The following is a 142,991-nucleotide window of genomic DNA, read 5'->3' as shown; positions in this document are numbered from 1 at the left end:
CTTTAAGTCTTGGAACCGTTTGGTATCCTCCAGCGTCCAGCCTACAGGTTCTGTGTTTATTAATGTTTCAAAATTAATAATAATTATATAATAATTATATGATATATAGTTTCAATACAATAATATTAATAAAAATATAAATTAAATATTGCATTGATGTATTAATATTAATATACAATCGTTAAATATTTATTAATATTAATTAATTAAAATGTTACAGTTTTGAGTATACTGATCAATCCATTAGACCTAATACCTTTCTTACATCTCTTTCAGTCTTGGGTGGTGGAATTGACAGGATCCTCACAACTCTTTCAGGACTGAGCTTTTTGTACCCTTTTCCAATTAGATGCTCCAGTTACTTTACCTCTTCTTGCACAAATTGGAGTTTTTTCTTTGATACTTGTAATCCTTTTTCTCCCAGAAAATTTAGTAAACTTATGCTGGCCCGTTGGAGTTGTTCTTGATCTTTGCCTGATATTAGGACGTCATCCACATATTGTAGAATTTGTATTTCTTCCCCAGCTACAAAGGATTTTATAAGATCCTCTAAGGCTCGTCCAAATAGGTTAGGGGACTCTGTGAATCCCTGTGGGGGACAAGTCCACCTAAGTTCTTGTTTACGTTTGCAGTCTGGCTCTTCCCATTTGAAGGCAAACCAATTCCTGCTCCCCACCTCTAACGGACAGGTCCAGAAGGCATCTTTCAAATCTATTACTGAGAACCATGCACGTTCTTGTGGAATTTGACTGAGAAGAGTATATGTGTTTGATACTATCAGATACCTGGAAATAGTTCATTTGTTTATTTCCCTCAAATCCTCCACCAATCGATAGGTTCCATCAGCCTTCTTGACACTAGGATTGGTGCATTATGTGGTGACAGGCCTGGTTCTAGTATGCCTTCTTCCACGAGTCCCTGCATCACAGGTGTTAGTCCTCTCTGGCCTTCAGGGGAGATGAGATATTGTTTTATCCAAACAGGGGGAATTCCTGACTACATTTCTATCTCAATTGGTGGGATATTTAACAACCCTTGCCCTCCTGCTTCCGTCCAGACTGTTGGGTTAAGCTCTCCTATATCCTGTTCAGTTAATACCATTATTTGGGGTACCATCCTCCCCTCCTTTGGCACTACTCCAATTCCCATCTTTACTTGCAGGTCCCACTCCAATAAGTTACAATCTAGTTTTTGGATGTAAAGGAAATCAGCTCTGCATTCCTTTGAATTGCCTTATTTAATTCTGCTCTCTATAACCTGGGCTCCAAGTGGTTCCCCTTTTGCTCCCTGCACTTGGCAGATCCTTTTGGTTAGCTGAGCCCCTCTGGGGAGCTTCATCACATCGGGTCGATCAGCACCTATGTCCACTAAAAACTCATATTCTTCACTCTGGGGCCAATGTCTAAGTTTACCAGGGGCTCTATCTGGTGTGCGATCTCATCCCCCGAAGCGTAGAGCCCCTGACACCCCTAATCATCATCTCCTCTCAAAATCTTCTCTAGGGAGTCCTGTTCTTTCTCAATTGCTTCATCTATTTGTAATTTTTTACAGGACCGCTTAACGTTCCCTTTTTCGCCACAGTAATAGCAATACACATCATCTAATGGTGTTTTTTTCCATTTAGTCAGCTTCCCTTTATTTTCTGCTCCCCCTTTTGGCTCCCCTCTTCCCACTCCTATGCTTTCTCTTGCTACTGCCACCATGATTTTTGCTTTTCTTCTGTTGTTCTCCTATCTCTCCTTAAATAAATTTTCAGAGCTTCCCAGATCATGAATTCCCTTTTCTTGCCAGTCTTGGAATTTTTCTAATTTCTGTCTAATGTCAGGCCAAGCTTTGGTAACAAACTGTACTTTTAATATTACTTGGCCCTCTGGTCCATCAGGATCAATGATGGAATGTAAGGGAAAATTTCATTTTAAGCAATTTAGCCATGCCCCTGGGGACTCATCCTTTTCCTGACTCCCATCAAATGCCAACTTGGTATTGCTGCTTTTGGGTACAGGTTCTTTTATGCCTCTTATAACATCCTGGTGCATGTTTCTCCGGCCCTCTTCCTGGTTGGGATTCCAATTTGTGTCTTCTACAGGGAGTTTTTGTTCACCTGGGGGTCTCATACGATTTTCCTTCTCCCAGATCATTATTCCTGCTGTGACCTTATGAGGCGTATCTCCTCTGGGGAGAAGAGGATGTTCATAATAGAATGCAGCTCCCCCCAGGTATATGTATTGGGACCCAGGAACTGATCTATTTGCTGTGCTGTCCCAACTGGATCTTCTACCAGGCTGCCCAGATCCTTTTGAAATGTTCTTACTTCAGAAGCTGTCAGAGGTGCATTTACAAAGCCTATTCCTCCTACCCCCCTTCTAATGGAACTTCCCTCAGGGGAAACAGCCTCTTTGGATTTACCTCTGCCCTTACACCACTTTTTGATCTGGTATGACACTAAGGGCGAGTATCTAAAGGGTCATTTGATTGGCTCACTAATTGTTTGTTATCATTTGGGGAGGGTTCATTTGTTAGATTGGAGGATATATCCAGAGGTTTTTTCTCAGGGAAAGGTCCTATATTGTGACTTACAGGTTGAGCAAGCTGCAGATTAGTGGGTGTAGGGGGCAGCAAGGGAAAAGCATCAAGGAGTGGATATATATGGGGCAGTGGGGTTGTTGGAGTGGGTAAAAATGACATGGAGATTCCCTGAGGAGATAGAGGTGGAGATCATTGGAGGGGGTAAAGGTTGACTTTGAGAAGCAGGAGGCTGGGTGTTAAGTGGGGGGGGAGTGGCTTGATAGTTTGGAGGGAGAGCTGGTGGGGCTACATAATCAAGGGGATCCCATCTCCTTTGAATAACTCCCTCATTTTCTTTATCCTTTTCCTCTGATTTCTGCTCTTTATATTTTTTTACTTTGTATGCCTTAGAATCTCCTTCTAAGAATTTGACCCAGCAAGTAACATACTCCTTCTGAATTAGGGTTTTCTTGGTTACATATTTGCTGCTATAATAAATTACATAACCACTTACCTCTACTTCCAAACCAGGGCCACTTTAGAGATTTTTGTTGTAATTTCGTTTTTGGCCAATATTCCACACAATAATAAATCATCCTCACTTGATCTAACTTTTTAATTTATTCACACTTATTCCAGTCATCCAGTATATCATCAAGGGGGCTACCAGGAGGAATATTCTTATTCTTTTTCTTTGGTTGCTCTCCTCTTCTTCTGTGGCTCTGAGCCATGGTGACTTTCAGTTACTCTACGTTTTCAGGCCGCTAAATAAAACTGCTTAATGTTATCGACTCTTTTTTAAAAGTTCAGTCTTACTCTTTTCTTAACTTAAGAGAGAGAAGTTCTCCTTCTCTGAATTTAAATTAGCTCCTTTTAATCTCTTTCTGTTTATGCAATAGGTCTCCTCAGCCTTAACAATTGATTTTGGCGCCTCTGGGCACTCTTATCTGGCGGTCTTATCTAAGGAGCACTTACTCTTTTTCACACACACACACATTCATTCACACCCTCAGGCCTGTTCATTCATACTTCTCTACTTGTGCTTAGCCAAATTTTTGGCTCTTGGTGCCTCACCCACTCAGACTATGTAGGTACTTTTTTTCCAACTCTTCAGAGCCTTGAGTACTGACACCCGAAGTTTCCCCACTGACCTAGGTTCAGCACCTCCATAAATTTTCTTTTAATGGACAGAGGAAAGGAAACGTTAGCAAACCTCTTAGACTTACACGAAGCGGACCCCTGTTGCCAGAGAATCACTGGTCCGTGTAGAGCCCCACCCTGACCCCTTCTGCCTCCCCTGAGGTTTAGCTGTCCCTCTTCCCTAGACATAGCCTCAGAGTCAGGGGTTTGGACCTCCGCACCTTGCTCAAGCTGGATTTCCCACCCCCCGTACCCTTAAGGGAATGGGCCACACGACCACCTCTTGCAGCCACGGAGCTATACATGTCCTACGACACTATAGCCCCCACCCTTGCCTTGGGGTCAGCCTCTCCGGGCTCCAGTACCACTGGGCCTTTGGAAGGACCCTGAATCTGGGCGCCTCCGGTGCTAATGCATTCACCATTCACCTGGTGAGGCTGATTCGTGTGTGATTCACTTTCTCTTACCACAGCTCCCTACATGCCCAGAAACAATGGCTTGCCAGGCTTTAAACCGGCCTGCCCAGGTACCTGACTTAAGGAACAAGGAGGGGGTGGGCAGGAGGGGCACCTCACCTGTTCTTCCCTCTTTTGCTTCCCTCCATTCCCAGCCTATCTCCTTGCAGAAAATCGGAACTGTGCTAATAGGAGGTCCTCACCCACTCCGGGTCCCAAGGTGCTGAGCTGCCTGCCCCCTCTCAAGCACTCTGCACACATTCGCCCCTGCTGTCCCCCTGGCTCTTCCCCCTGCCTGTAGATGGGTGATACTCAACCAGCTAGCATCTCGCTCCTGCGCCTCACGTGCCTCAGGCCTTTTCCCTGCATACCAACGCAAGGTCCCTCTGTGGATCTGGGGGGGACAGGTGGCCGTCCCATCCTCCAGTCTCAGTTGGGCGAGGTCATATCCCGGCAAAGACCCCAGGTGTGTTCCAGGAACACACTCCTAGAATTAAACAATTGATTTCAGTTTTTAATATAAGGCCTTAGGCATAGAGAGTTCAGGGGTAGAGCAGGAGCTTCCCGACGAGCGAGGCTGCTGCAGAGCCGGCGCTGGATCTTCTTCCTTTCCAGCAGGGATTTTTCCGCTGTTTCAGGTGGAGCAGCAATGTCTCACTGACTTGGATGCACACTTTTATACAGTTTTTTGCTCCTTTCAATTGATTTCTGTTGGGATGCTTCATCTGCATAAAGGCTAAGGCATATATTGGCCATTACAGTTCCGTCCAGGCTGGCTCGTTTGTGCTTGGAAAGGTGTGCTTTCCTTAGGCATAATAAAATGAGTACTGTATTTCTTAATAACTACCCTTTTAACCTCTTTTACAACATAATAACTAAACATTTTAACAGTATATTAGTAAGTATTTTACAACAGTATCTAACCAATTTTTGACAGAGGTGGTACCACACAAACACCTGAGCTGAAGCCCAAAGGTGTTGCTAGACTCAGGCCCTTCCCTGTCTGGAGAGCTGCACATCCTGGCCTGGCTGTAGAGCAGAGCCAGCCCCACTGGGGACAGAGGGTCCTGTTCTGTGTGGTGGTGGCAACAGCATGTCCCAGGCAATAAGATGGTAATGCAGCCGTGGAAGGGACAACAGACAATGGCACGGAGACGAGAGATGACAGGTCCAATTCTCCCTTGCTGAGTTATTTGGCCGGTCTTGTGAAGCTGCAGAGGTGCTCCTGTGGAGAGAGGAGGTGGCTGAGGCCCCAGCTGCCAGGGGCACACAGGGAGCCTCCTGCACAGCAGGGCCCAGAGCTGGCAAGGCTCCCCAGCACGGCTGGAGCTGCTGGCACAGCTTGGCCCAGCTGCACAGCTGCCCCTCAAGGCCCCGGCGAGCAGGGCACGGCTCTGGGCAGGCTCCCTGGCCAGGAGCGGGCCCCAGAGTGCCTCTGCCTTTCAAGGGCAATCTCGTCCCTGCTCTTTCTCCTCCCCATCGTGCTTTACCTCTGCCATGTATCTCCAGGCAGCCTCCTATTGCCCAGGGCATGGCCGTGACTGTAAATGCCTTGGGCTGCAGCACGGGGCCAGGGCATAACAAGGCTCTTGTTGTGCCTGTGGCGCTGTCCTGCAGCCCCAGCCGAGCCCGGGGCTGTGGCCCTTCCCCGCCGGGGCTGGGGCTGGCCCGACAGGGGCACGGCGGCTCCAGAGGCCCTGCACGGCCCCCAAGGATGGGCTCCGCCTGCCCGCCGGGCCCGCAGGCTGGGCCCGAGGCTTAGCAGGAAGCTTCCTGCTGACTTCGCACAGTGTCAGTGTCGACCGAGAGTGGCCTTTGCTGCGCTGAGAAGACTGAAAAACCCCGCTGCAGACCTCATGAGGGACTCCTGCAAGCCTCAGTAGAGACCATAATTACTCCCTTGTGCCTCATGAGGGATCTCTGCACCCCTCAGCAGGAACCCGAAAATATCCCTGTGTGCCTCACAAGGAATCCATGAACGCCAATGTAGAGACCCCAAGACAGCCATGTGTGCCTCACAAAATAACCCAGCCTCCTGCCCACCTTAGCAAGGACTCAGCTCCTCTCCAGGCCTTGACAGCAAGCACTAAACCGCCACAGTCATCGCGAGGAAGTCAAGCCCCTGCCAGACTTACAGATGTCTCCAGGCACTTGAACAACGTAGAAAAGATCCCAAATCCCCATAGAAGCTCACAAGGAACCCCAGCCACACACACCACTTCCAAAGGACCCAAAGCCCCGCACGTCTTACTGCAAAACTCAACATGAACAACACCCCCTCTCCAGCGCGTGTGCCTCATGATGGAACCCGGTCATCTGCCAGCCTTACAGGGGTTCCCCCATCACCTGCATGCCAGAGAAAAGCCAGGCTTGCCATTAACTCTTGCCAACAGCGTGTTCCCTGACAGAAACCAGTTCCCTTCTGGGAATGAGGAACGCGTGTGGTGGGGCTGGCTGCACCTGTGGGAGCAATGGGGAGTGCCAGCCCATGCTGTGCTGCACTGCTGAGGTGGCAGCACGGTGGATGTGGGCAGGACGTTCTCTGTTTCCCCCAGAGCTGGGGCCTGCAGGCACCTTGCCGCCCCTTGGCACAGGCTGTGCCACCCAACAAAGCCCAGCAGGCCGGGAGGAGAGCCCGGGGGCAGCAGGAAGCTGAGAGAAGGCCCTGCTCTAGAAGTCAGGGAGTTCCACCAGAAGCAAACAAAGATTGTAACTTGCAGAGATTCCAACTGTGTTCACAGTTTGTCTGAGAAGACTAAGACATGAGCTTGTAAAAAATCCTAGGAAATATCTGGGAAAAGGTTTTACGTATGTTGGTTGTGACTAGGTACAAAGCTCCTGCGGGAAAAGAGCCTATGCAGCAGGCTGGCTGGCTGAGGGGGTCTTACTTCTTCATTAAAGAAAGTTTATCACTGAAACGCAACTTTACTTTTTATTGTATAAGGGGAAACAATTTTCCAGAATGTATAACTACTTTCAAAAACATGAACGTATTCCGGTAATGGGGAAGAAACATTTGGGGATTTCTGTCTACAAAAAATATTTCTAAAGATTTCTAAAAATCAAAAGTGAAGACAAAATGGGGTCAATTTTTCAGGATTCTAAAATTACCTAGAAAAATCTTGAACTAGTATAGTAGTTTGGAAGAAATATTTGGGGTTGTCTCTCTACAGAAAAACTATTTTGAAATATTTCTACAAATTTCTAGTTTCTAAAACTGAAAAACTACGAAAATGGGGTTGCTTTTTCTCAGGAGCCCCATGCTGCTGCCTGCCCCCTGGGCTTTCCCAGCCCTCGGGACCCCGCCACTGGTCACAGCAGCCCCTGCCTGGCTCCTGCCTGCCCACACCATGGGCATCCACGCCTGCTCCTGGCCATGGAGCTCAGCCAGTGCTGCTGCCAGCTGGGCTTTGCTGCTGCTGCCAACCAAACACTGGCGTGATGGCACCTTCCCTTTAGTGCAACAAGAGAAAGGGCCATCATCTAGCCTGGCAGAGAGCAGGGTTAACTTCAGTTGAGAGGGCAGGGTCAGGGGCCTCCGGGGCAGAGGAAAGGACATGTTGGTCTCAGGAGGGGCTGGAGGGTGCTGGGCTTCTCCTGGGGTCAATAGAAGAAATCAGGAATGGGCTGGGATGGGAAAGATGGAGATCAAAAAAGAGATAAAGGCAGCTTGGGGATACGCATGGGGAGAGGAGGTGGCAGTGGGATCTATAGATGAGGAGGAGGTTTCCACATAATCACTGCTCCGGTGTCCTCTTCTCAGAGCTCTGGAGAGGGCTGCCCAGGCCCTTCTAACTAATAGAGATGCTGCTCAAGATGTTTGGGTGTGAAGAGCAGTTTCCGCCTTTCAACTCCTGTCCAGAGGTGGAACTGTGGAAAGAGGAGGTGGCTGAGGCCCCAGCTGCCAGTGGCACACAGGGAGCCTCCTGCACAGCAGGGCCCAGAGCTGGCAAGGCTCCCCAGCACGGCTGGAGCTGCTGGCACAGCTTGGCCCAGCTGCACAGCTGTCCCTCAAGGCCCCGGCGAGCAGGGCACGGCTCTGGGCAGGCTCCCTGGCCAGGAGCGGGCCCCAGAGCGCCTCTGCCTTTCAAGGGCAATCTCGTCCCTGCTCTTTCTCCTCCCCACCGTGCTTTGCCTCTGCCCTGTGCCCCTGGGGTTTCCCTTGGCCAGGCAGCCTCAGTGGGAGCCAGCACTGGCTGCAGCCCCAGCTGGCCCCCCAGGAGAATGCCCAGCAATGAGGAGGCCAATGAAAGCTCTGGGCAGCAACACAACCCTCAGAAGGGTACTTTGGACAATCATGGACTGCCCAGAACTCCACTGCAACCTCACTGGGAATGTCTCCTGTCTTCAGTAGACTTTCAAAAGAAGCTGTTTGAGGGGAAGTGCTATAAAACATTCACCATATTCTCATCCAGGCATAGCAGATTCCAATGCAACAAAACAAAACAATAAGCTCCAAAAAAGCAGGGCTCCTATTAACACTATCCAGTAGGTTGTTTCCTCAAAGCTAGCCTTTCTGATGCCCTTCTGGGAATCTGGAACATGTGCTGTGGTTCCAGCTGCACCTGTGGGAGCAATGGGGAGCATCAGCCCGTGCTGTGCCGAACTGCTGAGCTGGCAGCATGATGGATGCGGGCAGGACGTTCTCCGTTTCCCCCAGAGCTGGGGCCTGCAGGCACCTTGCCGCCCCTTGTTGGGGGAAGAGAGAAAAGGCACAGCTGCCAGACACAACACACGATATTGGGATAAAGGCTGTCACCCCACGACACTCCATCCCTTATCCCATATCGTGAACATACAATAAAAAAAACTTTCATTTCACTTACTCACACCTTTGACATTTACGCATTCCTCTCATCTTACTTGCTCAGACCTTTGACACTTACGGTTTCCTTCTGTCTCACATTCAACAAACAATGACATTCATATATGAGTCTCATCCCACAATCAGGTCTCCCTGAGGTACACTCCGTGTTGTTCCATCTTTCTGCATTATCCACCATGTATAACCTGGTCCTTGAGCAAAGACAATCCCACGGATGGGTTTGTCTGTACTCGAGGCAGGGTTGAACCATACTGTCTTTCCCAACAAACCTCTGACATGGGCCACTGGGGCTTTATCCCCATCTACTATATTAAGGAGCTCAGACTGAGCAGGACCCGCTCGGTTGGTGGAACCTCGAGTGTTAACTAACCAGGTAGCCTTTGCCAAATGCTGCTCCCAGTTTTTTAAAGACCCCCCCCCAATGCTTTTAAGGTGGTTTTTAACAATCCATTGTACCTTTCCACTTTCCCTGCAGTGGGTGCATGATAGAGGATATGGCATACCCACTCGATGCCATGTTCCCTAGCCCAAGTATTATTAAGATTGTTTTTAAAATGAGTTCCATTATCCGACTCAATTCTCTCAGGAGTACCCTGCCTCCAAAGGACCTGCTTTACAAGGCCCAAGATAGTGTTACGGGCTGTAGCATGAGACACAGGGTAGGTTTCCAACCATCCCGTGGTGGCTTCTACCATGGTTAGTACATAGCGCTTGCCTTGGCGGGTTTGAGGCAGGGTGATGTAATCAATCTGCCAGGCCTCCCCGTATTTGTACTTAGATCACCGCCCCCCATACCAGAGGGGCTTCACCCGCTTGGCCTGCTTAATGGCAGCGCACGTCTCACAGGCACGAATAACCTGAGAGATACTGTCTATGGTTAGATCCACCCCTCGGTCTCGTGCCCACTTATAGGTGGCATCTCTACCCTGGTGGCCTGAGGCATCATGGGCCCATCGTGCTAAGAATAACTCTCCCTTATGCTCCCAGTCAAGATCTATCTTCAACTCCCCTATCTTTGCAGCCTGATCTACTTGCTGGTTGTTTTGCTGCTCTTCATTAGCTCTACTTCTGGGGACATGGGCATCTACATGGCGAACCTTCACAGGTAACTTCTCTAACCGAGTAGCGATATCTTTCCACTCTTCTGCAGCCCAAATTGGTTTTCCTCTGCGCTGCCAGCTGGCCTCTTTCCATCTCTTCAGCCTTCCCCATAGAGCGTTGGCTACCATCCAAGAATCGGTATACAAATAGAGCCTTGGCCACTTCTCTCTCTCTGCAATACCTAGGGCCAGTTAAATAGCTTTGATTTCAGCAAATTGACTGGATTCACCCTCTCCTTCAGTAGCCTCTGCAACCCGTCGAGTGGGACTCCATACAGCTGCTTTCCACCTCCCTTTCATCCCTGTGACGCGACAACAACCATCGGTGAATAGAGCATAAGGTGTTTCTTCTGCTGGTAACTGATGGTATGGCGGAACTTCCTCAACCCGGGTCACTGGCTTTTGTTCCTCATCCGCGACACTAAAGCTTTCACCTTCGGGCCAATTTGTAATTATTTCCAGAATCCCAGGGCGATTTAACTTCCCAATTCGAGCGCGCTGCATAATGAGGGCAATCCACTTACTCCAAGCAGCACTGGTGGCATGGTGGGTAGAGGGAACCTTTCCTCTGAACATCCATCCCAGCATCGGTAGTCGGGGTGCCAGAAGGAGTTGTGCCTCTGTACCAATCACCTCCGAGGCGGCTTGGACTCCTTCATAGGCGGCCAAGATTTCCTTTTCTGTTGGAGTATAGTTATCTTCAGACCCCCTGTAGCTCCGACTCCAAAATCCCAATGGTCGGCCTCGGGTCTCGCCAGGCAGCTTTTGCCAAAGGCTCCAGGACAGACCATGGCTCCCGGCTGCAGAGTAGAGCATGTTCTTCACATCTGGTCCTGTCCTGACTGGACCAAGGGCTACAGCATGAGCGATCTCCTGCTTGATCTGGACGAAAGCTTGCTGCTGCTCAGGGCCCCAATGGAAGTCATTCTTCTTGCGGGTAACCAGATAAAGGGGTCTCACAATCTGACTATACTCAGGGATGTGCATCCTCCAGAAACCTATAGCACCTAAGAAAGCTTGTGTTTCCTTCTTATCAGTTGGTGGGGACATAGCAGTGATTTTGTTAATAACATCCGCAGGAATCTGACGCCGTCCGTCTTGCCACTTCACCCCCAAAAACTGAATTTCTCAAGCAGGTCCCTTGACTTTGCTCTTCTTAATGGCAAATCCGGCTTTCAGGAGAATATGAATGATCTTCTCTCCTTTCTTGAACACTTCTATTGCCGTGTTCCCCCAAACAATGATATCATCAATATATTGTAAATGTTCTGGAGCCTCACCCTCTTCTAGTGCAGCCTGGATCAGTCCATGACAGATGGTAGGACTGTGTTTCCACCCCTGGGGCAGTCGGTTCCAGGTATACTGCACTCCCCTCCATGTAAAAGCAAACTGAGGCCTGCATTCTGCTGCCAGAGGGATGGAGAAAAACGCGTTAGCAATGTCGATGGTCGCATACCACTTGGCTGCCTTGGACTCCAGCTCGTACTGCAGTTCCAGTATGTCCGGTACAGACGCACTCAGTGGTGGAGTCACTTCATTCAAGGCACGGTAGTCCACAGTCAATCTCCATTCTCCGTCAGATTTTCGCACGGGCCAGATAGGGCTGTTAAAGGGTGAGTGGGTTTTACTGACCACCCCTTGGCTCTCCAGCTCTCGGATCATCTTGTGGATGGGGATCACGGCATCTCGATTTGTCCGCTACTGCCTGCGGTGCACTGTTGAGGTGGCAATTGGCACTCGTTGCTCCTCTACCTTCAAGAGTCCTACTGCAGACGGGTTGTCTGATAGTCCAGACAAGGTATTCAGTTGTTTAATACCCTCTATCTCCACTGCAGCTATTCCAAAGGCCCACCTGAATCCCTTAGGATCTTTGTAATAGCCATTCCGGAGGAAGTCTATGCCCAAAATACACAGAGCCTCTGGACCAGTCACAATTGGATGTTCCTGCCACTCCTTCCCAGTCAAGCTCACCTCAGCTTCCAACAAAGTCAACTGTTGTGATCCCCCCGTCACTCCAGCAATGGAAACAGGTTCTGTCCCCACGTGTTCCGATGGTATTAAGGTACACTGTGATCCAGTGTCAACCAATGCTTCATAGTCTTGTGGCTCTGATGTGCCAGGCCATCTGATCCACACCTTCCAAAAAACCCGGTTTTCCCGTGCCTCTTCCTGGCTGGAGGCAGGGCCCCTCTAAGCCAGATTGTCCTTCTTTCCTTGGGCATATGCCTTAGAAGTTCCTTCAAGGGGATCAGACATGTCATCGTCATCATCATACTTAACATCTTGGCTACGAGTGACCGGAGCTGCTCTCTTTTTGGTGATACTTCCTCTTGCCTTCAAATCATGCACCCGTTGTGCCAAAGCAGCAGTGGGTTTTCCATCCCATCTCTTCATGTCTTCTCCAGACTCACGCAGAAAAACCCATAACTCAGCCCGTGGGATGTACCTTCTCCCCCCATCAAAGGAGCGCCAGCGTTGGATACCAGGGCCTCTAATTTGTACAGCTGAGATTTAAATATGGTCCTCCTTAATCTCTTCCCGGAGTTTCTTATGATTCTCCTCTATTTTGTCCTCCAGTTTCTGCAGTCGGGTTTCCACTGCTGCAATTCTGGCATGAGTTGGGCCATGCACAGCATCTGCATACGCTCGAAGCTTCTTTGCCATATCGAGCACAGTCTCATATGTATCATCCCGCTTCATTATTGCTAGCGCAGAAGCGTATTCAGGTGGCCCAAGTCGCACAAGTTTCCTCCACATTACAGGTGTGCATGGTACCAGGTCCAGATTCCTAGTTGTTATATCATCTGAGAAAATGAGCTCTGCCCCCGCCATCTCTCTCAGGCATTGGACCCCCTGTTCTGTGGTCTTCCACCGTGTCTGTTGTATATAGAGATCATCTGCACATAAGTATCTTTGTGCTACACTATGCAGGACCCGTTCCCAGAGGCTGTGAGGGTTAGCCCCCCTCATCATACCTTGATCAATGACAGGATCATGTGACAGGGATCCCAAATGCCTCGCTTCAGTACCATCCAAAATCGTAACCTCCCCTGCAGCATCCCAAAGGCGGACTAACCAACTAATTATAGATTCGTCAGGTTGTCGTCTGTAATCCTTTCTTAGGCCTCTGAGGTCCTTCAGAGAAAAGGAGTCAATATTAGCTCCAGAATCTGTGCCCCTTGATGTGGCCTCTGATTTTGGTGAGGGTCCTTCTCCTGCATCATCATCATCATCCTCCACCTTTCCATCGGTCGCATCATCATCATCATCCTCCACCTTTCGATCGGTCTTGCCTTTACACTTTCCACCTCTTGTATTAGCTGCAACAGCCATGGGTTGAGGCCTATTGTCTGATTCAGCTGCTAGCCTGGAGCCTGGGATGTTAGCTGCAGCCTGGGTCACTGGGATAGTAACTAACTTATCTCCCTGTTCCCTTTCTGCTATCTGCTGCTCCACAGTATCTAGCAGAGTACGGTAAACAAACGCCAAGGCCCAGCTCACTGCAGTAATCCTTTCTTCCTTAGTATTACCATGGCACTTCTCCCTCAAATACTTTGCCACCTCGACTGGGTTCTGAATTTGATCAGATGGAAAGTCCCAGTCTATAGGATCAGAAAATTCCTTTAAAGTCTGGCCCATATCCTCCCATTTCCCATTCCAGTCAAGATTTTTCCTGCTTTGTTTTACTCCTAAATCAGGAGTCTCTCTAACCCCTCTAGAAATCTCAGCTTTCATTTTATATACACTCCAGACAGTATAGAAAAGGCTTAATAAATTAAATGCCAGAAAGATGGTTTCTTTTAAACTCAGGGGAAATTCAGCATTTTCTAATAGAGATGTCAACAATTTGGAGGAGAAGAAGGAAGACAAAGGCTGAGAAGTCCCTTCCCTTTCTTCTCCCCACACAAACTGAGCCATAACAACAATCCATACGTTCCTGAAACAAAGTCCAGCATTTTTATAAACCTCCGACAAATCATCACACATAAGACCAGCCCAATGACTGTTCTGGTTAGTGCCCCCCGCTTACAAAAGCTACTTATTAGGGACAACACCAGAAGTATTTCTGGGTAAGGAAATAACCCTAGGGACCACAAAGGTATTAAAACTTCAACAACCCCTAGGGATCAGAAATACCGGCAAGCTTCCACCCCAAATGACATTATGAATTACCAATATGCCCACAAAACAACCAAAACCAAAATATTATTGTTATAGGGGTTTTTTTCCACTGTCTTTGGCTTCCGCTTCCCGGCCAATGCACCAAATAATATACTGTCCTGGTTTAGGACAAATTAGGGGAAATCTCCAAAAGGGAGCCCCCCAAAAAACAAACCTCCAACCACCCCTCCCCAAATACCGGGTTCGGGAAGGAATTCCTCGGAGGAGCAAAGTGGAAAACAAAACCTATTTATTAACAAGTAACAAAAGAACACTCCCCAACACAAGAAAAGAAAAGAAACCCGGCAGTGTTGTGGAGGGCGCTGAGCTTCTCTCGCTGACTCCGGGGGAGGGGGCGTCCTAGACGTCCCAGGTCAGGTCCGGAGCCGGTCCAGTATCTTCAGGGGAGGGTAAGAAAGAGGGAACAAAAGAAAAGAAAAAAACAGTGCAGAAAGCAAAAGCAGCAAAAAAACTATCAGCTAGGGGCCGAGGAAGGAGCAAGCAAGCGGCGGCAAGCCAAGCCAAGCAGCCAGAAGCCAAAAGCGAAAGTGCCCGGTCACACTCCCACCTCTCTTCCCCGCCCCGCCGCGGCAAGACGGCCGGGGGGCGGGGGGGGGGGAAGAGAGAAAAGGCACAGCTGCCAGACACAACACACGGTATTGGGATAAAGGCTGTCACCCCACGACAAGAATCCTTCAATCCGGGTTAATGTTAAGGAGAAATCCCAGATCAGTGAGCTCTTGTCACATGGACACTGCTTATTCTCTCAGGAAAGGCACACTGAGAACTTGCCTCTAGCATCTTCCAGGAATTTCAATCCATTTTCAAGCAGGGTTTCCAAATCATGCAAGTCATGATCCCAATCTAGAAGGGAGCACAGATTAGAACCATTTTCATGTTGTGCTGGGATCCCCTTCTGCCTCTGGCAATTGGGCACTGCAAGGGGGTGGGGGTAAGGCCGTGGGAGCCAGTGTGAATGGACAAGGCCGAACTTCACAGGGGCCTGAGGACCTCTGGGCAGGCTCCTGGTCACTCTCCACAATCTTTCCAGGCCCTTTGCAACATCCCTGGAGGGGAGATTGGAACAGCCCATGGCTAGATGAGTCTCTTACTCCAACACAGAGGAAATGCTCAGTAAAGCCCTGGGAAAACTGCAGCAGGCTGAGCCACAGCTATCCTTGCCTCCATTTGTCCCTCCTGCCCTCCTTCTGCTGGGACACTGCCCAGCTCTCAATGGCACATGGCCAGGCCCTGTCAGGACCCAGTGGAGCCTTGCTCTCCCCCTCTGCCCTTTCCCCACCATGGGCACCCCGTGCAGCCGCTCCCAGGTTTGGGGACGTGTCTCCCACGGAGGGAGCCCAGCAGGACAGCTCAGTACCCGAGTGCCCTGAGCTTGCTCGGGACAATTCCTCTGGGCTGTGCCCGTCTTGTCCGGGCTGTGCCCGCAGTGCCAAGTATTGGAATATGGATCCCAATATTACCCGTTAGATTGTGCCTGGGCCAGTCTGACCCTCGCTGCTGGGCCAAGGGCAGCAATTGCGGTGTATCACCCCAGAGATACCTTGGCTTGCTGGAGATTGCAGCTGGGCACTGAACAAGTCCAGGCTTGTTAGGAACCCCGTTTACCTCAGGAGGAGAGCTTCAGGCGATGGTGAAGAGAAAAAGGATGGATTCTGCTGGAGGGTTATGTCCAGAGGTTTATTCCATGGTTACAGAGGTCTGAACGTGAGCAACTGCTCCAACAGAATCCTGGCCGCATGGTCTGATTCACCTTTTAAACTCAGGGACAGGGAGAGGGGAGGTACAGGTGAGCCACCAACCAGGTGAGAGGGGCAGGGTCTCGGGAAGATGACACCCAGATAGGCCAATGACCCCCAGGCCTGAGGGGCATTTGAACTTGACCAACCCCAGGACGCCTTGCTGGAATATTAAGCCTGATTGACAGGACTCACTCAGCATGGGGGCAATGGGGAAAGGAGAGAGGTATAGGCACACTTGGGGAAATTACCTGGAAGGCCAAAATGGGACATTACAGCACACCACAACACAGAGTACGCAGAAGTTGATGAGAGAAACATGCAAGCTATGGAAAAAGAGAAATTAACCAATAACATTAAACAGAGAAACTGAGTTTTGATAGAATCATAACACTGCAGACCATTAATGCCTGTGTTTGAAAGCCTGTTTCAGGTACTCTTCATTAGTATTTCAACTGTGCAGACCAAAAGAAAAAGGTTGGACTCACATCACTCTCACCCCGTGGCATTGGACCAGGATTCAACACCAGTTTTTTTTACCCCTGGCATTCTGGCATTGGACCGGACTCCACCCCATTCTCCCTCTGGCATTGGACCGGGCTCCACCCCCATTTTCCTTCTGGCATTGGGCCAGAGTCCACACCACTCTCACCTCCGGGAACTGGATAACGATTCATCTGCTTCCCAAGTTAATTGACCTGAGTATACTGTGATTTAAAGTTGACTCTCAGAAGGAAGAGTCAAAAAGACTGAACTGTATGGGAAAAAATTAGTATCAGAGTTCTAACGTTGCTTAAAATGTTTCAAGACTGTTCTATGTAAACTATGTTGGTAAAGAGTTTAAGACTGTAAATGATTAATTCTGGTTAAAGTTCCCCAATTTAATTCTAAACACTCAAGGTTAATCCTCTACAGAGCACTCACCTAGGAGAAACCAAAATTGGTAGGGAACTGACCAAGAGAGGTTTAAACACAGAAAGCAGGTAGAAGGGACTCTAAAGAGCTTGGAAGCTTCTTCTCAGTAAAATTCCACAAGAGGCAAGGCCGGGTGGGCATGCTGTGCAAAATGACCCATACCGGACTCTTGGGAAGGGTAGTAATGATGGCTCTGATTGCTGGTGGTGCTTGGGGGAGCCCAGCTGAGCCGTGCAGTGAGTGCTACCAACCCCGCTATGAGGAGGAAGTGAGCTCCTTGTCGAGAGTCCACATCAATTCTAACCTTAATTGTGTTAACCTCTCCTAATTGGTCCTTTATCATTAAAATAAGAGAATGTATTGGATAGTACACAATATTGCCACTTTTAGGCAGCCACTCTTAGGAGAGTGCCCTATAGGGAAAGCCTGGTTGTGTTTTGAATATGATGCTGCTGAAACAAGCTCAGTAGATCTAGTAAAAAGAAAGGAAATGGTGAAAATGGTAAGAAGAATTGTTTGTAACAAGTATTTAGCAGTGGAGTATTCAGCTACCCAGTGGATCCCAAGAGATCCAAACAAATTAGAGTCTGTTGAAAAAAAAAGAGACAAGTGTACTCACCAAGAACTTTATAAATGTTATGAGTGTACTGAAAAAGAGATAAACCCCTTTTGGAACACATTTCAGGGGAGCCCTAAACCCCTAGGTTTGATCTCTGATACCACAGCACACACCAAGTTGTCAGGAGACTAGTCTGGCAGCTGCATTGCTAGAGTGATAAAACCAATTTAGTTCTTATAACTCAAAGAAACTGGATCAAGTTTGGGAGATCCTATATATAATGATTTAGGAGAAATTAAACAAAACAGGTAAAGTGAAATAGAAAAAGAGAAAATCCAAAATTGTAAAAGCCTAGATCAGATCCCAGTATCTATGTTAAACAAAGTCATCCGGCTCCAGGCAGTATTAAAAACAAAGAATTCAATTATTAGGAACATTTCAAACGAAATAAAAAGATTAGCATGGGTAAATAATCAAGAACAAACTCCTACACTTGATCGCAGTGGGTGGGAAAACCTGGAGATTTTCAAAAAGGATGTATGGGAAAAGGGAGTTTTTCTCGCTGTGTGTGTACTTGGAGGATTGCTCTTTTTAATATGCTTATTTATCTGTTTCAGTAAAATAGTATTTCCCGTGCAGACCAACCTGAAGAAACCAAGGAAGGTAACAAAGTTAGGTAATCGTGAATACCAAAGTGCACAAGAAATTTATAGTCAATTCAAAACAAAAAAATTGTAAGTTGATGCGAGCTTTAAAATTAAAGCTCAATCAAAGAAAAACAGGGAGGAATGTTATAAATAAAAATTCAGTTGATTTTTTTCTGTGAGAAAAAGATCAACACCTAATACCAGGCTGCTGCCTGTGTTATGGTAATTACGGGTTCTTGTTGTTAATAGTTGTTATTGTATTACTAAAACCCCTGGCTGGAGGGAGTTAATGGCTCTTCTCTCAGACAGTAATGAGTGGGGATCTTCACGACAAGTGAGGATAAAATAGATTGGAGGGGAGGGATATGCAGGGGCATAGCTGTGGCACTGCCTGCTGCAGTTTTGCCCAGGGATTTAGCAAGAGTTTCAGCTGTGGGAGCGAGGGAACCCAGGGGCCTGAGCTGCTTCAGCCGCCCCACCAGGGATGTTGCACAGGGCATGGAAAGAGGGTGCAGAGTGACCAGGAGCCTGCCCAGAGCTCCCCAGGCCCCTGTGCAGCTTTGGCCATGTCCATTCACGTCTGCCTCCCACAGCCTTACCCGAGCCCCCTGTAGTGCTCATTTCACAGGGCCAGACGGGGATCCCAACACATCCTGAAAAATGTTCTCATCTGTGCTCCCTTCGAGATGAGGTTGCTGCAAAGGCTTCTCCATTAGATTGGTTGGATAAATTTTGAAGCCACTGGAGCCTCCTGCAGGTTTGTTCTCACTGTCCTACACAGTAATAATTGTTGACAACCTGCCAGAAACCTGGTAAAAGAACCTTCTGTGGCTGTTCTCTTACAGATGTGCCTGCATGGAAGACTTTTCCCGACCCTGTGCTGATTCCTACACAGAAGCCTGGCTCCCATCACTGGGGTGAGTAGTGTGTCCCGGCTGAACCCACAGGCTGAGACCGGCATTTGTGGCATCCATTCCTCGGAAATGGAACCACTTTCTCTTAAGGTTCTCTGAGCGGAAAAAAAAAGCCACAGGACACCAGAAAACCCATGAGCCAAACAACATCCTGAACTGCATGGTGAGAGAACTGCTCAAAGGGAATGGTGGGTGCATTCCCTCAGCCTTGTCCTGGGGCTCAGCAGCCGGGGGCTTTGGCTGCACATCTGGACACGCCGTGCCCGGAACAGCGGGAAGGGATCCATGGCAGCCTCGCTGCCCCGCTGCTGCTTCCACGCCCTGCAGGGCTGTTTGCCAGCCTGGCCTGGCTGCAGCTTCTCCCCAGCCTCTGCAGGAAGGCATTGGGCATCAACTGACAGGCAGACCAAACCGCACCACAGGCATGAGATGCCCTGCAATTTCCCATCTCATCTCCAGGCAAAAGGGGCACCTATATAGAGAAGGGAGAGCCCTGCCGGACCCAAAAAGTTGGGAGGAATTAACGGAATCTTAACCATGTCTTTCAAAGGCATTGCCTCCTGAAGATGCCACATCTCTAATGGGGAAAAGTCCACTCTGATCCAGCTCTCTCTTTTCTCCAGAAGCAGATGGAGAGGCTGTGCAGAAGGAAGCATTTCCCAGAGGAAGCAGTGGCTCATTGGCAGCATCTTCTGCAGGAAGGGAGGCCATGCCAGGCACAGCCACAGGAGGTAATTGCTGTGCCTCTGGGCCTGAGGCCCTGCTGAGGCTTGAGCTGCCCTCTCTGCTGCTTGGCACTGTGGGCTCAGCCCGGACAAGACGGGCACAGCCCAGAGGAATTGTCCTGAGCAGGCTCAGGGCACTCGGGTACTGAGCTGTCCTGCTGGGCTCCCTCCGTGGGAGACACGTCCCGAAACCTGGGAGCGGCTGCACGGGGTGCCCATGGTGGGGAAAGGGCAGAGGGGGAGATCAAGGCTCCACTGGGTCCTGACAGGGCCTGGCCACGTGCCCCTGTGCTGGGGGATTTGTCCCAGGGGACAGAGGCACGCAGAAACAGAAGGAGGTAGGAAGGGAGGGAGGAAGGGCAGGAGGGACCGAGGGGGACAGGGGCATAGCTGTGGCACTGCCTGCTGCAGTTTTGCCCAGGGATTTAGCAAGAGTTTCAGCTGTGGGAGTGAGAGCACCCAGGGGCCTGAGCTGCTTCAGCCGCCCCACCAGGGATGTTGCACAGGGCATGGAAAGAGGGTGCAGAGTGACCAGGAGCCTGCCCAGAGCTCCCCAGGCCCCTGTGCAGCTTTGGCCATGTCCATTCACGTCTGCCTCCCACAGCCTTACCCGAGCCCCTTGCAGTGCCCATTTCCCAGGGGCAGACGGGGATCCCAACACATCCTGAAAAATGTTCTCATCTGTGCTCCCTTCGAGATGAGGTTGCTGCAAAGGCTTCTCCATTAGATTGGTTGGATAAAGTTTTGAAGCCACTGGAGCCTCCTGCAGGTTTGTTCTCACTGTCCTACACAGTAATAATTGTTGACAACCTGCCAGAAACCTGGCAAAAGAAGTTTCTGTGGCTGTTGTCTTACAGATGTGCCTGCATGGAAGACTCTTCCCGACCCTGTGATGATTCCTACACAGAAGCCTGGCTCCCATCACTGGGGTGAGTAGTGTGTCCCGGCTGAACCCACAGGCTGAGCCCGGCATTTGTGGCATCCATTCCTCGGAAATGGAACCACTTTCTCTTAAGGTTCTCTGAGTGGAAAAAACAAAGCCACAGGACACCCGAAAACCCATGAGCCAAACAACATCCTGAACCACATGGTGAGAGAACTGCTCAAAGGGAATGGTGGGTGCATTTCCCTCAGCCTTGTCCTGGGGCTCAGCAGCCGAGGGCTTTGGCTGCACATCTGGACACGCCGTGCCCGGAACAGCGGGAAGGGATCCATGGCAGCCTCGCTGCCCCGCTGCTGCTTCCACGCCCTGCAGGGCTGTTTGCCAGCCTGGCCTGGCTGCAGCTTCTCCCCAGCCTCTGCAGGAAGGCATTGGGCAGCAGCTGACAGGCAGACCAAACCGCACCACAGGCATGAGCTGCCCTGCAATTTCCCATCTCATCTCCAGGCAAAAGGGGCATCTATATAGAGATGGGAGAGCTCTGCCGTACCCAAAAAGTTGAGAGGGATTTACTGAATCTTAACCATGGGTTTGAAAGGCATTGCCTCCTGAAGATGCCACCTCTCTAATGGGGAAAAGCCCAGTCTGATCCAGCTCTCTCTTTTCTTTTCTCCAGAAGCAGATGGAGAGGCTGTGCAGAAGGAAGCATTTCCCAGAGGAAGCAGTGGCTCATTGGCAGCCTCTTCTGCAGGAAGGGAGGCCACGCCAGGCACAGCCACAGGAGGTAATTGCTGTGCCTCTGGGCCTGAGCCCTGCTGAGGCTTGAGCTGCCCTCTCTGCTGCTTGGCACTGCGGGCACAGCCCGGACAAGACGGGCACTGCCCAGAGGAATTGTCCCGAGCAGGCTCAGGGCACTCGGGTACTGAGCTGTCCTGCTGGGCTCCCTCCGTGGGTGACACGTCCCGAAACCTGGGAGCGGCTGCACGGGGTGCCCATGGTGGGGAAAGGGCAGAGGGGGAGAGCAAGGCTCCACTGGGTCCTGACAGGGCCTGGCCACGTGCCCCTGTGCTGGGGGATTTGTCCCAGGGGACAGAGGCACGCAGAAACAGAAGGAGGTAGGAAGGGAGTTAGGAAGGGCAACAGGGACGGAGGGGGACAGGGGCATAGCTGTGGCACTGCCTGCTGCAGTTTTGCCCAGGGATTTAGCAAGAGTTTCAGCTGTGGGAGCGAGAGCACCCAGGGGCCTGAGCTGCTTCAGCCGCCCCACCAGGGATGTTGCACAGGGCATGGAAAGAGGGTGCAGAGTGACCAGGAGCCTGCCCAGAGCTCCCCAGGCCCCTGTGCAGCTTTGGCCATGTCCATTCACGTCTGCCTCCCACAGCCTTACCCGAGCCCCTTGCAGTGCCCATTTCCCAGGGGCAGACGGGGATCCCAACACATCCTGAAAAATGTTCTCATCTGTGCTCCCTTCGAGATGAGGTTGCTGCAAAGGCTTCTCCATTGGACTGGTTCAATAAAGTTTTGAAGCTTTTGGAACCTCCTTCTGGTATGTTCTCACTATCCTACACAGTAATAATTGTTGACAACCTTCCAGAAACCTGGTAAAAGAAGTTTCTGTGGCTGTTGTCTTACAGATGTGCCTGCATGGAAGACTTTTCCCGACCCTGTGCTGATTCCTACACCGAAGCCTGGCTCCCATCACTGGGGTGAGTAGTGTGTCCCGGCTGAACCCACAGGCTGAGCCCGGCTTTTGTGGCATCCATTCCTCGGAAATGGAACCACTTTCTCTTAAGGTTCTCTGAGCGGAAAAAACAAAGCCACAGGACACCAGAAAACCCATGAGCCAAACAACATCCTGAACCACATGGTGAGAGAACTGCTCAAAGGGAATGGTGGGTGCATTTCCCTCAGCCTTGTCCTGGGGCTCAGCAGCCGAGGGCTTTGGCTGCACATCTGGACACGCCGTGCCCGGAACATCAGGAAGGGATCCATGGCAGCCTCGCTGCCCCGCTGCTGCTTCCACGCCCTGCAGGGCTGTTTGCCAGCCTGGCCTGGCTGCAGCTTCTCCCCAGCCTCTGCAGGAAGGCATTGGGCATCAGCTGACAGGCAGACCAAACCGCACCACAGGCATGAGATGCCCTGCAATTTCCCATCTCATCTCCAGGCAAAAGGGGCACCTATATAGAGAAGGGAGAGCCCTGCCGTACCCAAGTTGAGAGGGATTTACTGAATCTTAACCATGTCTTTGAAAGGCAATGCCTCCTGAAGATGCCACCTCTCTAATAGGGAAAACACCACTCTGATCCAGCTCTCTCTTTTCTCCAGAAGCAGATGGAGAAGCTGTGCAGAAGGAAGCATTTCCCAGAGGAAGCAGTGGCTCATTGGCAGCCTCTTCTGCAGGAAGGGAGGCCATGCCAGGCACAGTCACAGGAGGTAATTGCTGTGCCTCTGGGCCTGAGCCCTGCTGAGGCTTGAGCTGCCCTCTCTGCTGCTTGGCACTGCGGGCACAGCCCGGACAAGACGGGCACAGCCCAGAGGAATTGTCCCGAGCAGGCTCAGGGCACTCGGGTACTGAGCTGTCCTGCTGGGCTCCCTCCGTGAGAGACACGTCCCCAAACCTGGGAGCGGCTGCACAGGGTGCCCATGGTGGGGAAAGGGCAGAGGGGGAGAGCAAGGCTCCACTGGGTCCTGACAGGGCCTGGCCACGTGCCCCTGTGCTGGGGGATTTGTCCCAGGGGACAGAGGCACGCTGAAACAGAAGGAGGTAGGAAGGGAGGGAGGAAGGGCAGGAGGGGCCGAGGGGGACAGGGGGATAGCTGTGGCACTGCCTGCTGCAGTTTTGCCCAGGGATTTAGCAAGAGTTTCAGCTGTGGGAGTGAGAGCACCCAGGGGCCTGAGCTGCTTCAGCCGCCCCACCAGGGATGTTGCACAGGGCATGGAAAGAGGGTGCAGAGTGACCAGGAGCCTGCCCAGAGCTCCCCAGGCCCCTGTGCAGCTTTGGCCATGTCCATTCACGTCTGCCTCCCACAGCCTTACCCGAGCCCCTTGCAGTGCCCATTTCCCAGGGGCAGACGGGGATCCCAACACATCCTGAAAAATGTTCTCATCTGTGCTCCCTTCGAGATGAGGTTGCTGCAAAGGCTTCTCCATTAGATTGGTTGGATAAAGTTTTGAAGCCACTGGAGCCTCCTGCAGGTATGTTCTCACTGTCCTACACAGTAATAATTGTTGACAACCTGCCAGAAACCTGGCAAAAGAAGTTTCTGTGGCTGTTGTCTTACAGATGTGCCTGCATGGAAGACTCTTCCCGACCCTGTGATGATTCCTACACCGAAGCCTGGCTCCCATCACTGGGGTGAGTAGTGTGTCCCGGCTGAACCCACAGGCTGAGCCCGGCATTTGTGGCATCCATTCCTCGGAAATGGAACCACTTTCTCTTAAGGTTCTCTGAGTGGAAAAAAAAAAGCCACAGGACACCCGAAAACCCATGAGCCAAACAACATCCTGAACCGCATGGTGAGAGAACTGCTCAAAGGGAATGGTGGGTGCATTTCCCTCAGCCTTGTCCTGGGGCTCAGCAGCCGGGGGCTTTGGCTGCACATCTGGACACGCCGTGCCCGGAACAGCAGGAAGGGATCCATGGCAGCCTCGCTGCCCCGCTGCTGCTTCCACGCCCTGCAGGGCTGTTTGCCAGCCTGGCCTGGCTGCAGCTCCTCCCCAGCCTCTGCAGGAAGGCATTGGGCATCAGCTGACAGGCAGACCAAACCGCACCACAGGCATGAGATGCCCTGCAATTTCCCATCTCATCTCCAGGCAAAAGGGGCACCTATATAGAGAAGGGAGAGCCCTGCCGGACCCAAAAAGTTGAGAGGGATTTACTGAATCTTAACCATGTCTTTCAAAGGCATTGCCTCCTGAAGATGTCACCTCTCTAATGGGGAAAAGTCCACTCAGATCCAGCTCTCTCTTTTCTCCAGAAGCAGATGGAGAGGCTGTGCAGAAGGAAGCATTTCCCAGAGGAAGCAGTGGCTCATTGGCAGCATCTTCTGCAGGAAGGGAGGCCATGCCAGGCACAGTCACAGGAGGTAATTGCTGTGCCTCTGGGCCTGAGGCCCTGCTGAGGCTTGAGCTGCCCTCTCTGCTGCTTGGCACTGCGGGCTCAGCCCGGACAAGACGGGCACAGCCCAGAGGAATTGTCCCGAGCAGGCTCAGGGCACTCGGGTACTGAGCTGTCCTGCTGGGCTCCCTCCGTGGGAGACACGTCCCCAAACCTGGGAGCGGCTGCACGGGGTGCCCATGGTGGGGAAAGGGCAGAGGGGGAGATCAAGGCTCCACTGGGTCCTGACAGGGCCTGGCCACGTGCCCCTGTGCTGGGGGATTTGTCCCAGGGGACAGAGGCACGCTGAAACAGAAGGAGGTAGGAAGGGAGGGAGGAAGGGCAGGAGGGACCGAGGGGGACAGGGGGATAGCTGTGGCACTGCCTGCTGCAGTTTTGCCCAGGGATTTAGCAAGAGTTTCAGCTGTGGGAGTGAGAGCACCCAGGGGCCTGAGCTGCTTCAGCCGCCCCACCAGGGATGTTGCACAGGGCATGGAAAGAGGGTGCAGAGTGACCAGGAGCCTGCCCAGAGCTCCCCAGACCCCTGTGCAGCTTTGGCCATGTCCATTCATGTCTGCCTCCCACGGCCTTACCCGAGCCCCTTGCAGTGCCCATTTCCCAGGGGCAGACGGGGATCCCAACACATCCTGAAAAATGTTCTCATCTGTGCTCCCTTCGAGATGAGGTTGCTGCAAAGGCTTCTCCATTAGATTGGTTGGATAAAGTTTTGAAGCCACTGGAGCCTCCTGCAGGTTTGTTCTCACTGTCCTACACAGTAATAATTGTTGACAACCTGCCAGAAACCTGGTAAAAGAAGTTTCTGTGGCTGTTGTCTTACAGATGTGCCTGCATGGAAGACTCTTCCCGACCCTGTGCTGATTCCTACAGAGAAGCCTGGCTCCCATCACAGGGGTGAGTAGTGTGTCCCGGCTGACCCCACAGGCTAAGCCCTGCTTTTGTGGCATGCGTTTCTGGGGAACAGCCCAGTCTGATCCAGCTCTCTCTTTTCTTTTCTCCAGAAGCAGATGGAGAGGCTGTCCATTAGGAAGCATTTCCCAGAGGAAGCAGTGCCTCATTGGCAGCCTCTTCTGCAGGAAGGGAGGCCATGCCAGGCACAGCCACAGGAGGTATTTGCTGTGCCTCTGGGCCTGAGCCCTGCTGAGGCGTGAACTGCTCTGCTCTGATATGGGGAACCCTGGCTCACTCTAGGATATCTCCCATGTCTCCTTCCAGAGCTTCATCCCACAGCTCAGCCCTAAGGGCCAGACAGGTATTAGGAATTTCACAGCCTACCATTGCTGACTCCTAGTCAGAATGCACAGGAAAACTCTAGCTGCGTTTCAAAATACCAGATGCTGTGTTGTTTCCTTCCTACTGCAGATTTTCCATTGCCCCAGCCTCAGCCCCTGGCAGCCTGCCTGGATGTTCTCCCCGCGCCGCTTCTGCAATCCCACTCGTCCTGGTCCTCCTGGTTCTGTGGACAGCTCTTTGGGCCACTGAGGCCCTGTTCCTCCTTTGTTTGTGAGCATGTCCGAGTGAGAGATGATTCAGGGGCTCAGCACCAAGGCCTCCAGCAGCAGTGGTCAGTTCCTGAGCGCGCTCGGGGGCCACAGGCAGCTGCCCATGGCTCTGGCAGGGATGTGAAGGGGAGGCCGTGCAGGGGAGCAGCCCCCACGCCCCAGCCCTGCCCGTGGGGGCCTGCAGCCCGTGGGGATGGAGCTGCAGTTTCTGCTGGGACAGAGCCAGCAGCTGGGCAGTGCAGCACACACTGCACACATCTACTGCAGCAATATGTTAGCAATCTTGTGTATACATACACTCCAAATTGAAAAAGTTCAGGCTAAGTCTAGCTTAGTTTCAGAGGCATTAGGGTAGAATTATTACCGCTGCTTTCCTGGCTAAGATTTGGAACATTATACTTTTTTTTTTTAATACTTTATAAAAACAATCTCTGAGTCTGGAAAGGGAGTTTTTCAATCACAAGAGCTCTTGCTTCACTCCAGGAAAAGTGTAATTCAGTGTACCAGTGAGATTTTCTCTTAACATATTGCTGAGTTCTCATGCTGCCACTCATTAGTAAAGATGAAATAATTTCGCACTGTTTATGTTTGATTTTTGTTTGGAAACACCAGGGAAAAAATGTACCCACTGTGAAGATTTGGTTCATGTGGATCAGGTATTATTTCAGCTGCATAAGTTGAGAGAGATTCACAGAGGTTATCCCAGGCAGAATCTGGTGCTGATGCTTGTGCCATTGGAGTCTGGAGTGGGCTCTTTGCTAGCACAACTCACCACACTGAGCTGCTGGGCATATCTCGTATGTTTTCTGGTTTTTTACTTCTAAGAGCAGCCAGCATCATTTAACAGTTCCTAAAACAGATTTGTTGGTTCCTCTGAATCAACTCAAACTGTGGGTTGGAGTTCCTCCAGGTTTCAGCCCAGAGGAAAGGAGGCTGAGGGGGAGCCTCGTGGCTCTCCACAAGTCCCTGACACGAGGGTGGAGCCAGGTGGGGCTCTGCTCCCATGGGAACAGGGACAGGACAAGAGGAAAAGGTCTCAACTTGCACCAGGAGAGGTTTAGATTGGAAATCAGGGAACATTTCTTCTTGGAAAAGGTTGTAAAGCATTGGAACACGTTACCCAGGGCACTGGTAGAATCACCATCCTTGGAAGAGCTCAGAAGACATGTTGATGCAGGACTTGGCATGTGGTTTAGTGGTGAACATTGTGATGGTGGTGCTTGATGGTTGGAATTGATTATTGTGAAGGTCTTTCCCAACTTTAAGGATTCTCTGATTCCATGATTCTGAACAACCCAGGGATAACATAATCCAATCTCTCTTGGTGTAAATGACTTGGTTCACTCTCTGATGTTTTCTCCACATCCATCTGCCAATGCATCTTCCAGCACATGGAAGGAACAAACCAGGTGTGAAGACTGGAGAAGGAAAATGAGCCCACATCACTTCCTTGGGAGGAGAAGAGAAAATCTGGCAACTTCCAGAGGGAAGGAGAAACAGAAAAAAAGGTTTGAGAAGCTGAAGTAGTGGCAGAGGTACCAGGGAGAAGAAATAAGAGGTGAGAGAAATGGTGGCCATGAATTGCAGGGCAGGCAGAGGACACCAGTGACCCCAGCAGTTTGGCACCTCCTGGCCATCAGGCAGCTGACCCCAAAAGTTCATCTCTGCTCAAAGGGCATGCACAGCCTCGCCCACCCAGTACAGGTGCAGGAACCGCATGAGGAAATGGGAGGTGAGTGTCATAAACAACCTAAATACTGTCGTGCATTCCCAGCAGGTTTTGCAGCCTGTACTGAGCATCTCAGTCCTGGCTGCACTGTTCCCAGAGGCCAACACCATTAGATCAGAGGGAGCTGATTTAACCCCTTGTTAAAATAATCAAATCATTTCAATTTGAAGTCAAGTCATTTGAATGATAGGGACCATTTAAATCTTGCTGCTCAGAAGGCACAAGATTGGGCTAAGGCCAGAGCTTTGAGGAGCAGCCAGATAGGGACAGGTAGAGCCAGGGAATGGTAACATGGCACCCACCTCAGTTTGGGAAGAATCATTTGCCCAGCAGGAGCCCAGCTCCACAGCAACATCCCTGGAAACTCTGCATCATAAATACCAGGGAGTTCATTCATACAGCAAAGGATTTCCTGGCCTTATTTACCCTTCCACATTTGCTGCGGCTCTTCATTCCAAAAGCCATGTGAGTACCCTGTGCTGGAAGGCTTGTCCTTCCCCTGCTCCTGCCTCTGCACCAAGATGTTCCCTGTTCTGCTGCTGACCAATGCATCTCCTGGCTCCCTACCACTGAAGGAAAAGAAATCTATTTACAAGACACAAACAGCTTTGTGTAAATCACAGCCATGGGCTGCCAATTGTGTGCTCTCCCAGCCCAGCAGTGCCTCCTTCGTGCAGCACAGAGTGCTGCACTAGTGCAGCTCCAGGGATGTGTTGCTATTAGGTCATGTCATCAGGGACTGGAAAGCACCAGACTATGCTCTGTGTCTCAAAAATCCAGATGTGTGATGATTATCTCATGATAGCCATCATATATCCTGTGGTAATGTTATTTCTAATAATTCAGCTTCAGGATTTCTTAGGCTGGGATGAGCCCATGCTCCGAGCTGGAGCAAACTGTGTGCTCGGGTCTACTGTGTGAAACAATCACTGTGGTCCTAGTGCTGCCTCCTCCCTGAAAAGATGGAGCTGTTACATTCCTCTGAGGCCACATGGCGGAAGCAGGTAATTTCTAGTAGGGAGGATGTACAGCAATGCTCAAACCACTAATATCACTAAATACAGTTGCATGAAATTAAATAACAATACCCTTACTTTCAATCACACTCCCCTTTTTTACCACCTGATTACATGATAAGATGTTGTTATCATTCTTTCCCTACATCTCTTCTTTCTATACCTTCACCATCTCAGGGCTGCAGCAGGAGTGGAAGCACCCGGGCAAATGACTCATCTCCCTCAGGCCAGACGTGGGTTTTGACCCAGCAAACCAGAGCAACGCTGACATAAAGGTGGAGTTTTGTGTTATTCAGGGAACAAAACATTGCAGCAAATGACTGCCTGGAGTTTGGTGTGTTTCCTAGAAGACTTGCAAACTAAGTATGAAGGAAATGTCCTTACTCTTTATCACAAAAGGTCAAGTCTACAAACACCTGCAGCTGCAGACATCACAAGGACGCTGTGTTTACAGCAGGCACTGCCCCATTCTGCTTCTGGGAGCCTCCAGTCCCAAAAAGAGCTTGTTCAGGCTGGGGGAGATTTCAAGAGACAGCAGGAGGCTCCCTTTGTCTCTATGCTCCCCTTTTCTTTATGCTTCCTAAAAATCCCTCCTCTCTTCCCACTAACTCTGCAAGCACTGTTGGATGCAGCTTCCAGAGGCACATTTCTTCTTCCTGTGATAGTGCCAAGCTCGCAGGGCCCCGCACGAGGGACCTCTGTGAGCAGTGCGATTTACACTCTTTAACAGCGGCCATGTCCCAGTCAAGCGGTCAAGCTGGGCAAGGACTGTCCTTCTCGGACGGGCCCGCCAGCGATCCAGCAGCGCCAGCAGCAGGGCAGCACTGTCCCGGTCTCCGGGGCTCGGGACAGCGCCTGAGGCAAACGCCCTGTGCTGGGACAGCAGCCCCACCTGGCGCTAGGACGTGGCACGGCTTATGGCTGCAGCCAGCAGAAAGCAGAGAGCGCTGTCCAGCTGCGGGCACCCGACAGCCGGACAGGGAACGAGGGAGACACTTGCGACAGCTTCCAAGCAGGGAGGGAGACAGGGGAGGAGTCGACCCTCTGGCGAATGGAGTTTTAGAGGGGAGGGGGATACAAAAGATTGACTTAGGGAGAACCCCAATGGGGATAACTTGAGGGTGGGGCCCTGGTCCCTGAACCAATCACTCAACGCTCTCGCTGGAAGTTTCTAGAGAGAAGGGTGGGAGCGCCGAGTGACGGACAGGGCACCGGGGAGGGATTTGAGAAAGGGTACATTAGTCTCCAAGGCAGCTGGGAAGGAGTTGGGATAACTGGCAGCACAAGGAAAGGAGAAGATAACCAGGGCAGAGCCATTACATGATGGGGGGAACAGAAAAGTCCAACTTCTACAGAAACAACACAACATCCCAGGACAGTCCTGGCACTGCAAACATGTTTTCCCTCTGCAGTTTGCAGGAACAGTCAAGGAGCATCCAAACTCTTGCAAAGCAAAGCTTGTTTAAAGGATGGGTTTAGTGCCGGTGAGCTTCCAAGGACTCTTCCTTTGAAGCAGCCTATGCAGGGGGCTCTGAAGTGTCCCTGTAGCCTCCGAGTTTCAGACAGAGCTGGGAAAACATGTAACCCTCCGCTAACCATCCCCAAGAGCAGACAAGATGCCGTCCCCTTTGCCCGGAGCTGGGGGATGGAAAGGAGACTGGAATGGCAGTGATGGGTGGGTTTGTGGCCGTCCCATTTCCAGCCATCTCTGCCTTCCCCCACTGGCCTCGTGGGTGCTCTGCAGCTTCTCCCCGTGAGAATACCCTCTGCCCCTGTGCAGAATTCAGGAGTAATGCACAGTCTCTCCCCTTCCCAGAAATCAGGCTGTGTGAGTGTGTTTGCATATGTGGACATTCCAAGTTTTAGCCCAAAGAGAGTTTTATACCTGACTTACAACCCACTGAAATAATTTAGGTGTGTGTGCAGGAGGTGACATCCCCAGCACGTGCAGAGCTGGCAGTACCTGGCTGGAACCCTTCCAGCGAGGGGCTGGTGGCCCCAGGGTGTCTGGCAGCACTGTGGAGGTGGCTCCTCACACAGCAGACCTGGGAAGGGGACAAGGACATGAGTTCAAATAGCTGACGGCAATGGTTGGCAGAGGGTGCTGAGAAATTCTTCTCCTTAGTTCTGATGGGCAGCAACAAAACAAATTTGGTGGGTGCAGCTATTGATCATCTTCAGGTGAGCTCAAAGCAGAACTCTTCCTCCAACCCCTGCTGGAGATTATCTGCTCTGTAGTGCGGCCCACTGGCTCAGAGCCTTGTAGCAGTGCGTTTCTGCTGCCGTGGGCCATGAAATGAGATGTCCTGGCTGGTGCAGTTGTGTTTGAGGGAGCTGGGACACCTCTGAACAGCCAGGACACTCAGGAGCTTCACTGGGGACCAAGTATTAATTAGAATGTAAAATTTCATCTGCAGTCATCTTGCATTACTGCTGTTAAGAGGACAAATCTTCCATTGCCCTGTGATTTCTGAGTGTGCAGAGTCATGGCTAAAGCTGGGCTGGAGACAAGAAAGAGAAGTTTTGGCCAATTGGCCACTAATTCATGCGTGAGTGGTATTCAGCACCCAATTTGCTTTGTGGAACCAGTAAAGGTGAGAGGCTATTGTAACCCTGAAAAAACATGTTTGTGCTACAGCACTTAATTCCAAAATTGTCCTAGAAAAGAACAAATACACCTTTGTAAAAAAAAATTTCTGGTTTCTATTGCCCATCCCTCTACTGTGTGAGAAGCTGCCTGGAGAGCAATACTTGTTCAGCGGATGTTCTGAAGGGATTGATTCCGAAGCTGTGACAAAAATGCAGTGTGAGCAAAACGCCAGCTTCAGTTTATAGAGTCAGGCATCACAAAAGCTGGAAAGGATCTCCAAGGGAAGTGAGTCCAGTCTTTGACCTGATATCTGCACTTAGCTGATCTGCAGGGATCTCTGTGATGCCATTTTTAGTCAGTTCACCTATGGAGTTTATGGGGTGAGCACAGGAAACAGAGCCCAGATTTGGCACATGAACAAAATACGTGGGATTTCAAACTGCCCACAGCCCTCGGGTCACCTGTGCAGCTGCTCACCTCTTGCCTGGCACCAGCTGCTGTGAGCACCACAGAGACACAGGATTTTAGCCTCCAAAGACCTCTGTGGGTTGACTGCCTCATCTGTGTGTCACAGGGCCCAGAAGATCAGCTCTCTGCTGCAGGGAGCTGGCAATTCATCTATTTAGCACTTTCCTGGCAGTGCAAGAGGTAAGAATGGGAGAGGTGGACAGCAAAGTCCAGCTTTTCATCATTTCTGGTAAGATCAGATGAAAATACTGAGGAGTTATTTTAACGTGAGAATAGGGAATAGTTTTAATATTCAATATGATTAATTTACAACAAATTCTACGTAGATTAACTATACATACACCACGTTTCTTTCCCCAGATGATCATTTATCCACATAACTTTGCAAACCAACAGTTAGAGCAGCATTCCCTGTGCTCTGATAATACTCTCTGGTGTTCCCAGGCTCAGGCTGCTCAAGTGAACGATGGATGGGCTGTGCAGCAGCTGAGCGTGGCTGTAACAGCATCGTGGAGTCACGAAGCATCATGCAGGAAAGCCAGGGGCTCCTGTGCCAATGGAGTTTCAGGGCAAAACTTGTAGTAAGCTGGTGTTTTCTTGCTTCCAGTCTTTTCCTCCTGGCTCTTAAATAGTGGCCAGAGGATGAGGTTGGTTGTGGCCTGGTTTATCTGCAGTTCCAAAGCAATGCATCACTCTGCAGTCCGGTGAGGGAAGCCTTTGGTATCTTTCCAGTCTTTAATTTTTCTCAATTATTCATCTGAGGGTTGCTTAATTGCTAAGTCTCCTACTTTTAGATAATATGGGGAGGTGTGAAGGAATGCTGTTCAGACACAAACTGGTCCCTTCTCAGCTTCAAAGGGCAAATAGAAATTCTCTCCCTGTCCTGTCTCTCTGGCTGCGGTGACACCGATGGCTCTTGCTGAGCTCTTGCCAAGGCTGTAGCCAGGGCACAGCCCTTTCTCATCTCCTCCTGGGCAGCAGGAGCACTCTGGGACTGGTTTTGAGAGCTGTGTCCTGAGAGGAGTGCAGGCAATGCGTGCAGGAGGAACCTGTGGTGCATTCTGTGCGTCATATTTCAGCAGACATTCACTGCAGCCTGCTGCAGAGTGAGACAGTTCCTGGTGTCTGTGTAACCAGGTACTTGGTCAGATTTTAAGAAGAAATTCCTCCCTGTGAGGGTGGGCAGAGCAGCTGTGGCTGCCCCTGGATCCCTGGCGGTGCCCAAGGCCAGGCTGGACACTGGGGCTTGGAGCAGCCTGGGACAGTGGGAGGTGTCCCTGCCATGGCACGGGTGGCACTGGAGGGACTTTGAGGTCCCTTCCTACCCAAACCAGTCTGGGATTCTATGGTTATTCTGTCTTTATTTTCACTTGTGAATTGATTCCAAGTCTGCAGTGGTTTCAATGCCTGAAACCACTCACTGGGGCTGCTCCATCCCTGTGTGCACCTGGAGGAGGAGATGGTGAGCACGCAGCTTACAGTCCTGCTGCCCTTTCTCCCGAAACTATAAACACCAGGCTTTTCTCAAGTCTTCTATTTTCATTCCACTCTCACCCCTCAAAATCTTGCCTATTTGTCAGTCCTTGAATAAGCCCCATTTCTCTCTGGCATGGTGGGAATGTGCAGGATTTCTTCTGGGTGCCTTGATGCCTATAGGTTTTGGAGTCAATGAGCTTATGCAGAGCTGTGCTCATGCTGGAAGTTAAACCTTGTCTTTAAAGAGTCTGGAAGAGCAGTAAGGAGGATTTTAAGTTCCTCACAGCAGAAGCTGTGTCCACTTGGCACCTACAGCCATTCCAAGGCAGACTGTGAAGCCTCCAGAACAGTTTGATGATGCAGTGTTAAAACAACTTTCTGCAAGTGCTGGTAATCTGCCATGGCTTTGCTGAACTACCTATAGCTAAAGAACCACAAATGAATTTGCATTTTCAGAGGGAATTTCCCGTGAAGTTTGAATGTGCTGCTTTAGTGACAGCAGCCTATTCAACACTGCCTTGGCTCACCTGCAGCACTCTTGGCTTTCACGGAGTGTCCACGTTCACACTGTGGCTGTTGAATTACCAGAGAAGCTGTTCCTTGCTTTCCAAGAAACTGTTCTGAATTCTCCACTAAATGCTAAGCAGAGCTCAGTTGTGCTGCCATTTTTGGTGAGGTTTCAAATGGTTTATTTTTGTGCTATGATGAATTTTAATAATTGCTATAAGTATGCTATTAGTCAAAATGAGGGAGAAAGAAACCCAATTATTAAACTAGACTGCTGGGACTGGAATCTACAGCTGATATATTAAAGCCCAACTGTCATGCTTAATAATTAACTCAACCCGCTGACAATACTGGAAGAGAAAATGAACATTATTAATGAGATAACTGGTCATTATTTCTTTTCCCTCCTACCATTAGAACAATATGTTGCAGTATATCAATTAAACAATAATTTCACATCATATACACTGCGTGCTTTCAGCAGTGCTTTGCTATCTCCTGCTTTCCCAACACCGCTTTTATGGAATTAAGTCTTTTTTCCAAGTCTACTTTTGCTGCCTTGGGCTGTGTAAGGCCTGAGGGAGCCAGTACAGGCTGCAAATGTTACTCAAAATGCCCAGTTTGCACCAGAACCCAAGAGGAATGATCCACATCCCCACTGACAGGTACCTATTTGTGAGGAATTTCTGAGCACTCTGAAGCTTCTGATTCAGCTTCTTACTCAGCACAGCTTCTCCTCCTGCTGCAGCCAAAATCTTGGCATTGTTGTAGAGTAAATGCCCTTCAGGCCCAGTGGGTTGGGAGACAGTTCTCTGCACAGAAAGGCATCAGCCCACCCTGAAAAGTGTGCTGATATCACCTGGAAAGCCCCACTTTTGGTGGAGAAGCTTCATGACCAAGATTTTCCCCAAATTTTTTAAGAAACCTAGTGTCTTTCAGTGATGAATGTTTTTGCAGAGAGGATGGATAGCTTCTGCTTAAGGAGTGCCCTCAGTCACATGTGGGAGCAACCTCACAGGCTGTGCCACCCAACAAAGCCCAGCAGGCCGGGAGGAGAGCCCGGGGGCAGCAGGAAGCTGAGAGAAGGCCCTGCTCTAGAACTGAGGGAGTTCCACCAGAAGCAAACAAAGATGTCAACTTGAAGAGCTTCCCACTCTGCTCAAAGTTTATCTGGGAAGACTAAGACATGAACTTGTCAAAAATCCCAGGAAATATCTGGGAAAAGGTTTTATGTATGTTGGTTGTGACGAGGTAGAAAGCTCCTGCAGGAATGAACCTCTGCAGCAGGCTGGCTGAGGGGAACTTACTTCTTCCTAGAATCAAGATTACCACTGAAATGCAATTTTATTTTTTATTGTATAACGGGAAAATATATTTTCCAGAACCCTAAAACTAGTTTCAAAAATACAGATGTGTTTTGGAAACAAGAATGAAATATTTGGGGATTTCTCTCTACAAAAGATATTTCTAAATATTTTCAAAAATGAAAAGTGAAGACAAAATGAGGTGACTTTTTCTGGATTCTAAAACTACTTTAAAATATCTTTAACCACTATAGAAACTGGGAAGAAATATTTGGGGATGTCTCTCTACAGAAAAAACATTTCTACATATTTCTACAAATTTCTAATTTTTTAAAACTGAAAAACTAAGAAAATGGGGTTGCTTTTTCTCAGGAGATCCATGCTGCTGCCTGCCCCCTGGGGTCCCCCAGCCCTTGGGACCCCGCCGCTGGTCACAGCAGCCCCTGCCTGGCTCCTGCCTGCCCACACCGTGTGCATCCATGGCTGCTCCTGGCCATGGAGATCAGCCAGGGCTGCTGCCGGCTGGGCTTTGCTGCTGCTGCCACCCAAACACTGGCATGATGGCACCTTCCCTTTAGTGCAACAGGAGAATGGGCCATCACCTAGCCTGGCAGAGAGGAGGGTTAACTTCAGTGTTGTTTAGAGGGCAGGGCCAGGAGGCACAGGGGCAGAGGAAGGGACATGTTGGTTTCAGGAGGGGCTGGAGGGTGCTGGGCTGCTCCTGGGGTCTATAGAAGAAGTTGGGACAGAAGAGAGGAGGATCAATAAAACGTGAAAGTAGCTTGGGTATACACATGGGGAGAGGATATGGCAGTGGGATCTACAGGAGAATAAGAGGTTTCCTTGTAGATGACTGTTCTGGAGCCTTCTTCTCAGAACTCTTGAGAGGGCTGCCCAGGCCCTTCTTACTGTTGGAGGAGCTGCTGCAGCTTTTTGGATGTGACGTGCAGCCACCGTCTTACAATTCTTGTTCAGAGGTGGAACCGTGGAAAGAGGAGGTGGCTGAGGCCCCAGCTGCCAGTGGCACACAGGGAGCCTCCTGCACAGCAGGGCCCAGAGCTGGCAAGGCTCCCCAGCACGGCTGGAGCTGCTGGCAGAGCTTGGCCCAGCTGCACAGCTGCCCCTCAAGGCCCCTGCGAGCAGGGCACGGCTCTGGGCAGGCTCCCTGGCCAGGAGCGGGCCCCAGAGCGCCTCTGCCTTTCAAGGGCAATCTCGTCCCTGCTCTTTCTCCTCCCCACCGTGCTTTGCCTCTGCCCTGTGCCCCTGGGGTTTCCCTTGGCCAGGCAGCCTCAGTGGGAGCCAGCCCTGGCTGCAGCCCCAGCTGGCCCCCCAGGACAAGGCCCAGCAATGAGGAGGCCAATGAAAGCTCTGGGCAGCAGCTAAACCCTCAGCAGAGTTCTCTTGACTATCATGGACTGGCCACACCTCCCCTGCAGCCTCACTGGGAATGTTTCCTGTCTGCAGTAGACTTTCAGAAGAAGTTGTTTGAGGGGAAGAGCTACAAAACACTCACCATTTTCTCATCCAGGCATAGCAGATTCCAATGCAACAAAACAAAACAAAAAGCTCCAAACAAAGCAGGGATCCTATTAACACTATCCAGTAGGTTGCTTCCTCAAAGCTAGCCTTTCTCATGCCCTGCTGAGAATCTGGAACTTGTGCTGTGGTTCCAGCTGCACCTGTGGAAGCAATGGGGAGCGTCAGTCCGTGCTGTGCTGCGCTGCTGAGCTGGCAGCACGGTGGATGCGGGCAGGACGTTCTCCGTTTCCCCCAGAGCTGGGGCCTGCAGGCACCTTGCCGCCCCTTGGCACAGGCTGTGCCACCCAACAAAGCCCAGCAGGCCGGGAGGAGAGCCCAAGGCCAGCGCAGCTGCTTGGGCAGTGGCTGATTGGAGGGACACAGGCCAAAGCCATCCCTGAGCAGCCGCTGCCAGCCCTGGCCCTCCCTGCCCCGTGACAGCTCCCCCAGCGCCAGGGCACAGAGTCAGGCCCTGTCAGGACCCAGTGCAGCCCCTGCCCAGTCGGGAGCCGAGGCTGGCTCTGGCCCTGGGCTCGCGGCAGGGCTCCCGCTCGGGGCTGCTCCTGTGCCTTGGGCCTCTGGGCACTCAGGGCCAGCTCCGGAGCAGCTGCAGCAGGAGGGATGTTGGTGCACGAGTCCCCTTTCGCTGGGGCTGTGAACGAGTTCCAGAGGCCTCAAGGCCTCCAGAGGCGCCTCCAGCTTTGGCTGCTGCCTGGCCGGGCAAGCGCATGCCCTGGGGGAGGAGCTGCTGCCACACAGCCCTTCCAAGGGCTGAGCCTGGCACAGCAATTACCTCCTGTGCCTGTGCCTTTGCCTGTGTGTGGACTGGCCTTCCTTCCTGCAGTAGGGGCTGCCGATCGGCCTCTGCTTCCTTGGGGAATCGCCTCCTTCTGTGCTGCCATTTGGCCCATCACTTGAGAAACACAAAAGTACACCTTATCAGATGGAACAATTCTCCATTACTTTGGTAGCATGTTCACGACGTCATGCTTATGCAAAATCGGGTGTAATCAACAAATCATCTGGTCTTTTTCAGCTGGGCAAGGGCCCACCCTCCTCCAAACAGCTACCAGTGCTGAGCACAAGTTGTGAGTGGACCGTGCAGGGCGAGGGCACACACATGCATGCCTCTGTCCTGGCACCTGCAGCAATGCCCCCCTGGCCGAGCTTTGGGCTCTGAGCTGGCAGCTCTCCCAGGGGAAAGGCCTTGACCTACCCTCACCATCTCCCAGAGGCTCAATCCTGAATGTGGGTTGGGAAGCCAGATCACCTTTACCAACCGGCTCAGCTGCAAAGAAAGGCAGGACAGAACAGCTCCAATGGCACTGCTGAGGATTCTTCTTCAGGCCTGAGTGGCAGTGAGGGCACCTGGGTGATTGGTGCCCTCCCAGGCACTCCCTCAGCTCTGCCTTCCACTCAGGAGCAGGGCCAGGGGCACCTCGTGCCTGCAGTGGCCCCACACTGGGATGGAAGGAGCCCCCTGTGGGGCAGTCTGGGCAGAAAGGACTCCCTGGAGCTGCCAGCAGCTCCAAACACAGCCCCAGGCAGGGCCAGGGCTTGGCAGTGGCAGCAGGAGCAGTTCAGGCTCCCTGGGGCCAGCAAAGGAGCTGAGAAAGGCTCAGCCCTGGGGCACAGCCCTGGGCCCAGCCCGTTCCCTCTCTGCTCTCCTCTGTGGCTGCACACTGCCAAGAAAGAAACACTGGCGTTGCACATGGGAGGCAGATGGACAGATAAATGGCCCTTCCTCGCACTGACAGTGATCCTGTGGGATCACTCAGGGCTCCAGAAGGGAGCAGGGCAAGGTTTTCAGAACTGATCAACCTTCAGTGAAATTTAAGGGAAATGGCACGAGTGAGATCTTGCCACACTGCCACAGATTATTCTGTCAGGAAAGGTACATTGAGAACTTGCCATCAAGATCTGGCAATGTCTTCAAAGTACCATTCACCAGCATTTCCAAATAATCCAAGTCATGTGCCAGTTGAGAAGGGAGCACAGATCCTCCAGAACTATTTCCATGGTGTGCTGGGATCGCCTTCCCCCTTCGGGAATTGAGCGCTGCAAGGGGGTGGGTAAGGCTGCGAGAGCCTGTGGCTCCTGGTCACTCTCCACCCTCTTTGCAAGTCCTGTGCAACATGCCTGGAGGGGCAGCTGGAGCAGCCCAGGGCCCTGGGGCTCTCTCACTCCCACACGGGAAATCCACACTAAATGCTTGGGGAAATCTGCAGTGCCACAGCCGTCGCTCTCAACCTACATTCCTCCCTCCTGCTAGCCCACCGGGCCATGGAACAGCTCACAAAGCCCACGGGCACGTGGCCAGTGCCTCTCAGAATCCACCGGAGCCTTGATCTCCCCCTCTGCCCTTTCCCCACCATGGGCACCCCAGGCAGCCGCTCCCAGGTTTCGGGACGTGTCTCCCACGGAGGGAGCCCAGCAGGACAGCTCAGTACCCGAGTGCCCTCTCTGCTGCTCGGGACAATTCCTCACGGCTGTGCCCGTCTTGTCCGGGCTGTGCCCACAGTGCCAAGCAGCAGAGAGGGCAGCTCAAGCCTCAGCAGGGCTCAGGCCCAGAGGCACAGCAATTACCTCCTGTGGCTGTGCCTGGCATCACCTCCCTTCCTGCAGGAAATGCCGCCTTCCACAGAGCCCCTCGATCCATCACTTGAGAAAGGAAGAGACACAGCTGGATCAGATGGAATCATTGCACCTCCAGGTGGTGGCCTCTTCAGGAAGCAATACTTGTCCAAGACATGGATAAGGATCAGGAAAATCCTGATCCCCCCAGGCATATGGGGCTGGCTATGGCCCTCCCTCCCCCAAGCAGCCACACCTGAGGATGTGCCTGGGGACCAGGAAAATGCAGGGGATCATTGGTGAGTTTGGGCTGCCTGTCAGCTGATGCCCAATGCCTTCCTGCAGAGGCTGGGGAGAAGCTGCAGCCAGGCCAGGCTGGCAAACAGCCCTGCACGGCGTGGAAGCAGCAGCGGGGCAGCGAGGCTGCCATGGATGCCTTCCCGCTGTTCCGGGCAGGGCGTGTCCAGATGTGCAGCCAAAGTCCCTGGCTGCTGAGCCCCAGGACAAGGCTGAGGGAAATGCTCTCACCATTTCCTTTGAGCAGTTCTGTCACCATTCGTTTCAGGATGTTGTTTGGCTCATAAGGTTTCTTGTGTCCTGGGGCTTTGTTCTTCCCTCTCAAAGGACCTTAACAGAAAGTGGTTCCATTTCCTAGGAATGGATGCCACAGAAGCAGGGCTCAGCCTGTGGGGTCAGCAGGGACAACACTACTCACCCCTGTGATGGGAGCCAGACTTCTGTCTAGGTATCAGCAAAGGGACAGGAAAGGTCCTCCCTGCAGACACATCTGTAACACAACAGCCACAGTTGCTTGTCTTACCTGGTTGCTGCAAAGTTGTCAACAATTATTACTGTGTAGGACAGTGAGAACATACCTGAAGGAGGCTCCAAAGGCTTCAAAACTTTATTAAGCCAATCCAATGGAGAAGCCTTTGCAGGAACGTCATCTCGAAGGGAGCACAGATGAGAACATTTTTCAGGGTGTGTTGGCATCCCCTTCTGCCCCAGGGAACTGGGCACTGCAAGGGGCTCGGGTAAGGCTGTGGGAGGCAGACGTGAATGGACATGGCCAAAGCTGCGCAGGGGCCTGGGGAGCTCTGGGCAGGCTCCTGGTCACTCTGCACCCTCTTTCCATGCCCTGTGCAACATCCATGGTGGGGTGCCCGAAGCAACCCAGGGCCCTGAGTGCTATCACTTCCACAGCTGCAACTCTTGCTAAATCCCCAGGGAAAATTGCAGCAGGCAGTGCCACAGGTATCCCACTCTCCTCCTCCGACCCTCTGGCCCCTTCTCCCTCCCTTCCTACCTTCTTCTATCTCTGCGTGCCTCTGTCCCCTGGGACAAATCCCCCAGCACAGGGGCACGTGGCCAGGCCCTATCAGGACCCAGTGGAGCCTTGCTCTCCCCCTCTGCCCTTTCCCCACCATGGGCACCCCGTGCAGCCGCTCCCAGGTTTCGGGACGTGTCTCCCACGGAGGGAGCCCAGCAGGACAGCTCAGTACCCGAGTGCCCTGAGCCTGCTCGGGACAATTCCTCTGGGCTGTGCCCGTCTTGTCCAGGCTGTGCCCGCAGTGCCAAGCAGCAGAGAGGGCAGCTCAAGCCTCAGCAGCGCCTCAGGCCCAGAGGCACAGCAATTACCTCCTGTGGCTGTGCCTGGCATGGCCTCCCTTCCTGCAGAAGGAGCTGCCAATGAGCGACTGCTTCCTCTGGGAAATGCTTCCTTTCGCACAGCCTCTCCATCTGCTTCTGGAGAAAAGAAAAGAGAGAGCTGCATCAGACTGGGCTGTTCACCTCTGGAGAGGTGGCATCTTCAGAAGGCAATGCCTCTCAAAGACATGGTTAAGATTCAGGAAATCCCTTTCAATATTTTGGGTACGACAGGGCTCTCCCTTCTCCATATAGGTGGCCGTTCTGATTTGCCTGGAGATGGGAAATTGCAGGGCATCTCATGCCTGTGGTGCGGTTTGGTCTGCCTGTCAGCTGATGCCCAATGCCTTCCTGCAGAGGCTGGGGAGAAGCTGCAGCCAGGCCAGGCTGGCAAACAGCCCTGCAGGGCGTGGAAGCAGCAGCGGGGCAGCGAGGCTGCCATGGATCCCTTCCTGCTGTGCCGGGCACGGCGTGTCCAGATGTGCAGCCAAAGCCCCCGGCTGCTGAGCCCCAGGACAAGGCTGAGGGAAATGCACCCACCTTGTCCTGCCTGCTGCATTTCCTTCAGAATTTCCCTCATGTTTTCAGATGGCTCATGCGGTTTCTTCTGTCCTGTAGCTTTGTTCTTTCCCCTTGGAGGACCTTAGAGCAACACGATTCCATTTCCCATGAATGGATGCCACAAAAGCCGGGCTCAGCCTGCGGGGGCAGCAGGGACACACTACTCACCCCTGCGATGGGAGCCAGGCTTCTCTGTAGGAATCATCACAGGGACAGGAAAAGCCCTCCCTGCAGACACATCTGTAACACATCAGCCACTGAAATTTCTGCCATCTCTGCTCAGCTGCACGGGCACCACTGAGCCGCAGGAGCGGTGAGGGGATCGCGCAGGGCGAGGGCACACACATGCATGGCTCTGTCCTGGCACCTGCAGCGATGCCCCCCTGGCCGAGCTTTGGGCTCTGAGCTGGCAGCTCTCCCAGGGGAGAGGCCTTAACCTACCCTCACCATCTCCCAGAGGCTCAGTCCTGGACGTGGGTTGGGAAGCCAGATCACCTTCACCAACAGGTTCAGCTGCAAAGGCAGGACAGAACAGCACCCGTGGCACTGTAGGAGATCCTCAGGCTGCAGGCAAGGCTCAGCCCCGGGGCACAGCCCTGGGCATGGCCCCTGCCCGTTCTCCTCTTCTCTGTGACTGCACAGAGCACACGGAAGGACACAACGGCATTGCACATGGGAGGAGGATGGACTGCTAAATGCTCCTTCCTCCCACTGACAGGGATCCTGTGGGATCCTTCAGTGCACTAGAAAGGACCTGGGCAAGGTTTACAGAATTCTTCAGCCCTGACTTAACCTTAACGAAAATAGCCAATGGGTGAGCTCTTGCCACATGGACACTGATTATTTTGCCAGTAAAAAGGGAAATTCAGAACTTGCCTCTGGCATTCTCCAAGACATTCAAAATGTCATTCACTCGGATTTCCAAATCCTCAAAGTTGTGATCCAAATCTAGAATGGAGCAAAGACATGAGCCATTTCCTTTGTGTGCTGGGATCCACTTCTGCCTTTGGGAGCAGCGCACTGCAAGGGGGTTGGTTAAGGCTATGGGATCAAGGTGTGAATGGACAAGGCCAAACTGCACAGGGGCCTGGGGATCTCTGGGCAGGCTCCTGGTTACTCTGCACCCTCTTTGCAGGCCCTGGGACACATCCCTGGAGAGGAAACTGGGGCTGCCCAGAGCCCTGGGGGCTCTCTACCTTTCCTAGAGGAAACCCTCCCTGAAGGCCTGGGGAAAACCATCCCCAGCGCTTCCCGGGGAGCAGGGAGCGCTGTCCCGGGAAAGGGGAGCCAGGCTGCCGGCTCGCCTGCTTGCCACGCTTGCAGTGGAGCAGCCTGGGCAGCCCTGGCAGGCAGGGCCACGGCCAGGAGGAGCAGGAGGAAGAGGCGCAGAGCAAGGGCCATGCTGCCTTGCCCTCTGCCAGTCCCGCAGCTCTTGCTGCCACCGCTGTCCTGACGCCGCTGTCCCAATGTCAGCACCACTGCTGCCACCGCCGCTGCTGCTGCCGCAACAGTTGTGCTCAAGGACTGACTGCTCGCTCCTTGTGCTGCTGTGCAACCACCGGGTCTGGGACATCTGTGACCTCAGAGCCTGCTGTGACCTCAGCCTGCTGTGACCCCTGAGCCTGCTGTGACCTCAGCCTGCTGTTGACCCCTGAGCCTGCTGTGACCTCATGGCCTCAGCTGTACCCCTAGGGTGTGCCCCCATCTGTAGAAACAAAATGCCTTGATTGTTTTCCTGTATCCCAGGTCCACTGCTCAGCAAAACCTTATTTGTCACCTGCTGACATTGTGGGGTAGACTGTGTCCATGGAGATGCTCTTGATGGCTTCCCTCTTTTCCTGGGCTTGCCACTGGTGGAAGTCTAGGCCCAGATGATGCCGGGGAAGGAAATGTGCCCTCAGCCCAGGGACGCTCAGCATGGGCTCCCCCAGCCCTCGGGACCCCGCCACTGGTCACAGCAGCCCCTGCCTGGCTCCTGCCTGCCCACACCGCGGGCATCCATGGCTGCTCCTGGGCCCAGAGCTGAGCCAGTGCGGCTGCCACGTGGGCTTTGCTGCTGCTGCCACCCAGACATTGGGGTGGCAGCTCCATCTCTTTATTGCAACAGAAATGCTGGGCCAAGCTCTGCCCACCTTCAGTACGGGCCAGAGATCACGGCCAGTGCCTTCAGGGGGAGAGGATCTTGTTTGGGCGCTGGCAGGATCTGCACAGCAACAAGTCGGGAAAGCAACTGTGACAGGGGCATCGGGCATGGGCATGGCGATGGGGAATGTCTGGTACAGGTGTCCCAGACTGAGGCGTTTGGCCGCTCCTGTGAAGCTGCTGAGGGACGCCTGTTGAGACAGGACGATGCTGAGGTCCCAGTTGCAGCTGGCACACAGAGACCCTCCTGCACAGTAGGAGATTGCCAGTGTGCTCAAAGTTTGCCTCTGAAGCCTGAGAAGTGAGCTTCTTAGAAATCCCAGAAAATATCAGGGAAAAGGTTTTAAGGTTGGTTGTTGTCGCTCGGTAAGAATGTCCAGTGGGAAAAGAGGCTCTCCAGTATGCTGGGTGCCTTGTGATGACTTAGTTCTTCTTAGAGTAAAGATTACCAATTAAATGCAGTTTTATTTTTTATTCTGCAAGTATTTAAGTGTTCTACGTTTTTCAGAATTCTACAACTATTTTGAAAAATCCTGAACTCCTGTGGGGAAAAGGGAAGAAATATATGGGGATTTTTGTCTACAAAAACTGCTTCTGAATATTTTGAACAATTTCTGCTAAGTAAAAATGTAAAATGAAGACAAAATGGGGTTGCTTTTTCTCAGGAGCCCCGTGCCCAGCTGCTGTCTGCCCAGCCCTGGCTGTGCCCAGACAAGCAGCTCCGCCAGCGCTGGTGGTAGCACACAGAAACCTGAGCTGAAGCACAAAGATGCTGGTGGACTCAGGCCCTTCCCTGGCAGGAGGGCTGCACCTCCTGGCCTGGCTGGACACCAGGGCCAGCACTCTGGGGACAGAGGATCCTGTTACGGGTGGTGGAGGCAACAGAATGTCCGCAGCAATAAGCTAGTAATGCAGCTGTGGGGAAGGGAGAGTGGACAATGGCACAGAGATGCAAGATGACAAGTCCAGTTGATTCTAGAAGTGTAAAAATGTTAAAAGCTATTCTGAATTCTAAAACTACTTTGAAAAATCCTTAACTACTATGGAAAAAGGGGACAAAATTTTGGCAATTTCTTTATTCGGAAAAAAATAAACCCTACCTATTTCTAAAAGTTTCTAATTAATAAAATGAAGAACTAAGCCAAAATATGGTGTCTCAGGAGCCCCATGCTCGGCCACTGCCTGCCCACCCATGGCTGTGCCTAGACAAGCAGCTCAGCCTGTGCTGGTGGTAGCTCACAGACACATGAGCTGAAGCCCAAAGACATTGCTGTACTCAGGCCCTTCCCTGTCTGGAGAGCTGCACATCCTGGCGTGGCTGTAGAGCAGAGCCAGCCCCACGGGGGACAGAGGGTCATTTTCTGGGTGGTGGTGGCAATAGCATGACCCCAGCAACAAACTGGTATTGCAGCCATGGCAGGGACAACAGACACTGGCACGGAAATGAGAGATGAGAGGTCCAGTTCTCCCTTGCTGAGTTATTTGGCTGGTCTTGTGAAGCTGCAGAGGCGCTCTTGTGAAGAGAGGAGGTGGCTGAGGCCCCGGCTGCCAGTGGCACACAGGGAGCCTCCTACACAGCCGGGCCCAGAGCTGGCAAGGGTCCCCAGCATGGCTGGAGCTGCTGGCACAGCTTGGCCCAGCTGCACAGCTGCCCCTCAAGGCCCCGGCGAGCAGGGCAAGGCTCTGGGCAGGCTCCCTAGCCAGGAGCGGGCCCCAGAGCACCTCTGCCTTTCAAGGGCAATCTCGTGCCTGCTGTTTCTCCTCCCCACCATGCTTTACCTCTGCCCTGTGCCCCTGGGGTTTCCCTTGGCCAGGCAGCCTCAGTGGGAGCCAGCACTGGCTGCAGCCCCAGCGGGCCCCCCAGGACAAGGCCCAGCAATGAGGAGGCAAATGAAAGCTCTGGGCAGCAGCAAAACTCTCAGTAGAGTTCTTTGGACAGCCATGGACTGGCCACACCTACACCGCAGCCTCACTGGGAACATTCATCCCTCAAGAATACCCTGGAGCCCCTGACCAGTCGGGAGCCAAGGCTGGCTCTGGCCCTGGGCTCGTTCCAGGGCTCCCGCTCGGGGCTGCTCCTGTGCCTTGGGCCTCTGGGCACTCAGGGCCAGCTCCGGAGCAGCTGCAAAGGGAGGGACGTTGGTGCACGAGTCCCCTTTTCCCGGGGCCATGAATGAGCTCCAGAGGCCTCAAGGCCTCCAGAGGCGCCTCCAGCTTTGGCTGCTGCTGGGCCTGTGCAAGGGCAGGTCCTGGGGCAGAGCTGCTGCCACACAGCCTTGCCAAGGGCTGAGCCTGGCACAGCAATTCTCTCCTGTGCCTGTGTCAGTGTATGGCATTGCCTGCCTTCCTTCCTGCAGCAGTAGCTGCCAGGTTGCCATTCCTTCCCCTAGGAAAGCAGCAGCAGGGCAGTGAGGCTGCCATGGATCCCTTGCCACTGTGTGGACACGGCCTGTCCAGGTGTCACTGAAAATGTGAGGAAAACAAAAGCCCTATGTAAACATTTTGGTGTGAGAGAATCAAGGCATTTATTGTGGCCATGATGTTGTTCTGGTCAGGGTGTGCAAGAGAAATTATTTAATTCTCACATAGCTTGGGACAGGGTACTCCAGACACATAACAGTGCCAGTGTAGGCCCAATCCCCAAAGCTCTCTCAGAGCCATGCTTGACTTCAAATCACATCTGCATCCACCTGATTTTAAGGACTGTAGCACACCTGCAATTTCAAGGAATAGCAAAGCCACTGCTGTACTCTGAGGAATAAGTCCACAGCGAGAGGTGTTGATGTCATGTAATTAATTTGCAGCTCATTGTCTTTATGAGGAGGGTGATGATGATATCATAGAATATTTCCCTTTTTTTGTCCCCCAAATAAAATGGTGCCACTAAGCTTCAGGAGAAAAGAGCTGTCAAAGGTGCTGTTTGGCAGTCATCTAGGGAGAGGTGCGTGGCAGAAAGATATGCCCTGGAAAGATGCTCTGGTGGGCTCCAGCATTTAAACAAGCTTCTTTGATACACAGACTGGGCCATTTTCAAGACGAAATGGCTGCATTAAGTGGTTTCCCAGGCCGTATGCTGGCCAGAAAGCTCTGAAAGCCCATTGGAGTTTAGACTCCATGAGAAAGGCAGCATCAGTTTGTGTGCCAGGGAAAAACCAAGCATTCAAAGGCAAAAGCCGTGTTTAGAGAAGCCACCAGGCTAATGTAAGCAAGGCCAGAAAGCTTCTCCAGTCCTGCTGAGCAGGTGTGGCAGAGCTGCTGTGTTTTACAGCAGCTCCATGGCAGCGCAGCAGCTGCAGGAGAGGGCTCAGGACAGGCTTGGGGTGGAGCGGGGTGGCAGGAAGCTGAGAGAAGCCTCTGCACTAGAACTGAGGCAGTTCTTGAAGAAGCAAACTGTCCTGGTGTGACGTTATGATGCTTGTATCCCCATTCATCTGTTCTGTGCCTTTAAGACCGGCTCTGAAGAGTGGAAGTTTTGTTTGGGTTTCTCTTATCAGGGACACAGAGACGGGCAGTACTTAGGGCTGTTTTGGCTTCTTGCTTTCAGCCTGTTGCTTTGCTTGCTCTCTTTTCTGCTCTTGCTTCTGCTCTCGCTTTTGCTTCTGCTTATTAGCTAGTTTAGCTAAACAGTCCAAATTCCTTCCTGGACTGTTTCTCCTCTCCTGTTTCTGTGAACTATCTCGAACCTGGTCCAGACTGGGATCTGAGAACACCGAGGATTTGCACCATTTGGCTGCAGCAGCTGCCCCAGCGCTAGAGGGACTGAGAACCGAGCAACCACCCCCAAAAGAGACTTTCTGATTTTGTCATCTTTCTCACAGCGGTGTCATCTGGTTTTGTTCATTTTGTGTGCTGGGGGGTGCTTTGTCTGGTAAATAAACAAGTTCTTTCCACTTCTCTCCAAGGAAGTTTTTCCCGAACCGGTTGGCGGGAGGGGCCGTGTGGGTTTTGCTTTCTGGAGTGGCCTTCCTTTGCAGATTCTTTAACAAATTTGCCCTAAACCAGGACAAAATATTGGCGCCCAATGTGGGGTTCGAGAGAGAGTGGAAAAACCTTGTTTTGACTGCATTTTGGTTGCTATTACTTTGTGTTCGTTTAAATCAGCTAATAGCCATGTTTTTTGAATTCATAATGTCTATTGGGATGAAGGTTTGCATGCATTTCTCGTCCCTAGGGTTTTTTGAGATTTTAATACCTCTCTGGTCCCTAGGTTTATTTTCTTACCCAGAAATAGCTTTAGTATTGTCCCTAATACGTAGTTTCTACATCAGAGGGGCAGTGACCAGAGTAGCTATCCTGCTGGGCTTGGTGGCAATGATGTGCAATAAGTTTATAAACATGCTAGGGTCTGCTCCAGGTATGAATGGTTCATGGCTATGGTTATGCATCCAGTTTGTTGCAGGAGGAGCAGCAGGGAATGAGGTTTTTCAGCCTCTGCTTTCCTTCTTCTCTTATGAATCTGTTGCATCACTAGTGAAGGATGTTCAGTTTCCCCTCAATGTTAAAGAAACCATCTTTCTAGTATTCAGTCTGGTAACCTTCCTTTATACAGCCTGCTGCTTCTCTAGAATGAGAGCTGAGATTTCTAGACAGGCTGATGAGACCCCTGACTCAGGATAAAACCCCCGTGTGGAAAATCCTAAGTGGTGTGGGAAATGGGAGGATATGGGCCAAATCCTGAAGGAATTCTCTGACCCTATAGTCTGGGATTTTCCCCATGAACAAATTCAGAACCCAGCTGAGGTGGGCAAATATTTGAAAGAGAAGTACCAGGATGAGCCTAAGGAGAGGAAGGTCATTGCAGTGAGCTGGGCCCTGGCATATGCTTATCGCACTCTGCTAGATACTGTCGGGCAGCAGACAGAGGCAGGGGGCAGGGAGATAAATCAGCAACTATCCCGGTGACTCAGGCTGCAGCTAACACTCCAGGCTCAAAGCCAGCATCTAAACCCATGGCTGTTGCTACCAGCACTAGAAGTGGGAAATGCATGGACAAGACCAATCGACCAGTGGATGATGATGATGATGATGAAGGAGAAGGAACCTCAATGCCTCCTGACATAAAATCAGGAGTCAAAGCAGCAGGTGCAAGATCAGATACAAATATTGAGTCTTATTCCCTGAAGGACCTTCGTGGCTTACGGAAGGACTACACACGATGACCCGATGAATCCATAATTAGTTGGCTGGTCTGTCTCTGGGATGCTGCAGGTGAGGCTACAATTCTGGGCACTGGCACTGAAGCCAGGCATTTGGGATCCCTGTCACAGGATCCTGTCATCAACCAAGAAATTATGAGGGGGGCTAATCCACACAGCCTCTGGGCACGGGTCTTGGACAGTGTTGCACGAAGATACCTGTGTGCAGATGATCTCTATATGCAACAAACTCAGTGGAAGACAATAGAGCAAGGGATCCAACGCCTGAGAGAAATGGCAGTGGCAGAGATTATCTTCTCAGATGATGTAACAACTAGGAACCCAGACTTAGTACCATGCACATCTGCTATGTGGCGAAAACTCGTACGACTTGGGCCACATGAATATGCTTCTGCCTTAGCCATCATGAAGAGGGATGAGAGGGATGAGACTGTGCTTGACATGGCAAGGAAGCTCCGAGCATATGCAGATGCTCTACATGGCCTGACACATGCCAGAATCGCAGCAGTAGGAACACGTCTGCAGAATTTAGAGGATATGATAGAGGAGAATCATAAGAAGCTTAGAGAGGAGATTAAAGAAGACCTTCTCCAAATTTCAGCAGTACAGATCCGAGGTTCTGGTATCCAAGGCAGACGTTTCCCAGATGGTGAGAGAAGGTACACCCCACAAGCTGAGCTGTGGTTTTACCTGCGTGATTGTGGGGAAAACATGAGAAGGTGGCATAGGAAACCTACCGCTGTTCTGGCACGACGGGTGTGTGAACTGAAGGAAGCCACCAGAAGGAAAGCAGCTCCAGTTGCCCGTAGCCGAACGGCCAGGTATGATGATGATGACATGTCTGATCCCCTCAAAGGAACATCCAAAACATATGCGCAGGGAAAGAAGGATAACCAGGCTTAGAGGGGCCCTGCCCCTAGCCAGGTAGAGGCCAGAGAAAATCGTGTTTTCTGGTCTGTGTGGATTCGTTGGCCTGGCACATCGGAACCACAGGAGTACAAAGCTTTGGTTGATACTGGTGCACCATGCACATTAATCCCATCAAGACATGTGGGGACAGAGTCTATTTCTATTGCTGGTGTGACAGGGGGATCCCAGGATTTCACTTTGGTGGAGGCTGATGTGAGCCTCACGGGAAATGAGTGGAAGAAGCATCCTATTGTGCCTGGCCCAGAGGCCCCATGTATTTTGGGCATAGACTACCTTCGAAGTGGGTACTTCAAAGACCCAGAGGGACTCAGATGGGCATTTGGAATAGCTGCTGTAGAGACAGAGGGCATCCAGCAATTGAACACCTTGCCTGGGTTGTCTGAGAATCCATCTGCACTAGGATGCCTGACGAGAGAAGAGCAACGAGTTTCAATTGCCACTTCCATAGTGCATCGACGACAGTATAGGACCACTCGAGATGCTGTGATCCCCATCCATAGGATGATCCGAGAGCTGGAGAGCCAAGGGGTGGTCAGCAAGACCCACTCACCCTTCAACAGCTCCATTTGGCTTGTGCGAAAATCTGAAGGAGAATGAAGATTGACTGTGGACTACCATGCATTGAATGAAGTGACTCCACCACTGAGTGCTGCCGTGCCAGACATATTAGAGCTCCAGTATGAGCTGGAGTCCCAGGCAGCAAGGTGGTACGCCACTATAGACATTGCCAATGCGTTTTTCTCCATTCCTCTGGCAGCAGAATGCAGGCCTCAGTTTGCCTTCACCTGGAGGGGCCTGCAGTACACCTGGAACCGACTGCCCCAGGGATGGAAGCACAGCCCCACCATCTGCCATGGACTGATCCAGACTGCAGTAGAAAGGGGAGAGGCTCCAGAACATCTGCAATATATTGATGACATCATTGTGTGGGGGAACACAGCTGCAGAAGTGTTTGAGAAAGGGAAGGAAATCATCCAGATCCTCCTGGGAGCTGGTTTCACCATTAAAAAGAGCAAAGTAAAGGGACCAGCTTGTGAGATTCAATTCCTGGGAGTTAAGTGGCAAGATGGACGGTGTCAGATTCCTGCAGATGTCATCAACAAGATCACAGCAATGTCTTCACCCACTAATAAGAAAGAGACACAAGCTTTCCTGGGTGCAATAGCTTTTTGGAGGATGCATATTCCTGAGTACAGTCAGATCGTGAGCCCTCTTTACCTGGTCACCCGCAAGAAGAACAATTTCCAGTGGGGCCCTGAGCAGCAACAAGCCTTTGTCCAGATCAAACAGGAGATTGCCCATGCAGTAGCCCTTGGCCCCGTCGGAACAGGACCAGAGGTAAAGAACATGCTCTACTCTGCAGCCGGGAACCATGGCTTGTCCTGGAGCCTTTGGCAGAAGGTGCCTGAGGAGACTCGGGGTCAACCACTGAGATTTTGGAGTCAAAGCTACAGAGGGTCTGAAGCCAACTACACTCCCACAGAGAAAGAAATCTTGGCTGCCTATGAAGGAGTTCAGGCTGCCTCAGAAGTAATAGACACTGAAGCACAACTCCTCCTGGCACCCTGACTACCGGTGCTGGGGTGGATGCTCAAAGGCAAGGTTCCTTCCACTCATCATGCCACCAGTGCTACATGGAGCAAGTGGATTGCTCTTATCACTCAGCACGCCCGTAGAGGTAAACTGAATTGCCCTGGGATTTTGGAGGTAATTACAAACTGGCCCGAAGGTGAGAATTTTGGTGTCACAGATGAAGAGGAGCAAGAACCAGTGACACATGCTGAAGAGGCCCCTCCCTATAACCAAGTGCCCCCAGAGGAAACACGCTACGCTCTTTTCACTGACGGTTCCTGTCGCATCGTAGGGATGAACCGGAAGTGGAAAGCAGCCGTATGGAGCCCCACACGACAGGTTGCACAAGCTACCGAAGGAGAAGGTGGATCAAGCCAACTTGCTGAACTCAAAGCTGTTCAACTGGCCCTAGACATTGCTGAGAGAGAGAAGTGGCCAAAGCTCTACCTCTACACTGATTCATGGATGGTAGCCAATGCTCCGTGGGGATGGCTGGAGAGGTGGAAAAAGGCTAACTGGCAACATAGAGGGAAACCAATTTGGGCTGCTGATGAGTGGAAAGACATTGCTACCAGCGTAGGGAGGCTACCTGTGAAAGTCCACCATGTAGATGCCCATGTACCCAAGAGTAGGGCCAATGAGGAGCACCAGAACAATGAGCAGGTAGACCAAGCTGCAAAGATAGGGTGTCCAAAATAGACCTATATTGGGAACATAAGGGAGAGTTATTCCTAGCTAGATGGGCCCATGATGCCTCAGGCCACCAGGGCAGAGATGCCACCTATAAGTGGGCACGAGACCGAGGGGTGGATCTAACCATGGACAGTATTTCTCAGGGTATCCATGACTGTGAGACGTGTGCTGCCATCAAGCAGGCCAAGCGAGTGAAGCCTCTCTGGTACGGTGGGCGGTGATCCAAGTACAAGTATGGGGAGGCCTGGCAGATTGATCCCATCGCACTGCCCCAGACACGCCAGGGCAAACGCTACGTGCTGACCATGGTGGAGGCCACCACTGGATGGCTGGAAACCTACCCTGTGTCTCATGCTACAGCCCGGAACACCATCCTGGGCCTTGAAAAGCAAGTCCTGTGGAGACATGGCACCCCTGAGAGGATCAAGTCCGACAACAGGACTCATTTCAAGAACAGCCTTATCAACACCTGGGCTAGGGAACATGGCATTGAGTGGGTGTACCATATCCCCTATCATGCACCAGCTGCAGGCAAAGTGGAGAGGTACAATGGACTACTAAAAACCCAGTTGAAGGCTTTGGGTGGGGGATCTTTCAAAATTGGGAGCAGCATTTAGCAAAGGCCACCTGGTTAGTTAACACCCAAGGTTCCACCAACCGAGCAGGTCCTGCCCAGTTTGAGTCCCTGAATGTAATAGAAGGAGACAAAGTCCCAGTGGTACATGTCAGAGGTTTGCTAGGGAAGACTGTGTGGATCAATTCTGCCTCGAGTACAGACAAACCCATTCGTGGGGTTGTCTTTGCTCAGGGACCAGGTTGCACGTGGTGGATAATGCAAAGAGAAGGAACAACACGATGTGTACCTCAGGGAGATCTGATTGTCGGGTAAGAATGATGTGCAATATCACTGTTCATTGAATGTTACTGCCATTGTCAGTACATTAAACCATACAGACTTGAGATAGAAGCAAATGTGTAAGTGTTGAAGGTCTGGGTAGATGGAAGAGGGAGAAGGAAATGTGTAAGTGTCGAAGGTCTGAGCAAGTGATAGATGAAGCTTTAAGTGACTAAAGTGAAAAGGGGGAATCCTGCAGCTCTGTAATATAGGGCCTGGATGCAGTGGTCCAGTGTGGGGATGTGATGAAGGCATGATGGGTATTGCTTATAATTTTGGGGGAACAGATGGAAATTTTGTATGAATAATGCATGATGTGTCGTAGTATGTTGATGATATGGGGATAAGGGGTGGAATGTCCTGGGGTGACGTTATGATGCTTGTATCCCTATTCATCTGTTCTGTGCCTTTGAGACTGGCTTTGAAGAGTGGAAGTTTTGTTTGGGTTTCTCTTATCAGGGACACAGAGACGGGCAGTACTTAGGGCTGTTTTGGCTTCTTGCTTTCAGCCTGTTGCTTTGCTTGCTCTCTTTTCTGCTCTTGCTTCTGCTCTCGCTTTTGCTTCTGCTTATTAGCTAGTTTAGCTAAACAGTCCAAATTCCTTCCTGGACTGTTTCTCCTCTCCTGTTTCTGTGACTATCTTGAACCTGGTCCGGACTGGGATCTGAGAACACCGAGGATTTGCACCGTTTTGGCCTGCAGCAGCTGCCCCAGCGCCAGAGGGACTGAGAACCGAGCAACTACCCCCAAAAGAGACTTTCTGATTTTGTCATCTTTCTCACAGCGGTGTCATCTGGTATTGTTCATTTTGTGTGCTGGGGGGTGCTGTGTCTGGTAAATAACGAGGTTCTTTCCACTTCTCTCCGAGGAATTCTTCCCAAAGCAGTTGGGGGGAGGGGCCGTGTGCGTTTGCTTTCTGGAGGGGCCTTCCATTGCAGATTATTTAACAAATTTGCCCTAAACCAGGACACAAATAAAGATGGTGCCTTGAAGTGATTCCCGCTGCGATCAAAGTTTGCCTCTGAAGGCTGAGAGGTGAGCTTGTCAGAAATCCCGGGAAATATCAGAAAAAAGGTTTTACTTTCGTTTTTGTGGCGAGGTACAAATCTGCAGTGGGAAAAGAGCCTCTCCAGTATACTAGCTGTCTTGGGTTGACTTAGTTCTTCCAAGAATAAAGATTACCAATTAAATGCAATTCTGTTTTTTATTTTAGAAGTGTAAAATGTTCTAAGTTTTCATAAATTCTACAACTGCTGTGAAAAATCCTAAACGCCTATGGAAAAACGGGAGAATTTTGGGGGGATTTCTTTCTAAAAAAAATATATAAATATAAATGTTCCTAAAAATTTCTGATTTCTGAAAATGAAAAACAAAGCCAAAACGTGGTGCCTCAGGAGCCCCATGCCCAGGGGCTGCCTGCCCAGCCCTGGCTGTGGCCAGACACAAAGATCAGCCAGTGATGGTGCTACCACCCAGAGACCAAAGCTGAAGCCCAGAGGTGTTGCTCAAGCCCTTCCCTGGCAGGAGGGGCCCACCTTTGGTCCTGGCCGGACACCAGGGCCAGGACTTTAGGGGACAGAGGCTCCTGTTCTGTCTGATGGCCAAACGTCCACAGCAATAAGCTGATAATGCAGTGGTGGCAGACACGTGTAGCAATGGCTTGGGCATGGCTGATGACGGGTCCAGTTCCCCATGCCGGAGTTACTTGGCCGGTCTTGTGAATCTGCAAAGGTGCACCTGTGAAGAGAGGAGGTGGCTGAGGCCCCAGCTGCCAGTGGCACACAGGGAGCCTCCTGCACAGCAGGGCCCAGAGCTGACAAGGCTCCCCAGCATGGCTGGAGCTGCTGGCACAGCCTGGCCCAGCTGCACAGCTGTCCCTCAAGGCCCCTGCGAGCAGGGCACGGCTCTGGGCAGGCTCCTTGGCCAGGAGCGGGCCCCAGAGCGCCTCTGCCTTTCAAGGGCAATCTCGTCCCTGCTCTTTCTCCTCCCCACCGTGCTTTGCCTCTGCCCTGTGCCCCTGGGGTTTGCCTTGGCCAGGCAGCCTCAGTGGGAGCCAGCACTGGCTGCAGCCCCAGCGGGCCCCCCAGGACAAGGCCCTGCAATTAGGAGGGAAACAAAAGCTCTGGGCAGCAGCAGAACCATCAGCAGTTCTTTGGACAATTATGAAAAGGCCACAACTTCACTGCAACTTTTCTAGGAAGGTTTCCTGTCTACATTAGGCTTTCCAAAGAAGTTCTTTAAGGGAAAAATGATGAAAACACTCACTGTTTTCTCTTCCAGTAACACTAGACTCCAACACAACATAAGATGATGAAAAGCTCCAAACAAAACAGGCCTGCCAGTAACCCTAGCCAGGAGCTTGTTCCCTTACAGACACCCCCTCCAGGGCCCTCCTGGGAATCAGGAACATGTGCTGTGGTTCCAGCTGCACCTGTGGGATCAATGGGGAACATGAGCCCGTGCTGTGCTGCATTGCTGAGCTGGCAGCACAGTGGATGCGGGCAGGACGTTCTCCGTTTCCCCCAGAGCTGGGGCCTGCAGGCACCTTGCCGCCCCTTGGCACAGGCTGTGCCACCCAACAAAGCCCAGCAGGCCGGGAGGAGAGCCCGGGGCCAGCAGGCAGCTGCTTGGGCAGTGGCTGCTTGGAGGGACACGGGCCAAAGCCATCCCTGAGCAGCCACTGCCAGCCCTGGCCCTCCCTGCCCCGTGACAGCTCCCCCAGCCCCAGGGCACAGAGTCAGGCCCTGTCAGGACCCAGTGCAGCCCCTGCCCAGTCAGGAGCCGAGGCTGGCTCTGGCCCTGGGCTCGTTCCAGGGCTCCCGCTCGGGGCTGCTCCTGTGCCTTGGGCCTCTGGGCACTCAGGGCCAGCTCCGGAGCAGCTGCAGTGGGAGGGATGTTGGTGCACGAGTCCCCTTTCCCCGGGGCTGTGAATGAGCTTCAAAGGCCTCAAGGCCTCCAGAGGCGCCTCCAGCTTTGGCTGCTGCTGGGCCAACCGAGCAAGGGCAGGCCCTGTGGGAAGAGCTGCTGCCACACAGCCCTGCAAAGGGCTCAGCCTGGCACAGCAATTACCTTCTGTATAGGTGCCCATGTCTGGCATCTCCTCCTTTGCTGCAGCAGGGACTGGCAATGGGTCTCTGCTTCCTCCGGTGTGCGCCTCCTGCTGCAAAAACGTTTTGTCCATCACTTGAGGAAGGAGGAGGCACAGCTGGATCAGATGGAACCATCCACTATTCATGTAAGTAGCATCTTCAGATGGCAATGCTTTTGAAAGTAATGGATAAGGATCAGGAAAACATCTAGGATTTTGGGGCTGGGCCAGGGCCCTCCCACCTCCAAACAGCTGCCAGACCTGAGCAGAAGTTGCGAGGGAATCCTGCAGAGCGAGGGCACACATGTGCATGGCTCTGTCCTGGCACTGCAGCGATGCCCCCCTGCCCGAGCTTTGGGCTCTGAGCTGGCAGCTCTCCCAGGGGAAAGGCCTTGACCTACCCTCACCATCTCCCAGAGGCTCAATCCTGGATGTAAGTTAGGAAGCCAAATCACCTTCACCAACAGGCTCAGCTGCAAAGAAAGGCAGAACAGAACAACTCCAATGGCACTGTAGGAGATCCTCAGGCTGCAGGCAAGGCTCAGCCCCGGGGCACAGTCCTGGGCCTGGCCCCTTCCCTCTCTGCTCTTCTCTGTGGCTGCACAGCGCACACAGAAGGACACAGTGGCATTGCACATGGGAGGAGAATGGACAGCTAAATGCTCCTTCCTTCGACTGACAGCGATCCTGTATGATCACTCAGGGCTCCAGAAGGGAGCAGGGCAAGGTTTCCCTGAATCCATCAAGCTTGAGATGGTCTGAAGGGAAAGGGCACATCTATGAGCTCTTGCCACCTGGTTTCTGCCATGGATCCCTTCCTGCTGTGACTGAGGGAAATGCACCCACCATTCCCATTGTGCACTTCCATCACCATTTGGTTCACGATGTTGTTAGGCTCGTGGATTTTCTTGTGGCCTGGGGCTTTGTTATTCCCAAAATACATCCTGAAGCACATCGTGAGAGAACTGCTCAAAGGGAATGGTGGGTGCATTTCCCTCAGCCTTGTCCTGGGGCTCAGCAGCCGGGGGCTTTGGCTGCACATCTGGACATGCCGTGCCCAGCACAGCAGGAAGGGATCCATGGCAGCCTCGCTGCCCCGCTGCTGCTTCCACGCCCTGCAGGGCTGTTTGCCAGCCTGGCCTGGCTGCAGCTTCTCCTCAGCCTCTGCAGGAAGGAATTGGGCAGCAGCTGAGAGGGAGCCTGAACAGCACCATGGGTCTGAGATACCCCGTGATTTCCCAGTCTCCGAGCAAATCAAGAGGGGTGGTGATTTGGAGAAGGGAGAGCCTTTGCCAAGCTCCCAAGTTTGGATGCCTTCCAGAACATGATAAATGTCTTTCAGAGGCATTGCCTCCTGTAGATACCACCTTCTCATTGTGGAACAGCCCCACTTGATCCAGCTATCCCTTTTCCTCTCTCCAGAGATGGATGGAGAGGCTGTGCAGAAGACTCAGTTTTCCAGAGGAAGCAGGGGCTCATTGACAGGCTTTGCTGCAGGAAGGGAGGCCATGCCAGGCACAGCCACAGGAGGTAATTGCTGTGCCTCTGGGCCTGAGCCCTGCTGAGGCTTGAGCTGCCCTCTCTGCTGCTTGGCACTGCGGGCACAGCCTGGACAAGACGGGCACAGCCCAGAGGAATTGTCCCGAGCAGGCTCAGGGCACTTGGGTACTGAGCTGTCCTGCTGGGCTCCCTCCGTGGGAGACACGTCCCCAAACCTGGGAGCGGCTGCACGGGGTGCCCATGGTGGGGAAAGGGCAGAGGGGGAGAGCAAGGCTCCACTGGGTCCTGACAGGGCCTGGCCACGTGCCCCTGTGCTGGGGGATTTGTCCCAGGGAAAGAGGGATGGAGAGAAAGAAGAAGGTAGAAAGGGAAGGGAGAGTGTGTAGGAGGGACAGAGGGATAGAAGAATAGTTGTAGCACTGCCTGCTGCATTTTCCCCCAGGGTGTTAGGGAACTCCCACACAGATTTACTGTGTGGGAGTGGGAGAACCTAATGCCCCCTTAGCTGCTCCAGCCACCTCTCCAATAATGTTACTCATTGCCTGCAAAGAGGCTGCAGAGTGACCAGGAGCCTGCCCAGAGCTCCCCAGGCCCCTGTGCAGCTTTGGCCATGTCCATTCACGTCTGGCTCCCACAGCCTGACCCGAGCCCCTTGCAGTGCCCGTTTCCCAGAAGCAGAAGGGGATCCCAGCATGCCCTGAAAAATGTTCTCATCTGTGCTCACTTCCAGATGAACTTGCTGGGAATGTTTCTGCATTAACTTGGCTGCAGAAAGCTTTGATGCCCTTGGAGACTCTTCCAGGTGTGTTCTCACCGTGCCACCAAGGAGTAATCATTGACCAGCTGACAGGAGTTGTGACAGAAGCTTCTCCTGTTTCCTGGTTTGAAAAGACAGGTGTCTGCTAAAGAAAGAAGGAGCCTGCTCTGAAAAGCAATACATGTAAATCCCCTCCAACTGAATTGTTACAATTTTAAAATAAAGGAGCTCTCAGGCAAAGATATGGCAGCAAGAGTCAGAGCTCTTTGTTAGGGAAGATAACAACAACAACAAACAATAATAATATTAATTTAAAAAATGAGCAATGCAGTAATACAAAACACTGATAGAGACAGGATAGGAACTGACACCCTGCGGACCTGGGTGGTGGCAGCAGTCCCATTAAATGGTGGCTGCAGCACTTATGCAGTGACAGGTGTGGTTCTGTTGGAGCAGTGATCCTGTAGAAGGGTGTAGTCCTCCTCTGAAGATCCAGTTGTGGTGTAGATGGGCCTGGTCTTCCTCTGGAAATCCAGTGGAGGACAAAGCAGTTCCTCTGGGCATCCAGTGGAAAAGGTTGCCTGTAGTCTTTCAAATCTCACATTATATCCAGATAGGAAGACTTGGCTCTGCCCTCTGGCTAGAGCTTCTCACAGTGGCATGAGGTAATTTTATCAGCCATGCAGTGACTCTCAATGGCCCATTAACAGAAGGTATCTCCCCAGAGGGAGGATGGGTTGTGGGGAGATGAAGAAAAATGCCCAATGAACAGAAGGTAACTGCTCTACAGATAGGAATAAAATGCACATGCCCATTTCCAACCTAAGACATCTGGCTGTTCAGTTACAGGTGTGTCTGCAGAGGGGACTTTTCCTGCAACTTTGCTGATTCCAGCACACAAGCCCAGCGCCCATCGCAGGGGTGAGTAGTGTGTCCCTGCTGGCCCCACAGGCTGAGCCCTGCTCTTGTGGCATGCATTCATGGGAAACGGAACTACTTTCTCTTAAGGTCCTCCGAGAGGGAAGAACAAACCTAGAGGCGACAAGGAATCGCTTGACTCAAACATCATCTTGAAACAAATTGTGGAGGAACTGCACAAAGGGAATGGTGAGAGCATTTCCCTCAGCCTTGTCCTGGGGCTCAGCAGCCGGGGGCTTTGGCTGCACATCTGGACACGCCGTGCCCGGCACAGCAGGAAGGGATCCATGGCAGCCTCGCTGCCCCGCTGCTGCTTCCACACCCTGCAGGGCTGTTTGCCAGTCTGGCCTGGCTGCAGCTTCTCCCCAGCCTCTGCAGGAAGGCATTTGGTATTAGCTGACAGGAAGCTCTAAGTGCACCATGGGCCTGAGATGCCCTGCAACTTGCCAGTCTCTGAGCAGATTAGCAGGCACAGCTTTTTGGAGGAGGGAGTGTTCATGCCCAGCCCCAACAGCATGGGCATTTTCCACTGACTTTTTCAAGCATTGCTTCCTGAGGATGCCACCTCCCCAATGGGGAATGTTGCCATCTGATCCAGCTGTGTCTCTTTCTTTTTAAAGTGATGGACTAAAATTCTGTGCAGAAGGAGACCCAACACAGAGAAAACATTGAGTTGTCGACGGAAGGAGACCAGGACATCAATTAGATCATCACAGGCCAAATTTTATTGATTAGTACAGCAGGTTAAATACAGTTCATAATGAGTTTCATACATATTGCAAAAGTTGAGCTCAGGATTGGTTAGTTACATATCGGCAACTACGCCTACTTCTGCATTCTTATGGTTATACTTCTGATACTTTCTACATATTCTCAGGGAGAATCTCTCTTCCCTATCCTCATGTTGCGGCAAGGGCATTCTGTCCTTGCCTGTCATTGGTCACTGACTGCTGCCTTCTCTTTTCAGCTTACTGACTGTTGACTTCCCTCTCTCAGCTTGACCAGCGTCATTATGTCAGTATGGCCTTTCTCAGCTAACCAACTATTAATAAATCTCTCCACAGTGAGTCAGTGCGACGCCCTGCAGGAACAAATGTGATGCCAAGCACAGGTGAAAGCACAGAAGGTAATTACTGTGCCAGGCTCAGGCAGGCTCAGCCCTTGGTGGGGCTGCGTGGCAGCAGCTCCTCCCCCAGGGCCTGCGCTTGCACAGGCCCAGCAGCACCCAAAGCTGGAGGCGCCTCTGGAGGCTTGGAGGCCTCTGGAGCTCATTCACAGCCCCGGGGAAAGGGGACTCGTGCACCAATGTCCCTCCCGCTGCAGCTGCTCCGGAGCCGGCCCTGAGTGCCCAGAGGCCCAAGGCACAGGAGCAGCCCCGAGCGGGAGCCCTGCCGCGAGCCCAGGGCCAGAGCCAGCCTTGGCTCCCGACTGGGCAGGGGCTGCACTGGGTCCTGACAGGGCCTGACTCTGTGCCCTGGGGCTGGGGGAGCTGTCACGGGGCAGGGAGGGCCAGGGCTGGCAGTGGCTGCTCAGGGATGGCTTTGGCCCATGTCCCTCCAAGCAGCCACTGCCCAAGCAGCTGCGCTGGCCCCGGGCTCTCCTCCCGGCCTGCTGGGCTTTGTTGGGTGGCACAGCCTGTGCCAAGGGGCGGCCTGTGCCTGCAGGCCCCAGCTCTGGGGGAAACGGAGAACGTCCTGCCCGCATCCACTGTGCTGCCAGCTCAGCAGCGCAGCACAGCACGGGCTGACGCTCCCCATTGCTCCCACAGGTGCAGCTGGAACCACAGCACAAGTTCTAGATTCCCAGAAGGGTATCAGAAAGGCTAGCTTTGAGGAAACAACCTACTGGATAGGGTTAACAGGAGCCCTGCTTTGTCTGGAGCTTATTCTTATGTTTTGCTGCATTGGAATCTGCTATGCCTGGATGAAAAATTGGTGAGTGTTTTGTAGCACTTCCCCTCAAACAGCTTCTTTTGAAAGTCTACTGCAGACAGGAAACATTCCCAGTGAGGTTGCAGTGGAGGTGTGGCCAGTCCATAATTGTCCAAGGTACTCTTCTGAGGGTTGTGTTGCTGCCCAGAGCTTTCATTGGCCTCCTCATTGCTGGGCCTTGTCCTGGGGGGCCCGCTGGGGCTGCAGCCAGTGCTGGCTCCCACTGAGGCTGCCTGGCCAAGAGGAGCCCCAGGGGCACAGGGCAGAGGCAAAGCACGGTGGGGAGGAGAAAGAGCAGGGATTAGATTGCCCTTGAAAGGCAGAGGCGCTCTGGGGCCCGCTCCTGGCCAGGGAGCCTGCCCAGAGCCGTGCCCTGCTCGCCGGGGCCTTGAGGGACAGCTGTGCAGCTGGGCCAAGCTGTGCCAGCAGCTCCAGCCATGCTGGGGAGCCTTGCCAGCTCTGGGCCCTGCTGTGCAGGAGGCTCCCTGTGTGCCCCTGGCAGCTGGGGCCTCAGCCACCTCCTCTCTTCACAAGAGCGCCTCTGCAGCTTCACAAGACCAGCCAAATAAGTCAGCCAGGGAGAATTGGACCTGTCATCTCTCATCTCTGTGCCAGTGTCTGTTGTCCCTTCCATGGCTGCATTACCATCTTATTGCCTGGGACATGCTGTTGCCACCACCACCCAGAACAGGACCCTCTGTCCCCGGTGGGGCTGGCTCTGCTCTGCAGCCAGGCCAGGATGTGCAGCTCTCCAGACAGGGAAGGGCCTGAGTCTAGCGACACCTTTGGGCTTCAGCTCAGGTGTCTGGGTGGTACCACCTCTGTCAAAAATTGGTTAGATACTGTTGTAAAATACCTACTAATATACTGTTAAAATGTTTGGTTATTATGTTGTAAAAGAGGTTAAAAGGGTAGTTATAAGAAATACAGTACTCATTCTATTACGTCTAAGGAAAGCACACCCTTCCAAGCACAAACGAGCCAGCCTGGACGGAACTGTAATGACCAATCAATGCCTTAGCCTTTATGCAGATGAAGCATCCCAACAGAAATCAATTGAAAGGAGCAAAAAACTGTATAAAAGTGTGCATCCAAGTCAGTGAGACATTGCTGCTCCACCTGAAACAGCAGAAACATCCCTGCTGGAAAGGAAGAAGATCCAGCGCCGGCTCTGCAGCAGCCTCGCTCGTCAGGAAGCTCCTGCTCTACCCCTGAACTCTCTATGCCTAAGGCCTTATATTAAAAACTGAAATCAATTGTTTAATTCCAGGAGTGTGTTCCTGGAACACACTTGGGGTCTTTGCCGGGATATGACCTTGCCCAACTGAGACTGGAGGATGGGACGGCCACCTGTCCCCCCCAGATTCACAGAGGGACCTTGCGTTGGTATGCAGGGAAAAGGCCTGAGGCACGTGAGGCGCAGGAGCGAGATGCTAGCTGGTTGAGTATCACCCATCTACAGGCAGGGGGAAGAGCCAGGGGGACAGCAGGGGCGAATGTGTGCAGAGTGCTTGAGAGGGGGCAGGCAGCTCAGCACCTTGGGACCCGGAGTGGGTGAGGACCTCCTATTACCACAGTTTGGATTTTCTGCAAGGAGATAGGCTGGGAATGGAGGGAAGCAAAAGAGGGAAGAACAGGTGAGGTGCCCCTCCTGCCCACCCCTCCTTGTTCCTTAAGTCAGGTACCTGGGCAGGCCGGTTTAAAGCCTGGCAAGCCATTGTTTCTGGGCATGTAGGGAGCTGTGGTAAGAGAAAGTGAATCACACACGAATCAGCCTCACCAGGTGAACTGGTGAATGCATTAGCACCAGAGGCGCCCAGATTCAGGGTCCTTCCAAAGGCCCAGTGGTACTGGAGCCCGGAGAGGCTGACCCCAAGGCAAGGGTGGGGGCTACAGTATCGTAGGACATGTATAGCTCCGTGGCTGCAAGAGGTGGTCGTGTGGCCCATTCCCTTAAGGGTACGGGGGGTGGGAAATCCAGCTTGAGCAAGGTGCGGAGGTCCAAACCCCTGACTCTGAGGCTATGTCTAGGGAAGAGGGACAGCTAAACCTCAGGGGAGGCAGAAGGGGTCAGGGTGGGGCTCTACACGGACCAGTGATTCTCTGGCAACAGGGGTCCGCTTCGTGTAAGTCTAAGAGGTTTGCTAATGTTTCCTTTCCTCTGTCCATTAAAAGAAAATTTATGGAGGTGCTGAACCTAGGTCAGTGGGGAAACTTTGGGTGTCAGTACTCAAGGCTCTGAAGAGTTGGAAAAAAAGTACCTACATAGTCTGAGTGGGTGAGGCACCAAGAGCCAAAAATTTGGCTAAGCACAAGTAGAGAAGTATGAATGAACAGGCCTGAGGGTGTGAATGAATGTGTGTGTGTGTGACAAAGAGTAAGTGCTCCTTAGATAAGACCGCCAGATAAGAGTGCCCAGAGGCGCCAAAATTGATTGTTAAGGCTGAGGAGACCTATTGCATAAACAGAAAGAGATTAAAAGGAGCTAATTTAAATTCAGAGAAGGAGAACTTCTCTCTCTTAAGTTAAGAAAAGAGTAAGACCGAACTTTTAAAAAAGAGTCGATAACATTAAGCAGTTTTATTTAGCGGCCTGAAAACTTAGAGTAACTGAAAGTCACCATGGCTCAGAGCCACAGAAGAAGAGGAGAGCAACCAAAGAAAAAGAATAAGAATATTCCTCCTGGTAGCCCCCTTGATGATATACTGGATGACTGGAATAAGTGTGAATAAATTAAAAAGTTAGATCAAGTGAGGATGATTTATTATTGTGTGGAATATTGGCCAAAAACGAAATTACAACAAAAATCTCTAAAGTGGTCCTGGTTTGGAAGTAGAGGTAAGTGGTTATGTAATTTATTATAGCAGCAAATTGTAGATTTTCATGTTGTTTCTCTTTGACGCTGACTTATGTCTGGTTGATTTAGGTTGATTTATTCTTGATTTATGCTGATTTATGCTTGTCGGTTTTCTGTTTCTCCTGCTGGCTGATTTATGTCCGGAGATAGCTCAGGGATGCCACTTGCTCGGTTTCTCGGCTGTTTCAAAGACCTGGAAAGGCCCAGGTTGGCCTTGGACAGCCCGGCGCTTCAAAGGACGAGGAGAGACTTCTGATCTTGTTTCGGTCTCAGTGTTTATTAATTGTTTATCTAAAAGATTTTCTTTCAGCCCAATAGAGGTCTGCACAGCAGCCAGCCATGAGCACACTCCCCAGCCTCTGGGGCGGTCACTTATCTTTATACCCAAAGTTACGTGTACAATATTTATAATTTTTCTCCAATACCTTCTACTCTTATTAACCGGTGCACTTCTAGTAAAGACCAATCTCAAAGTGCCACCATCACCACAGAAGATGGAGGCCAAGAAGAAGAAGAAGAAGGACAGGACACGCCCCAATTCCTCCATCTTACTTCTCTAGACCCCCCTGTACAGAAATCCTAAACCCTGTGTTCTACACCTTAATTAACTTATCCCTTCACCATTCACCCCAGTGAAATCCTCCCAGTCCTCATACAGGTGTCATCTCCTGTGTAGGATCAAAGTCCTGCCACCAGACACTTCTGGCAACATTCCAGGACTCCCGAGCCCCCCAGGGGTGGTCTCGGTCTCTCTGCACCACTGTCCTGAGGTGCTGAGATCCCACAGCAAATGTGTAACCAAGAAAACCCTAATTCAGAAGGAGTATGTTACTTGCTGGGTCAAATTCTTAGAAGGAGATTCTAAGGCATACAAAGTAAAAAAATATAAAGAGCAGAAATCAGAGGAAAAAGAGAAAGAAAATGAGGGAGTTATTCAAAGGAGGTGGGATCCCCTTGATTATGTAGCCCCACCAACTCTCCCTCCAAACTATCAAGCCACTCCCCCCCCACTTAACACCCAGCCTCCTGCTTCTCAGAGTCAACCTTTACCCCCTCCAATGATCTCCACCTCTCCTCTATCTCCTCAGGGAATCTCCATGTCATTTTTACCCACTCCAACAACCCCACTGCCCCATATATATCCACTCCTTGATGCTTTTCCCTTGCTGCCCCCTACACCCACTAATCTGCAGCTTGCTCAACCTGTAAGTCACAATATAGGACCTTTCCCTGAGAAAAAACCTCTGGATATATCCTCCAATCTAACAAATGAACCCTCCCCAAATGATAACAAACAATTAGTGAGCCAATCAAATGACCCTTTAGATACTGGCCCTTAGTGTCATACCAGATCAAAAAGTGGTGTAAGGGCAGAGGTAAATCCAAACAGGCTGTTTCCCCTGAGGAAAGTTCCATTAGAAGGGGGGTAGGAGGAATAGGCTTTGTAAATGCACCTCTGACAGCTTCTGAAGTAAGAACATTTCAAAAGGATCTGGGCAGCCTGGTAGAAGATCCAGTTGGGACAGCACAGCAAATAGATCAGTTCCTGGGTCCCAATACATATACCTGGGGGGAGCTGCATTCTATTATGAACATCCTCTTCTCCCCAGAGGAGATACGCCTCATAAGGCCACAGCAGGAATAATGATCTGGGAGAAGGAAAATCGTATGAGACCCCCAGGTGAACAAAAACTCCCTGTAGAAGACACAAATTGGAATCCCAACCAGGAAGAGGGCCGGAGAAACATGCACCAGGACCCTAATTATAAGAGGCATAAAAGAACCTGTACCCAAAAGCAGCAATACCAAGTTGGCATTTGATGGGAGTCAGGAAAAGGATGAGTCCCCAGGGGCATGGCTAAATTGCTTAAAATGAAATTTTCACTTACATTCCAACATTGATCCTGATGGACCAGAGGGCCAAGTAATATTAAAAGTACAGTTTGTTACCAAAGCTTGGCCTGACATTAGACAGAAATTAGAAAAATTCCAAGACTGGCAAGAAAGGGGAATTCATGATCTGGGAAGCTCTGAAAATTTATTTAAGGAGAGATAGGAGAACAACAGAAGAAAAGCAAAAATTATGGTGGCAGTAGCAAGAGAAAGCATAGGAGTGGGAAGAGGGGAGCCAAAAGGGGGAGCAGAAAATAAAGGGAAGCTGACTAAATGGAAAAAAACACCATTAGATGATGTGTATTGCTATTACTGTGGCGAAAAAGGGAACGTTAAGCGGTCCTGTAAAAAATTACAAATAGATGAAGCAATTGAGAAAGAACAGGACTCCCTAGAGAAGATTTTGAGAGGAGATGATGATTAGGGGTGTCAGGGGCTCTACGCTCCGGGGGATGAGATCGCACACCAGATAGAGCCCCTGGTAAACTTAGACATTGGCCCCAGAGTGAAGAATATGAGTTTTTAGTGGACATAGGTGCTGATCGACCCGATGTGATGAAGCTCCCCAGAGGGGCTCAGCTAAACAAAAGGATCTGCCAAGTGCAGGGAGCAAAAGGGGAACCACTTGGAGCCCAGGTTATAGAGAGCAGAATTAAATAAGGCAATTCAAAGGAATGCAGAGCTGATTTCCTTTACATCCAAAAGCTAGATTGTAACTTATTGGAGTGGGACCTGCAAGTAAAGATGGGAATTGGAGTAGTGCCAAAGGAGGGGAGGATGGTACCCCAAATAATGGCATTAACTGAACAGGATATAGGAGAGCTTAACCCAACAGTCTGGACGGAAGCAGGAGGGCAAGGGTTGTTAAATATCCCACCAATTGAGATAGAAATGTAGTCAGGAATTCCCCCTGTTTGGATAAAACAATATCTCATCTCCCCTGAAGGCCAGAGAGGACTAACACCTGTGATGCAGGGACTCATGGAAGAAGGCATACTAGAACCAGGCCTGTCACCACATAATGCACCAATCCTAGTGTCAAGAAGGCTGATGGAACCTATCGATTGGTGGAGGATTTGAGGGAAATAAACAAATGAACTATTTCCAGGTATCTGATAGTATCAAACACATATACTCTTCTCAGTCAAATTCCACAAGAACGTGCATGGTTCTCAGTAATAGATTTGAAAGATGCCTTCTGGACCTGTCCGTTAGAGGTGGGGAGCAGGAATTGGTTTGCCTTCAAATGGGAAGAGCCAGACTGCAAACGTAAACAAGAACTTAGGTGGACTTGTCCCCCACAGGGATTCACAGAGTCCCCTAATCTATTTGGACGAGCCTTAGAGGATCTTATAAAATCCTTTGTAGCTGGGGAAGAAATACAAATTCTACAATATGTGGATGACGTCCTAATATCAGGCAAAGATCAAGAACAACTCCAACAGGCCAGCATAAGTTTACTAAATTTTCTGGGAGAAAAAGGATTACAAGTATCAAAGAAAAAACTCCAATTTGTGCAAGAAGAGGTAAAGTAACTGGAGCATCTAATTGGAAAAGGGTACAAAAAGCTCAGTCCTGAAAGAGTTGTGAGGATCCTGTCAATTCCACCACCCAAGACTGAAAGAGATGTAAGAAAGGTATTAGGTCTAATGGATTGATCAGTATACTCAAAACTGTAACATTTTAATTAATTAATATTAATAAATATTTAACGATTGTATATTAATATTAATACATCAATGCAATATTTAATTTATATTTTTATTAATATTATTGTATTGAAACTATATATCATATAATTATTATATAATTATTATTAATTTTGAAACATTAATAAACACAGAACCTGTAGGCTGGACGCTGGAGGATACCAAACGGTTCCAAGACTTAAAGGCTCGATTGATGAAAGCCCCAGTTTTGAGTCTGCCTACTTTAAGGAAACCATTTATCTGTTTGTTAATGTTAATGCAAGGATAGCATATGGAGTAATAACCCAAGACTGCGGGGATGCAGGAAACCGGTGGCTTAGCTGTCAAAATTATGGGATCCGGTTGCAAGAAGGTGGCCAGCCTGTATTCAAGCTGTGGCAGCCACAGCTACCTTATTAAAAGACACTCAAAAGCTTACATTCAGTGGGAGGATTTGAGTACACACACCCCACAACCTGAGGACAAGGTTAAGCCAAAAAGCTCCTGAGTGGCAAACAGACAGCCGAATCCTGAGGCATGAAACAACCCTGATAAATATCTTGATTCTAGAGATTCTCACCTCAAAATGTTTAAATCCTGCTTAATTCTTAACCAGGGAATCAATGGGAAATTGAGAGCATAATTGCGTAGAGCAAATTGAGATACAAACAAAAGTAAGAGAAGACCTAGAGGAAGACCCCTTACCATATGGAAGGGTCCTGTATATTGATGGATCCTCTTGAATTGTAATGGGGAAAAGGGCATCAGGATATGCCATTATTGAAGCAGGGGAAATCAAAGTAAAAGGGAAATTACCCTTGAATTGGTCTGTACAAAGTTGCAAGGTATATGCCCGAAAGAGAGATTTAGATTTATTAGTAGAAGATATTGGGGCAATCTACACGGATTCTCGATATGCCTTTGGGATAGCTCATACTTTTGGAAAAATCTGCCAAGAAAGGAATACCTTAATTCAAAGGGAAAAATCTGGCACATGAAAGTCTGATCAGGAAAGTACTCGAATCCCTCAGAGGACCAAAAGAAACTGATATAGTCCATATTAAAGGCCACCAAGAAGGGGATTCCCCTGAAATCCAAGGAAACAAATTAGCAGACCTGGCGGCCAAAGAAGCAGCCTTAGAAACGGGGGACCCAGTCATAGTCCTAAGGGTAAAAGAAGACCAGGGAAAAATAAGGGAAGAGGGGGTACCAATTTTCAAGACAAGGAGCTAAAAGAAATAGAGAAAATGGGAGGGGTAAAAACAGAGGATGGAAAGTGGTTGACCCCAGATGGATGACAAATATTAACCAGGAAAGTGATGGAAGAGATACATCAATTAACTCACTAGGGAACACAAGGAATATGTGATTATTTCCTGAAATATTACATAGGGATGAGAATATATGAAATAGCCAGATCCATCACAGGAGAATCTCTAACCTGCCAAAAAGTCAACAAAAAGGCAATGCAAAAAACCACTCTGGGACGGAGGCAGTTAGCCATAAGACCTTTCTGGAGCATTCAGATTGATTTTACTGAATTAACTCCAGCCCAAGGGTATAAACACCTATTGGTCATAGTTGACCACTTAACCCACTGGGTTGAAACGCTCCCCATGAGAAGGGAGACAGCCCAACCTGTGACAAAAGTTCTCTTGGAAGAAATTATTCTGAGATATGGATATTACTTTGGACTGTGGCCCCCACTATACCTCCAGTATTCTGCAACAAGTCATAAGGGCCCTGGGAATAAAGTGGGACTTGCACACCCCTTGGCACCCTCAGAGTTCTGGGAGGGTCGAGAGGGTGAATCAAACATTAAAGAATATCTTAACAAAATTGGTCTTAGAAACCAAATGGAATTGAGTCAAAAGGGCTATATTACCAATAAGAACAAGACCCAGAACAGATCTAGGGGTCTCTCCTTATGAAATGTTGTTTGGGCTGCCTTTCTTGCTAACCCCATACAGTATTGGGGAACATCTAGAGAGGGGGACAGCAATGCAAAAATATATAGAAACAGTAACAACAACAACCCAAAAAGGGCTACCTTCCCCAAACTTCTGAACTGTAAAATACATGCTATTAACCCGGGAGACTGGGAATTGATTAAATCATGGAAAAGGCCTCCACTAACTGCTCACTTTGAAGGCCCCTTCCAGGTGCTGCTTACAACAAACCAACACTGCAGTAAGAACAAAGGAGCGGGGTTGGACTCATGCAAGTCGAGTGAAGGGTCCAGTACCATCCCCAGCTGAGGCAAGCAAATGGACTATAGCCAGCAGAGACCATAAAGACTTTAAACTGGTCCTGAGGGAAACACCAAAAGAAACACAACCCCAAACACAACTCCCCATGGGAAACATCTATGTTGTTATCCGTATATCCATAAGTCTATTAATATTTATTATGGGTATAGGATAAGTTCAAGTTTTGTTCAGCAAAGAATTGACAATCAAAATAACATCTCAGCTTCCAGCACTGTTCCATAGAGCACTCTCCTTGCAACCCTAATTGGGACCAAATTGAGCGAAGCGATTCAGTACAATAAGGGTCATGGCAGAATGTCACCAGAAGAAGGGAAAACCAGAAGGGGGAGGCAAGACTGGATGGGGAACTCCCTCCGGGAAATCCTCTCTCAGCACTGAGAAAACCCCTGTGGATCAAGAGGTGAAGAGGCCAGCTCATACCAGACTCCCATTTGCAGCAATGCTGTGGAGGAAACACTTGTGAGAAGTGTTACTATCCCTTGTATAATGGAGAAACAGTAAGCATATTAATCAGAGTACACACAAACATGAATCCAAAGTGTATCCATCACTCCATCACTACAGTTCACAACCTGTAAAGAAGATAATAAAATATATTGGCTGGCTAAAATTATTGCAAACCCAAGCCAGAGGATGTCAGGAGAGTGCCCTGTGAAAGAAAGGTGGGTATGTTTTGAACAAGAAAGTGAAACCAACCTAGAGGACACATTCAAAGAGAAAGAAGTGAAACTGAAAACACAAAGGGATAGAGAGGGACGAATACACGGAAAGAATCTATCAATACGGTGGAAAAGATTATGAAAGAACTTAATTTGACTGATTGTTGGGTGTGCAGGGGGCACACTTAAGGGAAATTCGGCCATGGGACAGTATCAGGTTAGATTGCCTAGACATTTTTAACTGGATTACATCAAGAAAAAGCATGGTAGTACCCAAAAGAAGGGAAGGAGAGTGGAAGCTTAAATCATCAATAATAGGGGAAGAGTGTTTATCAAGAAAAGGGAAAATGTATACTATAGAAGTAGGAGAAAAGCCACGTAAAAAATATCTAGCAGCAAATGACACACATACCAGGTGAATCCCAGAAACCCCCCATTCATATTGGTCAATAGAAAAAACCGAAAGTAGATGTGTATACAGTGAAAAAGAAAAAAATGTTTGAATGATTAGGAGATTATAGTAACCCATTCTGGGCAATAGAAACCCTATCCAAATATTGGAAACGTATAACAAGTTGAGATTCTAATTTCTGGGAGGCACCTAAAAATTTATTTTGGAACTGTGGTACCCATGGCATATGTGAAGATTCCGGGAGGATGGACTGGGAGTTGCACAATTGGAGCAATGAAACCATCCTTTTTCTTACTGCCTAAGGATGTGAAATCAAACTTGGGAGTTCCAGTTTATGATAATCTGGCCAGAAAGAAAAAGAATTTAATTGTCAGAACCCAAAATTGCAACAATGAAATTTGGACCCCACAAAAGATTATCGGTACTTATGGGCCAGCTACCTGGGCCCAAGATGGATCCTGGGGGTACAGAAGCCGTGCATATGTGCTCAATCAAATCATCTGTTTACAAGCAGTACTTTCAAGTCAATGTCAAATCAAACAACTCTGACCATTGATCTCTTAAACCAGCAGCAAAAACAAACACGATCAGTAATTTGCCAGATCCGATTGGCAGTGGACTACCTCCTTGCAGAGGAAAAAGGGATCTGTGGGAAATTTAATACTGCAGAATGCTGCCTAGAGATCGATGACTACAGTCATGTAATTAAAACCATTACTCAAAATATTAGAAAACTAACCTATGCTGGAGCACAAAAATGGACTCCATTGTTTGGGGACTCTGACTGGTGGGAGAACTTGTTCACCTGGAACGGTAAATGGTAGAAGAAATTGGTCTTCTTTGTGGTGTGTGCACTAGCAAGTGTAATATTTCTACCATGTGCAATTCCATGTCTAGTTGGGATAGTAACCAGCCTTGTCCAAAGCAGGGTCATGTTGCAAGGTAACGGTAACGTAGAAGGGGGAAATGGCAAAAAAGGAATGTTAATAAAAGAACAGAGCAATTAGAATGCCAGAGATATTCTTAAACAGTATGAGAAACTGAGAAATGTAGAAGTTGAATTTTAAAAGGTTGATGCAGGCTGGAAGCCTGATCAAATAGAGGGGGAAATGGTCAAAAATAGGTTAGAAACGGTTGTAAAGTAGTTGATAATTGTTAAGCATGTACTATTAAAAGCTTTGATTATTATATTGCAAAACAGTTTAAAAGGGTAGTTATGCGAAATACGGTATTCAACAGAAGTATTTCACGTAAGTAAAGTGCACCCCCACCCCAAGCACAACTGAGCCACACTAGACAGAACAATAAGGAAGAATCAAGCACCTTAACCTTCATGCAAATGAAGGATCCCAACACAAATCAATCCAAAGGAATAAAATGGACCATAAAAAGCGGGCATCTGAGTCGGTGAAACTCTGCCACTCAACCTGGAACAGCGGGAACATCTCTGCTCAAGAAAGGAAGAAAATCCAGAGCCACCTCAGCAGCATCCTCACTCGTTGGGAACCCTCCTGCTCCACAACAGGGCCCTCTAAGCTTTAGGCCTTATAATAAAAACTGAAATCACTTTTGTTACAATGATTTTGTTCCCATTTATAAAACTGAACAGCAATGTCAGCAGGCGAAAAAAAAAAGGTTCTGCTGAACAATGGCCCTATGAGGAAGCAAAATATTTACAATCAGGGCAGCCTATTTGTAAAGATGGGGGTGTGCTCTGGAGTACAGCTGAGGCCATGAGGTCACAGCAGGCTCAGGGGTCACAGCAGGCTGAGGTCACAGCAGGCTGAGGTCACAGTTGGCTCTGAGGTCACAGATGTCCCAGACCCGGTGGTTGCACAGCAGCACAAGGAGCGAGCAGTCAGTGCTTGAGCACAACTGTTGCGGCAGCAGCAGCGGCGGTGGCAGCAGTGGTGCTGACATTGGGACAGCGGTGTCAGGACAGCGGTGGCAGCAAGAGCTGCGGGACTGGCAGAGGGCAAGGCAGCATGGCCCTTGCTCTGCGCCTCTTCCTCCTGCTCCTCCTGGCCGTGGCCCTGCCTGCCAGGGCTGCCCAGGCTGCTCCGCTGCAAGCGTGGGGAGCAGGTGAGCCGGCAGCCTGGCTCCCCTTTCCCGGGACAGCGCTCCCTGCTCCCCGGGAAGCGCTGGGGATGGTTTTCCCCAGGCCTTTAGGGAGGGTTTCCTCTGGGGAGGGAGAGAGCCCCCACGGGCCCTGGGCAGCCCCAGTTTCCTCTCCAGGGATGCGTCACAGGGCCTGCAAAGAGGAGGGAGAGTGTCCAGGACCAGCCCAGAGCTTCCCAGGCTGCAGGACATTCACATCTGTCTTCCATGGTTTTACCTGACCCACAAGTAGTAGCCAGTTCCCTAAGAGAGAAGGAGATCCCAACACACCATGGAAACGGTTCTGATCTCTGCTTCCCTCTAGATCTGGATCGTGACATCAGTTATTTGCAACTTCTGGTGAATGACACTTTAAAGAACTTGGATAATACTGGAGGCAAGTTCTCAATTTCCCTTTCTATTGGGAGAATATTCTGTGTCTATGTGGCAAGAGCTCACTCATCTGCCATATTCAATCAGTCAGCGGTGAAGAATTCTGAAAACATTTCCCAACTGCCTTCTAGAGCCCTGAGGGATCCCACAGGATCGCTTTCAGTCAGAGGAAGGAGCATTTAGCTGTCCCTCCTCCTCCCATGTGCAATGCCACTGTGTCCTTCTGTGTGCTCTGTGCAGCCACAGAGAAGAGCAGAGAGGGAAGGGGCCAGGCCAAGGGTTGTGCCCCGGGGCTGAGCCTTGCCTGCAGCCTGAGGATCTCCTACAGTGCCATGGGACCTGTTCTGTCCTGCCTTTCTTTGCAGCTGAACCTGTTGCTGAAGGTGGTGCACCTTCCCAAACAACGTACAGGACTGAGCCTCTGGGAGATGGTGAGGGTAGGTCAAGGCCTTTCCCCTGGGAGAGCTGCCAGCTCAGAGCCCAAAGCTCGGCCAGGGGGGCATCGCTGCAGGTGCCAGGACAGAGCCATGCATGTGTGTGCCCTCGCCCTGCGCGATCCCCTCACTACTCCTGCGGCTCAGTGGTGCCCGAGCAGCTGAGCAGAGATGGCAGAAGCTTCTGTGGCTGTTGAGTTACAGGGGTGTCTGCAGGGAGGACTTCTCCAGCTTCCTTGCTTGTTACTGCACACAAGCCCAGCTTCCATCGCAGAGGTGAGTAGTATGTCCCTACTGACCCCACAGGCTGAGCCCTGCTTTTTGGGCATCCATTCATGGGAAATTGAAACATTTCTCTTAAGGTCCCCTGAGAATGAACAACAAACCTAGAGGAGACAGTAAGTCATTGGAGGCATCCAAACACATGGACAAGATGTCGAGTGATGGGGAGAGACGCCGTGGTGGGTGCATTTCCCTCAGCCTTGTCCTAGGGCTCAGCAGCCGGGGACTTTGGCTGCACATCTGGACACGCCGTGCCCGGCACAGTGGGAAGGGATCCATGGCAGCCTCGCTGCCCCGCTGCTGCTTCCACGCCCTGCAGGGCTGTTTGCCAGCCTGGCCTGGCTGCAGCTTCTCCCCAGCCTCTGCACGAAAGCATTGGGCATCAGCTGACAGAAAGCCGAACAGCACCATGGGCCATGCACACCCTGAGATCCCCTGCAATTTCCCAGTGTCTATCTAGGCTGATCGCTATGGGCAGGTGTTTTGATGAAAGTAGGCCCTGGCCTGCCCAGCAAGTTTATGTTTTTCTCAAGCATTACCTCCTGAGGATTACACCTTTCCAGTGGGGAACAGCCCTACCTGATCCAGCTATCCCTTTTCCTTTCTGCAGAAATGGATGGAGAAGCTCTAGAGAAGGAAGCATTTCCCAGTGGAAGCAGGGGCTCATTGGCAGTCTCTTCTGCTGAAAGGGAGGCGATGCCAGGCACAGCCACAGGAGGTAATTGCTGTGCCTCTGGGCCTGAGCCCTGCTGAGGCTTGAGCTGCCCTCTCTGCTGCTTGGCACTGCGGGCACAGCCCGGACAAGACGGGCACAGCCCAGAGGAATTGTCCCGAGCAGGCTCAGGGCACTTGGGTACTGAGCTGTCCTGCTGGGCTCCCTCCGTGGGAGACACGTCTCGAAACCTGGGAGCGGCTGCACGGGGTGCCCATGGTGGGGAAAGGGCAGAGGGGGAGAGCAAGGCTCCACTGGGTCCTGACAGGGCCTGGCCATGTGCCCGTGGGCTTTGGGAGGTGTTTCATGGGAAGGTGGGCTAGCAGAAGGGAGAGATGGAGGTTGAGAGCGACAGCTGTGGCACTGCAGATTTCCCCAAGCATTTAGTGAGGATTTCCCGTGTGGGAGTGAGAGAGCCCCAGGGCCCTGGGCTGCTCCAGCTGCCCCTCCAGGCATGTTGCACAGGACCTGCAAAGAGGGTGGAGAGTGACCAGGAGCCACAGGCTCCCGCAGCCTTACCCACCCCCTTGCAGTGCTCAATTCCCGAAGGGGGAAGGTGATCCCAGTACACCATGGAAATAGTTCTGTGGGATCTGTGCTCCCTTCTCAACTGGCACGTGACTTGGATTATTTGGAAATGCTGGTGAATGGTACTTTGAAGACATTGCCAGATCTTGATGGCAAGTTCTCAATGTACCTTTCCTGACAGAATAATCTGTGGCAGTGTGGCAAGATCTCACTCGTGCCATTTCCCTTAAATTTCACTGAAGGTTGATCAGTTCTGAAAACCTTGCCCTGCCCCTTTCTGGAGCCCAGAGTGATCCCATAGGATCACTGTCAGTGAAAGGAAGGAGCATTTATCTGTCCATCTGCCTCCCATGTGCAACGCCAGTGTTTCTTTCTTGGCAGTGTGCAGCCACAGAGGAGAGCACAGAGGGAAGGGGCTGGGCCCAGGGCTGTGTCCCAGGGCTGAGCCTTTCTCAGCTCCTTTGCCGGCCCCAGGGAGCCTGAGCTACTCCTGCTGCCACTGCCAAGCCCTGGCCCTGCCTGGGGCTGTGTTTGGAGCTGCAGCAGCTCCAGGGAGTCCTTTCTGCCCAGACTGCCCCACAGGGGGCTCCTCCTATCACAGTGTGGGGCCACTGCAGGCATGAGGTGCCCCTGGCCCTGCTCCTGAGTGGAAGGCAGAGCCGAGGGAGTGCCTTGGAGGGCACCAATCACCCAGGTGCCCTCACGGACACTTGAGCCTGAAGGAGAATCTTCAACAGTGCCATTGGAGCTGTTCTGTCCTGCCTTTCTTTGCAGCTGAGCCTGTTGGTAAAGGTGATCTGGCTTCCCAACCCACGTTCAGGATTGAGCCTCTGGGAGATGGTGAGGGTAGGTCAAGGCCTTTCCCCTGGGAGAGCTGCCAGCTCAGAGCCCAAAGCTCGGCCAGGGGGGCATCGCTGCAGGTGCCAGGACAGAGCCATGCATGTGTGCGCCCTCGCCCTGCGCGATCCCCTCATCGGTCCTGCGGCTCAGTGGTGCCCGTGCAGCTGAGCAGAGATGGCAGAAGCTTCTGTGGCTGTTGAGTTACAGGGGTGTCTGCAGGGAGGACTTTCCCAGGCCCTTTGGTGGATTTTGCATGAAAGCCCAGCTTCCATCGCAGGGGTGAGTACTGTGTCCCTACTGACCCCACAGGCTGAGCCCCGCTTTTGTGGCATACTTTCATGCGAAATGGAACCATGTTGCTCCAAGGTCCTCCGAGGGGAAAGTACAAAGCTACAGGACAGAAGAAACCTCATGAGCCATCTGAAAAAATGAGGCAAATACTGATGGAAATGCTTCAGGCAGGACAAGGTGGGTGAATTTCCCTCAGCCTTGTCCTGGGGCTCAGCAGCCGGGGGCTTTGGCTGCACATCTGGACACGCCGTGCCTGGCACAGCAGGAAGGGATCCATGGCAGCCTCGCTGCCCCGCTGCTGCTTCCACGCCGTGCAGGGCTGTTTGCCAGCCTGGCCTGGCTGCAGCTTCTCCCCAGCCTCTGCAGGAAGGCATTGGGCAGCAGCTGACAGGCAGCCCAACCTGCAGCAAGGGCATGAGATGCCCTGCAATTTCCTGGTCTCAAGGAGGATCAGGAGGGGTGGTGCTTTTGACAAGAGAGAACCCTGTCACAACACCAATAGCCCGGGCCTTATCCTGATCCTTATCCATGTCTTGGACAAGTATTGCCTCCTGAAGAGGCCACCTCCTGGATGTGCAATGATTCCATCTGATCCAGCTCTGCCTCTTTCTTTCTCAAGAGATGGACAGAGAGGCTCTGTGGAAGGCTGCATTTCCTGAAGGAAGGGAGGCAATCCCAGGCATGGGCTCAGCCACAGGAGGTAATTGCTGTGCTGGGCTCAACCTTCAGTGAGGCTGTGTGCCAGAAGCTCTTCCCACAGGGCCTGAGCTTTGTGAGAGGTTCTGACTTTTCCTTCATCTGTCTGAGCTGCCCCAGCAGAGAGAGGCAAGAAGGGATAGTTGTGGCACTGCCTGCTGCAGATTACCCCAGGGATTTAGGGAGGGTTTCCTCTGTGGGAGCAGAAGAATAACCATGGGCCCTGGGCAGGTCAAGCCACCTTTCCAGGGATGTGTCACAGGGCCTGAAAAGAGGGTGGAGGGTGACCAGGAGCCAGGCCAGAGCTCCCCAGGCCCCTGAGCAGTTTGGCCTTGTCCATTTACATTTGGCCTCACGGCTTTACCCGAGACCCCCTTGCAGAGCCTAATCCCTAAGGTAGAGAGAGACAGCAGCAGGCCATGGAAATGGTTCTCATCTCTGCTTTCCTCTAGACTGGGACCTTGACATGGTTTATCTGGGAGCCCTGGCACATGACAGTTTGAAGACCTTGGGAAATGCTGGAGGCAAGTTCTCAATGTACCTTTCCTGACAACATCTGCAGAGACCAGGTGGCAAGAGCTCACAGATGTGCCCTTTCCCTTCAGACCATCTCAAGGTTGATGGATTCAGGAAAATTTGCCCTGCTCCTTTCTGGAGCCCTGAGGGATCCCACAGGACTGCTGTCAGTGGGATGAAGGAGCATTTAGCTGTCCATCCTCCTCCCATGTGCAGTGCCAGTGCACTGTGTGTGCACTGGCCACAAAATCCTTCTGTGTGTTCTGTGCAGCCACAGAGAAGAGCAGAGAGGGAAGGGGCTGGGCCCAGAGCTGTGCCCCATGGCTGAGCCTTGCCTGCAGCCTGAGGATCTCCTACAGTGCCACGGGAACTGTTCTGTCCTGCCTTTCCTTGCAGCTGAACCTGTTGGTCAAGGTGGTCTGGCTTCCCAACCCACGTTCAGGATTGAGCCTCTGGGAGATGGTGAGGGTAGGTCAAGGCCTTTCCCCTGGGAGAGCTGCCAGCTCAGAGCCCAAAGCTCGGCCAGGGGGGCATCGCTGCAGTGCCAGGACATAGCCATGCATCCATGCATGTGTGTGCACTCGCCCGGCATGAGCAGAAGTCCCTCGCGGCTTCTGCTCAGGCCTGACAGCTGTTTCGAGGTGGGAGGGCCCTGGCCCAGCCCCAAAATCCCAGATGTTTTCCTGATCCTTATCCTTTACTTTGAAAAGCATTGCCACCTGAAGATGCCACCTCCATGAATAGTGGATGGTTCCATCTGATCCAGCTGTGTGTGCCTCTTCCTTCCTCAAGTGATGGACAAAACGTCGTTGCTGCACGAGGCCCAACCCGGAGGAAGCAGAGACCCATTGCCAGTCCCTGCTGCAGCAAAGGAGGAGATACCAGACACGGGCACCCGTACAGAAGGTAATTGCTGTGCCAGGCTGAGCCCTTGGAAGGGCTGTGTGGCCGCAGCTCTTCCCTCAGGGCATGCCCTTTGCTGGGCCCAGCAGCAGCCAAAGCTGGAGGCGCCTCTGGAGGCTTGGAGGACTCTGGAGCTCGTTCACAGCCCCAGGGAAAGGGGACTCATGCACCAACGTCCCTCCCACTGCAGCTGCTCCGGAGCTGGCCCTGAGTGCCCAGAGGCCCAAGGCACAGGAGCAGCCCCGAGCGGGAGCCCTGGAACGAGCCCAGGGCCAGAGCCAGCCTCGGCTCCCGACTGGGCAGGGGCTGCACTGGGTCCTGACAGGGCCTGACTCTGTGACCTGGCGCTGGGGGAGCTGTCACGGGGCAGGGAGGGCCAGGGCTGGCAGTGGCTGCTCAGGGATGGCTTTGGCCCGTGTCCCTCCAAGCAGCCACTGCCCAAGCAGCTGCGCTGGCCCCGGGCTCTCCTCCCAGCCTGCTGGGCTTTGTTGGGTGGCACAGCCTGTGCCAAGGGGCGGCAAGGTGCCTGCAGGCCCCAGCTCTGGGGGAAACGGAGAACGTCCTGCCCGCACCCACCATGCTGCCAGCTCAGCAGTGCAGCACAGCACGGGCTGACGCTCCCCATTGCTCCCACAGGTGCAGCTGGAACCACAGCACATGTTCCTGATTCCCAGAACGGCACTGGAAGGGGTGTCTGTAAGGGAACAGGCTGCTGGCTAGGGTTAATCGCAGGCCTGCTTTCTTTGGAGCTTATCATCATCTTATGCTGTGTTGGAGTCTGGTGTTACTGGAAGAGAAAACAGTGAGTGTTTTCATCATTTTTCCCTTAAAGAGCTTCTTTTGAAAGCCTAATGTAGAAAGGAAACCTTCTTGGAGAGGCTGCAGTGGAGTTGTGGCCTTTCCATGATTGTCCAAATATCTCTGCTGAGGGTTCTGCTGCTGCCCAGAGCTTTCATTGGCCTCCTCATTGCTGGACCTTCTCATGGCGGGACTGCTGGGGCCGCAGGCATTGCTGGCTCCCACTGAGGCTGCCTGGCCAAGGCAAACCCCAGGGGCACAGGGCAGAGGCAAAGCACGGTGGGGAGGAGAAAGAGCAGGGACGAGATTGCCCTTGAAAGGCAGAGGCGCTCTAGGGCCCGCTCCTGGTCAGGGAGCCTGCCCAGAGCCGTGTCCTGCTCGCCGGGGCCTTGAGGGGCAGCTGTGCAGCTGGGCCAAGCTCTGCCAGCAGCTCCAGCCGTGCTGGGGAGCCTTGCCAGCTCTGGGCCCTGCTGTGCAGGAGGCTCCCTGTGTGCCACTGGCAGCCGGGGCCTCAGCCACCTCCTCTCTCCACAGGAGCACCTTTGCAGCTTCACAAGACCGGTCAAGTAACTCCGGCAGGGAGAGCTGGACCTGTCTTCAGGCATGCCCATGCCATTGCTACACGTGTGTGCCACCACTGCATTATCAGCTTATTGCTGTGGACATTCGGCCACCACCCAGAACAGGAGCCTCTGTCCCTAAACGTGGTGGCTCTGGTGTGCGGCCAGGACCAAAGGTGGGCCCCTCCTGGCAGGGAAGGGCTTGAGCAACACCTCTGGGCTTCAGCTCTGGTCTCTGGGTGGTAGCACCAGCACTGGCTGATCTTTGTGTCTGGGCACAGCCAGAGCTGGGCAGGCAGCCCCTGGGCATGGGGCTCCTGAGGCACCACGTTTTGGCTTTGTTTTTCATTTTCAGAAATCAGAAATTTTTAGGAATATTTAGAATTTTTTTCTTTATAGAAAGAGATTCCACCTAAATTCTCCCCTTTTTCCATAGACGTTTAGGATTATTCAGAGTAGTTGTGGAATTCAGGAAAACTTAGAACATTTTACACTTCTAGAATAAAAAACAGAATGGCATTTGATTGGTAATCTTTATTCTAGGAAGAACTAAGCCAACCCATGACAACTAGTATACTGGAGAGGCTCTTTTCCCACTGCAGATTTGTACCTAGCTACAAAAACGAACATAAAGCCGTTTCACTGATATTTCCTGGGATTTCTGACAAGCTCACCTCTCAGCCTTCACAGGCAAACTTTGAGCACAGCGGGAATCTCTTCAAGGCACCATCTTTGTTTGCTTCTTCAAGAACTGCCTCAGTTCTAGTGCAGAGGCTTCTCTCAGCTTTGTGCCGCCCCGCTCTGCCCCAAGCCTGTCCTGAGCCCTCTCCTGCAGCTGCTGCACTGCATGGAGGTGCTGTAAAACACAGCAGCTCTGCCACACCTGCTCAGCAGGACTGGAGAAGCTTTCTGGCCTTGCTTACATTAGCCTGGTGGCTTCTCTAAACACAGCTTGGTCTTCTGAATGCTGGGTTTCACCCGGCACACAAACTGATGCTGCCTTTCTCATGGAGGCTACACTCCAATGGGCTTTCAAAGCTTTCTGGCCAGCATACAGCCTAGGAAACCACTTAATGCAGCCATTTCATCTTGAAAATGGCCCAGTCTGTGTATCAAAGAAGCTTGTTTAAATGCTGGAGCCCACCAGCGCATCTTTCCAGGGCATATCTTTCTGCCGCACACCTCTCCCCAAATGACTGCCAAACAGCACCTGTGACAGTTCTTTTCTCCAGAAGCTTAGTGGCACCACTTTATTTGGGGAGAAAAAAAAGAGAAATGTTCTATGATATTATCATTATCATCCTCATCAAGACAATGAGCTGCAAATTAATTAAATTACATCAACACCTCTTGCTGTGGACTTATTCCTCAGAGTGCAGCACTGGCTTTACTATGCCTTGAAACTGCAGATGTGCTACAGCCCTTAAAATCAGGTGGATGCAGATGTGATTTGAATCAAGCATGGCTCTGAGAGAGCTTTAGGGATTGGGCCTACACTGGCACTGTTATGTGTCTGGAGAACTCTGCCCCAAGCTATGTGAGAATGAAATTATTTCTGTTGCACATCCTGACCAGAACAACATCATGGCCACAATAAATGCCTTGATTCTCTGACACCAAAATGTTTACATAGGGCTTTTGTTTTCCCCACACTTTCAGTGACACCTGGAAAGGCCCGGCCCACACAGTGGCAAGGGATCCATGGCAGCCTCATTGCCCCGCTGCTGCTTTCCTAGGGGAAGGAATGGCACCCTGGCAGCTACTGCTGCAGGAAGGAAGGCAATGCCATACACTGACACAGGCACAGGAGAGAATTGCTGTGCCGGGCACAGACCACGGCAGGGCTGTGCGGCAGCAGCTCCTCCCCAGGGCCTGACCTTGCACAGGCCCAGCAGCAGCCAAAGCTGGAGGCGCCTCTGGAGGCTTGGAGGCCTCTGGAGCTCGTTCATGGCCCCGGGGAAAAGGGACTCATGCACCAATGTCCCTCCCTTTGCAGCTGCTCCGGAGCTGGCCCTGAGTGCCCAGAGGCCCAAGGCACAGGAGCAGCCCCGAGCGGGAGCCCTGTGGCGAGCCCAGGGCCAGAGCCAGCCTTAGCCCCTGACTGGTCAGGGGCTCCAGGGTATTCTTGAGGGATGAATGTTCCCAGTGAGGCTGCGGTGTAGGTGTGGCCAGTCCATGATTGTCTAAAGAACTCTGCTGAGGGTTTTGCTGCTGCCCAGAGCTTTCATTGGCCTCCTCATTGCTGGGCCTTGCCCTGGGGGGCCCGCTGGGGCTGCAGCCAGTGCTGGCTCCCACTGAGGCTGCCTGGCCAAGGCAAACCCCAGGGGCACAGGGCAGAGGTAAAGCATGGTGTGGAGGAGAAAGAGCAGGGACAAGATTGCCCTTGAAAGGCAGAGGCGCTCTGGGGCCCGCTCCTGGCCAGGGAGCCTGCCCAGAGCCGTGCCCTGCTCGCCGGGGCCTTGAGGGACAGCTGTGCAGCTGGGCCAAGCTGTGCCAGCAGCTCCAGCCGTGCTGGGGAGCCTTGCCAGCTCTGGGCCCTGCTGTGCAGGAGGCTCCCTGTGTGCCACTGGCAGCCGGGGCCTCAGCCACCTCCTCTCTCCACAGTTCCACCTCTGGACAAGAATTGTAAGACGGTGGCTGCACGTCACATCCAAAAAGCTGCAGCAGCTCCTCCAACAGTAAGAAGGGCCTGGGCAGCCCTCTCAAGAGTTCTGAGAAGAAGGCTCCAGAACAGTCATCTACAAGGAAACCTCTTATTCTCCTGTAGATCCCACTGCCACATCCTCTCCCCATGTGTATGCCCAAGCTAATTTCATGTTTTATTGATCCTCCTCTCTTCTGTCCCAACTTCTTCTATAGACCCCAGGAGCAGCCCAGCACCCTCCAGCCCCTCCTGAAACCAACATGTCCCTTCCTCTGCCCCTGAGCCCCCTGGCCCTGCCCTCTAAACAACACTGAAGTTAACCCTGCTCTCTGCCAGGCTAGGTGATGGCCCATTCTCCTGTTGCACTAAAGGGAAGGTGCCATCGTGCCAGTGTTTGGGTGGCAGCAGCAGCAAAGCCCAGCCGGCAGCAGCCCTGGCTGATCTCCATGGCCAGGAGCAGCCATGGATGCACACGGTGTGGGCAGGCAGGAGCCAGGCAGGGGCTGCTGTGACCAGCAGCAGGGTCCCAAGGGCTGGGGGACCCCAGGGGGCAGGCAGCAGCATGGATCTCCTGAGAAAAAGCAACCTCATTTTCTTAGTTTTTCAGTTTTAGAAATTAGAAATTTGTAGAAATATGTAGAAATGTTTTTTCTGTAGAGAGACATCCCCAAATATTTCTTCCCAGTTTCTATAGTGGTTAAAGATATTTTAAAGTAGTTTTAGAATCCAGAAAAAGTCACCTCATTTTGTCTTCACTTTTCATTTTTGAAAATATTTAGAAATATCTTTTGTAGAGAGAAATCCCCAAATATTTCATTCTTGTTTCCAAAACACATCTGTATTTTTGAAACTAGTTTTAGGGTTCTGGAAAATATATTTTCCCGTTATACAATAAAAAATAAAATTGCATTTCAGTGGTAATCTTGATTCTAGGAAGAAGTAAGTCCCCCTCAGCCAGCCTGCTGCAGAGGTTCATTCCTGCAGGAGCTTTCTACCTCGTCACAACCAACATACATAAAACCTTTTCCCAGATATTTCCTGGGATTTTTGACAAGTTCATGTCTTAGTCTTCCCAGACAAACTTTGAGCAGAGTGGGAAGCTCTTCAAGTTGACATCTTTGTTTGCTTCTTCAAGAACTGCCTCAGTTCTAGTGCAGAGGCTTCTCTCAGCTTTGTGCCGCCCCGCTCTGCCCCAAGCCTGTCCTGAGCCCTCTCCTGCAGCTGCTGCACTGCATGGAGGTGCTGTAAAACACAGCAGCTCTGCCACACCTGCTCAGCAGGACTGGAGAAGCTTTCTGGCCTTGCTTACATTAGCCTGGTGGCTTCTCTAAACACAGCTTGGTCTTCTGAATGCTGGGTTTCACCCGGCACACAAACTGATGCTGCCTTTCTCATGGAGGCTACACTCCAATGGGCTTTCAAAGCTTTCTGGCCAGCATACAGCCTAGGAAACCACTTAATGCAGCCATTTCATCTTGAAAATGGCCCAGTCTGTGTATCAAAGAAGCTTGTTTAAATGCTGGAGCCCACCAGTGCATCTTTCCAGGGCATATCTTTCTGCCGCACACCTCTCCCCAAATGACTGCCAAACAGCACCTGTGACAGTTCTTTTCTCCAGAAGCTTAGTGGCACCACTTTATTTGGGGAGAAAAAAAAGAGAAATGTTCTATGATATTATCATTATCATCCTCATCAAGACAATGAGCTGCAAATTAATTAAATTACATCAACCCCTCTTGCTGTGGACTTATTCCTCAGAGTGCAGCACTGGCTTTACTATGCCTTGAAACTGCAGATGTGCTACAGCCCTTAAAATCAGGTGGATGCAGATGTGATTTGAATCAAGCATGGCTCTGAGAGAGCTTTAGGGATTGGGCCTACACTGGCACTGTTATGTGTCTGGAGAACTCTGCCCCAAGCTATGTGAGAATGAAATTATTTCTGTTGCACATCCTGACCAGAACAACATCATGGCCACAATAAATGCCTTGATTCTCTGACACCAAAATGTTTACATAGGGCTTTTGTTTTCCCCACACTTTCAGTGACACCTGGAAAGGCCCGGCCCACACAGTGGCAAGAGATCCATGGCAGCCTCATTGCCCCGCTGCTGCTTTCCTAGGGGAAGGAATGGCACCCTGGCAGCTACTGCTGCAGGAAGGAAGGCAATGCCATACACTGACACAGGCACAGGAGAGAATTGCTGTGCCGGGCACAGACCACGGCAGGGCTGTGCGGCAGCAGCTCCTCCCCAGGGCCTGACCTTGCACAGGCCCAGCAGCAGCCAAAGCTGGAGGCGCCTGTGGAGGCTTGGAGGCCTCTGGAGCTCGTTCATGGCCCCGGGGAAAAGGGACTCATGCACCAATGTCCCTCCCTTTGCAGCTGCTCCGGAGCTGGCCCTGAGTGCCCAGAGGCCCAAGGCACAGGAGCAGCCCCGAGCGGGAGCCCTGTGGCGAGCCCAGGGCCAGAGCCAGCCTTAGCCCCCGACTGGTCAGGGGCTCCAGGGTATTCTTGAGGGATGAATGTTCCCAGTGAGGCTGCGGTGTAGGTGTGGCCAGTCCATGATTGTCTAAAGAACTCTGCTGAGGGTTTTGCTGCTGCCCAGAGCTTTCATTGGCCTCCTCATTGCTGGGCCTTGCCCTGGGGGGCCCGCTGGGGCTGCAGCCAGTGCTGGCTCCCACTGAGGCTGCCTGGCCAAGGCAAACCCCAGGGGCACAGGGCAGAGGTAAAGCATGGTGTGGAGGAGAAAGAGCAGGGACAAGATTGCCCTTGAAAGGCAGAGGCGCTCTGGGGCCCGCTCCTGGCCAGGGAGCCTGCCCAGAGCCGTGCCCTGCTCGCCGGGGCCTTGAGGGACAGCTGTGCAGCTGGGCCAAGCTGTGCCAGCAGCTCCAGCCATGCTGGGGAGCCTTGCCAGCTCTGGGCCCTGCTGTGCAGGAGGCTCCCTGTGTGCCACTGGCAGCCGGGGCCTCAGCCACCTCCTCTCTCCACAGTTCCACCTCTGGACAAGAATTGTAAGACGGTGGCTGCACGTCACATCCAAAAAGCTGCAGCAGCTCCTCCAACAGTAAGAAGGGCCTGGGCAGCCCTCTCAAGAGTTCTGAGAAGAAGGCTCCAGAACAGTCATCTACAAGGAAACCTCTTATTCTCCTGTAGATCCCACTGCCACATCCTCTCCCCATGTGTATACCCAAGCTACTTTCACGTTTTATTGATCCTCCTCTCTTCTGTCCCAACTTCTTCTATAGACCCCAGGAGCAGCCCAGCACCCTCCAGCCCCTCCTGAAACCAACATGTCCCTTCCTCTGCCCCTGAGCCCCCTGGCCCTGCCCTCTAAACAACACTGAAGTTAACCCTGCTCTCTGCCAGGCTAGGTGATGGCCCATTCTCCTGTTGCACTAAAGGGAAGGTGCCATCGTGCCAGTGTTTGGGTGGCAGCAGCAGCAAAGCCCAGCCGGCAGCAGCCCTGGCTGATCTCCATGGCCAGGAGCAGCCATGGATGCACACGGTGTGGGCAGGCAGGAGCCAGGCAGGGGCTGCTGTGACCAGCAGCAGGGTCCCAAGGGCTGGGGGACCCCAGGGGGCAGGCAGCAGCATGGATCTCCTGAGAAAAAGCAACCCCATTTTCTTAGTTTTCCGTTTTAGAAATTAGAAATTTGTAGAAATATGTAGAAATGTTTTTTCTGTAGAGAGACATCCCCAAATATTTCTTCCCAGTTTCTATAGTGGTTAAAGATATTTTAAAGTAGTTTTAGAATCCAGAAAAAGTCACCTCATTTTGTCTTCACTTTTCATTTTTGAAAATATTTAGAAATATCTTTTGTAGAGAGAAATCCCCAAATATTTCATTCTTGTTTCCAAAACACATCTGTATTTTTGAAACTAGTTTTAGGGTTCTGGAAAATATATTTTCCCGTTATACAATAAAAAATAAAATTGCATTTCAGTGGTAATCTTGATTCTAGGAAGAAGTAAGTCCCCCTCAGCCAGCCTGCTGCAGAGGTTCATTCCTGCAGGAGCTTTCTACCTCGTCACAACCAACATACATAAAACCTTTTCCCAGATATTTCCTGGGATTTTTGACAAGTTCATGTCTTAGTCTTCCCAGATAAACTTTGAGCAGAGTGGGAAGCTCTTCAAGTTGACATCTTTGTTTGCTTCTGGTGGAACTCCCTCAGTTCTAGAGCAGGGCCTTCTCTCAGCTTCCTGCTGCCCCCGGGCTCTCCTCCCGGCCTGCTGGGCTTTGTTGGGTGGCACAGCCTGTGAGGTTGCTCCCACATGTGACTGAGGGCACTCCTTAAGCAGAAGCTATCCATCCTCTCTGCAAAAACATTCATCACTGAAAGACACCAGGTTTCTTAAAAAATTTGGGGAAAATCTTGGTCATGAAGCTTCTCCACCAAAAGTGGGGCTTTCCAGGTGATATCAGCACACTTTTCAGGGTGGGCTGATGCCTTTCTGTGCAGAGAACTGTCTCCCAACCCACTGGGCCTGAAGGGCATTTACTCTACAACAATGCCAAGATTTTGGCTGCAGCAGGAGGAGAAGCTGTGCTGAGTAAGAAGCTGAATCAGAAGCTTCAGAGTGCTCAGAAATTCCTCACAAATAGGTACCTGTCAGTGGGGATGTGGATCATTCCTCTTGGGTTCTGGTGCAAACTGGGCATTTTGAGTAACATTTGCAGCCTGTACTGGCTCCCTCAGGCCTTACACAGCCCAAGGCAGCAAAAGTAGACTTGGAAAAAAGACTTAATTCCATAAAAGCGGTGTTGGGAAAGCAGGAGATAGCAAAGCACTGCTGAAAGCACGCAGTGTATATGATGTGAAATTATTGTTTAATTGATATACTGCAACATATTGTTCTAATGGTAGGAGGGAAAAGAAATAATGACCAGTTATCTCATTAATAATGTTCATTTTCTCTTCCAGTATTGTCAGCGGGTTGAGTTAATTATTAAGCATGACAGTTGGGCTTTAATATATCAGCAGTAGATTCCAGTCCCAGCAGTCTAGTTTAATAATTGGGTTTCTTTCTCCCTCATTTTGACTAATAGCATACTTATAGCAATTATTAAAATTCATCATAGCACAAAAATAAACCATTTGAAACCTCACCAAAAATGGCAGCACAACTGAGCTCTGCTTAGCATTTAGTGGAGAATTCAGAACAGTTTCTTGGAAAGCAAGGAACAGCTTCTCTGGTAATTCAACAGCCACAGTGTGAACGTGGACACTCCGTGAAAGCCAAGAGTGCTGCAGGTGAGCCAAGGCAGTGTTGAATAGGCTGCTGTCACTAAAGCAGCACATTCAAACTTCATGGGAAATTCCCTCTGAAAATGCAAATTCATTTGTGGTTCTTTAGCTATAGGTAGTTCAGCCAAGCCATGGCAGATTACCAGCACTTGCAGAAAGTTGTTTTAACACTGCATCATCAAACTGTTCTGGAGGCTTCACAGTCTGCCTTGGAATGGCTGTAGGTGCCAAGTGGACACAGCTTCTGCTGTGAGGAACTTAAAATCCTCCTTACTGCTCTTCCAGACTCTTTAAAGACAAGGTTTAACTTCCAGCATGAGCACAGCTCTGCATAAGCTCATTGACTCCAAAACCTATAGGCATCAAGGCACCCAGAAGAAATCCTGCACATTCCCACCATGCCAGAGAGAAATGGGGCTTATTCAAGGACTGACAAATAGGCAAGATTTTGAGGGGTGAGAGTGGAATGAAAATAGAAGACTCGAGAAAAGCCTGGTGTTTATAGTTTCGGGAGAAAGGGCAGCAGGACTGTAAGCTGCGTGCTCACCATCTCCTCCTCCAGGTGCACACAGGGATGGAGCAGCCCCAGTGAGTGGTTTCAGGCATTGAAACCACTGAAGACTTGGAATCAATTCACAAGTGAAAATAAAGACAGAATAACCATAGAATCCCAGACTGGTTTGGGTAGGAAGGGACCTCAAAGTCCCTCCAGTGCCACCCGTGCCATGGCAGGGACACCTCCCACTGTCCCAGGCTGCTCCAAGCCCCAGTGTCCAGCCTGGCCTTGGGCACCGCCAGGGATCCAGGGGCAGCCACAGCTGCTCTGCCCACCCTCACAGGGAGGAATTTCTTCTTAAAATCTGACCAAGTACCTGGTTACACAGACACCAGGAACTGTCTCACTCTGCAGCAGGCTGCAGTGAATGTCTGCTGAAATATGACGCACAGAATGCACCACAGGTTCCTCCTGCACGCATTGCCTGCACTCCTCTCAGGACACAGCTCTCAAAACCAGTCCCAGAGTGCTCCTGCTGCCCAGGAGGAGATGGGAAAGGGCTGTGCCCTGGCTACAGCCTTGGCAAGAGCTCAGCAAGAGACATCGGTGTCACCGCAGCCAGAGAGACAGGACAGGGAGAGAATTTCTATTTGCCCTTTGAAGCTGAGAAGGGACCAGTTTGTGTCTGAACAGCATTCCTTCACACCTCCCCATATTATCTAAAAGTAGGAGACTTAGCAATTAAGCAACCCTCAGATGAATAATTGAGAAAAATTAAAGACTGGAAAGATACCAAAGGCTTCCCTCACCGGACTGCAGAGTGATGCATTGCTTTGGAACTGCAGATAAACCAGGCCACAACCAACCTCATCCTCTGGCCACTATTTAAGAGCCAGGAGGAAAAGACTGGAAGCAAGAAAACACCAGCTTACTACAAGTTTTGCCCTGAAACTCCATTGGCACAGGAGCCCCAGGCTTTCCTGCATGATGCTTCGTGACTCCACGATGCCGTTACAGCCACGCTCAGCTGCTGCACAGCCCATCCATTGTTCACTTGAGCAGCCTGAGCCTGGGAACACCAGAGAGTATTATCAGAGCACAGGGAATGCTGCTCTAACTGTTGGTTTGCAAAGTTATGTGGATAAATGATCATCTGGGGAAAGAAACGTGGTGTATGTATAGTTAATCTACGTAGAATTTGTTGTAAATTAATCATATTGAATATTAAAACTATTCCCTATTCTCACGTTAAAATAACTCCTCAGTATTTTCATCTGATCTTACCAGAAATGATGAAAAGCTGGACTTTGCTGTCCACCACTCCCATTCTTACCTCTTGCACTGCCAGGAAAGTGCTAAATAGATGAATTGCCAGCTCCCTGCAGCAGAGAGCTGATCTTCTGGGCCCTGTGACACACAGATGAGGCAGTCAACCCACAGAGGTCTTTGGAGGCTAAAATCCTGTGTCTCTGTGGTGCTCACAGCAGCTGGTGCCAGGCAAGAGGTGAGCAGCTGCACAGGTGACCCGAGGGCTGTGGGCAGTTTGAAATCCCACGTATTTTGTTCATGTGCCAAATCTGGGCTCTGTTTCCTGTGCTCACCCCATAAACTCCATAGGTGAACTGACTAAAAATGGCATCACAGAGATCCCTGCAGATCAGCTAAGTGCAGATATCAGGTCAAAGACTGGACTCACTTCCCTTGGAGATCCTTTCAAGCTTTTGTGATGCCTGACTCTATAAACTGAAGCTGGCATTTTGCTCACACTGCATTTTTGTCACAGCTTCGGAATCAATCCCTTCAGAACATCCGCTGAACAAGTATTGCTCTCCAGGCAGCTTCTCACACAGTAGAGGGATGGGCAATAGAAACCAGAAATTTTTTTTTACAAAGGTGTATTTGTTCTTTTCTAGGACAATTTTGGAATTAAGTGCTGTAGCACAAACATGTTTTTTCAGGATTACAATAGCCTCTCACCTTTACTGGTTCCGCAAAGCAAATTGGGTGCTGAATACCACTCACGCATGAATTAGTGGCCAATTGGCCAAAACTTCTCTTTCTTGTCTCCAGCCCAGCTTTAGCCATGACTCTGCACACTCAGAAATCACAGGGCAATGGAAGATTTGTTCTCTTAACAGCAGTAATGCAAGATGACTGCAGATGAAATTTTACATTCTAATTAATACTTGGTCCCCAGTGATGCTCCTGAGTGTCCTGGCTGTTCAGAGGTGTCCCAGCTCCCTCAAACACAACTGCACCAGCCAGGACATCTCATTTCATGGCCCACGGCAGCAGAAACGCACTGCTACAAGGCTCTGAGCCAGTGGGCCGCACTACAGAGCAGATAATCTCCAGCAGGGGTTGGAGGAAGAGTTCTGCTTTGAGCTCACCTGAAGATGATCAATAGCTGCACCCACCAAACCACCAAATTTGTTTTGTTGCTGCCCATCAGAACTAAGGAGAAGAATTTCTCAGCACCCTCTGCCAACCATTGCCGTCAGCTATTTGAAGTCATGTCCTTGTCCCTTTCCATGGTCTGCTGTGTGAGGAGCCACCTCCACAGTGCTGCCAGACACCCTGGGGTCACCAGCCCCTCGCTGGAAGGGTTCCAGCCAGGTACTGCCAGCTCTGCGTGTGCTGGGGATGTCACCTCCTGCACACACACCTAAATTATTTCAGTGGGTTGTAAGTCAGGTATAAAACTCTCTTTGGGCTAAAACTTGGCATGCCCACATATGCAAACACACTCACACAGCCTGATTTCTGGGAAGGGGAGAGACTGTGCATTACTCCTGAATTCTGCACAGGGGCAGAGGGTATTCTCACGGGGAGAAGCTGCAGAGCACCCACGAGGCCAGTGGGGGAAGGCAGAGATGGCTGGAAATGGGACGGCCACAAACCCACCCATCACTGCCATTCCAGTCTCCTTTCCATCCCCCAGCTCCGGGCAAGGGGGACGGCATCTTGTCTGCTCTTGGGGATGGTTAGCGGAGGGTTACATGTTTTCCCAGCTCTGTCTGAAACTCGGAGGCTACAGGGACACTTCAGAGCCCCCTGCATAGGCTGCTTCAAAGGAAGAGTCCTTGGAAGCTCACCGGCACTAAACCCATCCTTTAAACAAGCTTTGCTTTGCAAGAGTTTGGATGCTCCTTGACTGTTCCTGCAAACTGCAGAGGGAAAACATGTTTGCAGTGCCAGGACTGTCCTGGGATGTTGTGTTGTTTCTGTAGAAGTTGGACTTTTCTGTTCCCCCCATCATGTAATGGCTCTGCCCTGGTTATCTTCTCCTTTCCTTGTGCTGCCAGTTATCCCAACTCCTTCCCAGCTGCCTTGGAGACTAATGTACCCTTTCTCAAATCCCTCCCCGGTGCCCTGTCCGTCACTCGGCGCTCCCACCCTTCTCTCTAGAAACTTCCAGCGAGAGCGTTGAGTGATTGGTTCAGGGACCAGGGCCCCACCCTCAAGTTATCCCCATTGGGGTTCTCCCTAAGTCAATCTTTTGTATCCCCCTCCCCTCTAAAACTCTATTCGCCAGAGGGTCGACTCCTCCCCTGTCTCCCTCCCTGCTTGGAAGCTGTTGCAAGCGTCTCCCTCGTTCCCTGTCCGGCTGTCGGGTGCCCGCAGCTGGACAGCGCTCTCTGCTTTCTGCTGGCTGCAGCCATAAGCCGTGCCACGTCCTAGCGCAAGGTGGGGCTGCTGTCACAGCACAGGGCGTTTGCCTCAGGCGCTGTCCCGAGCCCCGGAGACCGGGACAGTGCTGCCCTGCTGCTGGCGCTGCTGGATCGCTGGCGGGGCCGTCCGAGAAGGACAGTCCTTGCCCAGCTTGACCGCTTGACTGGGACATGGCCGCTGTTAAAGAGTGTAAATCGCACTGCTCACAGAGGTCCCTCGTGCGGGGCCCTGCGAGCTTGGCACTATCACAGGAAGAAGAAATGTGCCTCTGGAAGCTGCATCCAACAGTGCTTGCAGAGTTAGTGGGAAGAGAGGAGGGATTTTTAGGAAGCATAAAGAAAAGGGGAGCATAGAGACAAAGGGAGCCTCCTGCTGTCTCTTGAAATCTCCCCCAGCCTGAACAAGCTCCTTCTGGGACTGGAGGCTCCCAGAAGCAGAATGGGGCAGTGCCTGCTGTAAACACAGCATCCTTGTGATGTCTGCAGCTGCAGGTGTTTGTAGACTTGACCTTTTGTGATAAACAATAAAGACATTTCTTTCATACTTAGTTTGCAAGTCTTCTAGGAAACACACCAAACTCCAGGCAGTCATTTGCTGCAATGTTTTGTTCCCTGAATAACAAAAAACTCCACCTTTATGTCAGTGTTGCTCTGGTTTGCTGGGTCAAAACCCACGTCTGGCCTGAGGGAGATGAGTCATTTGCCCGGGTGCTTCCACTCCTGCTGCAGCCCTGAGACGGTCAAGGTATAGAAAGAAGAGATGTAGGGAAAGAATGATAACAACATCTTATCACGTAATCAGGTGGTAAAAAAGGGGAGTGTGATTGAAAGTAAGGGTATTGTTATTTAATTTCATGCAACTGTATTTAGTGATATTAGTGGTTTGAGCATTGCTGTACATCCTCCCTACTAGAAATTACCTGCTTCCGCCATGTGGCCTCAGAAGAATGTAACAGCTCCATCTTTTCAGGGAGGAGGCAGCACTAGGACCACAGTGATTGTTTCACACAGTAGACCCGAGCACACAGTTTGCTCCAGCTCGGAGCATGGGCTCATCCCAGTGTAAGAACTCCTGAAGCTAAATTATTAGAAATAGCATTACCACAGGATATATGATGGCTATCATGAGATAATCATCACACATCTGGATTTTTGAGACACAGAGCATAGTCTGGTGCTTTCCAGTCCCTGATGACATGACCTAATAGCAACACATCCCTGGAGCTGCACTAGTGCAGCACTCTGTGCTGCACGAAGGAGGCACTGCTGGGCTGGGAGAGCACACAATTGGCAGCCCGTGGCTGTGATTTACACAAAGCTATTTGTGTCTTGTAAATAGATTTCTTTTCCTTCAGTGGTAGGGAGCCAGGAGATGCATTGGTCAGCAGCAGAACAGGGAACATCTTGGTGCAGAGCCAGGAGCAGGGGAAGGACAAGCCTTCCAGCCCAGAGTACTCACATGGCTTTTGGAATGAAGAGCCGCAGCAAATGTGGAAGGGTAAATAAGGCCAGGAAATCTTTTGCTGTATGAATGAACTCCCTGGTATTTATGATGCAGAGTTTCCAGGGATGTTGCTGTGGAGCTGGGCTCCTGCTGGCCCAATCTTGTGCCTTCTGAGCAGCAAGATTTAAATGGTCCCTATCATTCAAATGACTTGACTTCAAATTGAAATGATTTGAGTATTTTAACAAGGGGTTAAATCAGCTCCCTCTGATCTAATGGTGTTGGTGTCTGGGAACAGTGCAGCCAGGACTGAGATGCTCAGTACAGGCTGCAAAACCTGCTGGAAATGCACGACAGTATTTAGGTTGTTTATGACACTCACCTCCCATTTCCTCATGCGGTTCCTGCACCTGTACTGGGTGGGCGAGGCTGTGCATGCCCTTTGAGCAGAGATGAACTTTTGGGGTCAGCTGCCTGATGGCCAGGAGGTGCCAAACTGCTGGGGTCACTGGTGTCCTCTGCCTGCCCTGCAATTCATGGCCACCATTTCTCTCACCTCTTATTTCTTCTCCCCAGTACCTCTGCCACTACTTCAGCTTCTCAAACCTTTTTTTCTGTTTCTCCTTCCCTCTGGAAGATGCCAGATTTTCTCTTCTCCTCCCAAGGAAGTGATGTGGGCTCATTTTCCTTCTCCAGTCTTCACACCTGGTTTATTCCTTCCATTTGCTGGAAGATGCATTGGCAGATGGATGTGGAGAAAACATCAGAGAGTGAACCAAGTCATTTACACCAAGAGAGACTGGATTATGTTATCCCTGGGTTGTTCAGAATCATGGAATCAGAGAATCCTTAAAGTTGGGAAAGACCTTCACAATAATCAATTCCAACCATCAAGCACCACCATCACAATGTTCACCACTAAACCACATGCCAAGTCCTGCATCAACATGTCTTCTGAGCTCTTCCAAGGATGGTGATTCTACCAGTGCCCTGGGCAACGTGTTCCAATGCTTTACAACCTTTTCCAAGAAGAAATGTTCCCTGATTTCCAATCTAAACCTCTCCTGGTGCAAGTTGAGACCTTTTCCTCTTGTCCTGTCCCTGTTCCCATGGGAGCAGAGCCCCACCTGGCTCCACCCTCGTGTCAGGGACTTGTGGAGAGCCACGAGGCTCCCCCTCAGCCTCCTTTCCTCTGGGCTGAAACCTGGAGGAACTCAAACCCACAGTGTGAGTTGATTCAGAGGAACCAACAAATCTGTTTTAGGAACTGTTAAATGATGCTGGCTGCTCTTAGAAGTAAAAAACCAGAAAGCATACAAGATATGCCCAGCAGCTCAGTGTGGTGAGTTGTGCTAGCAAAGAGCCCACTCCAGACTCCAATGGCACAAGCATCAGCACCAGATTCTGCCTGGGATAACCTCTGTGAATCTCTCTCAACTTATGCAGCTGAAATAATACCTGATCCACATGAACCAAATCTTCACAGTGGGTACATTTTTTCCCTGGTGTTTCCAAACAAAAATCAAACATAAACAGTGAGAAATTATTTCATCTTTACTAATGAGTGGCAGCATGAGAACTCAGCAATATGTTAAGAGAAAATCTCGCTGGTACACTGAATTACGCTTTTCCTGGAGTGAAGCAAGAGCTCTTGTGATTGAAAAACTCCCTTTCCAGACTCAGAGATTGTTTTTATAAAGTATTAAAAAAAAAAGTATAATGTTCCAAATCTTAGCCAGGAAAGCAGCGGTAATAATTCTACCCTAATGCCTCTGAAACTAAGCTAGACTTAGCCTGAACTTTTTCAATTTGGAGTGTATGTATACACAAGATTGCTAACATATTGCTGCAGTAGATGTGTGCAGTGTGTGCTGCACTGCCCAGCTGCTGGCTCTGTCACCCCAGAAACTGCAGCTCCATCCCCACGGGCTGCAGGCCCCCACGGGCAGGGCTGGGGCGTGGGGGCTGCTCCCCTGCACGGCCTCCCCTTCACATCCCTGCCAGAGCCATGGGCAGCTGCCTGTGGCCCCCGAGCGCGCTCAGGAACTGACCACTGCTGCTGGAGGCCTGGGTGCTGAGCCCCTGAATCATCTCTCACTCGGACATGCTGACAAACAAAGGAGGAACAGGGCCTCAGTGGCCCAAAGAGCTGCCCACAGAACCAGGAGGACCTGGACGAGTGGGATTGCAGAAGCGGCGCGGGGAGAACATCCAGGCAGGCTGCCAGGGGCTGAGGCTGGGGCAATGGAAAATCTGCAGTGGGAAGGAAACAACACAGCGTGTGGTATTTATAAACGCAGCTAGAGTTTTCCTGTGCATTCTGACTAGGAGTCAGCAATGGTACGCTGTGAAATTCCTAATGCCTGTCTGACCCTTAGGGCTGAGCTGTGGGATGACGCTCTGGAAGGAGACATGGGAGTGATCCTAGAGTGAGCCAGGGTTCCCCATATAAGAGCAGAGCAGTTCACGCCTCAGCAGGGCTCAGGCCCAGAGGCACAGCAATTACCTCCTGTGGCTGTGCCTGGCATGGCCTCCCTTCCTGCAGAAGATGCTGCCAATGAGCCACTGCTTCCTCTGGGAAATGCTTCCTTCTGCACAGCCTCTCCATCTGCTTCTGGAGAAAAGAGAGAGCTGGATCAGACTGGGCTTTTCCCCATTAGAGAGGTGGCATCTTCAGGAGGCAATGCCTTTCAAAGACATGGTTAAGATTCAGTAAATCCCTCTCAACTTTTTGGGTACGGCAGGGCTCTCCCTTCTCTATATAGGTGCCCCTTTTGCCTGGAGATGAGATGGGAAATTGCAGGGCATCTCATGCCTGTGGTGCGGTTTGGTCTGCCTGTCAGCTGATGCCCAATGCCTTCCTGCAGAGGCTGGGGAGAAGCTGCAGCCAGGCCAGGCTGGCAAACAGCCCTGCAGGGCGTGGAAGCAGCAGCGGGGCAGCGAGGCTGCCATGGATCCCTTCCTGCTGTGCCGGGCACGGCGTGTCCAGATGTGCAGCCACAGCCCCCGGCTGCTGAGCCTCAGGACAAGGCTGAGGGAATGCACCCACCATTCCCTTTGAGCAGTTCTCTCACCATGTGATTCAGGATGTTGTTTGGCTCATGGGTTTTCGGGTGTCCTGTGGCTTTTTTTTTTCCGCTCAGAGAACCTTAAGAGAAAGTGGTTCCATTTCCGAGGAATGGATGCCACAAATGCCGGGCTTAGCCTGTGGGTTCAGCCGGGACACACTACTCACCCCAGTGATGGGAGCCAGGCTTCTGTGTAGGAATCAGCACAGGGTCGGGAAGAGGCTTCCATGCAGGCACATCTGTAAGACAACAGCCACAGAAGGTTCTTTTACCAGGTTTCTGGCAGGTTGTCAACAATTATAACTATGTAGGACAGTGAGAACAAACCTGCAGGAGGCTCCAGTGGCTTCAAAACTTTATTCAGCCAATCTAATGGAGAAGCCTTTGCAGCAACCTCATCTCGAAGTGAGCACAGATGAGAACATTTTTCAGGATGTGTTGGCATCCCCGTCTGCCCCTGGGAAATGGGAACTGCAAGGGGCTCGGGTAAGGCTGTGGGAGGCAGACGTGAATGGACATGGCCAAAGCTGCACAGGGGCCTGGGGAGCTCTGGGCAGGCTCCTGGTCACTCTGCACCCTCTTTCCATGCCCTGTGCAACATCCCTGGTGGGGCGGCTGAAGCAGCTCAGGCCCCTGGGTGCTCTCGCTCCCACAGCTGAAACTCTTGCTAAATCCCTGGGCAAAACTGCAGCAGGCAGTGCCACAGCTATCCCCCTGTCCCCCTCGGTCCCTCCTGCCCTTCCTCCCTCCCTTCCTACCTCCTTCTGTTTCTGCGTGACTCTGTCCCCTGGGACAAATCCCCCAGCACAGGGGCACGTGGCCAGGCCCTGTCAGGACCCAGTGGAGCCTTGCTCTCCCCCTCTGCCCTTTCCCCACCATGGGCACCCCGTGCAGCCGCTCCCAGGTTTGGGGACGTGTCTCCCACGGAGGGAGCCCAGCAGGACAGCTCAGTACCCGAGTGCCCTGAGCCTGCTCGGGACAATTCCTCTGGGCTGTGCCCGTCTTGTCCGGGCTGTGCCTGCAGTGCCAAGCAGCAGAGAGGGCAGCTCAAGCCTCAGCAGGGCTCAGGCCCAGAGGCACAGCAATTACCTCCTGTGGCTGTGCCTGGCGTGGCCTCCCTTCCTGCAGAAGAGGCTGCCAATGAGCCACTGCTTCCTCTGGGAAATGCTTCCTTCTGCACAGCCTCTCCATCTGCTTCTGGAGAAAAGAGAGCGCTGGATCAGACTGGGCTTTTCCCCATTAGAGAGGTGGCATCTTCAGGAGGCAATGCCTTTCAAAGACATGGTTAAGATTCAGTAAATCCCTCTCGACTTGTTGGGTCCGGCAGGGCTCTCCCTTCTCTATATAGGTGCCCCTTTTGCCTGGAGTTGAGATGGGAAATTGCAGGGCATCTCATGCCTGTGGTGCGTTTTGGGCTGCCTGTCAGCTGATGCCCAATGCCTTCCTGCAGAGGCTGGGGAAAAGCTGCAGCCAGGCCAGGCTGGCAAACAGCCCTGCAGGGCGTGGAAGCAGCAGCGGGGCAGCGAGGCTGCCATGGATCCCTTCCTGCTGTGCCAGGCACGGCATGTCCAGATGTGTAGCCAAAGCCCCCGGCTGCTGAGCCGCAGGACAAGGCTGAGGGAATGCACCCACCATTCCCTTTGAGCAGTTCTCTCACCATGTGGTTCGGGATGTTGTTTGGCTCATGGATTTTCGGGTGTCCTGTGGCTTTTTTTTTTCCGCTCAGAGAACCTTAAGAGAAAGTGGTTCCATTTCCGAGGAATGGATGCCACAAAAGCCGGGCTCAGCCTGTGGGTTCAGCCGGGACACACTACTCACCCCAGTGATGGGAGCCAGGCTTCTGTGTAGGAATCAGCACAGGGTCGGGAAGAGGCTTCCATGCAGGCACATCTGTAAGACAACAGCCACAGAAGGTTCTTTTACCAGGTTTCTGGCAGGTTGTCAACAATTATTACTGTGTAGGACCGTGAGAACAGCCCTGCAGAAGGCTCCAGTGGCTTCAAAACTTTATTCAGCCAATCTAATGGAGAAGCCTTTGCAGCAACCTCATCTCGAAGGGAGCACAGATGAGAACATTTTTCAGGATGTGTTGGGATCCCCATCTGCCCCTGTGAAATGAGCACTACAGGGGGCTCGGGTAAGGCTGTGGGAGGCAGACGTGAATGGACATGGCCAAAGCTGCACAGGGGCCTGGGGAGCTCTGGGCAGGCTCCTGGTCACTCTGCACCCTCTTTCCATGCCCTGTGCAACATCCCTGGTGGGGCGGCTGAAGCAGCTCAGGCCCCTGGGTTCCCTCGCTCCCACAGCTGAAACTCTTGCTAAATCCCTGGGCAAAACTGCAGCAGGCAGTGCCACAGCTATGCCCCTGCATATCCCTCCCCTCCAATCTATTTTATCCTCACTTGTCGTGAAGATCCCCACTCATTACTGTCTGAGAGAAGAGCCATTAACTCCCCCCAGCTAGGGGATTTAGTAATACAATAACAACTATTAACAACAAGGACCCGTAATTACCATAACACAGGCAGCAGCCTGGTATTAGGTGTTGATCTTTTTCTCACAGAAAAAAATCAACTGAATTTTTATTTATAACATTCCTCCCTGTTTTTCTTTGATTGAGCTTTAATTTTAAATCTCGCATCAACTTACAATTTTTTTGTTTTGAATTGACTATAAATTTCTTGTGCACTTTGGTATTCACGATTACCTAACTTTGTTACCTTCCTTGGTTTCTTCAGGTTGGTCTGCACGGGAAATACTATTTTACTGAAACAGATAAATAAGCATATTAAAAAGAGCAATCCTCCAAGTACACACACAGCGAGAAAAACTCCCTTTTCCCATACATCCTTTTTGAAAATCTCCAGGTTTTCCCACCCACTGCGATCAAGTGTAGGAGTTTGTTCTTGATTATTTACCCATGCTAATCTTTTTATTTCGTTTGAAATGTTCCTAATAATTGAATCCTTTATTTTTAATACTGCCTGGAGCCGGATGACTTTGTTTAACATAGATACTGGGATCTGATCTAGGCTTTTACAATTTTGGATTTTCTCTTTTTCTATTTCTCTTTACCTGTTTTGTTTAATTTCTCCTAAATCATTATATATAGGATCTCCCAAACTTGATCCAGTTTCTTTGAGTTATAAGAACTAAATTGGTTTTATCACTCTAGCGATGCAGCTGCCAGACTAGTCTCCTGACAACTTGGTGTGTGCTGTGGTATCAGAGATCAAACCTAGGGGTTTAGGGCTCCCCTGAAATGTGTTCCAAAAGGGGTTTATCTCTTTTTCAGTACACTCATAACATTTATAAAGTTCTTGGTGAGTACACTTGTCTCTTTTTTTTTCAACAGACTCTAATTTGTTTGGATCTCTTGGGATCCACTGGGTAGCTGAATACTCCACTGCTAAATACTTGTTATAAACAATTCTTCTTACCATTTTCACCATTTCCTTTCTTTTTACTAGATCTACTGAGCTTGTTTCAGCAGCATCATATTCAAAACACAACCAGGCTTTACCTATAGGGCACTCTCCTAAGAGTGGCTGCCTAAAAGTGGCAATATTGTGTACTATCCAATACATTCTCTTATTTTAATGATAAAGGACCAATTGGGAGAGGTTAACACAATTAAGGTTAGAATTGATGTGGACTCTCGACAAGGAGCTCACTTCCTCCTCATAGCGGGGTTGGTAGCACTCACTGCACGGCTCAGCTGGGCTCCCCCAAGCACCACCAGCAATCAGAGCCATCATTACTACCCTTCCCAAGAGTCCGGTATGGGTCATTTTGCACAGCATGCCCACCCGGCCTTGCCTCTTGTGGAATTTTACTGAGAAGAAGCTTCCAAGCTCTTTAGAGTCCCTTCTACCTGCTTTCTCTGCTTAAACCTCTCTTGGTCAGTTCCCTACCAATTTTGGTTTCTCCTAGGTGAGTGCTCTGTAGAGGATTACCCTTGAGTGTTTAGAATTAAATTGGGGAACTTTAACCAGAATTAATCATTTACAGTCTTAAACTCTTTACCAACATAGTTTACATAGAACAGTCTTGAAACATTTTAAGCAACGTTAGAACTCTGATACTAATTTTTTCCCATACAGTTCAGTCTTTTTGACTCTTCCTTCTGAGAGTCAACTTTAAATCACAGTATACTCAGGTCAATTAACTTGGGAAGCAGATGAATCGTTATCCAGTTCCCGGAGGTGAGAGTGGTGTGGACTCTGGCCCAATGCCAGAAGGAAAATGGGGGTGGAGCCCGGTCCAATGCCAGAGGGAGAATGGGGTGGAGTCCGGTCCAATGCCAGAATGCCAGGGGTAAAAAAAACTGGTGTTGAATCCTGGTCCAATGCCACGGGGTGAGAGTGATGTGAGTCCAACCTTTTTCTTTTGGTCTGCACAGTTGAAATACTAATGAAGAGTACCTGAAACAGGCTTTCAAACACAGGCATTAATGGTCTGCAGTGTTATGATTCTATCAAAACTCAGTTTCTCTGTTTAATGTTATTGTTTAATTTCTCTTTTTCCATAGCTTGCATGTTTCTCTCATCAACTTCTGCGTACTCTGTGTTGTGGTGTGCTGTAATGTCCCATTTTGGCCTTCCAGGTAATTTCCCCAAGTGTGCCTATACCTCTCTCCTTTCCCCATTGCCCCCATGCTGAGTGAGTCCTGTCAATCAGGCTTAATATTCCAGCAAGGCGTCCTGGGGTTGGTCAAGTTCAAAGGATGCCCCTCAGGCCTGGGGGTCATTGGCCTATCTGGGTGTCATCTTCCCGAGACCCTGCCCCTCTCACCTGGTTGGTGGCTCACCTGTACCTCCCCTCTCCCTGTCCCTGAGTTTAAAAGGTGAATCAGACCATGCGGCCAGGATTCTGTTGGAGCAGTTGCTCACGTTCAGACCTCTGTAACCATGGAATAAACCTCTGGACATAACCCTCCAGCAGAATCCATCCTTTTTCTCTTCACCATCGCCTGAAGCTCTCCTCCTGAGGTAAACGGGGTTCCTAACAAGCCTGGACTTGTTCAGTGCCCAGCTGCAATCTCCAGCAAGCCAAGGTATCTCTGGGGTGATACACCGCAATTGCTGCCCTTGGCCCAGCAGCGAGGGTCAGACTGGCCCAGGCACAATCTAACGGGTAATATTGGGATCCATATTCCAATACTTGGCACTGCGGGCACAGCCCGGACAAGACGGGCACAGCCCAGAGGAATTGTCCCGAGCAAGCTCAGGGCACTCGGGTACTGAGCTGTCCTGCTGGGCTCCCTCCGTGGGAGACACGTCCCGAAACCTGGGAGCGGCTGCACGGGGTGCCCATGGTGGGGAAAGGGCAGAGGAGGAGAGCAAGGCTCCACTGGGTCCTGACAGGGCCTGGCCATGTGCCATTGAGAGCTGGGCAGTGTCCCAGCAGAAGGAGGGCAGGAGGGACAAATGGAGGCAAGGATAGCTGTGGCTCAGCCTGCTGCAGTTTTCCCAGGGCTTTACTGAGCATTTCCTCTGTGTTGGAGTAAGAGACTCATCTAGCCATGGGCTGTTCCAATCTCCCCTCCAGGGATGTTGCAAAGGGCCTGGAAAGATTGTGGAGAGTGACCAGGAGCCTGCCCAGAGGTCCTCAGGCCCCTGTGAAGTTCGGCCTTGTCCATTCACACTGGCTCCCACGGCCTTACCCCACCCCCTTGCAGTGCCCAATTGCCAGAGGCAGAAGGGGATCCCAGCACAACATGAAAATGGTTCTAATCTGTGCTCCCTTCTAGATTGGGATCATGACTTGCATGATTTGGAAACCCTGCTTGAAAATGGATATAAATTCCTGGAAGATGCTAGAGGCAAGTTCTCAGTGTGCCTTTCCTGAGAGAATAAGCAGTGTCCATGTGACAAGAGCTCACTGATCTGGGATTTCTCCTTAACATTAACCCGGATTGAAGGATTCTTGTCGTGGGGTGACAGCCTTTATCTCAATACCGTGTGTTGTGTCTGGCAGCTGTGCCTTTTCTCTCTTCCCCCCCCCCCGCCCCCCGGCCGTATTGCCGCGGCGGGGCGGGGAAGAGAGGAGGGAGTGTGACCGGGCACTTTCGCTTTTGGCTTCTGGCTGCTTGGCTTGGCTTGCCGCTGCTTGCTTGCTCCTTCCTCGGCCCCTAGCTGATAGTTTTTTTGCTGCTTTTGCTTTCTGCACTGTTTTTTTCTTTTCTTTTGTTCCCTCTTTCTTACCCTCCCCTGAAGATACTGGACCGGCTCCGGACCTGACCTGGGACGTCTAGGACGCCCCCCCCCCCGGAGTCAGCGAGAGAAGCTCAGCGCCCTCCACAACACTGCCGGGTTTCTTTTCTTTTCTTGTGTTGGGGAGTGTTCTTTTGTTACTTGTTAATAAATAGGTTTTGTTTTCCACTTTGCTCCTCCGAGGAATTCCTTCCCGAACCCGGTATTGGGGGAGGGGTGGTTGGAGGTTTGTTTTTTGGGGGGCTCCCTTTTGGAGATTTCCCCTAATTTGTCCTAAACCAGGACAGTATATTATTTGGTGCGTTGGCCGGGAAGCGGAAGCCAAAGACAGTGGAATAAAACCCCTATAACAATAATATTTTGGTTTTGGTTGTTTTGTGGGCATATTGGTAATTCATAATGTCATTTGGGGTGGAAGCTTGCCGGTATTTCTGGTCCCTAGGGGTTGTTGAAGTTTTAATACCTTTGTGGTCCCTAGGGTTATTTCCTTACCCAGAAATACTTCTGGTGTTGTCCCTAATAAGTAGCTTTTGTAAGCGGGGGGCACTAACCAGAATAGTCATTGGGCTGGTCTTATGTGTGATGATTTGTCGGAGGTTTATAAAAATGCTGGACTTTGTTTCAGGAACGTATGGATTGTTGTTATGGCTCAGTTTGTGTGGGGAGAAGAAAGGGAAGGGACTTTTCAGCCTTTGTCTTCCTTCTTCTCCTCCAAATTGTTGACATCTCTATTAGAAAATACTGAATTTCCCCTGAGTTTAAAAGAAACCATCTTTCTGGCATTTAATTTATTAAGCCTTTTCTATACTGTCTGGAGTGTATATAAAATGAAAGCTGAGATTTCTAGAGGGGTTAGAGAGACTCCTGATTTAGGAGTAAAACAAAGCAGGAAAAATCTTGACTGGAATGGGAAATGGGAGGATATGGGCCAGACTTTAAAGGAATTTTCTGATCCTATAGACTGGGACTTTCCATCTGATCAAATTCAGAACCCAGTCGAGGTGGCAAAGTATTTGAGGGAGAAGTGCCATGGTAATACTAAGGAAGAAAGGATTACTGCAGTGAGCTGGGCCTTGGCGTTTGTTTACCGTACTCTGCTAGATACTGTGGAGCAGCAGATAGCAGAAAGGGAACAGGGAGATAAGTTAGTTACTATCCCAGTGACCCAGGCTGCAGCTAACATCCCAGGCTCCAGGCTAGCAGCTGAATCAGACAATAGGCCTCAACCCATGGCTGTTGCAGCTAATACAAGAGGTGGAAAGTGTAAAGGCAAGACCGATCGAAAGGTGGAGGATGATGATGATGATGCGACCGATGGAAAGGTGGAGGATGATGATGATGATGCAGGAGAAGGACCCTCACCAAAATCAGAGGCCACATCAAGGGGCACAGATTCTGGAGCTAATATTGACTCCTCTTCTCTGAAGGACCTCAGAGGCCTAAGAAAGGATTACAGACGACAACCTGACGAATCTATAATTAGTTGGTTAGTCCGCCTTTGGGATGCTGCAGGGGAGGTTACGATTTTGGATGGTACTGAAGCGAGGCATTTGGGATCCCTGTCACATGATCCTGTCATCGATCAAGGTATGATGAGGGGGGCTAACCCTCACAGCCTCTGGGAACGGGTCCTGGATAGTGTAGCACAAAGATACTTATGTGCAGATGATCTCTATATACAACAGACACGGTGGAAGACCACAGAACAGGGGGTCCAATGCCTGAGAGAGATGGCGGGGGCAGAGCTCATTTTCTCAGATGATATAACAACTAGGAATCCGGACCTGGTACCATGCACACCTGTAATGTGGAGGAAACTTGTGCGACTTGGGCCACCTGAATACGCTTCTGCGCTAGCAATAATGAAGCGGGATGATACATATGAGACTGTGCTCGATATGGCAAAGAAGCTTCGAGCGTATGCAGATGCTGTGCATGGCCCAACTCATGCCAGAATTGCAGCAGTGGAAACCCGACTGCAGAAACTGGAGGACAAAATAGAGGAGAATCATAAGAAACTCCGGGAAGAGATTAAGGAGGACCATATTTAAATCTCAGCTGTACAAATTAGAGGCCCTGGTATCCAACGCTGGCGCTCCTTTGATGGGGGGAGAAGGTACATCCCACGGGCTGAGTTATGGGTTTTTCTGCGTGAGTCTGGAGAAGACATGAAGAGATGGGATGGAAAACCCACCGCTGCTTTGGCACAACGGGTGCATGATTTGAAGGCAAGAGGAAGTATCACCAAAAAGAGAGCAGCTCCGGTCGCTCGTAGCCAAGATGTTAAGTATGATGATGACGATGACATGTCTGATCCCCTTGAAGGAACTTCTAAGGCATATGCCCAAGGAAAGAAGGACAATCTGGCTTACAGGGGCCCTGCCTCCAGCCAGGAAGAGGCACGGGAAAACCGGGTTTTTTGGAAGGTGTGGATCAGATGGCCTGGCACATCAGAGCCACAAGACTATGAAGAATTGGTTGACACTGGATCACAGTGTACCTTAATACCATCGGAACACGTGGGGACAGAACCTGTTTCCATTGCTGGAGTGACGGGGGGATCACAACAGTTGACTTTGTTGGAAGCTGAGGTGAGCTTGACTGGGAAGGAGTGGCAGGAACATCCGATTGTGACTGGTCCAGAGGCTCTGTGTATTTTGGGCATAGACTTCCTCCGGAATGGCTATTACAAAGATCCTAAGGGATTCAGGTGGGCTTTTGGAATAGCTGCAGTGGAGATAGAGGGTATTAAACAACTGAATACCTTGTCTGGACTATCAGACAACCCGTCTGCAGTAGGACTCTTGAAGGTAGAGGAGCAACGGGTGCCAATTGCCACCTCAACAGTGCACCGCAGGCAGTAGCGGACAAATCGAGATGCCGTGATCCCCATCCACAAGATGATCCGAGAGCTGGAGAGCCAAGGGGTGGTCAGTAAAACCCACTCACCCTTTAACAGCCCTATCTGGCCCGTGCGAAAATCTGACGGAGAATGGAGATTGACTGTGGACTACCGTGCCTTGAATGAAGTGACTCCACCACTGAGTGCATCTGTACTGGACATACTGGAACTGCAGTACGAGCTGGAGTCCAAGGCAGCCAAGTGGTATGCGACCATCGACATTGCTAACGCGTTTTTCTCCATCCCTCTGGCAGCAGAATGCAGGCCTCAGTTTGCTTTTACATGGAGGGGAGTGAAGTATACCTGGAACCGACTGCCCCAGGGGTGGAAACACAGTCCTACCATCTGTCATGGACTGATCCAGGCTGCACTAGAAGAGGGTGAGGCTCCATAACATTTACAATATATTGATGATATCATTGTTTGGGGGAACATGGCAATAGAAGTGTTCAAGAAAGGAGAGAAGATCATTCATATTCTCCTGAAAGCCGGATTTGCCATTAAGAAGAGCAAAGTCAAGGGACCTGCTTGAGAAATTCAGTTTTTGGGGGTGAAGTGGCAAGACGGACGGCGTCAGATTCCTGCGGATGTTATTAACAAAATCACTGCTATGTCCCCACCAACTGATAAGAAGGAAACACAAGCTTTCTTAGGTGCTATAGGTTTCTGGAGGATGCACATCCCTGAGTATAGTCAGATTGTGAGACCCCTTTATCTGGTTACCCGCAAGAAGAATGACTTCCACTGGGGCCCTGAGCAGCAGCAAGCTTTTGTCCAGATCAAGCAGGAGATCGCTCATGCTGTAGCCCTTGGTCCAGTCAGGACAGGACCAGATGAGAAGAACATGCTCTACTCTGCAGCCGGGAGCCATGGTCTGTCCTGGAGCCTTTGGCAAAAGCTGCCTGGCGAGACCCGAGGCCGACCATTGGGATTTTGGAGTCGGAGCTACAGGGGGTCTGAAGATAACTATACTCCAACAGAAAAGGAAATCTTGGCCACCTATGAAGGAGTCCAAGCCGCCTCGGAGGTGATTGGTACAGAGGCACAACTCCTTCTGGCACCCCGACTACCGATGCTGGGATGGATGTTCAGAGGAAAGGTTCCCTCTACCCACCATGCCACCAGTGCTACTTGGAGTAAGTGGATTGCCCTCATTATGCAGCGCGCTCGAATTGGGAAGTTAAATCGCCCTGGGATTCTGGAAATAATTACAAATTGGCCCGAAGGTGAAAGCTTTAGTGCCGGGGATGAGGAACAAGAGCCAGTGACCCGGGTTGAGGAAGTTCCGCCATACCATCAGTTACCAGCAGAAGAAACACCTTATGCTCTATTCACCGATGGTTCTTGTCGCGTCATAGGGATGAAACGGAGGTGGAAAGCAGCTGTATGGAGTCCCACTCGACGGGTTGCAGAGGCTACTGAAGGAGAGGGTGAATCTAGTCAATTTGCTGAAATCAAAGCTATTCAACTGGCCCTAGGTATTGCAGAGAGAGAGAAGTGGCCAAGGCTCTATTTGTATACCGATTCTTGGATGGTAGCCAACGCTCTATGGGGAAGGCTGAAGAGATGGAAAGATGCCAGCTGGCAGCGCAGAGGAAAACCAATTTGGGCTGCGGAAGAGTGGAAAGATATCGCTACTCGGTTAGAGAAGTTACCTGTGAAGGTCCGCCATGTAGATGCCCATGTCCCCAGAAGTAGAGCTAATGAAGAGCAGCAAAACAACCAGCAAGTAGATCAGGCTGCAAAGATAGGGGAGTTGAAGATAGATCTCAACTGGGAGCATAAGGGAGAGTTATTCTTAGCACGATGGGCCCATGATGCCTCAGGCCACCAGGGTAGAGATGCCACCTATAAGTGGGCACGAGACCGAGGGGTGGATCTAACCATAGACAGTATCTCTCAGGTTATTCGTGACTGTGAGACGTGCGCTGCCATTAAGCAGGCCAAGCGGGTGAAGCCCCTCTGGTATGGGGGGCGGTGATCTAAGTACAAATACGGGGAGGCCTGGCAGATTGATTACATCACCCTGCCTCAAACCCGCCAAGGCAAGCGCTATGTACTAACCATGGTAGAAGCCACCACGGGATGGTTGGAAACCTACCCTGTGTCTCATGCTACAGCCCGTAACACTATCTTGGGCCTTGAAAAGCAGGTCCTTTGGAGGCAGGGTACTCCTGAGAGAATTGAGTCGGATAATGGAACTCATTTTAAAAACAATCTTATTAATACTTGGGCTAGGGAACATGGCATCGAGTGGGTATGCCATATCCCCTGTCATGCACCAGCTGCAGGGAAAGTGGAAAGGTACAATGGATTGTTAAAAACCACCTTAAAAGCATTGGGTGGGGGTCTTTAAAAAACTGGGAGCAGCATTTGGCAAAGGCTACCTGGTTAGTTAACACTCGAGGTTCCACCAACCGAGTGGGTCCTGCTCAGTCTGAGCTCCTTAATATAGTAGATGGGGATAAAGCCCCAGTGGGCCATGTCAGAGGTTTGTTGGGAAAGACAGTATGGATCAACCCTGCCTGGAGTACAGACAAACCCATCCGTGGGATTGTCTTTGCTCAAGGACCAGGTTATACATGGTGGATAATGCAGAAAGATGGAACAACACGGAGTGTACCTCAGGGAGACCTGATTGTGGGATGAGACTCATATATGAATGTCATTGTTTGTTGAATGTGAGACAGAAGGAAACTGTAAGTGTTAAAGGTCTGAGCAAGTAAGATGAGAGGAATGCGTAAGTGTCAAAGGTGTATGTAAGTGAAATGAAAGTTTTTTTATTGTATGTTCACGATACGGGATAAGGGGTGGAGTGTCGTGGGGTGACAGCCTTTATCCCAATATCGTGTGTTGTGTCTGGCAGCTGTGCCTTTTCTCTCTTCCCTCCCCCCCCCCCCGCCCCCCTGGCCGTCTTGCCATGGCGGGGAGGGAGTGTGACCGGGCACTTTCGCTTTTGGCTTCTGGCTGCTTGGCTTGGCTTGCCGCTGCTTGCTTGCTCCTGCCTCGCTGCCTCGGCCCCTACCTGATAGTTTTTTTGCTGCTTTTGCTTTCTGCGCTGTTTTTTTCTTTTCTTTTGTTCCCTCTTTCTTACCCTCCCCTGAAGATACCGGACCAGCTCCGGACCTGACCTGAGACATCCAGGACCGCCCCCCCCCGGAGTCTGCGAGAGAAGCTCAGCGCCCTCCACAACACTGCCGGGTTTCTTTTCTTTTCTTGTGTTGGGGAGTGTTCTTTTGTTACTTGTTAATAAATAGGTTTTGTTTTCCACTTTGCTCCTCCGAGGAATTCCTTCCCGAACCCGGTATTGGGGGAGGGGTGGTTGGAGGTTTGTTTTTTGGGGGGCTCCCTTTTGGAGATTTCCCCTAATTTGTCCTAAACCAGGACAATTCTGAAAACCTTGCCCTGCTCCTTCTGGAGCCCTGAGTGATCCCACAGGATTGCTGTTGTGGTGTGCTGTATTGTCCCATTTTGGCCTTCCAGGTCACTTTCCCAGGTGTGCCTATACTTTCTCCCTTCCCCCTTACCCCCATGCTGAGTGAGTCCTGTAACTCAGACTTAACGTTCCAGCAAGGCGTCGTGTGGTTGGTCAAGTTTAAAGGATGCCCCTATGCCCAGAGGTCATTGGCCTGTCTGGGTGTCATCTTCCCCTGAGATCCTGCCCCTCTCACCTGGTTGGTGGCTCACCTGTACCTCCCCTCCCCCTGTCCTTGAGCTTAAAAAGGTGATCAGAGCATGCTGTCCGTATTCTGTTGGAGCAGTTGCTCACATTCAGACCTCTGTAACCGTGGAATAAACCTCTGGACATTAAACCCTCCAGCAGAATCCATCTCCTTTTTCTCTTCACCATCGCCTGAAGCTATCCTCCTGAGGTAAACGGGGTCCTAACAAGCCTGGACTTGTTCAGTGCCCAGCTGCAACCACCAGCAAGCCAAGGTATCTCTGGGGTGACACACCGCAGTTGCTGCCTTTGGCCCAGCAGCGAGGGTCAGACTGGCCCAGGCACAATCTAACTGGTAATATTGGGAGCCATTTTTTTCCAATAGATTGCTGTCAGTGGGAGAAAGGAGCATTTAGCTGTCCATCCTCCTCCTGTGTGCAATGCCGCTGTGTCCTTCCGTGTGCTTTGTGCAGCAGCAGAGAAGAGCAGAGCGGTTAGGGGCCGGGCCCAGGGCTGTGCCCCGGGGCTGAGCCTTGCCTGCAGCCTGAGGATCTCCTACAGTGCCACGGGAGCTGTTCTGTCCTGCCTTTCTTTGCAGCTGAACCTGTTGGTGAAGGTGATCTGGCTTCCCAGCCCACATTCAGGATTGAGCCTCTGGGAGATGGTGAGAGTAGGTTAAGGCCTTTCCCCTGGGAGAGCTGCCAGCTCAGAGCCCAATGCTCGGCCAGGGGGGCATCGCTGCAGGTGCCAGGACAGAGCCATGCACGTGTGTGCCCTCGCCCTGCGCCACACCTGTGGCTCAGTGGTGCCCGTGCATCTGAGCAGAGATGGCAGAAGCTTCTGTGGCTGTTGAGTTACAGGGGTGTCTGCTGAGAGGATATCTCCAGTACCAGGTTTGGATGTTTGGCACCAACACACCTCCCATCGCAGGGGTGAGTAGTGTGTCCCTGCTGACCCCACAGGCTGAGCCCTGCTTTTGGGGCATCCAGTCATGGGAAACGGAACTACTCTCTCTTAAGGTCGGCCAAAAGGAACGTCTCAAGATACTGGAGCCAAAAAGTCTCTTAACTCAAATGAATTCCTGAGACAAACACAGAAGGAAGCACAGGCTGGACAAGGTGGGTGCATTTCCCTCAGCCTTGTCCTGGGGCTCAGCAGCCGGGGGCTTTGGCTGCACATCTGGACACACTGTGCCCGGCACAGCGGGAAGGGATCCATGGCAGCCTCGCTGCCCCGCTGCTGCTTCCACACCCTGCAGGGCTGTTTGCCAGCCTGGCCTGCCTGCAGCTTCTCCCCAGCCTCTGCAGGAAGGCATTTGGTATTAGCTGACAGGAAGCTCTAAGTGCACCATGGGCCTGTACTCCCCTGCAACTTGCCAGTCTCTGAGCAGATTCGGAGGCACAGCTTTTTGGAGGAGGGAGTGTTCATGCCCAGCCCCAACAGCATGGGCATTTTCCACTGACTTTTTCAAGCATTGTTTCCTGAGGATGCCACCTCCCCAATGGGGAATGTTGCCATCTGATCCAGCTGTGTCTCTTTCTTTTTAAAGTGATGGACCGAAATTCTGTGCAGAAGGAGGCCAAACCCAGAGAAAGCAGTGAGCCAGTGTTACGCCCTGCAGGAACAAATGTGACGCCAAGCACAGGTGAAAGCAAAGAAGGTAATTCTTGTACCAGTCTCAGCCAGGCTCAGCCCTTGGTGGGGCTGTGTGGCAGCAGCTCCTCACCCAGTGCCTGCCCTTGCACAGGCCCAGCAGCACCCAAAGCTGGAGGTGCCTCTGGAGGCCTTGAGGGCTCGTTCACAGCCCCAGGGAAAGGGGACCCGTGCACCAACGTCCCTCCTGCTGCAGCTGCTCCGGAGCTGGCCCTGAGTGCCCAGAGGCCCAAGACATAGGAGCAGCCCCGAGCGGGAGCCCTGCCGCGAGCCCAGGGCCAGAGCCAGCCTTAGCCCCCGACTGGGCAGGGGCTGCACTGGGTCCTGACAGGGCCTGACTCTGTGCCCTGGCGCTGGGGGAGCTGTCACGCGACAGGGAATGCCAGGGCTGGCAGCGGCTGCTCAGGGATGGCTTTGGCCCGTGTCCCTCCAAGCAACGACTGCCCAAGCAGCTGCGCTGCCCCAGGGCTCTTCTCTCGGCTTTGTTGGGTGGAACAGCCTGTGCCAAGGGGCGGCAAGGTGCCTGCAGGCCCTAGCTCTGGGGGAAAAGGAGAACGTCCTGCCCGCATCGATTATGCTGCCAGCTCAGCAGTTTGGCACAGCACGGGATAATGCTCCCCATTGCTCCCACAGGTGCAGCAGGAACCACAGCACATGTTCCTGATTCCCAGAAGGGCATCAGAAAGGCTAGCTTTGAGGAAACAACCTACTGGATAGGGTTAATAGGAGCCCTGCTTTTTGGAGCTTATTGTTTGGTTTTGCTGCATTGGAAACTGCTATGCCTGGATGAGAAATTGGTGAGTGTTTTGTAGCACTTCCCCTCAAACAGCTTCTTTTGAAAGTCTACTGCAGACAGGAAACATTCCCAGTGAGGTTGCAGTGGAGTTCTGGGCAGTCCATGATTGTCCAAAGTACCCTTCTGAGGGTTGTGTTGCTGCCCAGAGCTTTCATTGGCCTCCTCATTGCTGGGCCTTGTCCTGGGGGGCCCGCTGGGGCTGCAGCCAGTGCTGGCTCCCACTGAGGCTGCCTGGCCAAGGCAAACCCCAGGGGCACAGGGCAGAGGCAAAGCACGGTGGGGAGGAGAAAGAGCAGGGACGAGATTGCCCTTGAAAGGCAGAGGCGCTCTGGGGCCCGCTCCTGGCCAGGGAGCCTGCCCAGAGCCGTGCCCTGCTCGCCGGGGCCTTGAGGGGCAGCTGTGCAGCTGGGCCAAGCTGTGCCAGCAGCTCCAGCCGTGCTGGGGAGCCTTGCCAGCTCTGGGCCCTGCTGTGCAGGAGGCTCCCTGTGTGCCCCTAGCAGCTGGGGCCTCAGCCAGCTCCTCTCTTCACAAGAGCGCCTCTGCAGCTTCACAAGACCAGCCAAATAACTCAGCCAGGGAGAATTGGACCTGTCATCTCTCATCTCCGTGCCATTGTCTGTTGTCCCTTCCACGGCTGCATTACCATCCTATTGCCTGGGACATGCTGTTCCCACCACCACGCAGACCAGGACCCTCTGTCCCCAGTGGGGCTGGCTCTGCTCTACAGCCAGGCCAGGATGTGCAGCTCTCCAGACAGGGAAGGGCCTGAGTCTAGCGACACCTTTGGGCTTCAGCTCAGGTGTTTGTGGGGTACCACCTCTGTCAAAAATTGGTTAGATACTGTTGTAAAATACTTACTAATATACTGTTAAAATGTTTGGTTATTATGTTGTAAAAGAGGTTAAAAGGGTAGTTATTAAGAAATACAGTACTCACTCTATTACGCCTAAGGAAAGCACACCCTTCCAAGCACAAATGAGCCAGCCTGGACGGAACTGTAATGACCAATCAATGCCTTAGCCTTTATGCAGATGAAGCATCCCAACAGAAATCAATTGAAAGGAGCGAAAAACTGTATAAAAGTGTGCATCCAAGTCAGTGAGACATTGCTGCTCCACCTGAAACAGCGGAAACATCCCTGCTGGAAAGGAAGAAGATCCAGCGCCGGCTCGCAGCAACCTCGCTCGTCGGGAAGCTCCTGCTCTACCCCTGAACTCTCTATGCCTAAGGCCTTATATTAAAAACTGAAATCAATTGTTTAATTCCAGGAGTGTGTTCCTGGAACACACCTGGGGTCTTTGCCGGGATATGACCTCACCCAACTGAGACTGGAGGATGGGACGGCCACCTGTCCCCCCCAGATCCACAGAGGGACCTTGCGTTGGTATGCAGGGAAAAGGCCTGAGGCACGTGAGGCGCAGGAGCGAGATGCTAGCTGGTTGAGTATCACCCATCTACAGGCAGGGGGAAGAGCCAGGGGGACAGCAGGGGCGAATGTGTGCAGAGTGCTTGAGAGGGGGCAGGCAGCTCAGCACCTTGGGACCCGGAGTGGGTGAGGACCTCCTATTAGCACAGTTCCGATTTTCTGCAAGGAGATAGGCTGGGAATGGAGGGAAGCAAAAGAGGGAAGAACAGGTGAGGTGCTCCTCCTGCCCACCCCTCCTTGTTCCTTAAGTCAGGTACCTGGGCAGGCCGGTTTAAAGCCTGGCAAGCCATTGTTTCTGGGCATGTAGGGAGCTGTGGTAAGAGAAAGTGAATCACACACGAATCAGCCTCACCAGGTGAATGGTGAATGCATTAGCACCAGAGGCGCCCAGATTCAGGGTCCTTCCAAAGGCCCAGTGGTACTGGAGCCCGGAGAGGCTGACCCCAAGGCAAGGGTGGGGGCTACAGTATCGTAGGACATGTATAGCTCCGTGGCTGCAAGAGGTGGTCGTGTGGCCCATTCCCTTAAGGGTACGGGGGGTGGGAAATCCAGCTTGAGCAAGGTGCGGAGGTCCAAACCCCTGACTCTGAGGCTATGTCTAGGGAAGAGGGACAGCTAAACCTCAGGGGAGGCAGAAGGGGTCAGGGTGGGGCTCTACACGGACCAGTGATTCTCTGGCAACAGGGGTCCGCTTCGTGTAAGTCTAAGAGGTTTGCTAACGTTTCCTTTCCTCTGTCCATTAAAAGAAAATTTATGGAGGTGCTGAACCTAGGTCAGTGGGGAAACTTCGGGTGTCAGTACTCAAGGCTCTGAAGAGTTGGAAAAAAAGTACCTACATAGTCTGAGTGGGTGAGGCACCAAGAGCCAAAAATTTGGCTAAGCACAAGTAGAGAAGTATGAATGAACAGGCCTGAGGGTGTGAATGAATATGTGTGTGTGTGAAAAAGAGTAAGTGCTCCTTAGATAAGACCGCCAGATAAGAGTGCCCAGAGGCGCCAAAATCAATTGTTAAGGCTGAGGAGACCTATTGCATAAACAGAAAGAGATTAAAAGGAGCTAATTTAAATTCAGAGAAGGAGAACTTCTCTCTCTTAAGTTAAGAAAAGAGTAAGACTGAACTTTTAAAAAAGAGTCGATAACATTAAGCAGTTTTATTTAGCGGCCTGAAAACGTAGAGTAACTGAAAGTCACCATGGCTCAGGGCCACAGAAGAAGAGGAGAGCAACCAAAGAAAAAGAATAAGAATATTCCTCCTGGTAGCCCCCTTGATGATATACTGGATGACTGGAATAAGTGTGAATAAATTAAAAAGTTAGATCAAGTGAGGATGATTTATTATTGTGTGGAATATTGGCCAAAAACGAAATTACAACAAAAATCTCTAAAGTGGCCCTGGTTTGGAAGTAGAGGTATGTGGTTATGTAATTTATTATAGCAGCAAATATGTAACCAAGAAAACCCTAATTCAGAAGGAGTATGTTACTTGCTGGGTCAAATTCTTAGAAGGAGATTCTAAGGCATACAAAGTAAAAAAATATAAAGAGCAGAAATCAGAGGAAAAGGATAAAGAAAATGAGGGAGTTATTCAAAGGAGGTGGGATCCCCTTGATTATGTAGCCCCACCAGCTCTCCCTCCAAACTATCAAGCCACTCCCCCCCCACTTAACACCCAGCCTCCTGCTTCTCAAAGTCAACCTTTACCCCCTCCAATGATCTCCACCTCTATCTCCTCAGGGAATCTCCATGTCATTTTTACCCACTCCAACAACCCCACTGCCCCATATATATCCACTCCTTGATGCTTTTCCCTTGCTGCCCCCTACACCCACTAATCTGCAGCTTGCTCAACCTGTAAGTCACAATATAGGACCTTTCCCTGAGAAAAAACCTCTGCATATATCCTCCAATCTAACAAATGAACCCTCCCCAAATGATAACAAACAATTAGTGAGCCAATCAAATGACCCTTTAGATACTGGCCCTTAGTGTCATACCAGATCAAAAAGTGGTGTAAGGGCAGAGGTAAATCCAAAGAGGCTGTTTCCCCTGAGGGAAGTTCCATTAGAAGGGGGGTAGGAGGAATAGGCTTTGTAAATGCACCTCTGACAGCTTCTGAAGTAAGAACATTTCAAAAGGATCTGGGCAGCCTGGTAGAAGATCCAGTTGGGACAGCACAGCAAATAGATCAGTTCCTGGGTCCCAATACATATACCTGGGGGGAGCTGCATTCTATTATGAACATCCTCTTCTCCCCAGAGGAGATACGCCTCATAAGGTCACAGCAGGAATAATGATCTGGGAGAAGGAAAATCGTATGAGACCCCCAGGTGAACAAAAACTCCCTGTAGAAGACACAAATTGGAATCCCAACCAGGAAGAGGGCCGGAGAAACATGCACCAGGATGTTATAAGAGGCATAAAAGAACCTGTACCCAAAAGCAGCAATACCAAGTTGGCATTTGATGGGAGTCAGGAAAAGGATGAGTCCCCAGGGGCATGGCTAAATTGCTTAAAATGAAATTTTCCCTTACATTCCATCATTGATCCTGATGGACCAGAGGGCCAAGTAATATTAAAAGTACAGTTTGTTACCAAAGCTTGGCCTGACATTAGACAGAAATTAGAAAAATTCCAAGACTGGCAAGAAAAGGGAATTCATGATCTGGGAAGCTCTGAAAATTTATTTAAGGAGAGATAGGAGAACAACAGAAGAAAAGCAAAAATCATGGTGGCAGTAGCAAGAGAAAGCATAGGAGTGGGAAGAGGGGAGCCAAAAGGGGGAGCAGAAAATAAAGGGAAGCTGACTAAATGGAAAAAAAACACCATTAGATGATGTGTATTGCTATTACTGTGGCGAAAAAGGGAACGTTAAGCGGTCCTGTAAAAAATTACAAATAGATGAAGCAATTGAGAAAGAACAGGACTCCCTAGAGAAGATTTTGAGAGGAGATGATGATTAGGGGTGTCAGGGGCTCTACGCTTCGGGGGATGAGATCGCACACCAGATAGAGCCCCTGGTAAACTTAGACATTGGCCCCAGAGTGAAGAATATGAGTTTTTAGTGGACATAGGTGCTGATCGACCCGATGTGATGAAGCTCCCCAGAGGGGCTCAGCTAACCAAAAGGATCTGCCAAGTGCAGGGAGCAAAAGGGGAACCACTTGGAGCCCAGGTTATAGAGAGCAGAATTAAATAAGGCAATTCAAAGGAATGCAGAGCTGATTTCCTTTACATCCAAAAACTAGATTGTAACTTATTGGAGTGGGACCTGCAAGTAAAGATGGGAATTGGAGTAGTGCCAAAGGAGGGGAGGATGGTACCCCAAATAATGGTATTAACTGAACAGGATATAGGAGAGCTTAACCCAACAGTCTGGACGGAAGCAGGAGGGCAAGGGTTGTTAAATATCCCACCAATTGAGATAGAAATGTAGTCAGGAATTCCCCCTGTTTGGATAAAACAATATCTCATCTCCCCTGAAGGCCAGAGAGGACTAACACCTGTGATGCAGGGACTCGTGGAAGAAGGCATACTAGAACCAGGCCTGTCACCACATAATGCACCAATCCTAGTGTCAAGAAGGCTGATGGAACCTATCGATTGGTGGAGGATTTGAGGGAAATAAACAAATGAACTATTTCCAGGTATCTGATAGTATCAAACACATATACTCTTCTCAGTCAAATTCCACAAGAACGTGCATGGTTCTCAGTAATAGATTTGAAAGATGCCTTCTGGACCTGTCCGTTAGAGGTGGGGAGCAGGAATTGGTTTGCCTTCAAATGGGAAGAGCCAGACTGCAAACGTAAACAAGAACTTAGGTGGACTTGTCCCCCACAGGGATTCACAGAGTCCCCTAACCTATTTGTATGAGCCTTAGAGGATCTTATAAAATCCTTTGTAGCTGGGGAAGAAATACAAATTCTACAATATGTGGATGACGTCCTAATATCAGGCAAAGATCAAGAACAACTCCAACAGGCCAGCATAAGTTTACTAAATTTTCTGGGAGAAAAAGGATTACAAGTATCAAAGAAAAAACTCCAATTTGTGCAAGAAGAGGTAAAGTAACTGGAGCATCTAATTGGAAAAGGGTACAAAAAGCTCAGTCCTGAAAGAGTTGTGAGGATCCTGTCAATTCCACCACCCAAGACTGAAAGAGATGTAAGAAAGGTATTAGGTCTAATGGATTGATCAGTATACTCAAAACTGTAACATTTTAATTAATTAATATTAATAAATATTTAACGATTGTATATTAATATTAATACATCAATGCAATATTTAATTTATATTTTTATTAATATTATTGTATTGAATCTATATATCATATAATTCTTATATAATTATTATTAATTTTGAAACATTAATAAACACAGAACCTGTAGGCTGGACGCTGGAGGATACCAAACGGTTCCAAGACTTAAAGGCTCGATTGATGAAAGCCCCAGTTTTGAGTCTGCCTACTTTAAGAAAACCATTTATCTGTTTGTTAATGTTAATGCAAGGATAGCATATGGAGTAATAACCCAAGACTGCGGGGATGCAGGAAACCGGTGGCTTAGCGGTCAAAATTATTGGATCCGGTTGCAAGAAGGTGGCCAGCCTGTATTCAAGCTGTGGCAGCCACAGCTACCTTATTAAAAGACACTCAAAAGCTTACATTCAGTGGGAGGATTTGAGTACACACACCCCACAACCTGAGGACAAGGTTAAGCCAAAAAGCTCCTGAGTGGCAAACAGACAGCCGAATCCTGAGGCATGAAACAACCCTGATAAATATCTTGATTCTAGAGATTCTCACCTCAAAATGTTTAAATCCTGCTTAATTCTTAACCAGGGAATCAATGGGAAATTGAGAGCATAATTGCGTAGAGCAAATTGAGATACAAACAAAAGTAAGAGAAGACCTAGAGGAAGACCCCTTACCATATGGAAGGGTCCTGTATATTGATGGATCCTCTTGAATTGTAATGGGGAAAAGGGCATCAGGATATGCCATTATTGAAGCAGGGGAAATCAAAGTAAAAAGGAAATTACCCTTGAATTGGTCTGTACAAAGTTGCAAGGTATATGCCCGAAAGAGAGATTTAGATTTATTAGTAGAAGATATTGGGGCAATCTACACGGATTCTCGATATGCCTTTGGGATAGCTCATACTTTTGGAAAAATCTGCCAAGAAAGGAATACCTTAACTCAAAGGGAAAAATCTGGCACATGAAAGTCTGATCAGGAAAGTACTCGAATCCCTCAGAGGACCAAAAGAAACTGACATAGTCCATATTAAAGGCCACCAAAAAGGGGATTCCCCTGAAATCCAAGGAAACAAATTAGCAGACCTGGCGGCCAAAGAAGCAGCCTTAGAAATGGGGGACCCAGTCATAGTCCTAAGGGTAAAAGAAGACCAGGGAAAAATAAGGGAAGAGGGGGTACCAATTTTCAAGACAAGGAGCTAAAAGAAATAGAGAAAATGGGAGGGGTAAAAACAGAGGATGGAAAGTGGTTGACCCCAGATGGATGACAAATATTCCACCAAATAATAACCAGGAAAGTGATGGAAGAGATACATCAATTAACTCACTAGGGAACACAAGGAATATGTGATTATTTCCTGAAATATTACATAGGGATGAGAATATATGAAATAGCCAGATCCATCACAGGAGAATCTCTAACCTGCCAAAAAGTCAACAAAAAGGCAATGCAAAAAACCACTCTGGGACGGAGGCAGTTAGCCATAAGACCTTTCTGGAGCATTCAGATTGATTTTACTGAATTAACTCCAGCCCAAGGGTATAAACACCTATTGGTCATAGTTGACCACTTAACCCACTGGGTTGAAACGCTCCCCATGAGAAGGGAGACAGCCCAACCTGTGACAAAAGTTCTCTTGGAAGAAATTATTCTGAGATATGGATATTACTTTGGACTGTGGCCCCCACTATACCTCCAGTATTCTGCAACAAGTCATAAGGGCCCTGGGAATAAAGTGGGACTTGCACACCCCTTGGCACCCTCAGAGTTCTGGGAGGGTCGAGAGGGTGAATCAAACATTAAAGAATATCTTAACAAAATTGGTCTTAGAAACCAAATGGAATTGAGTCAAAAGGGCTATATTACCAATAAGAACAAGACCCAGAACAGATCTAGGGGTCTCTCCCTATGAAATGTTGTTTGGGCTGCCTTTCTTGCTAACCCCATACAGTACTGGGGAACATCTAGAGAGGGGGACAGCAATGCAAAAATATATAGAAACAGTAACAACAACAACCCAAAAAGGGCTACCTTCCCCAAACTTCTGAACTGTGAAATACATGCTATTAACCTGGGAGACTGGGAGTTGATTAAATCATGGAAAAGGCCTCCACTAACTGCTCACTTTGAAGGCCCCTTCCAGGTGCTGCTTACAACAAACCAACACTGCAGTAAGAACAAAGGAGCGGGGCTGGACTCATGCAAGTCGAGTGAAGGGTCCAGTACCATCCCCAGCTGAGGCAAGCAAATGGACTATAGCCAGCAGAGACCATAAAGACTTTAAACTGGTCCTGAGGGAAACACCAAAAGAAACACAACCCCAAACACAACTCCCCATGGGAAACATCTATGTTGTTATCCGTATATCCATAAGTCTATTAATATTTATTAATGGTATAGTATAAGTTCAAGTTTTGTTCAGCAAAGAATTGACAATCAAAATAACATCTCAGCTTCCAGTACTGTTCCATAGAGCACTCTCCTTGCAACCCTAATTGGGACCAAATTGAGCAAAGCGATTCGGTACGATAAGGGTCATGGCAGAATGTCACCAGAAGAAGGGAAAACCAGGAAGGGGAGGCAAGACTGGATGGGGAACTCCCTCCGGGAAATCCTCTCTCAGCACTGAGAAAACCCCTGTGGATCAAGAGGTGAAGAGGCCAGCTCATACCAGACTCCCATTTGTAGAAATGCTGTGGAGGAAACACTTGTGAGAAGTGTTACTATCCCTTGTATAATGGAGAAACAGTAAGCATATTAATCAGAGTACACACAAACATGAATCCAAAGTGTATCCATCACTCCATCACTACAGTTCACAACCTGTAAAGAAGATAATAAAATATATTGGCTGGCTAAAATTATTGCAAACCCAAGCCAGAGGATGTCAGGAGAGTGCCCTGTGAAAGAAAGATGGGTATGTTTTGAACAAGAAAGTGAAACCAACCTAGAGGACACATTCAAAGAGAAAGAAGTGAAACTGAAAACACAAAGGGATAGAGAGGGACGAATACACGGAAAGAATCTTTTTATCGATACGGTGGAAAAGATTACGAAAGAACTTAATTTGACTGATTGTTGGGTGTGCAGGGGGCACACTTAAGGGAAATTCGGCCATGGGACAGTATCAGGTTAGATTGCCTAGACATTTTTAACTGGATTACATCAAGAAAAAGCATGGTAGTACCCAAAAGAAGGGAAGGAGAGTGGAAGCTTAAATCATCAATAATAGGGGAAGAGTGTTTATCAAGAAAAGGGAAAATGTATACTATAGAAGTAGGAGAAAAGCCATGTAAAAAATATCTAGCAGCAAATGACACACATACCAGGTGAATCCCAGAAACCCCCCATTCATATTGGTCAATAGAAAAAACCGAAAGTAGATGTGTATACAGTGAAAAAGAAAAAATGTTTGAATGCTTAGGAGATTATAGTAACCCATTCTGGGCAATAGAAACCCTATCCAAATATTGGAACCATATAACAAGTTGAGATTCTAATTTCTGGGAGGCACCTAAAAATTTATTTTGGAACTGTGGTACCCATGGCATATGTGAAGATTCCGGGAGGATGGACTGGGAGTTGCACAATTGGAGCAATGAAACCATCCTTTTTCTTACTGCCTAAGGATATGAAATCAAACTTGGGAGTTCCAGTTTATGATGATCTGGCCAGAAAGAAAAAGAATTCAATTGTCAGAACCCAAAATTGCAACAATGAAATTTGGACTCCACAAAAGATTATCGGTACTTATGGGCCAGCTACCTGGGCCCAAGATGGATCCTGGGGGTACAGAAGCCCTGTATATGTGCTCAATCAAATCATCTGTTTACAAGCAGTACTTTCAAGTCAAATCAAACAACTCTGACCATTGATCTCTTAAACCAGCAGCAAAAACAAACACGATCAGTAATTTGCCAGATCCGATTGGCAGTGGACTACCTCCTTGCAGAGGAAAAAGGGATCTGTGGGAAATTTAATACTGCAGAATGCTGCCTAGAGATCGATGACTACAGTCATGTAATTAAAACCATTACTCAAAATATTAGAAAACTAACCTATGCTGGAGCACAAAAATGGACTCCATTGTTTGGGGACTCTGACTGGTGGGAGAACTTGTTCACCTGGAACGGTAAATGGTAGAAGAAATTGGTCTTCTTTGTGGTGTGTGCACTAGCAAGTGTAATATTTCTACCATGTGCAATTCCATGTCTAGTTGGGATAGTAACCAGCCTTGTCCAAAGCAGGATCATGTTGCAAGGTAACAGTAACGTAGAAGGGGGAAATGGCAAAAAAGGAATGTTAATAAAAGAACAGAGCAATCAGAATGCCAGAGATATTCTTAAACAGTATGAGAAACTGAGAAATGTAGAAGTTGAATTTTAAAAGGTTGATGCAGGCTGGAAGCCTGATCAAATAGAGGGGGAAATGGTCAAAAATAGGTTAGAAACGGTTGTAAAGTAGTTGATAATTGTTAAGCATGTACTATTAAAAGCTTTGATTATTATATTGCAAAACAGTTTAAAAGGGTAGTTATGAGAAATACGGTATTCAACATAAGTATTTCACGTAACTAAAGTTCACCCCCACCCCAAGCACAACTGAGCCACACTAGACAGAACCATAAGGGACAATCAAGCACCTTAACCTTCACGCAAATGAAGGATCCCAACACAAATCAATCCAAAGGAATAAAATGGAGCATAAAAAGCGGGCATCTGAGTCGGTGAAACTCTGCCACTCAACCTGGAACAGCGGGAACATCGCTGCTCAAGAAAGGAAGAAAATCCAGAGCCACTTCAGCAGCATCCTCACTGGTTGGGAACCCTCCTGCTCCACAACAGGGCCCTCTAAGCTTTAGGCCTTATAATAAAAACTGAAATCACTTTTGTTACAGGATTTTGTTCCCATTTATAAAACTGAACAGCAATGTCAGCAGGCGACAAAAAAAAGGTTCTGCTGAACAATGGCCCTATGAGGAAGCAAAATATTTACAATCAGGGCAGCCTATTTGTACAGATGGGGGCATGCTCTGGAGTACAGCTGAGGCCATGAGGTCACAGCAGGCTCAGGGGTCACAGCAGGCTGAGGTCACAGCAGGCTGAGGTCACAGCAGGCTGAGGTCACAGCAGGCTCAGGGGTCACAGCAGGCTGAGGTCACAGCAGGCTCTGAGGTCACAGATGTCCCAGACCCAGTGGTTGCACAGCAGCACAAGGAGCGAGCAGTCAGTCCTTGAGCACAACTGTTGCGGCAGCAGCAGCGGCGGTGGCAGCAGTGGTGCTGACATTGGGACAGCGGTGTCAGGACAGCGGTGGCAGCAAGAGCTGCGGGACTGGCAGAGGGCAAGGCAGCATGGCCCTTGCTCTGCGCCTCTTCCTCCTGCTCCTCCTGGCCGTGGCCCTGCCTGCCAGGGCTGCCCAGGCTGCTCCACTGCAAGCGCGGCGAGCAGGTGAGCCGGCAGCCTGGCTCCCCTTTCCCGGGACAGCGCTCCCTGCTCCCCGGGAAGCGCTGGGGATGGTTTTCCCCAGGCCTTGAGGGAGGGTTTCCTCTGGGGAGGGAGAGAGCCCCCACGGGCCCTGGGCAGCCCCAGTTTCCTCTCCAGGGATGCGTCACAGGGCCTGCAAAGAGGAGGGAGAGTGTCCAGGACCAGCCCAGAGCTTCCCAGGCTGCAGGACATTCACATCTGTCTTCCATGGTCTTACCTGACCCACAAGTAGTAGCCAGTTCCCTAAGAGAGAAGGAGATCCCAGCACACCATGGAAACGGTTCTGATCTCTGCTTCCCTCTAGATCTGGATCGTGACATCAGTTATTTGCAACTTCTGGTGAATGACACTTTAAAGAACTTGGATAATACTGGAGGCAAGTTCTCAATTTCCCTTTCTATTGGGAGAATATTGTGTCCATGTGGCAAGAGCTCACTCATCTGCCATATTCAATCAGTCAGCGGTGAAGAATTCTGAAAACATTTCCCAACTGCCTTCTGGAGCCCTGAGTGATCCCACAGGATTGCTTTCAGTCAGAGGAAGGAGCATTTAGCTGTCCCTCCTCCTCCCATGTGCAATGCCACTGTGTCCTTCTGTGTGCTCTGTGCAGCCACAGAGAAGAGCAGAGAGGGAAGGGGCCGGGCCCAGGGCTGTGCCCCAGGGCTGAGCCTTGCCTGCAGCCTGAGGATCTCCTACAGTGCCACGGGAGCTGTTCTGTGCTGCCTTTCTTTGCAGCTGAACCTGTTGGTGAAGGTGGTGCAGCTTCCCAACCCACATCCAGGATTGAGCCTCTGGGAGATGGTGAGGGTAGGTCAAGGCCTTTCCCCTGGGAGAGCTGCCAGCTCAGAGCCCAAAGCTCGGCCAGGGGGGCATCGCTGCAGGTGCCAGGACAGAGCCATGCACGTGTGTGCCCTCGCCCTGCGCGATCCCCTCACCGCTCCTGCGGCTCAGTGGTGCCCGTGCAGCTGAGCAGAGATGGCAGAAGCTTCTGTGGCTGTTGAGTTACAGGGGTGTCTGCAGGGAGGACTTCTCCAGCTTCCTTGCTTGTTACTGCACACAAGCCCAGCTTCCATCGCAGAGGTGAGTAGTGTGTCCCTGCTGGACCCCACAGGCTGAGCCCTGCTTTTTGGGCATCCATTCATGGGAAATTGAAACATTTCTCTTAAGGTCCCCTGAGAATGAATAACAAACCTAGAGGAGACCGTAAGTCATTGGAGGCATCCAAACACATGGACAAGATGCCGAGTGATCTGGAGAGACGCCGTGGTGGGTGCATTTCCCTCAGCCTTGTCCTGGGGCTCAGCAGCCGGGGGCTTTGGCTGCACATCTGGACACACCGTGCCTGGCACAGCAGGAAGGGATCCATGGCAGCCTCGCTGCCCCGCTGCTGCTTCCACACCCTGCAGGGCTGTTTGCCAGCCTGCCCTGGCTGCAGCTTCTCCCCAGCCTCTGCACGAAAGAACTGGGCATCAGCTGACAGAAAGCTGAACAGCACCATGGGACATGGACACCCTGAGATCCCCTGCAATTTCCCAGTGTCTATCTAGGCTGATCGCTATGGGCGGGTGTTTTGATGAAAGTAGGCCCTGGCCTGCCCAGCAAGTTTATGTTTTTCTCAAGCATTACCTCCTGAGGATTCCACCTTTCCAGTGGGGAACAGCCCTACCTGATCCAGCTATCCCTTTTCCTTTCTGCAGAAATGGATGGAGAAGCTCTAGAGAAGGAAGCATTTCCCAGTGGAAGCAGGGGCTCATTGGCAGCCTCTTCTGCTGAAAGGGAGGCGATGCCAGGCACACTCAGAAGAGGTAATTGCTGTGCCTCTGGGCCTGAGCCCTGCTGAGACTTGAGCTGCCCTCTCTGCTGCTTGGCACTGCGGGCACAGCCCGGACAAGACGGGCACAGCCCAGAGGAATTGTCCCCAGCAGGCTCAGGGCACTCGGGTACTGAGCTGTCCTGCTGGGCTCCCTCCGTGGGAGACACGTCCCCAAACCTGGGAGCGGCTGCACGGGGTGCCCACGGTGGGGAAAGGGCAGAGGGGGAGAGCAAGGCTCCACTGGGTCCTGAGAGGGCCTGGCCACGTTCCCGTGGGCTTTGGGAGCTGTTCCATGGGAAGGTGGGCTAGCAGGAAGGAGAGATGGAGGTTGAGAGCGGCAGCTGTGGCACTGCAGATTTCCCCAAGCATTTAGTGAGGATTTCCCGTGTGGGAGTGAGAGAGCCCCAGGGCCCTGGGCTGCTCCAGCTGCCCCTCCAGGCATGTTGCACAGGACCTGCAAAGAGGGTGGAGAGTGACCAGGAGCCACAGGCTCCCGCAGCCTTACCCACCCCCTTGCAGTGCTCAATTCCCCAAGGCAGAAGGGGATCCCAGCACACCATGGAAATTGTTCTGTGGGATCTGTGCTCCCTTCTCAACTGGCACGTGACTTGGATTATTTGGAAATGCTGGTGAATGGTACTTTGAAGACCTTGCCAGACCTTGATGGCAAGTTCTGAATGTAGCTTTCCTGACAGAATAATCTGTGGCAGTGTGGCAAGATCTCACTTGTGCCATTTCCCTTAAATTTCACTGAAGGTTGATCAGTTCTGAAAACCTTGCCCTGCCCCTTTCTGGAGCCCAGAGTGATCCCATAGGATCACTGTCAGTGCAAGGAAGGAGCATTTATCTGTCCATCTGTCTCACATGTGCAATGCCAGTGTGTCCTTCTGCGTGTTCTGTGCAGCCACAGAGGAGAGCAGAGAGGGAAGGGGCTGGGCCCAGGGCTGTGCCCCGGGGCTGAGCCTTTCTCAGCTCCTTTGCCAGCCCCAGGGAGCCTGAACTGCTCCTGCTGCCACTGCCAAGCCCTGGCCCTGCCTGGGGCTGGGTTTAGAGTTGCTGGCAGCTCCAGGGAGTCCTTTCTGCCCAGACTGCCCCACAGGGGGCTCCTCCTATCCCAGTGTGGGGCCGCTGCAGGCATGAGGTGCCCCTGGCCCTGTTCCTGAGTGGAAGGCAGAGCTGAGGGAGTGCCTGGGAGGCCACCAGTCAACCAGGTGCCCTCACGGACACTTGGGCCTGAAGGAGAATCTTCAGCAGTGCCATTGGAGCTGTTCTGTCCTGCATTTCTTTGCAGCTGAGCCTGTTGGTGAAGGTGATCTGGCTTCCCAACCCACATTCAGGATTGAGCCTCTGGGAGATGGTGAGGGTAGGTCAAGGCCTTTCCCCTGGGAGAGCTGCCAGCTCAGAGCCCAAAGCTCGGGCAGGGGGGCATCGCTGCAGGTGCCAGGACCGAGCCATGCACGTGTGTGCCCTCGCCCTGCGCGATCCCCTCATCGCTCCTGCGGCTCAGTGGTGCCTGTGCAGCTGAGCAGAGATGGCAGAAGCTTCTGTGGCTGTTGAGTTACAGGGGTGTCTGCAGAGAGGACTTTCCCAGGCCCTTTGGTGGATTTTGCACGAAAGCCCAGCTTCCATCGCAGGGGTGAGTACTGTGTCCCTACTGACCCCACAGGCTGAACCCTGCTTTTGTGGCATACTTTCATGGGAAATGGAACCATGTTGCTCCAAGGTCCTCCAAGGGGAAAGTACAAAGCTACAGGACAGAAGAAACCCCATGAGCCATCTGAAAAAATGAGGCAAATACTGGTGGAAATGCTTCAGGCAGGACAAGGTGAGTGCATTCCCTCAGCCTTGTCCTGGGGCTCAGCAGCCGGGGGCTTTGGCTGCACATATGGGCACGCCAAGCCCGGCACAGCAGGAAGGGATCCATGGCAGCCTCGCTGCCCCGCTGCTGCTTCCACGCCCTGCAGGGCTGTTTGCCAGCCTGGCCTGGCTGCAGCTTCTCCCCAGCCTCTGCACGAAGGCATTGGCCATCAGCTGACAGGCAGCCCAAACTGCAGCAAGGGCATGAGATGTCCTGCAATTTCCTGGTCTCGAGGAGGATCAGGAGGGGTGGTGGTTTTGACAAGAGAGAACCCTGTCACAACACCAATAGCCCGGGCCTTATCCTGATCCTTATCCATGCCTTGGACAAGTATTGCCTCCTGAAGAGGCCACCTCCCAGATGTGCAATGATTCCATCTGATCCAGCTCTGCCTCTTTCTTTCTCAAGAGATGGACAGAGAGGCTCTGTGGAAGGCTGCATTTCCTGAAGGAAGGGAGGCAATCCCAGGCATGGGCTCAGCCACAGGAGGTAATTGCTGTGCTGGGCTCAACCCTCAGTGAGGCTGTGTGCCAGAAGCTCTTCCCACAGGGCCTGAGCTTTGTGAGAGGTTCTGACTTTTCCTTCATCTGTCTGAGCTGCCCCAGCAGAGAGAGGCAAGAAGGGATAGTTGTGGCACTGCCTGCTGCAGATTACCCCAGGGATTTAGGGAGGGTTTCCTCTGTGGGAGCAGAAGAATAACCAGGGGCCCTGGGCAGGTCAAGCCACCTTTCCAGGGATGTGTCACAGGGCCTGAAAAGAGGGTGGAGGGTGACCAGGAGCCAGGCCAGAGCTCCCCAGGCCCCTGAGCAGTTTGGCCTTGTCCATTTACATTTGGCCTCACGGCTTTACCCGAGACCCCCTTGCAGAGCCTAATCCCTAAGGCAGAGAGAGACAGCAGCAGGCCATGGAAATGGTTCTGATCTCTGCTTTCCTCTAGACTGGGAACTTGACATGGTTTATCTGGGAGCCCTGGCACATGACAGTTTGAAGACCTTGGGAAATGCTGGAGGCAAGTTCTCAATGTACCTTTCCTGACAACATTTGCAGAGACCAGGTGGCAAGAGCTCACAGATGTGCCCTTTCCCTTCAGACCATCTCAAGGTTGACGGATTCAGGAAAATTTGCCCTGCTCCTTTCTGGAGCCCTGAGGGATCCCACAGGACTGCTGTCAGTGGGATGAAGGAGCATTTAGCTGTCCATCCTCCTCCCATGTGCAATGCCACTGTGTTCTTCCGTGTGCTCTGTGCAGCCACAGAGAAGAGCAGAGAGGGAAGGGGCTGGGCCCAGAGCTGTGCCCTATGGCTGAGCCTTGCCTGCAGCCTGAGGATCTCCTACAGTGCCACGGGAACTGTTCTGTCCTGCCTTTCTTTGCAGCTGAACCTGTTGGTGAAGGTGATTTGGCTTCCCAACCCACGTTCAGGATTGAGCCTCTGGGAGATGGTGAGGGTAGGTCAAGGCCTTTCCCCTGGGAGAGCTGCCAGCTCAGAGCCCAAAGCTCGGGCAGGGGGGCATCGCTGCAGTGCCAGGACATAGCCATGCATCCATGCATGTGTGTGCCCTCACCCGGCATGAGCAGAAGTCCCTCGCGGCTTCTGCTCAGGCCTGACAGCTGTTTGGAGGTGGGAGGGCCCTGGCCCAGCCCCAAAATCCCAGATGTTTTCCTGATCCTTATCCTTTACTTTGAAAAGCATTGCCACCTGAAGATGCCACCTCCATGAATAGTGGATGGTTCCATCTGATCCAGCTGTGCCTCTTCCTTCCTCAAGTGATGGACAAAACGTCGTTGCTCCGCGAGGCCCAACCCGGAGGAAGCAGAGACCCATTGCCAGTCCCTGCTGCAGCAAAGGAGGAGATGCCGGACACGGGCACCCATACAGAAGGTAATTGCTGTGCCAGGCTCAGCCCTTGGCAGGGCTGTGTGGCAGCAGCTCTTCCCTCAGGGCATGCCCTTTGCTGGGTCCAGCAGCAGCCAAAGCTGGAGGCGCCTCTGGAGGCTTGGAGGACTCTGGAGCTCGTTCACAGCCCCAGGGAAAGGGGACTCGTGCACCACCATCCCTCCCACTGCAGCTGCTCCGGAGCTGGCCCTGAGTGCCCAGAGGCCCAAGGCACAGGAGCAGCCCCGAGCGGGAGCCCTGGAACGAGCCCAGGGCCAGAGCCAGCCTTGGCTCCCGACTGGGCAGGGGCTGCACTGGGTCCTGACAGGGCCTGACTCTGTGCCCTGGGGCTGGGGGAGCTGTCACGGGGCAGGGAGGGCCAGGGCTGGCAGTGGCTGCTCAGGGATGGGTTTGGCCCGTGTCCCTCCAAGCAGCCACTGCCCAAGCAGCTGCGCTGCCCCCGGGCTCTCCTCCCGGCCTGCTGGGCTTTGTTGGGTGGCACAGCCTGTGCCAAGGGGCAGCCTGTGCCTGCAGGCCCCAGCTCTGGGGGAAATGGAGAACGTCCTGCCCGCATCCACCGCGATGCCAGCTCAGCAGTGCAGCACAGCACAGCACGGGCTGACGCTCCCCATTGCTCCCACAGGTGCAGCTGGAACCACAGCACATGTTCCTGATTCCCAGAACGGCACTGGAAGGGGTGTCTGTAAGGGAACACGCTGCTGGCTAGGGTTAATCGCAGGCCTGCTTTCTTTGGAGCTTATCATCATCTTATGCTGTGTTGGAGTCTGGTGTTACTGGAAGAGAAAACAGTGAGTGTTTTCATCATTTTTCCCTTAAAGAGCTTCTTTTGAAAGCCTAATGTAGAAAGAAAACCTTCTTGGAGAGGCTGCAGTGGAGTTGTGGCCTTTCCATGATTGTGAAATATCTCTGCTGAGGGTTCTGCTGCTGCCCAGAGCTTTCATTGGCCTCCTAATTGCTGGACCTTCTCCTGGCGGGCCTGCTGGGGCCGCAGGCAGTGCTGGCTCCCACTGAGGCTGCCTGGCCAAGGCAAACCCCAGGGGCACAGGGCAGAGGCAAAGCACGGTGGGGAGCAGAAAGAGCAGGGACGAGATTGCCCTTGAAAGGCAGAGGCGCTCTGGGGCCCACTCCTGGCCAGGGAGCCTGCCCAGAGCCGTGCCCTGCTCGCCGGGGCCTTGAGGGGCAGCTGTGCAGCTGGGCCAAGCTGTGCCAGCAGCTCCAGCCATGCTGGGGAGCCTTGCCAGCTCTGGGCCCTGCTGTGCAGGAGGCTCCCTGTGTGCCCCTGGCAGCTGGGGCCTCAGCCACCTCCTCTCTCCACAGGAGCACCTTTGCAGCTTCACAAGACCGGCCAAGTAACTCAGGCAGGGAGAGCTGGACCTGTCTTCAGGCATGCCCATGCCATTGCTACACGTGTGTGCCACCACTGCATTATCAGCTTATTGCTGTGGACGTTCGGCCACCACCCAGAACAGGAGCCTCTGTCCCTAAACGTGCTGGCTCTGGTGTGCGGCCAGGACCGAAGGTGGGCCCCTCCTGCCAGGGAAGGGCTTGAGCAACACCTCTGGGCTTCAGCTCTGGTCTCTGGGTGGTAGCACCAGCCCTGGCTGATCTTTGTGTCTGGGCACAGCCAGAGCTGGGCAGGCAGCCCCTGGGCATGGGGCTCCTGAGGCACCACGTTTTGGCTTTTGTTTTTCATTTTCAGAAATCAGAAATTTTTAGGAATATTTAGAATTTTTTTCTTTTTAGAAAGAGATTCCACCTAAATTCTCCCCTTCTTCCATAGACGTTTAGGATTATTCAGAGTAGTTGTGGAATTCAGGAAAACTTAGAACATTTTACACTTCTAGAATAAAAAACAGAATTGCATTTGATTGGTAATCTTTATTCTAGGAAGAACTAAGCCAACCCATGACAACTAGTATACTGGAGAGGCTCTTTTCCCACTGCAGATTTGTACCTAGCCACAAAAACAAACGTAAAGCCTTTTCCCTGATATTTCCTGGGATTTCTGACAAGCTCACTTCTCAGCCTTCACAGGCAAACTTTGAGCACAGCGGGAATCTCTTCAAGGCACCATCTTTGTTTGCTTCTTCAAGAACTGCCTCAGTTCTAGTGCAGAGGCTTCTCTCAGCTTTGTGCCACCCCACTCCGCCCCAAGCCTGTCCTGAGCCCTCTCCTGCAGCTGCTGCGCTGCCATGGAGCTGCTGTAAAACACAGCAGCTCTGCCACACCTGCTCAGCAGGACTGGAGAAGCTTTCTGGCCTTGCTTACATTAGCCTGGTGGCTTACACAGCTTGGTCTTCTGAATGCCGGGTTTCACCCGGCACACAAACTGATGCTGCCTTTCTCATGGAGGCTACACTCCAACGGGCTTTCAAAGCTTTCTGGCCAGCATACAGCCTAGGAAACCACTTAATGCAGCCATTTCGTCTTGAAAATGGCCCAGTCTGTGTATCAAAGAAGCTTGTTTAAATGCTGGAGCCCACCAGCGCATCTTTCCAGGGCATATCTTTCTGCCGCACACCTCTCCCCAAATGACTGCCAAACAGCACCTGTGACAGTTCTTTTCTCCAGAAGCTTAGTGGCACCTCTTTATTTGGGGAGAAAAAAAAGAGAAATGTTCTATGATATTATCATTATCATCCTCATCAAGACAATGAGCTGCAAATTAATTAAATTACATCAACACCTCTTGCTGTGGACTTATTCCTCAGAGTGCAGCACTGGCTTTACTATCCCTTGAAACTGCAGATGTGCTACAGTCCTTAAAATCAGGTGGATGCAGATGTGATTTGAATCAAGCATGGCTCTGAGAGAGCTTTAGGGATTGGGCCTACACTGGCACTGTTATTTGTCTGGAGAACTCTGCCCCAAGCTATGTGAGAATGAAATTATTTCTGTTGCACATCCTGACCAGAACAACATCATGGCCACAATAAATGCCTTGATTCTCTGACACCAAAATGTTTACATAGGCTTTTGTTTTCCCCACACTTTCAGTGACACCTGGAAAGGCCGTGCCCACACAGTGGCAAGGGATCCATGGCAGCCTCACTGCCCTGCTGCTGCTTTCCTAGGGGAAGGAATGGCACCCTGGCAGCTACTGCTGCAGGAAGGAAGGCAATGCCATACACTGACACAGGCACAGGAGGGAATTGCTGTGCCGGGCACAGACCTCGGCAGGGCTGTGTGGCAGCAGCTCCTCCCCAGGGCCTGACCTTGCACAGGCCCAGCAGCAGCCAAAGCTGGAGGCGCCTGTGGAGGCTTGGAGGCCTCTGGAGCTCGTTCACGGCCCCGGGGAAAAGGGACTCGTGCACCAATGTCCCTCCCTTTGCAGCTGCTCCGGAGCTGGCCCTGAGTGCCCAGAGGCCCAAGGCACAGGAGCAGCCCCGAGCGAGAGCCCTGGCACGAGCCCAGGGCCACAGGCAGCCTTGGCTCCCGACTGGGCAGGGGCTCCAGGGTGTTCTTGAGGGATGAATGTTCCCAGTGAGGCTGCGGTGTAGGTGTGGCCAGTCCATGATTGTCTAAAGAACTCTGCTGAGGGTTTTGCTGCTGCCCAGAGCTTTCATTGGCCTCCTCATTGCTGGGCCTTGCCCTGGGGGGCCCGCTGGGGCTGCAGCCAGTGCTGGCTCCCACTGAGGCTGCCTGGCCAAGGCAAACCCCAGGGGCACAGGGCAGAGGCAAAGCACGGTGGGGAGGAGAAAGAGCAGGGACGAGATTGCCCTTGAAAGGCAGAGGCGCTCTGGGGCCCGCTCCTGGCCAGGGAGCCTGCCTAGAGCCGTGCCCTGCTCGCAGGGGCCTTGAGGGACAGCTGTGCAGCTGGGCCAAGCTGTGCCAGCAGCTCCAGCCGTGCTGGGGAGCCTTGCCAGCTCTGGGCCCTGCTGTGCAGGAGGCTCCCTGTGTGCCACTGGCAGCTGGAGCCTCAGCCACCTCCTCTCTTCACAAGAGCGCCTCTGCAGCTTCACAAGACCAGCCAAATAACTCAGGAAGGGAGAACTGGACCTGTCATCTCTCATTTCCGTGCCAGTGTCTGTTGTCCCTGCCATGGCTGCAATACCAGTTTGTTGCTGGGGACATGCTGTTGCCACCACCACCCAGAACAGGACCCTCTGTCCCCAGTGGGGCTGGCTCTGCTCTACAGCCAGGCCAGGATGTGCAGCTCTCCAGACAGGGAAGGGCCTGAGTACAGCAACGTCTTTGGGCTTCAGCTCATGTGTCTGTGAGCTACCACCAGCACAGGCTGAGCTGCTTGTCTAGGCACAGCCATGGGTGTGCAGGCAGTGGCCGAGCATGGGGCTCCTGAGACACCATATTTTGGCTTAGTTCTTCATTTTATTAATTAGAAACTTTTAGAATCAGGTAGGGTTTATTTTTTTCCAAATAAAGAATTCGTCAAAACTTTGTCCCCTATTTCCATAGTAGTTAAGGATTTTTCAAAGTAGTTTTAGAATTCAGAATAGCTTTTAACATTTTTACACTTCTAGAATCAACTGGACTTGTCATCTTGCATCTCCGTGCCATTGTCCATTGTCCCTTCCCCACAGCTGCATTACTAGCTTATTGCTGCGGACATCCTGTTGCCTCCACCACTCAGAACAGGATCCTCTGTCCCCAAAGGTGTTGGCCCTGGTGTCCAGCCAGGCCAGGAGGTGCAACCCTCCTGCCAGGGAAGGGCCTGAGTCCACCAGCATCTTTGTGCTTCAGCTCAGGTGTCTGTGTGCTACCACCAGCACTGGCGGAGCTGCTTGTCTGGGCACAGCCAGGGCTGGGCAGGCAGCAGCTGGGCATGGGGCTCCTGAGAAAAAGCAACCCCATTTTGTCTTCATTTTACATTTTTACTTAGCAGAAATTGTTCAAAATATTCAGAAGCAGTTTTTGTAGACAAAAATCCCCATATATTTCTTCCCTTTTCCCCACAGGAGTTCAGGATTTTTCAAAATAGTTGTAGAATTCTGAAAAACCTAGAACACTTAAATACTTGCAAAATAAAAAATAAAACTGCATTTAATTGGTAATCTTTACTCTAAGAAGAACTAAGTCATCACAAGGCACCCAGCATACTGGAGAGCCTCTTTTCCCACTGGACATTCTTACCGAGTGACAACGACCAACCTTAAAACCTTTTCCCTGATATTTTCTGGGATTTCTGAGAAGCCCACCTCTCAGTCTTCAGAGGCAAACTTTGAGCACACTGGGAATCTCCTGCTGTGCAGGAGGGTCTCTGTGTGCCAGCTGCAACTGGGACCTCAGCATCGTCCTGTCTCAACAGGTGTCCATCAGCAGCTTCACAGGAGCGGCCAAACGCCTCAGTCTGGGACACCTGTACCAGACATTCCCCATCGCCATGCCCATGCCCGATGCCCCTGTCACAGTTGCTTTCCCAACTTGTTGCTGTGCGGATCCTGCCAGCACCCAAACAAGGTCTTCTCTCCCTGAAGGCACTGGCTGTGATCTCTGGCCCGTACTGAAGGTGGGCAGAGCTTGGCCCAGCATTTCTGTTGCAATAAAGAGATGGAGCTGCCACCCCAATGTCCGGGTGGCAGCAGCAGCAAAGCCCACGTGGCAGCCGCACTGGCTCAGCTCTGGGCCCAGGAGCAGCCATGGATGCCCACGGTGTGGGCAGGCAGGAGCCAGGCAGGGGCTGCTGTGACCAGTGGCGGGGTCCCGAGGGCTGGGGGAGCCCATGCTGAGCGTCCCTGGGCTGAGGGCACATTTCCTTCCCCGGCATCATCTGGGCCTAGACTTCCACCAGTGGCAAGCCCAGGAAAGGAGGGAAGCCATCAAGAGCATCTCCATGGACACAGTCTACCCCACAATGTCAGCAGGTGAAAAATAAGATTTTGCTGAGCAGTGGACCTGTGATACAGAAAAACAATCAAGGCATTTTGTTTCTACAGATGGGGGCACACCCTAGGGGTACAGCTGAGGCCATGAGGTCACAGCAGGCTCAGGGGTCACAGCAGGCTGAGGTCACAGCAGGATGAGGTCACAGCAGGCTCAGGGGTCACAGCAGGCTGAGGTCACAGCAGGCTCATGGGTCACAGCAGGCTGAGGTCACAGTTGGCTCTGAGGTCACAGATGTCCCAGACCCGGTGGTTGCACAGCAGCACAAGGAGCGAGCAGTCAGTGCTTGAGCACAACTGTTGCGGCAGCAGCAGCGGCGGTGGCAGCAGTGGTGCTGACATTGGGACAGCGGTGTCAGGACAGCGGTGGCAGCAAGAGCTGCGGGACTGGCAGAGGGCAAGGCAGCATGGCCCTTGCTCTGCGCCTCTTCCTCCTGCTCCTCCTGGCCGTGGCCCTGCCTGCCAGGGCTGCCCAGGCTGCTCCACTGCAAGCGTGGCAAGCAGGTGAGCCGGCAGCCTGGCTCCCCTTTCCCGGGACAGCGCTCTCTGCTCCCCGGGAAGCGCTGGGGATGGTTTTCCCCAGGCCTTTAGGGAGGGTTTCCTCTGGGAAAGGTAGAGAGCCCCCAGGGCTCTGGGCAGCCCCAGTTTCCTCTCCAGGGATGTGTCCCAGGGCCTGCAAAGAGGGTGCAGAGTTACCAGGAGCCTGCCCAGAGCTCCCCAGGCCCCTGTGCAGTTTGGCCTTGTCCATTCACACCTTGCTCCCATAGCCTTAACCAACCCCCTTGCAGTGCGCTGCTCCCAAAGGCAGAAGTGGATCCCAGCACACAAAGGAAATGGCTCATGTCTTTGCTCCATTCTAGATTTGGATCACAACTTGGAGGATTTGGAAATCCGGGTGAATGACATTTTGAATGTCTTGGAGAATGCCAGAGGCAAGTTCTGAATTTCCCTTTTTACTGGCAAAATAATCAGTGTCCATGTGGCAAGAGCTCACCCATTGGCTATTTTCGTTAACGTTAAGCCAGGGCTGAAGAATTCTGTAAACCTTGCCCAGGTCCTTTCTAGTGCACTGAAGGATCCCACAGGATCGCTGTCAGTGGGAGGAAGGAGCATTTAGCAGTCCATCCTCCCCCCGTGTGCAATGCCGTTGTGTCCTTCCGTGTGCTCTGTGCAGTCACAGAGAAGAGGAGAACGGGCAGGGGCCAGGTCCAGGGCTATGCCCCGGGGCTGAGCCTTGCCTGCAGCCTGAGGATCTCCTACAGTGCCACGGGTGCTGTTCTGTCCTGCCTTTGCAGCTGAACCTGTTGCTGAAGGTGATCTGGCTTCCCAACCCACGTTCAGGATTGAGCCTCTGGGAGATGATGAGGGTAGGTTAAGGCCTTTCCCCTGGGAGAGCTGCCAGCTCAGAGCCCAAAGCTCGGCCAGGGGGGGCATCGCTGCAGGTGCCAGGACAGAGCCATGCATGTGTGTGTCCTTGCCTTCCGCGATCCCCTCACCGCTCCTGCGGCTCAGTGGTGCCCGTGCAGCTGAGCAGAGATGGCAGAAATTTCAGTGGCTGATGTGTTACAGATGTGTCTGCAGGGAGGGCTTTTCCAGTCCCTGTGATGATTCCTACAGAGAAGCCTGGCTCCCATCGCAGGGGTGAGTAGTGTGTCCCTGCTGCCCCCGCAGGCTGAGCCCGGCTTTTGTGGCATCCATTCATGGGAAATGGAATCGTGTTGCTCTAAGGTCCTCCAAGGGGAAAGAACAAAGCTACAGGACAGAAGAAACCCCATGAGCCATCTGAAAACATGAGGGAAATTCTGAAGGAAATGCAGCAGGCAGGACAAGGTGGGTGCATTTCCCTCAGCCTTGTCCTGAGGCTCAGCAGCCGGGGGCTTTGGCTGCACATCTGGACATGCCGTGCCCAGCACAGCAGGAAGGGATCCATGGCAGCCTCGCTGCCCTGCTGCTGCTTCCACGCCCTGCAGGGCTGTTTGCCAGCCTGGCCTGGCTGCAGCTTCTCCCCAGCCTCTGCAGGAAGGCATTGGGCATCAGCTGACAGGCAGACCAAACCACACCACAGGCATGAGATGCCCTGCAATTTCCAATCTACAGGCAAATCAGAACGGGCACCTATATGGAGAAGGGAGAGCCCTGTTGTACAGAAAATGTTGAAAGGGATTTCCTGAATCTTAACCATGTCTTTGAGAGGCATTGCCTCCTGAAGATGCCACCTCTCCAGAGGTGAACAGCCCAGTCTGATGCAGCTCTCTCTTTTCTTTTCTCCAGAAGCAGATGGAGAGGCTGTGCGAAAGGAAGCATTTCCTGGAGGAAGCAGTGGCTCATTGGCAGCTCCTTCTGCAGGAAGGGAGGCCATGCCAGGCACAGCCACAGGAGGTAATTGCTGTGCCTCTGGGCCTGAGCTCTGCTGAGGCTTGAGCTGCCCTCTCTGCTGCTTGGCACTGCGGGCTCAGCCCGGACAAGACGGGCACAGCCCAGAGGAATTGTCCCGAGCAGGCTCAGGGCACTCGGGTACTGAGCTGTCCTGCTGGGCTCCCTCCGTGGGAGACACGTCCCCAAACCTGGGAGCGGCTGCACGGGTTGCCCATGGATGGGAAAGGGCAGAGGGGGAGATCAAGGCTCCACTGGGTCCTGACAGGGCCTGGCCACGTGCCCCTGTGCTGGGGGATTTGTCCCAGGGGACAGAGTCACGCAGAGATAGAAGAAGGTAGGAAGGGAGGGAGGAAGGGCAGGAGGGTCGGAGGAGGAGAGTGGGATAGCTGTGGCACTGCCTGCTGCAATTTTCCCTGGGGATTTAGCAAGAGTTGCAGCTGTGGAAGTGATAGCACCCAGGGCCCTGGGTTGCTTCAGCCGCCCCACCATGGATGTTGCACAGGGCATGGAAAGAGGGTGCAGAGTGACCAGGAGCCTGCCCAGAGCTCCCCAGGCCCCTGCGCAGCTTTGGCCATGTCCATTCACGTCTGCTTCCCACAGCCTTACGCTACCCCCCTGTAGTGCTCATTTCCCTGGGGCGGAAGGGGATGCCAACACACCCTGAAAAATCTTCTCATCTGTGCTCTGATCTAGATGACGTTCCTGCAAAGGCTTCTCCATTGGATTGGTTCGATAAAGTTTTGAAGCCTTTGGAGCCTCCTTCAGGTATGTTCTCACTGTCCTACACAGGAATAATTGTTGACAACTTTGCAGCAACCAGGTAAGACAAGCAACTGTGGCTGTTGTGTTACAGATGTGTCTGCAGGGAGGACCTTTCCTGTCCCTTTGCTGATACCTAGACAGAAGCCTGGCTCCCATCACAGGGGTGAGTAGTGTTGTCCCTGCTGACCCCACAGGCTGAGCCCTGCTTCTGTGGCATCCATTCCTAGGAAATGGAACCACTTTCTGTTAAGGTCCTTTGAGAGGGAAGAACAAAGCCCCAGGACACAACCAACCTTATGAGCCAAACAACATCCTGAAACGAATGGTGACAGAACTGCTCAAAGGAAATGGTGAGAGCATTTCCCTCAGCCTTGTCAAGGGGCTCAGCAGCCGGGGGCTTTGGCTGCACATCTGGACACACCGTGCCCGGAACAGCGGGAAGGCATCCATGGCAGCCTCGCTGCCCTGCTGCTGCTTCCACGCCCTGCAGGGCTGTTTGCCAGCCTGGCCTGGCTGCAGCTTCCCCTGAGCCTCTGCAGGAAGGCATTGGGCATCAGCTGACAGGCAGCCCAAACTCACCAATGATCCCCTGCATTTTCCTGGTCCCCAGGCACATCCTCAGGTGTGGCTGCTTGGGGGAGGGAGGGCCATAGCCAGCCCCATATGCCTGGGGGGATCAGGATTTTCCTGATCCTTATCCATGTCTTGGGAAAGTATTGCTTCCTGAAGAGGCCACCACCTGGAGGTGCAATGATTCCATCTGATCCAGCTGTGTCTCTTCCTTTCTCAAGGGATGGATCGAGGGGCTCTGTGGAAGGCGGCATTTCCTGCACGAAGGGAGGTGATGCCAGGCACAGCCACAGGAGGTAATTGCTGTGCCTCTGGGCCTGAGCCCTGCTGAGGCTTGAGCTGCCCTCTCTGCTGCTTGGCACTGCGGGCACAGCCCGGACAAGATGGGCACAGCCCAGAGGAATTGTCCCGAGCAGGCTCAGGGCACTTGGGTACTGAGCTGTCCTGCTGGGCTCCCTCCGTGGGAGACACGTCCCCAAACCTGGGAGCGGCTGCACGGGTTGCCCATGGATGGGAAAGGGCAGAGGGGGAGATCAAGGCTCCACTGGGTCCTGAGAGGCACTGGCCACGTGCCCGTGGGCTTTGGGAGCTGTTCCATGGCCCGGTGGGCTAGCAGGAGGGAGGAATGGAGGTTGAGAGCGTCAGCTGTGGCACTGCAGATTTCCCCAAGCATTTAGTGAGGATTTCCCGTGTGGGAGTGAGAGAGCCCCAGGGCCCTGGGCTGCTCCAGCTGCCCCTCCAGGCGTGTTGCACAGGACCTGCAAAGAGGGTGGAGAGTGACCAGGAGCCACAGGCTCCCGCAGCCTTACCCACCCCCTTGCAGTGCTCAATTCCCGAAGGGGGAAGGCGATACCAGCACACCATGGAAATAGTTCTGGAGGATCTGTGCTCCCTTCTCAACTGGCACGTGACTTGGATTATTTGGAAATGCTGGTGAATGGTACTTTGAAGACATTGCCAGATCTTGATGGCAAGTTCTCATGTACCTTTCCTGACAGAATAATCTGTGGCAGTGTGGCAAGATCTCACTCGTGCCATTTCCCTTAAATTTCACTGAAGGTTGATCAGTTCTGAAAACCTTGCCCTGCTCCCTTCTGGAGCCCTGAGTGATCCCACAGGATCACTGTCAGTGTGAGGAAGGGCCATTTATCTGTCCATCTGCCTCCCATGTGCAACGCCAGTGTTTCTTTCTTGGCAGTGTGCAGCCACAGAGGAGAGCAGAGAGGGAACGGGCTGGGCCCAGGGCTGTTCTTCGGGGCTGAGCCTTTCTCAGCTCCTTTGTTGGCCCCAGGGAGCCTGAACTGCTCCTGCTGCCACTGCCAAGCCCTGGCCCTGCCTGGGGCTGTGTTTGGAGCTGCTGGCAGCTCCAGGGAGTCCTTTCTGCCCAGACTGCCCCACAGGGGGCTCCTTCCATCCCAATGTGGGGCCACTGCAGGCACGAGGTGCCCCTGGCCCTGTTCCTGAGTGGAAGGCAGAGCTGAGGGAGTGCCTGGGAGGGCACCAATCACCCAGGTGCCCTCACTGCCACTCAGGCCTGAAGAAGAATCCTCAGCAGTGCCATTGGAGCTGTTCTGTCCTGCCTTTCTTTGCAGCTGAGCCGGTTGGTAAAGGTGATCTGGCTTCCCAACCCACATTCAGGATTGAGCCTCTGGGAGATGGTGAGGGTAGGTCAAGGCCTTTCCCTTGGGAGAGCTGCCAGCTCAGAGCCCAAAGCTCGGCCAGGGGGGCATTGCTGCAGGTGCCAGGACAGAGGCATGCATGTGTGTGGCCTCGCCCTGCATGGTCCACTCACAACTTGTGCTCAGCACTGGTAGCTGTTTGGAGGAGGGTGGGCCCTGGCCCAGCTGAAAAAGACCAGATGATTTGTTGATTACCCCCGATTTTGCATAAGCATGACGTCGTGAACATGCTACCAAAGTAATGGAGAATTGTTCCAGCTGATAAGGTGTACTTTTTTGTTTCTCAAGTGATGGGCCAAATGGCAGCACAGAAGGAGGTGGTTCCCCAAGGAAGCAGAGGCCGATCGGCAGCCCCTACTGCAGGAAGGAAGGCCAATCCACACACATGCACAGGCACAGGCACAGGAGGTAATTGCTGTGCCAGGCTCAGCCCTTGGAAGGGCTGTGTGGCAGCAGCTCCTCCCACAGGGCATGCGCTTGCCCAGCCAGGCAGCAGCCAAAGCTGGATGCGCCTCTGGAGGCCTTGAGGCCTCTGGAGCTCGTTCACAGCCCCAGGGAAAGGAGACTCGTGCACCAACGTCCCTCCCACTGCAGCTGCTCCGGAGCTGGCCCTGAGTGCCCAGAGGCCCAAGGCACAGGAGCAGCCCCGAGCGGGAGCCCTGCCGCGAGCCCAGGGCCAGAGCCAGCCTTGGCTCCCGACTGGGCAGGGGCTGCACTGGGTCCTGACAGGGCCTGACTCTGTGCCCTGGGGCTGGGGGAGCTGTCACGGGGCAGGGAATGCCAGGGCTGGCAGTGGCTGCTCAGGGATGGCTTTGGCCCATGTCCCTCCAAGCAGCCACTGCCCAAGCAGCTGCACTGGCCCCGGGCTCTCCTCCCGGCCTGCTGGGCTTTGTTGGGTGGCACAGCCTGTGCCAAGGGGCGGCAAGGTGCCTGCAGGCCCCAGCTCTGGGGGAAACGGAGAACGTCCTGCCCGCATCCACCATGCTGCCAGCTCAGCAGTGCAGCACAGCACGGGCTGACACTCCCCATTGCTCCCACAGGTGCAGCTGGAACCACAGCACATGTTCCAGATTCTCAGAAGGGCATGAGAAAGGCTAGCTTTGAGGAAGCAACCTACTGGATAGTGTTAATAGGAGCCCTGCTTTGTTTGGAGCTTATTGTTTTGTTTTGTTGCATTGGAATCTGCTATGCCTGGATGAGAAATTGGTGAGTGTTTTGTAGCACTTCCCCTCAAACAGCTTCTTTTGGAAGTCTACTGCAGACAGGAAACATTCCCAGTGAGGCTGCAGGGGAGGTGTGGCCAGTCCATGATAGTCAAAAGAACTCTGCTGAGGGTTCTGCTGCTGCCCAGAGCTTTCATTGGCCTCCTCATTGCTGGGCCTTGCCCTGGGGGGCCCGCTGGGGCTGCAGCCAGTGCTGGCTCCCACTGAGGCTGCCTGGCCAAGGCAAACCCCAGGGGCACAGGGCAGAGGCAAAGCACGGTGGGGAGGAGAAAGAGCAGGGACGAGATTGCCCTTGAAAGGCAGAGGCGCTCTGGGGCCCGCTCCTGGCCAGGGAGCCTGCCCAGAGCCGTGCCCTGCTCGCCGGGGCCTTGAGGGGCAGCTGTGCAGCTGGGCCAAGCTGTGCCAGCAGCTCCAGCCGTGCTGGGGAGCCTTGCCAGCTCTGGGCCCTGCTGTGCAGGAGGCTCCCTGTGTGCCACTGACAGCCGGGGCCTCAGCCACCTCCTCTCTCCACAGTTCCACCTCTGGACAAGAATTGTAAGACGGTGGCTGCACGTCACATCCAATAAGCTGCAGCAGCTCCTCCAACAGTAAGAAGGGCCTGGGCAGCCCTCTCAAGAGTTCTGAGACGAAGGCTCCAGAACAGTCATCTACAAGGAAACCTCTTATTCTCCTGTAGATCCCACTGCCACATCCTCTCCCCATGTGTATACCCAAGCTACTTTCATGTCTATTGATCCTCCTCTGTCCTGTCCCAACTTCTTCTATAGACCCCAGGAGCAGCCCAGCACCCTCCAGCCCCTCCTGAAACCAACATGTCCCTTCCTCTGCCCCTGAGCCCCCTGGCCCTGCCCTCTAAACAACACTGAAGTTAACCCTGCTCTCTGCCAGGCTAGGTGATGGCCCATTCTCCTGTTGCACTAAAGGGAAGGTGCCATCATGCCAGTGTTTGGGTGGCAGCAGCAGCAAAGCCCAGCCGGCAGCAGCCCTGGCTGAGCTCCATGGCCAGGAGCAGCCATGGATGCACACGGTGTGGGCAGGCAGGAGCCAGGCAGGGGCTGCTGTGACCAGTGGCGGGGTCCCGAGGGCTGGGGGACCCCAGGGGGCAGGCAGCAGCATGGATCTCCTGAGAAAAAGCAACCCCATTTTCTTAGTTTTTCAGTTTTAGAAATTAGAAATTTGTAGAAATATGTAGAAATGTTTTTTCTGTAGAGAGACATCCCCAAATATTTCTTCCCAGTTTCTATAGTGGTTAAAGATATTTTAAAGTAGTTTTAGAATCCAGAAAAAGTCACCTCATTTTGTCTTCACTTTTCATTTTTGAAAATATTTAGAAATATCTTTTGTAGAGAGAAATCCCCAAATATTTCATTCTTGTTTCCAAAACACATCTGTATTTTTGAAACTAGTTTTAGGGTTCTGGAAAATATATTTTCCCGTTATACAATAAAAAATAAAATTGCATTTCAGTGGTAATCTTGATTCTAGGAAGAAGTAAGTCCCCCTCAGCCAGCCTGCTGCAGAGGTTCATTCCTGCAGGAGCTTTCTACCTCGTCACAACCAACATACATAAAACCTTTTCCCAGATATTTCCTTGGATTTTTGACAAGTTCATGTCTTAGTCTTCCCAGACAAACTTTGAGCAGAGTGGGAAGCTCTTCAAGTTGACATCTTTGTTTGCTTCTGGTGGAACTCCCTCAGTTCTAGAGCAGGGCCTTCTCTCAGCTGCCTGCTGCCCCCGGGCTCTCCTCCCGGCCTGCTGGGCTTTGTTGGGTGGCACAGCCTGTGAGGTTGCTCCCACATGTGACTGAGGGCACTCCTTAAGCAGAAGCTATCCATCCTCTCTGCAAAAACATTCATCACTGAAAGACACCAGGTTTCTTAAAAAATTTGGGGAAAATCTTGGTCATGAAGCTTCTCCACCAAAAGTGGGGCTTTCCAGGTGATATCAGCACACTTTTCAGGGTGGGCTGATGCCTTTCTGTGCAGAGAACTGTCTCCCAACCCACTGG

This window comes from Melospiza melodia, chromosome 10, assembly GCF_035770615.1.
Source record: "Melospiza melodia melodia isolate bMelMel2 chromosome 10, bMelMel2.pri, whole genome shotgun sequence".
Classification (NCBI taxonomy): Eukaryota; Metazoa; Chordata; class Aves; order Passeriformes; family Passerellidae; genus Melospiza; species Melospiza melodia.
Note: the sequence above shows the minus strand (reverse complement) of the source record.